General features: G+C 40.0%; 1 protein-coding gene across 2 annotated transcripts; it reads left to right on the top strand.

Annotated features, from left to right (window-relative positions):
- The first annotated feature begins 10,779 nt into the window (after window positions 1-10,779).
- On the top strand, window positions 10,780-109,744 carry Vcan (versican). Of its 2 annotated transcripts, XM_041663548.1 has the most exons (15): window positions 10,780-11,013; window positions 21,365-21,439; window positions 27,083-27,457; window positions 30,648-30,822; window positions 30,902-31,029; window positions 46,221-46,514; window positions 52,624-55,551; window positions 67,962-73,193; window positions 76,294-76,407; window positions 76,964-77,077; window positions 82,619-82,777; window positions 83,981-84,063; window positions 102,845-102,989; window positions 108,009-108,191; window positions 108,333-109,744. In XM_041663548.1, the coding sequence occupies exons 2-15, from the start codon at window positions 21,370-21,372 to the stop codon at window positions 108,458-108,460; spliced, it is 10,128 nt and encodes a 3,375-aa protein (XP_041519482.1). In that variant the 5' UTR covers window positions 10,780-11,013; window positions 21,365-21,369; the 3' UTR covers window positions 108,461-109,744. The 2 variants fall into 2 exon arrangements, with proteins under 2 accessions (XP_041519482.1, XP_041519481.1); XM_041663547.1 differs by lacking the exon at window positions 67,962-73,193.
- The last annotated feature ends 34,435 nt before the right edge of the window (window positions 109,745-144,179 follow it).

Genomic DNA, 144,179 nt, shown 5'->3' on the forward strand with positions numbered 1-144,179 from the left:
TCTAATACAATATCTAAATACAATCAGCATTTAAAAATGATAATCTGGATGAAAATAGGCGAAAGATTTTAGTAGACATTTTTCCAAGAATGCCACAGAAATGAGCAATAGATTAGAAAAGTGCTCCATCACAACTCAACAGGGATTGAAAATCAAAATGATGATATCATTCCACACTTGTCAAGATGGTCAACATAAAGACATAAGAAAGAGGACATGGGATCTGAAGACATGATTCAGCAGCTAAGAGCACTTGTTGCTGTTACTGAGGACCTTGGCTCTGTTCCCAGCATCCATTTGGTGGCTCATGACTCTCTAAGACTCCAGGTTCAGAGGCTCCAATGCCTTCTGATTTCCGCTGACACTAGGCATACACACGGTGCACACACCTACATCCAGGCCAAATGGTCATCTACACAAAATGAAATAAATAAATGATAATTTTGAAAGGAAATATGGAAAAATGGAATATTTTACACATCATTATGAAAATACAGATTTATGGATCCATCATGGAAACAGTATGGAATTTCTTCCAAAAATTAGGACTAGCATTGACATATCACCCAATACTTTTATTTTCAGGAATTTGCAATCAGAATGAAATCAGATGTTGAAGAGCCAACCATGCATCAATATTTATGACAGCATTGGTCACAAAAACCAAGGTAAAGAACCAATGTTTCAAGTGATAAATAGATGAATCAAGACATATCCACACATCTGCATATATATGTATATATATATACATTTATAAATCATGCCACTTAAAATAACACAGGTGAGCCTATAGGACTTTAGACGAACCAAAATTGTCCAGCTATAGGAATGCAAATGCAGCATGTTCCTCTATGCGTGAAGTCTACAGAAGTTGAATTCAGAGAAGCAGAGAGGTGAAGGGTTGTTATCTAGAGTCACAGGGAAGGGGAAATGGTCAAGAAGTGCAGAATCCTAACTTTCTAAGGAGTGTGCTCAAGAAGCCTTGTTAGAGCAAAGTAATGATAGCTAACAAGACGATGTGCTGAAATTTGCTGAGTAAGTAGATCTTACAGATGACTGTATTAACTGTTTGATTGTGATAATAATCTAATAACCTATATCAAAGCATAACATCTATTTTGAATATCTAAAATTTTTATTTACCAATTATTCTTCCATAAAGGAAAGAGGAAGGGGGAGGGAGAGAAAGAGAGAGACGGAGAGCTTGAAAACCAAAAGAACTGAGGACCAAGACAGCGCACACTGGTTGCAGCTCCTCATCTGGGGGTGGTGAAGGCGGGGGGAGAACCAAACAGAGCCAACTAGTGTCCCTTCTATTGTGCTTCATGTCCCTTGAGCAACAAACATGGAAGCTTTGGAGAGAAAAAGCCTTGACTGGTGCTTCATGTTGTCTTTTTAAACTATGTAAAGACATAATTTATTAGTTAAAAGTATACAGAGAGTTTTGAAATTTACCCAAGATTGAGGTCATCTAATCTCTTGGTGAGGATGGGGCATCCGAGAACTTAGTTCAGTCACTGACAGGGAATAACATCATTTCGGGGTTCTCACTGGGCAGAGTTTGTCGAATCACCTGATTTGAAGGAGCCTAATCTTATACCCATCTCCGTTCTTTCCTACTGCTCCCACAGCCTCATCTGTCTCCAGGTTAATACTATCCCATCTCAGTTTCTGCATTTGACATGCATACTTTCAATCTTGGTGAGCCATCTCTGCATATTTTAAGAAATAGTGTCTAATTATAAGAAACTTTCAGGCTTATTCCCCAAGTTCATGCATTCTTAAAAACTGTTTTTCTACTTCTTCCTTCCCTCTCAAACTATAATTATGTTTCCCAGAGTGTATCAAGGGTTTTTTTTTTGTTTTGTTTTGTTTTATTTACACTCTAGTGTGCCAGTCTCTATTTATAATGATTAGGAAATTGTTCTTTTAGTTCTGGGAATATAGTGTCCGGGATATAAAATCCTGGAAAGCCTATTGCTTAAGACTGTACACGAGAAGTGCAGAGTTAGCAGTATTATTACTGAAGACTCCCTGAGAGCAATACAACCTCCAATGTGACTTGGCTGCTACAAAGCTGGCCTCCTCGCTGCAGGGGATTTTTGGCTTCCAGAGTAAGAGCTCAAATAAAACAGAGCTGCTGATACCAAAGGCTGAGGTGATGTGACCCCAAGAGAGGGATCTAGACATGCCTAGGGAATCTTCCTTTCCTTGTTTCTTCAGAAAAGATTATGCATTGGTGTCGTCTCTAGTTTGAGCTCTCTCTCTCTCTCTCTCTCTCTCTACTTCTGTCTTTGTCTCTTGTTCTCTCTGCTTCTTCTTTTTTCCAGACCACTGTGGAACATACTATCCTCTTGGAAATAAAGATGTTTACTGATCAGGAAAAAAGATGGGGACTAATAAAAGGAGAGACTGAATGAGGGGAATAAAATGACTCTCTGCTCTTCGGTTTCCCATCGCTTGCCTGTCCCTGGGTCATTTAAATTTGGGGCTGAGCTCTGGCATTTCTTAGGTATCCCACAGTTTAGTTTTATTTAATTTGGTCAATGTTTTAAGACCTTAAAGTCCTGGAACAAGGGCTCCCATCAACAAAAGCTTGCACTGCAAAGTTTACCACACTTCTCATGGTTCTCTAACTTTACTTCTCCTCCTTCATCTTTTATATTAAACTTGTATTGAAGTCTGTATCCCTTATTAAGGCAGAAAGTATGTTTTATTACCATTATCATCCCTGTTATCTAACAAATGTTACAGGACATACGATACCCTCAATTGGTATAGCCTTTCTTCACACACACACAGCAAAAATAAAAGTGATTCCTCAGACTGTGCATGATGCCATTCTACAGGCTGAGAATCTGACTAAGTGAAAGAGAAAATGAAGAACATCAGCCTCCATTGGCATTTTCTCTTTCTGATTCAAACCAACCAAAAGAGGCTGGAGTTAGTCCTCCCCATCCACTTGTGCAATTATCATGTGCTGCCCAATTGCACGGCTCTAAAGATCCATAGACGGTCTCTACCTCTGAGCTCCCAAAGTCCAGCTCAAGAGTGAGAGGAATGAGAATATGAGCAAAGAGGTCAGGACCATGATGGGCTCACCCACTGAAACAGTCTACCTGAGCTAATGGGAGCTCACCAACTCCAGCAGACTGGGAAGGAACAAGTATAGGACCAAACTATGAATGTGGCAAACTCTGAATGTGGTTGACAGTTGCATGGCTGGGGCAGACTGAGGGGCCACTGGCAGTGGCACCAGGATTTATCCTACTGCATGTGCTGGCTTTTTGGTATCCTATTCTCCTTGGGTGGATACCTTACTCAGCATGGATATAGTAGGGAAGGCTTTGGACCTTCCACAAAGCAATGTGCCTTATCCTCTCTAAGGATTGGATGGGGGTGGGGCGGGAGGATGTGGGGGGAATGGGAGGAGGGAGGAAATGGAAACTTGGATTGGTATTTTTGAAAAATCTAATTTAAATTAAAAAAAAGAAAAAGAAAAGATCCAAAGATGGACCCCTCAGGAACTGTGAGCCTAAAGGAAACTTCCTTGGCTGTTTGTACACTGCTGCAGTGATGAGAAAAGATTCATTATGGTGAGTAGACCAGAAGGAGAAGAGGGCCGTGAGGAGACAGAACACATACCAACTGTAAAAATCTAGGAGCTGTACTTAAGAAACATGTTTACGATTGGAAACCATAGTATAAAATACCTGCTTATGGTAACTTACAGTCTTTCTTGCTTTTGTTTGTATGAATTTAATATTCACGGATCTCTTCCAGGATAGTTCTCATGTAGCAGCTGAGTTGTTTTCCAGCACTGAGACATCTGAGTGTCAAAGAAGGCTTTGATATGGGTTGGGGGTGGCGAGACATTGGCAGAGACACGAGAAGAAGTGCTTGCTAAAGATGCGCCTGGGTATGAGAATGGCATCTGGATGGAAAGCCCTGGAGTAGGGGAAAGATGGCTTTTGCTCTGAGAAGCAGCCCACAAAAGGATCTGCCTTCCTCTCTCTGTGTCCTAGGACTTACTATCACAGCCTGCTCTAAGTGAGAAAGAAACACATTGTTACTATTTCTGCAACCTTCTCAACCTAGGAAGTGAGTGTGTGTGTGTGTGTGTGTGTGTGTGTGTGTGTGTGTGTGTGAATTACAGCAAGTATATTTCACACTCAACTTATGGACCATTGTCATTTCTGTGCACCTCAGTCTGCCTTCCCATTGTAGCTCAATATCTTTTTGCCTAGAGCCCTGCCTGGTCCCTTTCCCTGTGGAAATAAAATTTCCCAGAAAACCTTCCCATATGGCAGAAGTAGTGCAGGATTAACACCCCTTGGAGAAGCTTTTAACCAAGTGCTCAAATGCTTTCGGACCTCTCTCCCTTAGGCAGTATCTCTGAGTCATCATCCCCTATGGGGTATAGGCCTTCAGCTTGTTGTAAAAACTTGCTGGAAATGTCCCATCTCTCTTCCCCTTCCCTGCCGCAGTACTTTCTTATCAATGGTGACCTCACCTCCTCATCTCCGGATTTTCTGCTGTGGGAATCCAGAATGAGATAGGCATCTTGTCAGAAGAAGTGGGAGGAAGAGGCAGCTTCAATCTCGAAAGAGTGAAGGAAACAAACTGTCCCAAAATATTTGTGGAAATGGGGGGGCGGGGTAGGAAGGGTCGTGGCACATTCTCCACTGGATCTTGTTTTGTTTCTTCTTGAAAGAAGCTTTTAAAATGGATTTTAAAATGGATTTTAAAAATCACACTGTTTTAGCCGCTTGATAATGACGAACACTTTTTAGCTAGTTGCTTTTTCTTTGTTCGTTCAGTTCCTTTTTTTTTCTTGTCTTTAATTCCTACCTGTGCCCAGCATCCCAGAGACCCTTCATGTGTTTACTTTCCCTGGCCTTCTTTTCTTGTTAGCATGATATTTAATGTTTTCCTTTCACTCTTTGTCTTCTTTCACGGCTTGCAACTGTTGTAGCCTGTTGATAAAACTGCTCGATTTATCGACTATGGGAGGCATTCAGAAGTTTAAGTGAACTCTAACGCTGTGTCGCTTACCTGTTTTCATTGTGCTGGAATAAGAAACAGGACTCACGGAAGACAGTTTCCAATAAAGGACCTAGAGTTCTTCAGCAACCACTTTTCCCTAGCCATGTGTAGTGAATGGAGTGCTATCTATCTGACTGTCTGTCTGTCTGTCTATCTGTCTATCTCTCTATCTGTCTGTCTATCCTCTATGTATCATCAATCTTCTATGTATCTATCTATCTATCATCTATCTATCTATCTATCTATCTATCCTCTATCTATCTATCTATCATCTGTCTATCATCTGTCTATCTATCTATCTATCTATCTATCTATCTATCTATCTATCTTTGACTCTGACTTAACCACATAATAGAAATAAGAAAACTATTTTCCTGTGCAAAACTACTTTAAAAGTGGTAAATGTCTTGCCGAACTGAACAAATAAAAGATCATTATGAACAGTCAGTGGCAAGTATTTGCTCAGTCTTATACAACCTCTGCTGTTTGCTTGAATTATTATAACAAATATTGGACTTCCATTTGTTTATGTGTTAGAATGTGACTGTTCATATTTCAGAACCTGAAGTCCATGGCATTCAATTACTTGTACAATTCTGCTGATTAATAGGTTTAGAATGTGATACCTGTCTTTACTCCTGCTCTGAGGTCCACACTTGTGTTCTCTGAACTTCCCTCTCTCTCTGCCGAGATGTTTCCGGCTTTACCTCCTGATTCGCTCCGCACTGACACACTTGTGGGCTCTTGTGGCACTCTCTGTTCAGTAGTGTTCACCGAAGTCCTTGTTTCTGTGTCCCTCTGTGGTCCAATTAAATAACTGGAGACAGAAAGCCACTGAAAACAAGCAGCAATCGCCAAAGTTTTGCCTCTCGGAAAACCTCTGCATTGTTCTCTGCTTGCCTCATAGAAGCTAAAGTCTCTAAGGCGTCCTCGTGCTCAGAAACCAACCCTTCATCTTTGGTTCAGTCAGAAAAACTGACCCATATTTTTCAGAGGATTGGGGAGGAAGGGAAAGAGTTCGAGAAAGTGAGTAAGGAGGGACGAAGATGGACACTAGCTGTGATTTCATTCAGTTGGACTGCCTTCGTAAGGGCTTGATCTTTCCCTCTGTTACAAGGCTAGTGTTTTTGATGCTTTGTCTGGGCAGCCTCCCTGGGTGAGTGCAGATGTGCTGGGCCTTTTGGCTGCTCTGTGGACAGATTCAGAGACTCTAATGAAGTCATCTCTGCCTGCAGCCCAGCCTCTCCCATCAGTCCATGCTGGAACTTGGCTTTCGCCTGCATAGTTCTGTTGTGATGTAGATGGCCTTCCAGTTAAGTTCTAGAGAAATCCATCCAGCCTCGCACAGAAAGTAAGAAAATAATTTTTCTTACATTTTAGTTGCTTCTAAAAGTTACCACATGAAGTGACTGCTCTCGTTATGATTTCTACGTATGTATGCTATTCAAAGTGGTCTGGGCAGGGCTGATTAAGAGCAAACGATCCATTGAAAGAAATGTTTTATGAAAATGTTTGGTTTTAGGAGTTTGAGGAGACAAAGACTGGGAATCATTTTTATTGCTGTTGTTTCTGAAAAGTTGTTTTCTTGTGGTTCTTGCTTTCTCAGTATATTTGTTTGAGGTGCTTTCTAGTCTGCAGCCTTCTTTAAGGATCCAAGCGCAGTATACTTTGTCTGGTTGTTGGTTGTGCCTAAGATCAGCAGAGGGGCACAGAAGCATGAATTCTTTGTTGCTCCCCCCGCCCCCGACTTGAATAGGACAGCCTGATCCAGAGCCCAGCAACAGATACTGTCATGTCTAGAAGCACTTCGCCCAATCAACAACAGGAAAACACGGAAATGTGATCCTAACAGACCTTGGCAAGAAGTGTGAATGAAGATAATGGAACTCCGCAGAGGCACACCTGCCAACTCCATCCTTCTGCTCTTTGAGTCTTTGGGTGTTTGCCCCCAAGCTCAGCCAAGTTCTTAAGACTAGGTCGAGGCAAGGCAGCAAGGCGTGGTGCTTCAAGCTCTTAATGTCTTTTAGATGCCAACAATATAAATTAATGTCTTGCTTTATCTGCCTGAGATCCTGGAGTTTATATACCCAACATTTCCTGTACAAGGGGGCACTCACAGAAAGTGATTCTAATGACCATTTTAATAGATTTGAGTGTAATATGTGTATACGTATATTATTAGCATTAAAACTTATAAAATAATATTTTCCATTTTAAGAGTTCTGATAATTTTGTCAGATATTGGAGACTCAGACATAACTACTCTCTGGTTTTCTTTAAAGAAAGATGCCCTTCAAGAACACTCACAAGGGGCTGGGGAGATGGTTGAAACAGCGAAGTGTTCTCGGGGCACAGGCAAGGGGACCAGAGTTCAGCTATTTGGCACCTACATAAAAGAGCAGGGGCACATGCCTTGTGTCTGTAACCCCAGTGCTTGGGAGGCAGAAACAAAAGGAATATGTCTCAAAAATTAAGAAAGATAGGGAATGACTTAGGTTTGGGCTTCACTTAAACTTGCACACAGAGAAACACAAGCACACATATTGACCACAGAGAGACAGAGAGAGACAGAGACAGAGACAAAGAGAAACAGATAGACAGACTCATGCAGAAAGAAAACACTAAGTTCACTATATTTGTAGACTATCCCAAATATACCTTGCTTTTCTTATTTTTATTTTAAAATACGTTATTTTAGATAGCCAAAACAGGGAATCTGTCCACAGAGAAAGGAAGTAGATATTAAGGTATGTATGATTTTCTTTTAGTTACCTGACAACATAGTTTTCTAAATAATAATTTTGAGAGCTAAGAAGGTGGCAAAACATGTAACATAAAGCTTTGTAGAATTGTCCATTCCTTGGTAAGTTGACATTGCCTGAGAATGTACCTTTGCCCTGTAGATCACGTGTCAGCAGATGATGTGAGGGACTATAAATTTTGACCAGATAAAGAAAAACATTTGACAAGATAAAGTAATTTTTTTTTTTTTTTTGGTTTTTCGAGACAGGGTTTCTCTGTGGTTTTTGGAGCCTGTCCTTGAACTAGCTCTTGTAGACCAGGCTGGTCTCGAACTCACAGAGATCTGCCTGCCTCTGCCTCCCAAGTTCTGGGATTAAAGGCGTGCGCCACCACCGCCCGGCTGTAAAATTTTGATAAGTATTGAATCCCCGATTTTTAGATATCTGCCGCCACTGATGTAATAAGCCAATCAAACTGAAATGATATATCCAGGTTTTGAACAGAGCAAAGCAACTCCTGGGTGACCCTTGGAAGGGGAGGACAGGAACCACCTGACAAATATGGCTACCAGGTCTTATATAGCCTGTAAGTGTGGCCTTGGGCAGCCCCAGGAAGGGGGTGATTTTTGTTAGGCTTTCCCGGGGTGGAGTTTGGAATGGGAGGAGTGAGACCATACTGTGGAATGGGGCCTCTAGCTGGAGATCCCCAACATCTTAACCTTTTTGGGTCTACGTGGACAGTGGTAGGGCTTGTACGTAAGCACTTATGATAAAACATATGCAACCAATGAAGTTTTGTGGTGTCCCATCATATGTGTTTGTAGATGACCCTTGTAGTGAATAATGATCATAAGCAGGTCTGGGCAATGAATATCAGCTATTACCAGTTGCTTGCTTCTGCTCTGTGTCTTAGAATTGTTTTTTCAACTGTAGTAAGAAGGGAGAGAAGAATAACAGTTGATAAGGTTTTAGGCTAAGGATCTGTCACAAAGTAGCCTCAGGCAAACCACTTAAAATCAAACTAGCTTCCCTCAAACTTAACAAATAGATTAATGATACACAGCTTGAAGCATTTCAGAGAAAAATCAACCCCAACGCCTGGCATATAAATTCCCATGAGAATTCATTATGTTCTACTTTTCTTCATTTTGAATGAATTCATGTTGACTCCAGAGCTGTATTCTGATAAAAAATCTCTGGTGTAACTGTGTCACTTTGGTAAGTCACTTTCTGCACGGGATTGGGCTCGAGTGTTAAATGCTGAGAGAAAGTCTGATTCCGAGCTGTGACTTTCAATTGAAACAAGACATGGGATGAAATTTCAGTTTTAGCCATGGTAGTATAACCATTGCCTAAAGGGTAAATTACTCACTGCAAGCCAAACTGATGTCAAAGTGGTCCACAGGGTAGTGAAGTCACCCATTGCAATGACTGAGAAATAAAGGGAATCATGAAGAACACACATTTGAGGACGAGATCGTACTGATAAATCTGCCACGTTTATCCGTTAAAATCCACCATCGTATTGAATCTATAAACTGTAGAAAAGGAATCCGCATTCTGAGGGGTCCATATTACACATTGAGAACCGTGAGATGCGGCCAATCTAATTAAAGAAATCCAGAATGAAGACAAACTTTGTGCGTTAATCACTACCATTTCTGAAGTCCTGTGCTTGATGCAATTTTCTAAGCAAAACATCCAGAGCCAATAATTACAAGGATATTTCCATATTGGTGTAGAAGGAGAAGTTGGTAATTGTTTCAGTACCCCTAGAGTAACCTCCATTACGTCTTGCAAACTTACTCTGTACCCACTGCGTAAAATCATACTAGACTTCAAAGTAACAGAAAATTCAAAGTCCTTCTCCCAGGGACAGAACTCCTTTGTGTTAACTGGTTGACCCCTTGCTCTTTAAGGTCCTAATGGAAGTCTTTTGTGACTCAGTGAAGGGTGCTCTTCCTTATATTGATGTTTACATCGCCGGCTAAGCCAGAATGGGGAAAAAATACAAACATAAAAGATTCCGTTTCCTGACAACATGGAAGGACTGATAAGTCCATGGAATCTGTGTTCTGGCAGAAAAATCTCCAACGGGTCCTGTAAAGACAGAGGAAAGGAAGAAAGCAGAGTACATTTAAGTAAAGATGCGGATTTATGTCAGAGAAAGGATTCTCTTTGAATGGGACAAGGGATCGCCTGGGGGATTTCCTGTCCAGCCCTTTATTGCCAGGGTCTTTGTGTACAGCTTGATGCCGCGGGCTCCCCATTGGGCAGTTCCCTAGGGAGGGCAGCAGCGAATGCTTACAGTCTCTCTGAGCTCAGGGTCTCACTTTCTCAGTATCTCTTTCAGGTTGGCAGAAGCCTCGAGCCTGACACCTCTTCAGATGGGACAGGCAAGCTCTGTGGGAGCATAAACACATTATAAGCAAGTTCTTTGCTAGTTTTATAGTCCTGTCCGCCCCTAAAAACTGACCATACTTAATTGCTCCAGGCTTGCCTGCCCTACCAGGGCTTGGGGACTCCTTTCCCCTAATTCAGAAGTGGTTGTACAGGGCGGGGAAGGGGGTTGGGAAGTGGGGGACGGTGGGAACGCGGTTGTTTGAGAGCGCACAGTGAGATGGCACAGCGTCCCTGAATGAGAAGCGCACTCCCCCCCCCCCCCCCCCCGCCACCCCTCCAGCCGATTGGTACTTCTTGTCGGGAAGAACGACTGAGAGGTGGGAGTGCCTGGCGAGAGAGGCAGGCGGTCCCTCGGAGGGCGCTGGGAGCTCCTTACCGCCCCTCCGCCTGTTTCCAAGCCTGGGCTCTTTGGAGTGGCTGAAGCTGCCGAGCGCTTCTGGAGCCTGTGAATGAACCCTCCTCCTCTCCCTCCTCCTTCTCGCTGAGTCTCCTCCTCGGTGCTGACGGTACAGTGATATAATGACGATGGGTGTCACAACTCGCATTTGAACTTGCAGGCGAGCTGCCCCGAGCCTTTCTGGGGGAAGAACTCAAGGCGCGCGGGCGCAGCAGCAGTGAGCAGTAGGTGCTGTGAACAGGCGCTGGGACCGGGATCTGCGCTGGCGAGCAGCGCATCCTCCCTCACCTCCTGTTCTGTCCCGCACTCGCCACATCCTTCCCCAGTCCACCGCGCTTCCTATGTGATCTGCAGGGGCAACGCGGAGCCCATCCTCACAGCTCAGCAGTGAATTTCTCCCCAAACTGCAGTAAGCCGTCTTTCAAGGTAATCACGTTTCTTTTGTTCCCCAATTTAAAAGAAAGGGGGTAAAACTTGTTGGGAAAAGAAAATCGCTGAGCTTAGTTGCGGGGGAAATGGTGCACTGCAATTGGAAGAGGGTTTTAATTAAAGCCAAGAGGACTAGCCGTAAGGCGAAGTTAAGACAATGTGCTCACTTTAAAATATGCAGGTAACTTTGAAGAGGCTTGTTAAAGAGGAATTCAGACTGGTGATGAAAAAGATGTAGACAAAGAAGCCCGGGGTGGGGTAGAGGAAAAGGACGGACGGAATAGGAGGACGGGGTTTGGTAGAGAAATCCTAGAAAAGTCATGCTATCTTGAGTTGGAAGAATAGGAGGGACTCCTCACACCTTGATTTTTTTTGTTGTCTTTAAACTGATTGAGGCAAAACTTTGAATGGGGAGTTCCCAAACTCGCCCAAAATACAGGTCCCTGAAAACACCTTAGGGCAGACCACCTGGTTTCCTGGCTCCTGGTGTGTGGTCAGTATCTCTGTTCCTGGAAAGCCACCCCTGGGCTGCTCCCGACTAGACAGCGGGGTACTTTAGCTACCTCGGACCTGCGCGGACATGACCCCTCCCTGCCTCCGGTCCCCGCACAAGCAATATGGAAAGCTTTCTGGCAGGGGCTGGGCAGGGTACTGGGGTTGCGTTTCTTTGATGACTTGGGGGCTGTCAAAGCTCTCTCACGTTGCCCCTGTGTTCTTTTGTCCTGCGCGTGGTGCGCCGGAGCCGGAGGGAAGGAGCTGTGGTTGGGGGTGGGGTTGTTGGAACACCGTGGAGGTCTGGGAGGCTCCTGGGCGGGAAAGCTTGCCCTGAACCAGAGAGATGTGCACTGTTTTTCTCCCTCGCCCTGAAAAGCGAAATGGGAACTTGTCTCCCTCATCTTTAGTAGTAAACCAGGACCCAGAACGCTCTCCAGACAAAGGTGGCGCAGAGACCCGAGTTAGGGACCAATTGGTCCAGTCTTCTCTCCTGGATTACAGAGGTCCTCTGTTCCCCGCTATATATATATATGTCCACCCGCTCTTCTTTCATTTCTCCACTTCAGTTGAGCAACTTTACCCGCTGGTAGAGTGGTGGCAGAGAACGCGTGCTGGGAGTCCCCGGGGACGTCCTAGCCCGGAGAGTCCCATCGCCCTGAGTAGGCGTGGGCATTGCAGAGACTTCGGTGGTGCCTGCCGACCCGGGACATCCCGGTTGTCCCGGCTTGTTCTCTATGTCAATGGGCGTGGAGCGGTCAGGGGGTTAGACTGAAGAAATAGGGGTAAAAAAATAATGTCATAGTCTAAACTATTTACTCTCGAATCCAACTAAGTACGCCTCCGCATGTCCTGCGTGTTCTTGGGATCCTGCAGAAAGGGGAAGAGAGCCGCCCTACCCCCCGCCAGACTGCAATGCTGTACCGCCTCGAGTAAAGCTCGCTATCTGTGTCCCCTCATCTTTGTGTCTCCTTCTCTGTCTCCATCTTCTCTGCCGTCTCTCTCACCCCTCTCTGCCTCCTCTCTGCTTTTGCGTCCCCTCCCCCATGGCTGACAAATGAATGGCTAGTGTGAAATCCCTTCCTTCTCTGTCCGAGGAGGCAGGCCCAGAGGGAGGAGCAAGGGGGGCGGTGCGCTCCTTAAGATCTGCTTGCAGTTGGGTCTTTCAGACTCTCAGAACCCAGATGTCTAGGAATAGGGAGTTTTGTAGTAGGTGTGAGCTCCCCCTGATGGAGGAATTTAGAACAAGCGGAGAAAAAGAAGGCCCGTAAACCGCTTTCTCATCCTTGGGTTCAAAGAGAGAAGATCCCGGTTTCCTTTCAATAGTCAGTTTTCCACTTCAGAAACTGGGACGTGAATCTTGGGGTTTGGAGGAGATGGAAAGAAGGGAATGTGGCCTTCCCAAGAGCAGGGCCTCCTTTTCTTCAGTCCCCCTGGCTTCTCGCGGCGCTCTGGGCGGCGCCTGCAGCTGGGTGGGCACACACACAAGGCAGGCAACTGAGCCAGGTTTGAGGTTTTTTGACATGCAATTTGCTCATTTTTAAGAGAAGTAATACAGATACTTGCTCTGGCAAATTTAGCTAAGGTCCTTGAACACAATGCTAGGGCCGAGTTTCAGGTTCTTGCAGAAGAATGCCCCCTAATCCAACTTAACTTCCTCCACACGGGGACATGCGTTGCACGTGGAAACTAGGGAGAGGGCGCCCAGAAGCAAGGGAAAGGAGGGGAAAAGATAGTGAAAAAACGAGGACAATGGAGGGTAGGCGGAAAAAGAAAGGAAAGAAGACGAAACAGATGAATGCAAATAGCCAGGTTTCGAAATACTGGTCTCAATTTTGTGCCCATTATGTTCAAGGCGATAGCAAGCGCATCTTTGCCTGCTTCTGGCCTGGGAAGGGACTACATAAGCAGAGGTGGTCCCGCCCCGCCTACCGGAGCTCATCTTGCTTTTTTGGGGAGGGACGCTGCTAGGTACTCCCTTCAGCGGAGGGGGTTCGCCATCCGCCACGTGGGCTGGAGCTTCAGTTAAGGGCGCGAGACGGGTGTGACTTCCTGGGCTCTGAGACAGCTGCACAGCTGCTCCGGCGATCCACTCAGCCTAGGTCTCCAGCGGCTGTGGCCAACTGGGGCGGGACTGGGCTGAATCCGGGTGGGGCCTTGGCTGGCATGCCTCCTAGAGCTCCCGAGGCTTGCTGAAGCTGGAGCGGAACCAACTTCTGCTCAGATGGTTCTAGACGCTCATATTAAAAGCCTTTAAAATACTCTTTTTCCCCCTCCTGCTTCTTGAGAGTGACATGCAAGATTCGGGGGTTTTTACTCTTAGTCAACTCCTGGCATGAAAATCAGACAAGTTTGTGATTGTTCCCTGCACTCGCTTTTAAATACATTCACATTTGCCTAAAGACCTCTTTTAGCCATGGACAAAATTAATGCTGGTGTATTAATTAATTATTAATAGTAAAATTAACTGAGTATTAATCAGGACCCTTAGTGTGGGCAGGGGGTAGGTGTGCCCCACAAGTTATCCAAATGGTTGATAAAAGACTTGGGGCGGGGTGGGGGGATGTGAGGTGGGTGTGGCGATATAGACTGGACGCTGCTACAAAGATCTTCACTTGAAATTCTCCAGCTTCTAGTTGGGAAGAGCTAGGTTTTAATGGTCCACTCTCTCACCTTAAATTGTGTTTGTAATTGGACCATTATTGGTTTTGTTTCTTTCTGAAAGCTATGACCTAAATTGTGTTAAGTACAGCTTAGCAACTGTGTTCAACTCAGGAAATACACAACGTGCTGAAACGGAATACTTTGATTTTTAATAGGAAAACAACCAAGGAAGCATCAGATAGTTTTCTGAGGCGGAGTGGGTTCCCATTGTAAGAGCAACGTAGCAAGGAGGGGATCTCAAAGAATCTAAGCACAAAGTAAGAAACGGATATTTGACAAGTTGCATCTGCCTGTCCCTACTAACACTGCAAAGGGTTCCAGTGGATTCCGAGGCAATTGAGCAATTACTTCCTCCAGCAGGAAGTCCACAGTCCTTAATCTTCTTGTGGGCTGTGGAAAGAGGGATGGGATTCAAGATCATCACTTTGAATTGATGTACAAGTTCAAAGTTTGGTTTTCCGTGATGGTTTAAAAAAAATAAGCCTTTTCATAAGTCTTAGTTCTTTCTTTAAAAAAGGAAGTCTGAAAAGAATTTTTTCGGGTTTATGGGTGGTTATGATCAGATCTCCCCTTCTTTGCTTTTGCAAGTTGGAGGGCAATCCTTCTGGTATTCCTAGCTACCTCCATCTGTGTTGGAGTAACTTTCTGTTTGGAAAAGGTTATTAAAAGCTAACTCAAAACTGAATATTGTTAATGTGGGTGATGCAGCCATTGTTCCGTCTCTCCTTACAGGGGTATGCTTAAACACTCTCAGGTTAATGATTGGTCAGTAATAGGACATCCCGGAGCCCCTGGAAGCACAAAGACCAACCGACTCTCTTTTTTTTCTGGTTAGAGTTTAAACATCTTTGTTGACTTTATTCTTGGTCAAACATCCCTTGACTACATTTCAGATGGGTTATGGCTTTGAGAAGGGCAGAATTTCTTAGTGCTTTGTGGTATAGGAATGAATGCCTATGCTAAGTGGGTTTTAAAAATTCCCCCTCGCTCCCTCCCAAAGACATCAGTGAGGAGACAGGCAAACACTCATTGTTTAGAGGTTACTTGCCCTCGTATGGAAAAATAGGCTACCTGTTGCATACGTTTGGAGTCAGAACAAGGGAAAGTAAAGACATGTTTGACCAAGTTCAATTTGGATAAGTGAAGATTTGTCAGTTTCCTCTTATAATCTAGACTTGGTAGATAGGAAAATCTGTAAATGCATCTAGGACACAAAATCAAATCTGATGTAACGTTCTTAGGATTGGATGTGACTGGGTAGTTTTTCTCCAGTGGTCTCTTTGTTAAAAGTGTTTGCTAACTAAACTCTTTTGATCGGTCTGTCATACATAGAAGGGTACAAATATAGACTGCTTGCCAGAAATTAACTATTTTCAGCACAGAGAGCCTCAGTGGAGTGTGTTAGGCAGTGTGCACTTCTCTAGCAGAGGACTGTAGTTCGGCTTTATGTCAGGCTGTTCACAATCACTTTTAATCCAGATGCAGAGAGATTTGACACCTCTGGCCCCTGAAGGCACCTGCACTAGCACACACACACACACACACACACACACACACACACACACACACAGAGTCACACAAGCATGCATTCACGTCTGTGCATACACACACACTCTAAAAATAAAATACTTTAAAGCATAAATTACCCATTTCATAGTAAGCACAGAAGTAATAAGTCATAAATTACAGTCTTTTAAACCATTAATTTATTGTTTCAACCTGACCTGAGACAGAATGGAGTGACCAATAGATTTGGCAATCAGAAAGCTTGTGTTGGATGCTATAGCTGGGAAACCAAGTTAAATGGAACTGCTGGACCTTCAGTGTCATCATTTGTTAAATGGATAAAGTTATAATGTTTAAAATACCAAATACCTATGAAAAAGCTTTGAAAAATAGAAAACTTATAAGTGAGAGATACTGATGTATGTACTCTGCCTGTTAAAACAAATCTTGAATTGTGCAAAAAACTGGGCAAAATTACAGCCTGGTAGTGTTGCAAAAAATATGTTTTTGAATCCCGTGAGAATATTTGTTCAGTTCCATTAATAGTTGTAAAAATAGTCAAAAAGGGCTGGAGAAATGGCTCAGTGGTTAAGGGCACTTGTTCTTGCAGAAGACCTTGGTTCAGTTCCCAACTGGGTGGTTCATAGCTATCTGTAAGTCAATTACAGCGTATTAGATGCCCTCTCTTGGCCTCCATGAGCATCAGGCATACCCATGGTGCACATGCGTACATGCAGGCAAAACACTCTTACACATAAAATAAAGTAAATAAATCTTTTTTTTTTAAGTCACTAAAACAGCAGCAACAACATACTGCATTACTTTTTCACCAGTCAGTCAAGGAAAAGTTTGGGAAACGTGTGTTGGCTGGGTTGCAGAGAACAAAAGTTATAAATTATTATAAGAACTTCATTAAGTTCATTTTCCTTAGAAAACAATTCAGCAAACATCTTTTAAATTTGCCAGCAAAGGGTATTGACTTTTACATGTTATGTCAATCATGGTAGGAATATCACTTAAGATAGATGCATAGGATTTTTCCTTGCAGTGTTTTATTGACAGATTGGTCTGTTGTAGGACAGGGCCAAGGCAAGTCTGAGATTTCTTCTGGACCCTAACTCCCCGTGACTTTTTCAATCCTCCTGCTTCATCCAGACTGCCCAGTGCTGAATTACAGGTATTTCCTACTACATATAGACTGAGGCAAATTTTTTGGTATTTCAAGACAGGGTTTTTCTGTGTAACTGCCCTGGCTGTCCTGGAGCTTGCCTGTTCTTGAACTCAAAGAGATCTGCTTGCCTTTGCCTCACAAGAGCTTGTATTAAAGGTGTGAGTGATCACGCCTGACTTGAAGCTTTGAACTATCCTAAGGATTCATCCCAAGGAACTTGCTGAGTAAACATTTCTACTATACCATGGAAATTGTATTTTGTTTATTGGAAATGTGTTTTTAATAGAAGAGAATAAAAGGGGACAGTGTAGAGAGAGAATTATTTAGTGACATGAAGTAAGTACATAGTCATCATTTTAAAACAATCGGTTACTGAACATCCTAGGTATTGTAGAACTAGAAGTGAAAAAAAATGTTAGAGGTTTTCTCTTAAGGTTTCTGTGTTGGTTAAAAGAGGAAGATAATTCACAAATACATAAGAAAAGCAATGTCATGTGTTAGAGTGAGAACAGATCATGGCAGAGACGGGGGAATGAAAGCAGAGTCCCTGGCAGGGAACAGAGTGCTAAGGGACATCAGTAAAAAGCTTAACTGAGTCTAGGTCCAGGAATCTAGGTATCGGCTGTGACAGGTTCCTGTGGTACAGTCAATACTGGGAAGTACAAACCAGGAGCATCTCTTGGAGAGTCTTCCTGAGATAATGCACTACTAAGCACTATAGTATAACATGTAATGCTTAGTATATCTAATTTGTAACTGAGGTATCCAAGACAACCAGTGGTCCAGAATAACTCTTTGGCAGAATGGTAGATGGAACCATTGTGTCTTTGTCCTTAGGTTACCTTCGCTCATCTAGGCTTTCCTAAGAAGGAGGAAGAATACTAACTATCTGATTAAGAGAGCCCTGGCAGTCTATTCCTGGTGTGCGGTGCCCCTCTTCTCTGCAAACATTTCTCAGGGATACAAGTTCTGTTGACCTTGTCTTTTGTTTCCCAGGCAACTAAACAGCTGCAGTCAGCTGGACCTTGAGGGTTCGATGGCTTTTTTCCTATTTTTGACTTTACTGAAGTATATGGCTAAATATAGAGACTACTAGCAGGCTTATCTCCTCAGTATTTCCATGTCCAGAGATTTGTTATCACTGACAGACCACACTTACGAGACAGACAGATTCTGGAGCAGAAGAATAGAAATGGGAGTTGGAGGCATGCTAGAAACAGAGTCAGTTTTCTCATTCGATAGGCTCAGATGCAGAAGAAACGTGGTAGACCTTATTTAAAGACATATGTGTAGGTCTCACAAAACTGAAAAAGAAAAAAGGGAAATACATGTTTACTTACGCCGATGATGGGACAATAGATATACAGATCTGAGACTCCCCAAATCAGGAATGGCTCTCAGACATAGTAACCAAAGCCATGGCTCATCATCCTTCAGTTTGAGTGTGGCAAACGTGCTGACAGGGGTAGGTATGAGTGGAGATAGAGAAGAGGCTAGCTGGAGCACCCGTGACCTCCAGCACAAAACTCAAGGTGGGCGCCGCTGTGTGCTTACTGCTGGTGATGGAACAATCAGAATACGGATCTTCTGGTTCATTTTCCACCGCGTTGGAGATCTGGGATTTAGTTTGAGAGCTCTCATATTTGTTTTGGAGCAATTTATTCAAGCACATTTTTGTAATTTAATACCAGTGCATCCCAAACGTGTTTCACCTCTATGTTTTTAATGCACTGAATTTATTCATTAAATTTAGGTTTAATAAGAGTCTCTGGGCAGGTGGGAAGACTTGCTGTAGATATGAAGACAGATTTTTCTCTTTAATTTAGAAAAAATACAGACCTGTTTAGAAGGATTAAGGCTGGTATTTAAAGAGTTAGGTTTTTTTGGCATTTGTCCTGGGCAGGAAGTAAGAATGTGGAGTCAAATTCATCATTTTCTTTTGGTTTTATAAGATTTGACTGTCTGAATATTGATGCGTCCAATATTTTATTAGGTATTATTAATATTCAGTTAGACAGTTTCATATGTGTTTCAAATCTCCATTAGTCCTACATATACACTTATTTTCATAAGGAGTGCTGGTTCTTCAAAGTGGAAATACTGATTACACATTTGGTCTACTAACCCTCTTCAAGGGGTATTGACCCTAGAACTATAGAATATTGTGGGAGTTAGTAAGTAGCTCTGTGGATATAAAACATATTTTGTTACATTTATGTGTTATTTATGGGTATTTGGGTATTTGCAAATGTTCTACAGTGAGCATGTAAAACTCAGAGAACAACTTGAAAGAGTCAGTTCTCTCTGACCAAATAGTTCCTAGGGATCAAATTCAGGTCATCAGACTTCATAGCAGGTGTCTTTACCCACTGAGCAACCGCACTGGCCAGTAAAATATATTTCAAAGTAATGATTAAAGCCAACGTAAGTGATGGCAGTTTATTATAAACATAAAGTGATCCAAAGTAAGACTTAGGGCTTCAAATCTTTTATTATTAGTGACCTGAAGCAAGAATTAGAGCATCTACAGAAAGCTTGAGTTACTGATTTTAATAATAATCACTGAGTACCGACTATGTTAGATATGAACAAGCATATTTTATTTGCAATATTTTCAGGTCTTGCAATCATTTCTATAGTGCACATTAATTTTCAAGCTTGGAAAGTAAATAGAGAAGTAAACCTTAGAGAGGCATACCTATTTCATTATAATCTGAGGATTTAAGTAGAAAATTCAGAATTTGAATTTAAGACACTTTAACAGTAGAGTTCACACATTAAGAAATATTTTATAAAGATGTCCTACAAACTAAAACAGGAAGAGACTAATTTTTCTTTAAAGAAACAAAGTATTATTTAGAAATAGGATTAAAAGAAGGCTTTCTATCTGAATTAAATTAATATTCAGGGATTGCATATATTTATATTTAATATGATTTTATGACATAAATGCTCATCTTGCCTGTGAAATTAATATCTCTTATTTCTCAAACACTGTCAGTCCATCAAGACACAGGTAAAGCCATAAACCCATAAGCTAAGCAATTCACAGTTTCATTTAGTTTGGTTGTAGTGTTTTAAGATTTATAAAACAAGATCAAACGCAGAATATTATTAAAGAAAAATAAATACCTGTCACAGAGTATTAAAATATATTTGAGCACAAACTGGACTTGGAACCTTTCATCATTTACTTATTTCAGTTCAGGTTTCCTAGGTAATACAGACTTTGTTTTTTAAGGAAGGCAAAGGGAGTTCAATTGGGTACCAACTTACATATGAGCCAGTGAAAATATCTTTGGCTGTACGGAACAAAGTGTTCTTGAATATATTCAAACAGTAATATGTCTATGAGTCTAAGACTATAACAAAAAACTTAGACAATCAACTTACGTACACAGAAAGAGGTTTATTTTGCTCTACAGATTTGGAAGATGAAGTGCATGATTGATTGGCCTTGGGTGAGGGCCCGTGGCCAGGTAGCATGTCAGGCCCCGGAGCATGTGGTGGAATAGGCTGCTCATATGATGCAAATGGGAAAGCAAACAGAGAGGAAGACAGCCACAGCCCACATCCCTTTGAGGACACCACATTGACGACCTGAGAACGCCCACTAGGTACCATCTCTGGAAGTTTCTCCAACTCCAGCAAAGCCATGTTCAGGCCCAAACCTTCCAAATATGGGTCTTTGAAAGATACTTAAATGGAGACACTAACAACCCTCAGCCCTGGTGCTTATCCTTACTGGCCGGTTTCTGTAAATCCAGACTTGGAAGGGCCCATTTTGTGACTCCGATTGCAAAACGTCTTTCCCAAAGCGTACAGTAAATTAGTAGCTAAGCCAAGGTCAGTGTTTTCTGACTTACACTGAAGGATATCTCCTTTCTTTGTTTACTCTTGAGACTCGAAGGCTGTGGAGAATGTTTTAAAACTGGTTACTTTTGTCATTAGCAGCTCTTTGGGGTACATTTATTTTGTTTGTTTGGCCAGCTGGACAGTCAGTGCTGTTTGTGCTTCAGCTATAACACAGACCTTCCGAAGGCCTTAATCTGGCTGGTGATAGCGTCTGCCGGAGCCTCCGGTGGGCTCGTTCTCACACTGGATGCTTGGGCTTGCAGCACCTCCTTTCCATCACCTTCATCATTTTCTCATTCTGTCCACACTCACGTCCCTCATTCTCATTCGATTCTGAGGGTTCCTTATCCTCCTGGAGCCAGCTCTCCACTTTATTTACAGAGACTGTTATTTCTAGCGTTCTTCCTGTGCCCTCCCAGCTGTGGCCATCACCTGTAAGTGCCCACATTAGGGCTTGGAGTTATTTTGGTAACTATTGTCTCAAGTGTGACTGAAATTATTACTTCCAATACTGTGATATCGTCTATGACAAGCCCCCTGTTTTTACAGTCTACAGAGAACTGCCTCTTTCATTGCACCCAGTTCCTTATTAACATGTGATTTTCGGCCAGCCACCACCATAAATACTTGTAATATAATTTGGTTTTCTTTCATTTCTAGGCAAGATGTTGATAAATATGAAAAGCGTCTTATGGATCTGTTCAGCCTTATTAATAACCCATGCACTACCTAAAGGTAAGTAGAATAACTTGTTCTTTATTAAGATGTGAAAAAGCAGTGGGGAATGGAATTATAAGATGGAGACACTACAGCTAAGAATCATTTAAAAAATCTATGCATTGCTTATGATCTGTATGTGAAGTATTACTGGATGTTGCATATATCAGTAAACCAAACAGACCAAAATAACAAACTCTTGTTAGTGAAACTTTTGGTAACCTATAACCCATTTGGTTTGTATGTTTGTTTTTCTGTTTTGTTTTGTTTTTTGAAACAGTCTCTCATTAGGTAGTCCAGCTAGCCTCAGACTTGTGGGTCTCCTACTCGAGCCTTACAAATGATAGGTTACTAATATGTGTTACCATGTCTGGCCTCCAAAGTTGAACCGTATAAAAATACTCTTTTAGAGCGTTGAGAATATTTAAAATTCTAATTTCTTCTGGACTGCTTTTCTTTAAAAAAAAAAGTCTTTAAACTTTCTTATACCAAAAAAAAAATTAAATCTGGGAGTCTAGAATTTTAAGTTAGGAAAATTAAAAGATGTTGCCAGCAAGTGTTTATAGCCCTCTCCCTTTGTCTTTGTCTATGAAAAGGTAAGTGGCCTGTGAGCACACATGACACTGTCTTTCCTAGCTTTCACTTTCATAGCTATTCAACGAGGACCCTAGAATTCTAACTTTAGTTTCTGGTATAGCCAAGGAGACACCAGGAAGAACTGGAAGGGCCCGTGGTGAGCTTCACTGACTTCTTCTGCTTTGTGGACTCTGCATACCCTGCTGCTACTTCTGCACACCCATGCTCCAGACTTATTCTTCAGGACTGAAGGCTTCCTCATCTTTGTTCATTTATCCACCCATCCATTTATCCATCAATCCATCCATCCATTCATCCATTCACCAATCCATCCTTCTATCGTCTGTCAATATTTTTTAATTCCTTCTTTGTATCAGGTATTATTCTAAATGTCCACAGATATATCAGTGGGTATTATAAATTTTGTTTTCTATGTAATGGAAATAAACAAACAAATAACCAATTTAGATATTTCCCGATGATGAAAATAAAGCAGAAAACATCCCAGTGAATGGCTTCGGTTGAGGGAAGTAGGGCAGGTCTCTTTGAGAAAGTAACATGCAAACTGAAATAAGAGTGAAGAGTTGCCATCCTACTAAGATCTGCCTTTCAGTTAGAAAGATAAACTCGTTCAAGTAGCAGGAAAGTCACTCTTGTTGGACAGTAGTGATCAAAAGAAAAGAGGGAGATATAAGCAGAGATCAGCTTACATAAATAGAAGCAGCGCTAGTCACGTAGACAGGATTCACTGCGAGCTGGAAGCTATTTTAAGTGCTTAACATTGATTAACCAAAACATCCATTACCCGTGTGCTATAAAGAGGAAACTGAAGCACCAAGCAGAACAATTGCTTTCCACATCCAGTAAGGGTCAGAGGGAGGGAATGAGGAAGGGAAGCATAAGGCACAGCCCTCACTATTGTCTTACACTTCTCATTTGTCTGGGGCCGTGCAGGCTTTTTAGAAGACCAGATTTTATTTTGTGTACGCTAACACTCACTAAAGGTTTTCAGTCCACAAAGGAAATGTAGCATCAAGTTCTTTAAACCTTATGCTGTTGTTCTGTTAAGATTTGAATATATATATATATATATATATATATATATATATATATATGTTCTTATTATAGGAGAACAGGGATGGTGGCAAGGAGTTAATTTTGGATGATTATTGTGGTAGGTTGGACATGAAACCACAACTTACCTCAGGTGGTGGGTATGAGGATGAGGAGTCTAGACTCCAGTATCTGTTAATACCCCCAAAACCATCTTCTTAGAAGTTTTCAAAGAGTAGATGTAGAGACCAGAGAGGAAAGAATAACAGTACCTAGTAAAGACAGGGAGTGTCAAGAGGATGGGGAAAAGTTTGGGTTGGCTAATAGTGGAAGAAGAAACAAAGACATCCCTCATTTGAAATAAAGATTCACACTGAACACAAAACAGTGCATGGTGTATTTCCTTCAAAGAATTAGAAAACATTAAAGCTAACAATATCACTCAATTATTCCATTTGAGGCCCCATCTTTATACTACACATAGTCAATGTTTATCTAAAGTGAGGGATATTTAGTTCTTTCCTATGAGAGGTAGAAGTAAAAAGTATACAAATTTAAGATGCAAATAAAGCCAGTTTCCTTGTTCACAGTGGGCTAGGCAGCAGTCACTTGCTGAGGGGAAGCTGGGATTTTGTTGTCTACTCTAGTTGGTCATAGGATTCTAAAGGTTGATTGTTCACATTAACGAACACCAGCCATGTCACACTGACTCGTTGGCTTTAGCACTCTGCTTTAACAATACCTATTACATCAGAAACCATCTTAATTACTGATCATACCTGCTTATTTTAATATCCCTCTAATAGTACAAAACAGAATGCAGAGCTGTGAGATCATGAATTGAACAAGAACATACTAAATCCCAATATTCTCAATCTGATATTTGTCTGGTGCCCCTTTCTCTGTCTGCACAGATGGAATTTACACCATTTTTGCTGTGCGGAGTCTGTGCACAGCATGGGGAGTAATGGATCATTCAGTACACAATGCATAGTTCTCCTTTACTGTACTTATGTAGACTCCAAACCAAAAATCACTGGTTTTGTTCGGATACATTTTTTACTAGATTCAGACAAGTTCCTGCAGGTACCAGATTCTTTAAACGTGCATACTTTATCTACATGATCCTACAGAGTGCTAAGATAACTCTTAACTATTTAGCTGTGATTAACTTGATTTTTGTGACCTGGTAAATTAAGACCCATGTCTTAGTACTCATAAGTTTTGACCACACATCTTTTGGTTAATCTTATTTTGAAGAATAGAGTCTATGTAAGAGTGTATTCATTTCAGAGCGAAGGTTTTAATATTTGTGTGTTTATGAATGGCCAGAACAGTCCGTAGCCCTCTAACACCATCTTTTGTCTCAATGTGTTCTTCATTACAGCAGGAGTGATTAAATTATGTCCATATTTCAGGAAGTTCTCTATTTGATAGCTTGGCTGGATCCTATGTCTTCCCCTATTCTTTTATAATTGTGAAAGCAATTGTAATTTAGAAATAGATATGGAGAAATTAGATATCATCTATCCTACACTGGTATAAAATCGCTTCTTTTTCTATTAAAAACAAACCTTAGTATTTGTGGTAATGCAACTATATTTTATTTGTGTTAGCTGATTCTTTAGGATGGAAAGTGTGAACTTGTAGAATATTCAGTAACTGTAAATTAGATTTTTAGGTACAGAATTTGCAAATCTCAGAATCCCCATGCTAATCAAAGAAATAAAACAGAAATGCTGGCATCCCTTTACTTCATTGTATATTAAAGGAATGTGAATAAGTAGGGGTCACTTTTAGCATGTCTCCCATAGACTTTATGGATGTGTAGAAGAGATGATGAGATCACTCAAAGTCTCTCTGTTCTGGCAGTGACTAAAGCAGGTGTCTCGAGAGTGAGACAAAGTGAAGACTGCTGTGGGAATGACTCTAGGGACAGGGGAGGAAATTAATAAATACCAGTGCTAAAAATTGCTTGGTTAGATATAACAAGATACATATTCTGTCTCAGGTGTATTGCCAGCCAGCTGGGGGGCTTGCCATTTCCTCCCAGGGGACATCATCACCAAGAAATCAGGCTCGTTTCAAAGGGTGAACTTTAAGTTAGAGGTTTTATTTGTTTAGCAATGTAAATGAGATTGTTACCTTACCTTGCAAAATAAAAAAAATATCAGTAGTGTTTTGAAGAATAACTTAGTGCAGCCAATAACTCACTTCATTTTTTAACTAATTTTGTTAAACATCATGTGATCGAGCTACATATGTAGATTAACAGAATGATGAGCTAGTCTTAAAAGTAACAGTCACTGCAATTTTGGAAGATGTGAGTGACTCCTATCATAAATACACCAGACATTATATTAATCATATTTTTGGGAGGAGGAAACAGAGTGTCCTTGTGCAGCCCAGACAAGCTTGGAATTTTCTATGTAGCATAAACTGGTCTCCAGTGAGTGGCGAGTCACCTATCCTGATGCCTCACACCCAGGATTGCAAGCATGAGTCACCGTGCCAACTTTAGACCCACCATCTTTAAAGTTGCATTTTTGTCTTTGGCAATAGAATTTCCTTTTTTTCTTAAAGAGAGTAATATCTTCCTGTAATTTTGAAAATGACTCAACTGGTTGAAAAGGGTTCAATGAGCTATATCATTGCTGATACCTGTCTACTTGGGGACCCATATTTCTCTGTCACTGGCACAATGTAACAACAACAACAACATAAAAGTCACAGCGTCACTTGATTTGAAGGCAACTCTTTACTTTCGGCCAGCATTTCATGTAGCTAGCATTGCTTGCAAGAACACTAAGTTTTCTTTTTCCTTTCTAACTCCTGGTTTAGCCTTGTTAGTGAAGGCTGGGAAATGGCAGGAGGGCTGGGGTGAGGGGGATGGAGTCCAGGAAGGGAGAAAGGATGTTTTCTTTTGTAGGCAGTGGTGTTAAATTGTAACCAGTGCACCCTTTGTCATTAAATGTTTAAGAGCTTAAACAGAAATAAGTATGTTAGGCCCGCTAGGTGAACAGAAGCTGGTTTTCCGGCCCAGGCATAATGAAAGGCGGTGTTTGTCTGCAAAGTGGTGGCAGCTGCAGTTGTCATTATGAGGAGGCCTTTGGCTGAAACCAGGGCCCAAGGAGGGCTCTTCAGACCTTAGACTTGCCTTCACTCCAGGCTCATGAAGTGCTCTTTCAAATTCTTCTTTCAATTTTATTTTTCTTTTCTCTAAGGTAATGTGGTAGTTACCTTAAATGAGTCTCATCTCTGACCTGTTAAAAAGTAACAAGTTCAGACGGGTCTTGAAATTTTGCCTGCCTCAATTGCTGGGCTAAAGAAGGCTCTTAAAATATGAGCCTTGCTCTGTCTCTAGTCTTCTCAAGGACTGTTTCAAATTCTTACTTTGTCTTTCAATGTTAATTTTTTAATTTTATTTTCCCAAAGTAATACATATGGCAGTTTTCTTAAATGATCTTTTTCTCTCTGATCTAGAAACATAAGGTTTCCCCTTTAACTGTTTATCTTAATTCTAGTCTAGATTTTTTTTTTTGAGAGAGAAAGGGTGAAAAGGGAGGGAGAAGGGTGAGAATTAATTTTTTTCTTTGTGGTATAAACTAAACGTTATCTTAGAGCAATGCCCTTTCCTCATTTTCCTGAGTACTATGACTGATAGGCACAAACACCCAGCATCTCAGCTTGTTCTAATCTTTCAGTCTATGGTACCAAGTCTAGCCTGCCCTGTTCTTTTCTGCCATTAATTGTTTGCTTATTCTTCCCTTTTTTTCATGTTAAATACGGAGTAACAAATGCTTTCAAACAAGCTCTATATTTCAGTGTACAAAGAGAACTCCATTAATCTCTATCACTGTTATAATGCATTATTGAAGTCCCGTGCTATTTTCTTCATATAAATCATTCTCGGTTTTCTACACACTCAGGACGGAATGACGTTCTCTGGCTGTTGCCTTTCCATTCACACGTTCAACGGACGCAGCTTCAGCCTTTCAGGAATACTGATTTGATATTTTGTCTTTCCTCTAGTGAAAATGGAAACCAGTCCACCTGTTAAAGGCTCTCTCTCCGGAAGAGTGACCCTACCTTGTCATTTTCCCACCCTGCCTACCCTACCGCCCAATTACAACACGAGTGAGTTTCTCAGAATCAAATGGTCTAAGATGGAAGTGGACAAAAACGGAAAAGACATAAAGGAGACTACTGTCCTGGTGGCTCAAGATGGGAATATCAAGATTGGTCAGGACTACAAAGGACGGGTGTCAGTGCTTACACATCCTGAGGATGTGGGCGATGCCTCCCTCACCATGGTCAAACTCCGCGCTAGTGATGCTGGTGTCTACCGCTGTGATGTCATGTACGGGATTGAAGACACTCAGGATTCCGTGTCACTGGCTGTGGATGGTAAGGCTCTCAGATTTGTAAGAAAGGTTGTAGCATGATACCCAGGAAAGCAGTGTGGGCCAGTACTCAAACATATCTCTTGTTCAGCATATGAACAAGAGGAAAACCATCAACCCAAGAATCTTTGCTTTCCACTGAAACCAAACTTAGTTAAGAATAGGTAACTTTTTGTGAAGCAACTTTATTGATTGAGGCTAGTAATGTACTGTATACTAGAAATAATGAAAACCTCAAGACACAGTATTTAGTTCTTAAACTGTTATTTTAGTGCTAATACCTACTAGTGAAAGCTATTCTACATTTTAAGTTTGATGTTGTATATATGTTGTCTTTGTTACTTTTCTATTGCCATGATAAAATACCCCAGCCAAGGCAACTTACAAAAGAAAAGGTTTAGTTTAGGACTGATAGTTACAAAAGGCTATGACCATGATGGCAATGACCATGTGGCAACAGACCATCAAGCATGGTGTTGGAATATAGCTGGGAGCTTAAGTCCTTACCTTTATGCAAGAGGCAGAGAGCTAACCTGAATTGGTGTGGGCTTTTGAAAGTCAAAGTCCTCCCCCCAAGACACACCTTCTCCAACAGGGCCACCCCTCCTAGCTCTTCTCAAACATTCCTACCAAATGGGGACCAAGTATTGAAACATATGAACCTCTAGGGCAATTCTCATTCCAAGTATCACATATGTATAAACATACATATATAGAGGAAAGACTTTTCCCTTTTTTCTGTTAATTCTCTTAGTGTGATTTTTGGGGCTACCGAAGACCAAATCCAAGGTCTTGTGCATGCTAGGCAAGTGTTCTCTCACTGAACTATAACCTCAAACCTCCTTACTTTCATTATAAATGCTTATCTGTAAGTTGGCTCAGGAGAAAGATACTCGCGTCCGAGCCTGAAAAGCTCAGTTTGATTCCTGGAATCCACGTGGTAGAAGGGCACGCGTTTACCCATGCCTGCATGCATGTACACACAAACACACTGAGTGAAAAAAGCCTTTGAATTTAATTTCAAGAAGTATCATTTAAAGGTTTCATTGAAAAACTAACCATGATTTATATCATAATGTCTTACAAAGGCAATCAATATTTGAATTTGCAGTTCGTTCAGAGCAAGAAATCAGAGTAAAAAAAAATATAACTTTAACACTAGTTGCTATCCATTAGGTTTGTAATGACTCATTTTACCTTCATCCCCCCTTTTAATGATGGTTTATATGTCATTTGAGCTTAAGTTAGAAGACAAAGCAAAGAGAAATTGCTTTAATTGGGCACACACATAATACCACAGTTCTTGGAACCAGAATGTGTTGGCAAGTTATTAAGCAAAACTCTAATACCCAGACATGATGGGACAGATTTTCTTCCAACTCTCAATTTCCCTATAAAATATTTACCTTTCAGAAATACATAAAAGGAGCTTTCTAAAAACTCTTTCTTGTTTAGCCAAAAGGAAATGACTTGAATTTCAGGGCAACAAACAAATTCACTGAGCATCCTTTATCATTAAATTCATCTGTTTCCTGATGTCTTTGTATTCACTCAATCCCTGAGATCTTATCCCTGAGTTGCTCATCATTAATTTCAGTTTGTCTAAGACTGTCTCTTCATATACATGTATATGCATAAAATATATTGCATACATTCACTCTCTAAAATTCTCAGACTTTCATAGCTTCTTATTTCTTTTTCTCATCATTAAAGACTTAGCAAAGGATTTGCCTCTTGCTGCTCACAAACAATGAACATCCTCCACCTAATCTTCTTAGCCCCATGCTGTCTTCAGGTTAGTCTAGTAATTGCAGACACTTACCTTACATATGGATTGATAGTCCCTGCCTTTGGCAAGACCCCCTGCTCTTTTCCCTCTTAGTACCAGTATTCAGCACTGGTAGAAGATTTATAATTCCCCAAATTACTTGGAACTTTCACCACTATAAACTAATTTAAACCCATTCAAGTTCTTACTTAATGCTTAAAAGTTACTTTAGGATATTTCTCACGCTTACTAGATACAGAGTGTGTATGTAGAAAGGCCACATGAAAATAGACTGGTATTTGGTGACATTTTGAGACATGAAAGATGAAAAACAGGAAAAAGAATGCTCCTTGCCAGTCAGTCCATCTCTAAGTTGCTACGTAGCTCCCTTTGTGTGGGTACTGATAACAGGCTTATCTGCAAGATGGCTATTTTATTCTTCCTCAGTTCTTTTGCTGGCTTGTCTTGAGACAGAGACACAATATAAAGAATAACATGAGAGAGACACTCTGATAGCCAGTCTGACTGTGGAAGACAGATCTGTCAACCCCAGGAAATGACTAGGAATCAAAGGAAAGCAGCAGATATCTTGGAAACCACAATTCATTTTAAACAACAAAAGGTGGTCTTGAATACTATGATATGATAAAAATTCACTTCTAAAAGCTGGTTGCTCCAATCTGTATTTTACGGTGACTTCCCTGGAATATCATTTTGATGATTCATACATATTCCCCCCAGTTAAATATGGATAGCATGTTGAATTGCGAAGAAAGGACTGACAGTTCCACCCCTTAGCTGCTCTTTCTTCAGTTCTTTGACAGTCATTTGAAACCTAGAACACAGTTTCTACCTACTTCCTTAGCAATACTTAAAATACAACAAAGCGTAACCTGAGACAAGCATGCCTTGCTTTTACCTGGGAAGGCCTCTGTTGGCATGGAAATTGTAGACTTGCCTCAGTCATAGCAGACACAAAATTAATACGAGCTAGACAGTGGATGTGGCGTATATCCAGACAGTAGACAGTGCACTATAATCTACCCAACTTTCAGATCAAATAAATATTAGATCACTGGATAAGACAGGAGATTACGGTTCAGAGAATTGAAGTAGTCTATGATGAAGAAGCAAACGATGACTGAAATAGGTATTGTCATGCGTATAGCCTGGTGCTTTTCTTTGCCTTACCACACTGTCTGTGAAATCAAATGTCACAATGCTGCATGATTTAAGGATGTAGCATGAAGAGCAGGACCCCTAGGTAGGTGGCATTTTTAAATGCCTTCATTCTACAAGAGTTTTGCATCTTAAAATAATTAACTATGATAATGTTATTAATCGGTATATTACTTCATTCTGAAATTTTGCACAATACAATGGGGATTTGAACACTGAAACCTTCTATTGTTTACTGTCTTTGCAGGAGTTGTGTTTCACTACAGGGCAGCGACCAGTAGATATACACTGAACTTTGCAAGTGCTCAACAGGCTTGTTTGGACATTGGGGCAGTCATAGCCACAGCAGAGCAGCTCTTTGCTGCCTATGAAGATGGATTTGAGCAGTGTGATGCAGGGTGGCTGTCTGATCAAACTGTTAGGTAAGAGGCCTGGGCCTAAAAGCTTTTCAGTATTAATATGCCAGGGACAGTGCCTCTCACTTCTCCTTTGCTTTCCTAGATATCCCATACGGGCTCCCAGAGAAGGCTGTTATGGAGACATGATGGGGAAGGAAGGGGTCAGGACCTACGGATTCCGCTCTCCCCACGAAACCTACGACGTATACTGTTATGTGGACCATCTGGATGGTAAGTCATTTAGCTATCTAGAGCTTCCTATGAATGTAAGAGAAAACCAGACAAGAGCATGGAGCGAGTCTCCAGGCTTGTTTGCATTCCACATGGCAGCATTTTATTTCCATGCCTGTATGATTTTGTGGTAAGATAAGCCAAAATTACAGTGGGAAGGTTAGGAGGGCGGTGTAAATGGTTATGCAGGATAGAAATATCTTGGCCAATGGCAGACTCTTCCCAGTCATGCTGCCTTTTTAGAGCATTCAGAATAGAAAACTGGTAGGTTGGCACCTATTCGTGTGAGAGGCAGGTAGAAACCCTGTAGTGACAAGCTGCTGTGACTCCAAGTGAAGATAAACACAACTCCCAAATGCGGTAAACACTATCAACCGGCAAACGAGGTGGTACCAGATTTCTTCTCCAGTCTCCTTTGTCACATGGAGTTTTCAGAGAAGTCATTCTTCTAACCAATCCACACATTCAAAGTGACATCAAAAACACCTACTGTTGTAGGTAGCCTGCTAACTGCCAGGGACCTGAAATTCAATGTAGATAAAACCTTTTCTTTTGAAGATGGCAGAGTCTGGTTAATTTTAGCTCTGTCATTTCTCTCTGCCTGAGTAAAGAGTGTTTGAGGTTACCAGTGAAAGTATCTAACGGGTTCTAAGCTGGTTTCCAAAACAAGGTAGGAGAGATGATTTTTACCACGTTAGAGGCTGTAGACCTGGGTGAATGGAGCCGATAAATGAGGCAGACTAAAGTCTCATGTGTTGGTCACCTTTATTTGGAGCATCAGACATTTAAGAGTAATCACATGAGTACAACCACAAGGACAGGCTGCGCATGGTAAGCAAGCTCCATGTGGCAAAACATGCTTTTCCATAGAGGCTCCTAAACAAGGAACCATAGCCAGTAGCAATGAATAATTTGAAGTTAGCATACTCCTATCCAGTACACATGGTAGGCACACAAAAACACGTAACAAGAACAGTTTCATGTTTTCAAAGAAACTGAAGTCTCAAGACTCTTGTTTTCTTGGAGTTTTCTCATAAGTTTTCAGAATTCTCTACGTACAACTCCATCCTTGGACTGTCTTCCAACAGGGTTGAAATGGATTTTATTTTATAGTGGCAGTTATCTTAGAAGCCCAAGTCTATAAATAAATGATGTTAAATTGACTTAGTCTTGCAATTTTGACAAGTATAAAATGAGGTTAGATGAGACAGTCTTTTCCAGCATTAAAATTCTGTGATTCTGTTTGATGTTTTTATTCGTTTGTTCATTATTTTGAGTTTGGCTGTGTTGGCCAGGCAAGCCTCATACTCCTGGACTCAAAAGGTCATGCCCTTTGACCTCTTGCATAGCTGGGGGTCAGGCGTGTGCCACTCTGCCAGGCTTTGACTCTACAATTCTGTTCACTGAATGAGTCATTATGAGATGTGAGCGCTAGGCTATAAACAGCTCCCGTTTTCCTTACACATTGATTAAATGTGCCTTGAAGGGTACATTAGCATTCTTGTTACACTGATTTTGATACCAGTAAGTAAGTTTTCTAAGTAACAGATTTCAGTGCCAACACCTCTTGGTTTTGTACATGGGCAAAGGAAGACATAGATATTAGCCAAACTACTACTGATGCTTATAAAATGTTGTAATAGGAGCGGCGGGGCTGTGTCCCTGGCACCCGGCCGCCCACACGTCTAGCTTTATACCCGAAATAATTACACAGAAACTGTATTCTTTTAAATACTGCCTGGCCCATTAGTTCCAGCCTCTTATTGGCTAGCTCTTACATATTGATCTAACCCATTTCTAATAATCTGTGTAGGCCACGAGGTGGCTTACCAGGGAAGATCTTAACCTGCAGCTGTGTCGGGTGGGAGAATCATGACGACTCCTCACTCGGCTTCTTTCTCCCAGCATTCTGTTCTGTTTACTCCACCCACCTAAAAGTTGGCCTATCAAATGGGCCTAGGCATTTTCTTTATTAATTAACCAATGAAAGCAACAGATTAGAAAGAAATCACTCCCACATCAATAAAATTAGAACCTTTCTCTTCCTCTTATTTTAACTGATTAAAATATCATTAAAATAGTTTTTAATAGCAGGTTTTTTTAATGGTTACTTGAAATACCTGGCTCCAGTAAATACATTTCCTACTGCAATCTCAATATGGTGGAAATTTGTATCATGCTTTTAGATTAGAATAAAATTTCTCAGGACTTCAATGCATGTATCTGAGATGCTGCTAAACCTGCATCAGAGCCAGAGGTAGTTTATGAAAGATATTTGTGAGATCCAATCGATTGGAAAGAACTCTATCAACTCTTACTGATATGGTGAACATTCAGTCACAAATCATAAGCCAAACTTCTTGATGTAAAGCCAGGTTTGTGTACTCGGGGATCCTTCTGTTGGTCTGTTTTCCAATGTCCCTCAAAGGAGCTGCCTGAATTCTGCTTTTAAAAGTTGTAGACATTTTGAAAGTCTGGATGGTAGGAGTCTGCCAGGGATCTCTTAGCCACACTGTACCAGTTGGGAGTTGTCTCTCACCGTCTACCTGCAAGTGTCATTTTTGGTGTTCAGTAATTAGATTCTGTCAGAGAGTAGCTCTCTGTATTTGTATGAAACTTACCATGAGGAAGGATTTGTCTATCTATCTATCTATCTATCTATCTATCTATCTATCTATCTATCCTCCCTCCCTCCCTCTCTCCCTTCCTCCCTCCCCCCTCTTTCCTTCTTTCTTTCTTTCTTTCTTTCTTTCTTTCTTTCTTTCTTTCTTTTCGTTCTTCTTCCCCAGGCTGTATAGACTGGTTTGGCCTCACACTCACAATCCTCTGCCTTAGTCTTCCCAGTGCTGAGCTCTCAGGCCTGCTTTTGTTGTTCTCAACAGAAGTGCCTTTCTACCTCTGTCCTCATTCTTATTTCCAAGGCAGGTGTGCCATATAACGTTTGCTTCTGTCCCAGTGTAACCCAGCTCGATTGTATAATGTTACTTGGGATAAATATTTCACACCTTTGATGACTACAGTCTTGTTGTGTGGAAATATAGCATGACAAAATCAACAGACTTTGAACCACATTGTTTTAGTAGATAAAAGTTGGAAGCCAGAGACCAGAATCAATACAAACAGTATGTCAAACACTTGTTAAAATCTGTGTCAACAGAGCAGCCAGGCTTTTGTTTCAGACATTTGACGATTATGGGGACACCACTGTGTTTATAACAACCCTGCTGGGGAAGCCTTTTCTCCCTTGTGCATTGCACTTGGAAAATTGAAAAACTCTTTTGACACTGCTCTTTTCTCTCACTTTGAAATTGAAGTGGAATGATGGTTAAATAAACTTTTATGGCTGGTGATATAAGTGGAAGGCCACACTCATTCCCACAAAGTTTCTCCCATTCCTGTCGAAAAGTTCTGCCTGTTAGCTGAATTGAATTGACAAAAATTTGTGTAAAGAATTGACAGTACAAAATTACTTCTGTTTTTTTTAAATTACTGTTCTAATAAAAGTTATTTGAAAGTGAGCCAGAATGCCCCAAAATTGGTGCATTCATAGATTTAATAATTTCTGCCCATATTTAGTTGTGTTCAGCGAAGCCAAGTACATGAGAGATGGTGAAGGCAGTTGAAGCTGTAGATACTGACACTAATTTTACTTTAAATTTAGTTATCATGAAATGTTACATTAGCAGAACATTAAGCATTTTTTGCTTTCGTAATTTAGAATGTCATATGTACATTGACATTTTTCTTAAAAGTTAACTAATTATATACATTATAACCAGTTTTCTGACTTTTCTAACGTGATATTTAAAGCATAATTTGGCACATGAATATAATATTCAGTTTTACTTTGAAAAAACAGCTGAGAAAGCATAAAAGGGCCTATATATCGGCTATGCCCACTACTGAGCACTTCAACATTAGCTCGTGTTATTAAAAACTGCTCTAGGGTTTGTGTTTTATTAGATATGAGTTAGGACTAGAATAATGTTATTAAAAGATCAGTGGGAACTAGGGCTTAAAATAGAAACACAGAAGTTAAGATTCATGAAATAATCATTATTATATGTAATCTTCATTTTCCTATCAACTGAATTTGGAAGATGTTGAAATGCCTTTAAAGTAGAACTGAGATGATAAAATGATTCAGAAAAATAGATAAAATTTTGAGACCCCAGAGGGCCTGGATTTGTGATGAGGTTACATAAAGCTATTATAAATTGAGCATGTATTTAATATGTAGCCTACAAGGTATTATCACTTAGCAACATTAACTTGAAAAATGCCAGTTGTTGCTATTATCTGAGAGAATGGCTGAATAGACTCTCTGGCTTAATGCGGATGCCAACATGGTAAGAAACTAAACTGTCCAGTGTTGGCTCTGGAAAATGTTGAAACTCACAGTTCATATTATGTATGATTCTATGAAATACATGCTACTTTCACATCACTGTAAGTCTGATAGTCATAACTCAAGCCATAGCCTACTGGGGACCAGCACTACTTAGGAAGGCTGAAAACCCTGTTGAAAGCAGCCTCAAGAGGAGGTTCCTTTCTTCAGCATCAGTACAACAAAAGTCGAGCTAGTCATCTGCCTTTAGTCTCAGCATATAGAGCTCTGTGCGTGTATGGCCAGTTTGGGCTACATTGTGAGTTCCAGGCCAAGCAGGAGTACAAAGTGAGATCATTAAAAAAAAAATCAAATCAATAAATAAAGTATTTTTAGAGAAATTGCAATGTTGGAGGGAAGGTGGGCAGAAAATCCATCTACTAGCCTAGGCAGTATTGGCATTTGATACCTGCTCTGAAAGGGAGTCATACCCACCACACTCTAGGGGAGGCTCCACTCCCAAGAGCAGCTGGGCAACTCAAACTGTGCTCAATGAGGTTAGATGTGGGAAGAGCTGGGAGGGGAGTAAATGTGATTTAAAAACTACATTGTATGAAAGGTTTAAAGAATTAATAAAATATTATTTAAAAAGAAACACCTTGGTGCAGTTCTACCCTGCCATTTACTACTTGTCAGGTCATGGGCAAATTTGGCATCTTGTAAGCTTTAATGGTTACTTCTTTTGTGAAATTTAGGACAATTTAGAGTATTTACTTTTGAAGCATGGTACGGAGATTGAATGAAATAGTTAGAGTTGCTTTTACTACGCTGTATGGTACCAGGTTAGTGATTAATAAACCATAGCTGCTGTATACTTGTGAAAATGTCCCACTGCAGACAGAGCTGAAAAGCCTTTGAAGCCACACCTTCCTGTATTAGGCTATATAGGTGGTGAAGTTTTCTAGGAATGAAGGTTGTTAAATGTTGAAAAGTCTTTGGAAACTATGAAGTTTCATCCCTAGAGACTTCTTAAAAATAGATTTGATGTGAGGTGTTAAGAGTTCAGCGCTCTGTCAAAGCCAGCTGGAGTCATGGCACTTTGAAGGGTGGATGGATCAGCTGGAAACAGGGCACCGTGAATACGATCATTGTGAATGTAACTTAATACTGGAACATTGTTGAATACTTAAAAGAAAACACTGCAAATAAATTGTTTAATATTATCCCCCTGAATCTGTTTGAAATAAATCTGTTCTGATGAGACATTGTCTGCCCATGTCACAGCATTTGGGAGCATTCTGACCTCTACCTCTCCGCATGTTCATGCACGCACAGACCCACGGCCATGGTCTTGCCGTTTGAGGGTTGACATCTTTCTGAAGGTGTGCTGTGATTTAAAATGTTTCTCTGCTGAAGCTGGCAGTGGGTTAGAAGGTTTGTGTGCCTCACTGTAGCTATATGGCGAGAAGCAATCCCAAAATGAGAAGAGTGGGAACAATTGAACAAATTCCGCTAACGTAAATATTCCAGCTAAAAATACCTCAAACTTAAAACAAAATCATCTTCCTTTCAAGGAAAATATTTGTTTGGGCTTCTAACGCTAATGTGTACTTGTCAGAATACAGTTGGCTTTTGAAAGTGTTCTATTTTCTCTGCAGATGAATGGGAGTGTGCCAAAGGGGTTCAGAGAGCCTCCCTTTGTGGCTGACCCCTTGAGTTCCCTTGCAAATGAATCAATCCTAGGCTTGCATCCCGACTTGACTGACTGCCTCAGAGTTCCCTCTACTCACGGTAGAGACCTCTGTCCTATCTTCTCGTGGCCTGTGTTTTCTGTGCAGCCCTGCCTTTAGGTTTTGCCTCAGCTCCAGGAGCTTGGTGCCATTCTGGGCCTCAGGCTTTTCCAGAGGCTCCTGGTGTGCTGAGAGACCTTCCCTGAGGATTTTCTCTTTTATCTGTTGTCTCTTTCCTGAGTTCTGATCCGTCTCTAACCTTTATCATCAAGGAACCTTGAATGTATAGCAGTAATCACCCCTTAAAAATATTTGCTTTCATCTCTTTCTTTTGCTAGTCTGTGAATTCTGGGAGGAGAAAACACATACAAATTCATCCTTCTATTCCTAGTAGATCATTGTCACACAGTAGGTCCTCCATAGATTGAATAAATCAGCAAAATAGATAATTTAATTTCCTATTGTCCTCTATGTAAACTGGAATTTACATGCTCTGTGGGATGAATGGGGCACCAAAGTATTTTATAAAAACAAATGAATCCACAGTGAAATATTAATTTGTAGGTTTGCATGTCTGGCCCCAAACTTTTTCCTCATTTCACATTGTCTTATATAGGCAGAGACTGTTCGTTTGTTCCCAGCTGCCCAGATCTGAAATAATTACATAGAACTATATTATTTAAAACACTGCTTGGCCAATAGCTTATGCATATCTCTAAGTAGTTCTTATATCTAAATCTTAAATTAACGCATTTCTATTAATCTGTGTATCACCACGAGGTCGTGGCCTACCCGCAAGTTTCCAGCATCTGTCTCCTCTGGCAGCCTCAAGACTTCTCGTTGACTCTGCCTGCTTTCTCCTCTGTCTCTGCTTGGAATTTCAGCCTTGCTCTATTCTGTGCTACAATTGGCCCAAAGCAGCTTCTTTAGTAACCAATGGTATTCACAGCATACAGAGGGGAATCCCATATCAGTCTTTCTCAGTGTTCTATTGCTCTGAAGAAACCCCATGATGACAAGAACTCTTCTAAAGGAAAACATTTACTTGGGGCTTGCTTACACTTTCAGAGGCTTAGTCCATTGTTATCACGGCAGGAAGCAAGGCATGCAGGCAGACATTGTGCTGGAAAGGAACTGATTGTTCTACATTTGAATCCACAGACAGCGGGGAGAGAGAGACACCTGAACCAGGCTTGAGTTTTTGGAACCCCAATTCCACCCCCAGTGTCATACTTCCTCCAACAACATCACTGCACCTGCTCTAAGGAGGCCATACCTCCTAATTCCTCACAAGTAATACCACTCCCTAATGACCACACATTTAAATACATGAGCCTAGGGGAGCCATTCCTATTCAAAACATCACATACACTGGTATTTTCCATTTGTGCATCATTTTGTCACTCGCCTTTGGTTTTGTGATTCACGAATGGGGTCTGTAACAGTTCTTCAGAAGATCTATTTTGTATCATAAGTGCAAATCCAATACATTGACTCTGCCATTCCCCTACCAAACATTGCACTTCATGTGTTTTTCCACAAGCACAGACTCTGCCTGGTCGTCACTGCCCCCACCACCTACTCAGACTTTGCCCTTTCTCTATTGTGACTCTGAGTGCATACCAGGCGCCTGACCCTCTGCAGACCTGGCACATGCTTCCCCTGCAGTGGCGCACTGACTGCCATAGAGAACACTCCTCAGATTACTGGTATTAAATAGCTTAATGCTTCCAGAATTTTTTAATTGGTTCTTCTTGTTTACACTGGTATTTCTTTTCTTCAAATGTGACATTGCCAGTTTTATTTCTGGAAAAAAATATAACTCTCAGTTGAGAAAAGATAATAAGTTTCTGTATTTTATTTCTGAGCCAACATCAAGGGATTGTTGTAGGCATGAACACACATGCCTTAGCCAAGAAAGTCGCGATAGAAATTGTAAATTTTTTTAAACTTACCTTTCTTTCTCTCTTTCTTTAAATTGTTGCTTATTACTTTGTATATTACTTGAAAATATTTTGTGAAGTCTGTGAGGTGTCATTTAGACTTTGACCATTTAAACTAGGACTCCTTTGAAGTTAAGTTTTTAATTTTAACCAAATCTAGTTCATCTATTGCTGTTGTTCTTTTGGTGTCAACATTAAAAATATTGCCACATCGCAATCATAAAAACTTTCCACTGTGTTTCCTTCAAAGAATTCCATGACTTTTTGTTTGTTGCTGTTTTTGGTTTTTGAGACAGGGTTTCTCTGTGAAATAGCCCTGGCTGTCCTGGAACTTACTTTGTAGATCAGGCTGTTCTCAAACTCACAGATATCTGCCTGCCGTTGTCTCCCAAATGCTGAGATTCAAAGGCGTGTACCACAATGTTCAGCTGAATTTCATGACTTTTTTATTTTCCTGCTTTTATTTTAATTCATTTTGAGTTTCTTTTTATATATAACATTTCAATTTAATGAGTTTTCCACCCTCTTGAAAACAAATCAAGCAAACATATATTTATTTGGGGGCTCTCAGTTCTACCATGTTGACCTACTTGCCCAAACTTATCCCATTTATTGTCTTTTCTGTTGTGATTTTTGCTATAAAACCTCTTATAGCACAGGCTGGCCACAGCATTTCTGTGTAGTCAAGGCAGGTCTTGAACTGATCTTCCTCTCTCTGCCTCCAAGTTGAGGGTGTAGATGTAACTCTTAATGCTTGGCTTATATTATGAATTGCCTTTGTTGCTATAGTTTTGTAGTTAAGTTTGAAATTGGAACATGTGAGACCTCTTCTGTTTTTCTTTTCCAGTGTTGTTGCTATTTGGAGTCTCTTGGGTTCCTAAATTAATTTTAGAATCAGCTTGCCAATTTCTACAAGGACATCAGCTAGGATTCAGTAGACATTAAGTCTCCAGAGCAAGCGGGAGGATTTTGCCATCATACCAACTGGAAGTCCACGAACATAGGATGCTTTTCTTTGGGGGTGGTGGTTAAATATTTGATTTCACGCAAGAAATCAAATTTTGTTTTCAGAGTATAAAATTTGCAAAAGTTTGTACAATTTATTCTTAGCATTATATTTTTGATTTGAATGTAAATAAATTTTTCTTAGTTTCTCTTTCTAATTATCTGCTTCAAGTGTTTAGCAATCAATTGATCTCCATGTATTTGTCAGCATAACTGTACCCCATCTACCAGTGCTAATTTACGTTTTTGTCTCAACATTAGCTTAGAACAAGTGGGAAATTCGGAAAGCTCCTATGTCCCTTTCCAATGTCTTGACTCCCAAATGAGAACGACTGGCTCCTGATGCTGATCTGGGTTCTGACCTTCAGCGAAGTCATTCTGCCAGCCCAAGAGCCTTCCTGTCACTGTGTGCAGAAGGCTGGCTGTTCTGCAGGTCGTAAGACCCAATTTTAGTGGAACTGACACACATGTCCACATAGATAGTGACTCTTTCAGGAATCAGTTAACATAGCTGATGAGATGCTACCGCAAGCAGGTATAGTTAATTGATTTGTGACTCATGGGATAATAAAAATTCATTTATTCATTTTATCTTAGTAGTGCATATAGGTGTATACATGCATTTGAGTCAAAATCTGACAGAAAGAGTAAAGGAGAAATCCTTTGAAAAAGTTTAAGTCAATACGTCGAAGTCAATGATTATGTTGACTTGCTGTTAACACCACTAGGTCTGGCATATTTGGCAAGTGGTTTTGACTCATGGCTACTTAGATGTTCATCTTCTCTGGTTACTTCCTGTTCACTTATTTCAGTCAACAATAAGCTGCTCACATGTAGGGTTTACCCAAATAACAAGGTTATGTGTACACATACATACATACATACATACATACATATATACACACATATAAATTTTATAGTGAAATTTAAAACAAAAGCAGGGATTTTGCTGGTTTACAGAACTGATAGTCACAACACCTAGTTGGGTATAACAGGACCAATTAGCATGTGTGAAAAAAAGAGGCTTAACATTTTTGATGCCACCCAGAAAATTCCCTCATTCAGAAAACCGTGGTGATGCTTCAGCTTTGACCACTGAGAGCAGCCATCAGCTTTCTTTAGTATCCCAGCTCTGGGCTTAGCTTTCGAACAGTTCTGCTGTGTCTCCTGGGAAGAAGCGTTAATGTTTGAACACCAGGGATCACTTTTCAAGCTTTTATTTGTTTCGTCATTGCTTTCGGGTTCAGTATGTGTCACCTTGTAGTCTGCCAAGAAGTGCCTTTTCTATCCAGCACTCAGAGCACGGAAAAAGCACAGGCATGCTCTATTCCAAGGAGTCCTGCGGTGGCTACTGGTCAAACTAAAGTAATTTTCCTTAATATTTCTGATGATGGTAATTCCTATGATTAAGAAAGTTCTAGTTTGTGCAATGCCAGCAGATATTAAAATCTAAACAAAATTCCTTCTAGCTCTTTCTAGACTAGTGGTTCTCAATCTTCCTAATTCTGTGACCTTGTAAAACAGTTCCTTTTGTGGTGACCCCCAACCATAAAAGTATTATCATTGCTACTTTATAACTCTAATTTTGCTACTGTCATGAATTGTAATGTAAAAATCTGACATACAGGATATCTCACATGAGACCCCTGTGAAAGAGGGTTGTGACCCACAAATTGAGAACCAGTGTTCTAGATCCTCCCTGGAGAGCTAATCAAAAGAAGAATAGGTTAAAACGCTTTAAAAAATTCACACAGCTGTTTTGAGAAAGCCACTCCCAGAACTTTGCAGTGGATTTCTTGGCAAAGTATAAAAAAAAAATCATTGTTCTAGGAGGCAGCTGTCTGCTGCATCCAAGATCACCTTGATTGCTCAGGTACACATCCGTATGAGGGGCAATAGAGTAGAGGTGTCCTATTCTAGTAAAGTATCCTCACCAAAGGCTCTGTGCCTGCCTCCTAAGCGCCAAAGACAGTGCTGGGGTACAAACATATGAATTTTCCTTTTTTCTGGAAGACATGCCTCCATTGCATAAAAGAGATGACTTCCTCCATTTGGATTAAATTGCTGACTTAGATACGTGCCCTGGTCCTCTTGTTTACTCACTGTCCTTGATAGAACCACGGGAGGCAACTGGCTATGTATTTGGATTGCTGTCTCCTGTTTTGGTTGTGTCTGGTAACCTGGTTCACTTTTTCAGTTTCTGTGAACAGGCTTCCTAGTATCTACCAGATTTTAAGATTTCTTCACTATGAATCACTTGTGAATTCTCTATTTCATTGAACTACGTGTCCTTGGAGCAAAAATTTCCAGAACATTTCAGGAGATGAACCCATTGACAAATGTCCTGTTTGAATATTCGGAGACAGAGCAGGTGTGGCTTTCCTTGTGTAGGGAGTGTGGTGGCTCTGGGATGAGCATTGACCATGATTGTAGAATACTAAAGCACAATAATACAGTTGTTTGAGGCAGGCTTTGTTATCATTAGGGCTTTGAGATGAGCGGAGGTAATGTTTTTACTAAAAATACTATGGTGTAGGAATGCTTAGGTCCTTAATTTTGAAGCAGAGTTAAAGTTAATATGTTTTCTTTCCTTTTTCTTATTACTCCAAAATAACAAGTATACCACAGAGGGTGAGTGACTACATTTTATCTTTATGATTTTTTTTTCTATCCTTGCCTTAAAATAACCTCAAACAATCTTGTTAAATATTCCATTTTCATCTAAGTGACATGATATGCTCTGTAACTTTTTTCAGTTTTTTTAAGTATTCACAATATTGGGGGCTGGAAAGATGGCTTAGTGTTAAGAGTACTTGATGTTCTTACAGAGGACCAGATTTAGCTCCTAGAACTCACATTACCTTGCTTACAGCTGGTAGCTCTAGCTTCAGGGACTCTGACATCTTCGGGATTCTGAGAGAACATACACACAGAGAGACACATATACATACATACATGTAAATGAAATAAAAATCCATATAAAATGTAAAGTAAATGAAATTTAACCTTGCAAGGTTGGAAATGTCCTACAGATAAACAAAGAGGAAATTAATTAGTCTTGGGGTTACAGAAGCTCAACTAATAAAATCATTCTCTGATATTACAGAGAAAAGGGAAGTCATATCCTGCAAATGAGTTAAATCATTGATGTAAGGTTAAATTTGATGTTAATTCTGACACAGGAAGTTTAATATGTAGTTCTTGATTGGTGAGTAAAAATGGCATTTCCCCTTCTAATCATTTTGGCAATAACTAAATCTTTATTCATTTTAATACCAGCCATGTTTGACCTTTAAAAGTAGGATCTAGTTATCCTGGGGTCATTGTTCCGTATTAGTCATTTCTCTGGTTTTGTTTGTAGAAGTAGAGCTGTCCTTAATGACTGAGATTCTTTGCTTCTGCTGGCTGGCAACTCAATCTTGATAGTCTCAGGGAAGAGTAGTGTTTTCAGAACAGACTGTCAACAATGCAGGCAACTGAGATGCCCGGAGTGATGTCAGCTGTGCCAACAAACCCATGTGTTCTGACTTTGAGGGACAGATGTGGGCATGTCCTTCCTAAATGTGCATCCAATTCCAGGCCAAGCCAGGTGTGATACTGAGAAAAGTGAGGCTGTTCAGGAGGACATCTCCCTCCAGTCTTTCCCAAGTTGCTTTGTGCCATGTCTATAAATGAAATTCAATGATTGTTGGAGGTGGCACCAGAATTAATTTTATTCAATATGTTTCTTGAGGAACATGGAGAAAGATACTATTTCTAACAAGAACAAGAGATGTCATTTATTTAACACATATTACTGAGTGTACCCTGTGTAACTGGTAGAATGCCTTTGATGCATTTAAAACTTATGGGAGTACGGGTTGCAACTGCAGGAGGAGAGGTTGTCACTGCAGGACCAAGGGTTGACACTGCAGGAGTAGAAGTTGGCACTGCAGGAGTAGGGGTTGGCACTGCAGGAGGAGGGGTTGACACTGCATGAGTAGGGGTTGACATTATAGGAGTAGGGGTTGGCACTATAGGAGTAGGGGTTGACATTATAGGAGTAGGAGTTGGCACTGTAGGAGGAGGGGTTGGCACTGCAGGAGGAGGGGTTGACACTATAGGAGTAGGGGTTGGCACTGCAGGAGGAGGGGTTGACACTGCATGAGTAGGGGTTGGCACTGCAGGAGGAGGGGTTGACACTGCAGGAGGAGGGGTTGGCACTGCAGGAGGAGGGGTTGGCACTGCAGGAGGAGGGGTTGGCACTGTAGGAGGAGGGGTTGGCACTGCAGGAGGAGGGGTTGACAATGTAGGAGGAGGGATTGACACTGTAGGAGGAGGGGTTGGCACTGTAGGAGGAGGCGTTGGCACTGCAGGAGGAGGGGTTGGCACTGCAGGAGGAGGGGTTGACACTGCATGAGTAGGGGTTGGCACTGCAGGAGTAGGGGTTGGCACTGCAGGAGGAGGGGTTGGCACTGCAGGAGGAGGGGTTGGCACTATAGGAGGAGGGGTTGACACTGTAGGAGGAGGGGTTGGCACTGTAGGAGGAGGGGTTGGCACTGCAGGAGGAGGGGTTGGCACTGTAGGAGGAGGGGTTGGCACTGCAGGAGGAGGGGTTGACAATGTAGGAGGAGGGGTTGGCACTGCAGGAGGAGGGGTTGGCACTGCAGGAGGAGGGGTTGACAATGTAGGAGTAGAGGTTGGCACTGCAGGAGTAGGGAGGCAGAAAATGCTCTTCATGTGCATTTATGGATTTAAGATTACTGTTGTTACTGTTTGTCGGTCTAGGGGCTATAATAAATAAACTTATTCTTAATCCCATAAAAACAATTTTCTTCCTCTTTATCTTGCAGCTCTTAGTGTAAATTTTGTTTTCTTTTTCTAGTATAAATTTTGGAATTATAGGAAGAAAAACTGATATGTATATTTTGACCATTTTTCCTTATGACTAATTTTTTTTTCTCATAAAACTATCACATACTTAGACTAATGGCCCCATTTGTTTTAAGCAGTTGCCTTGTCCCATCTGGCTTAAGTCTACTGTAGATTGTGAATCGGCATCCTAAGAACTCTGTGTCCTTATTGTCTTATAATGCACAGAGTTAGAGATCGCCTCTGAGTTATAGAAACAGGGCCTGGCTTCTGCAATACTGGCATGTCAAATGTTACTCTATGCATCTCAATGTTACTCCCTGTATCTCAATGTTACTCCTTCCTGTTACAGTTAAATTTATTTAGGTGTTCTTCAATGTTTCCTCTGACTTTGAGCCATTTGTGCTTATATCTTAAAAACATCATTTAAATTGAGTCAAATTATTTTGAAAAAAATTGTTGATACTGGTTGCCCAAATAAAAATACAGGTTTAACCGCTCAAATTTCCAGAATTATATTGCAATATGCAGACGAAAATGAGCAGTTGCCTTTGCTAATTGGATCCAGTGATGAGCACAGCAAGTGTTCAGGATTTGCTTGCTAATCGATCAGCAGGTATTAGAGCATATTGATCTCGCCAGAAACCCTGCTGACATTTCTGGTTATTTTGTGAAAATTAGAGTATGTGTCTTCTCTGGGTAGAACAAGTAAGAAGAAAGTGAGCAGGGAAGGATTTCCCCCATAGAGGCTGTGGTCTCTTTAGCTGTTCAGTGGCACATTCGTGCTGCTGCGCGACGGTGGCCCACAAAACTGTTACAGCAACCCTGAGTCAGGGATGCAGGGCAATCCTTTTCCAAATCAGATTTCCAGGGACTTTTCTTATCTAGAAGTCTGATCTGGATTAATCTGTTAGGGCAGTAGTAACACAAGAGAAGAGGGAGTCAGAGGACTACTGACTAATTTTAGGGTTCTTTGTACAGGATGTTGAAGAATCACTTGGAAAGATCTCATTCTTAATGATTTATCAAATGTTATTAGCAAGTGAATGCTCCACCAACCTTTTGGAAGGAAATATATGTAGATATACAGACACACATATACTCATCCACACACATACATACACAAACACTTACGTAGAATTAAATTTGTGTGATGTATTATTTTTATTATATGGTAATAATAGCTTTATTGTAGTAACTATGTTTCTACTTGCTTTATCGTATAAGAAGCTGCCTCCTTACTGCACAAAGACTCACACATCCCCTCCACATTTATCAAAATAGGAACAGAATGAGCAGTAAACCTTAAGTTTTTTCTCCCTCTTCTTGCTCCAGGCGATGTGTTCCACATCACGGCTCCCAATAAGTTCACCTTTGAGGAGGCTGAAGAAGAGTGTGAGAACCAGGATGCTAGGCTGGCAACTGTTGGGGAACTGCACGCAGCTTGGAGAAACGGCTTTGACCAATGCGATTACGGGTGGCTGTCGGATGCCAGTGTACGGCACCCTGTGACTGTGGCCAGGGCCCAGTGTGGAGGTGGTCTCCTTGGGGTGAGAACCCTGTATCGTTTTGAGAACCAGACATGCTTCCCTTCCCCTGATAGCAGATTTGATGCCTACTGCTTTAAACGTAAGTGTTTGATATCTTTCTTAAAAATAGAGATTTAAAAGCTGCAGCAAAGATATTCGTTAAGGTTCAAGTAGATGTTGGGATGGATTCTGAATCCTGTGCAGTGTGCATGGAATAGAAATAGTTTAGTGACTTAGACGCAACAGACTTGATACCAGAACAAAGGTTAAAACAAGGTAGGGAGTGTGGCAAGTAGTTTGTTCTGAAGGGATGGGAATGCCAGATTAGAGTCTTCACTGCACTCTGCTTTACCAAACATCACAGAAAATATCCTGGATTCTCATTTCCTATTAGCTGAGGCCTTTAAATGCAGTCTCGCAGTTGGTATAACAATGCTAAGCCAACAGAATCTGAGTTAAGCATTTGAATTCTGTTTATGTTGCCTTTGATATCATTCTCATCAGAAAAAGCAGACAGTTTAAATTTTAGTAACTACAGGTGAGTATTTTTGCTGAAACTGAAAATAATTATGTTCAATTCATCCCTAAAAATGAACAATACGATCAAATAATCAATATAATTCATATATCTCATTTAGCTTTGAGTAATAGAATATGTATCTCTTAGTTATTATTTTTGCTTTTAATTAATTAAAGTACAATCTAGACTCTTTGCAACATGTAGCATTAATTAGCTATGCTTAGTTAAGTTTACCTTTTAAAATTAATTTTTAAATGGCATTCATGCTATGCATAATTTGATTTTTAGATATCCTTAAATTACTTTTAAATATTAACCACATTTAATAGTATGATAATTTTAGAGTGTTTAACTAAACAATAACTAGTTAAAACTTTTATGGTAATATTTACTCTAGGGTTTGTATTATGTCAGCTAAACAAGAAATGCTTAGATATTCTAGTAACCTGATGAGAGTTCGACATTGACTAATATAGTAATTAAATGTCTATAAGACAGGAAGTGTTTGGAACTAGCTTACTAATTCTTCTTGTTGGAGCAATAGATAACTAAAACAATTAGAAAATACACTAGTTGGTTATTCATTGGTTTCGCGAGTGAAATATGCAGGCATTTTTTAGGGAGAAAAAGACAGAGCCACGAGCTCAAGCAGTGTGCAGGAAAACGTCTTGGATCCCTGAACTGATAGAAGCATGGAAAGGTTTCGTTCACAGACTTCTGTCTCCCCACTAGACTGCCTCTGCCTAAATCTCAGCTTTAGACTTGCTCCTCTGTTATAGCCATATGTTGTGTATTAGCTTAATTCAAGCTGGCTGATCCATGAAAGGCCTAGCAAATGCTAGCTTTTCTTCTCAGGCATTGAAACTAAAACCAAAGTTTTTTATAATGTTTTTTTTTTTTATAAAAAAACAACAATAATAATGAAAAGTCTTATCTTAAATATAGTCATATATGCACGTATGCATATACTGCATGCATATTCATTTGTGCCAAATTCAGTCATTAATGATATTCATATAAATCAGGTTATAAAATGACTTTCCCCTTAAGTTACTGATGTGATGAAGGAACAGGCTTGGGCTGATGATGAGAAAGAGATGGGATTGGAAAAGTTCTAAGGGGGGAATAGAGGCGTTGCTCTGACTATTGAACTTCACTAGTTTTTCCTGCACTGCATAAAATTAACAACAGGAAATAAAACCACATTTTTTCCTTGATGGTAAAATGGAAACCCAAGCTTATCTGTAGCCATAGAGAGTATTATTAAAGAATTTATCCTGGCAGATTTTAAATTCTTATCTAAATAGATTTACATGGATACATAAAAAGAAAAACCCTTAGATTTAAATAGGTTGGCCACATTAAATTTAACTTACATTAAATACAAAAGTGGTTGATATTTATTTTTCTATTCATTTACATAAATAGAATTTTGGAATAAATTCAGTAATATTTCCCCTATGTAAACTGAAGTACAGATTTTTGTTCATTTCTTCTGTCCTTAAGACTGTCTTTCCTAGTTGGTTGATCACAGAGGAGGTTAGAAAGTGGCAGTGGCAACAGCTTCTTCCAGCTTCTAGTGCATTTTGCGATACTTCTTTTTAATAGGTGTATACTTAAAGATTGAAATTATTCCCAGATGATTTGTCTGATGTCCAATTTTCCTGTGTAGTCCCGTGGTCACCAAGCATGCCCTCCTCTGCAGCCCTTGAAGTGCTGACTGTGTTGTGCAGCTGTCTTGTTAAGTTGAAGAAGAGATGCTTGCATGCTGTAAAGCATTGGTCTTGTCAAACATAGAAAGTGGGTTTTTAGGCCACGTAGTAAATAGATAGTTCAAATCTTATTTTGTTCTAATTCCTCTTCCTTATAAAAGCAGTTAATAGCACACATATAACAGCAGATAATGTGCAGATAGAAATTAGCTGGTCAAATAGATTTGAAAAACAGGCAACTAAATGCCTTTTAAAAATAACCTTTCTAACCCATTCTGTGATAAAAAAAAAAAAACTGTCTACTTTCTAATTTTCTTTGGCTTCAGGATTAAAAACATTTTATGAAAGAATTTAGTTCAGAGTTTTGAAATTTCATGTGAAATATCTCCAAATTTAAATGAATCAAAATAATTGAAGACTTTTGAAAATTTCCTAATGCATGTCATTAAGGATCTCCATGTGAGGGAAAATTCCACATTTCCTAAAAAAGTCATTCTAATATTCTTTAGCTCTCACTCTTAGTTTGTTTTTAATCAAAGTTTGAACATCAGAATTTGGACTATTCTTTTTTTAAGTTGTTGATCGAATTTAAAAAAGCAGCATTTCTATTGAATATAGTTCCTTGATTGTCTCTCTACATCTCCTCCAACTTGAACAATTCCATTGATGACAGTTATAATGTCTAAACTTCTAGTTACCATTTGATCTGGTTTTGTTTTTCTTGTTTCTCCTTCTCTCATTAGATTTGGAACTATGGTCTAGAGCAGGTTCAATTGGTTCCCCACACTTCATACGCTTTCATGTTTATAATTAGGCTATTCTAATCTATGATCACATCATTGATTTTTTTTGTACCCTAAACAACTATATGCCATTAGGTACCAAATGGAATAGTTCTTATTTTGTATTTCACAATGTTTCCTGCTGATTGACTGACTTAATTTACCATCCAATCACTTGTAGAGCTTTAAGCTGGCAGATAAATTGAATCCTACTGTATCAATATGACACATTCCTCACATGTGACCTTCTAGTCGCACTGTGGAACACCCACCGACTGCTCTTGTCCCTTGTCCCCGTATTCACATTCACACGTGGTTCCCATATAAAAGACTCGAGTCAGCGTCGGCCATTTCTCCAAACTGTAGATAGTGTAGGAGCTAAACAGGCCACTATGCTGGTGATATGGGTTTCTATTGTGTTAGGAAAGTCTGCCTCACGTGTCATGATAGAAGAAGCACGGAAAAGATAGTCCATAGGGTGTAGAACACCATAGCGTGCTGATGTGAAACATCTGTGTGGCAGACAGCTGCAAAGATTGCAAGGGAGTATTTGTGGGAAAGAAAGCATGCTGATTTTTGTTGGCTTCCTCAATAATGGAATTGAAAAAAAAATAGGAGTTTTTCAAAATCCAAGTGTCTAATGTGAATGAAACTTAGGGAGGGGATACTTGTACAACAATCTAGAATTGTATTCTTCTCTTTAGAATAATCATCAGGAAAGTAATGCAATGGTTTTTATTCTTAGGCTATTTCTTTGTAGGTGGTGTTTTAAAAGATTGTTTCCTTTTTTGGGATGGCTGAAGCAAGTGGCACACATTATCAGATACATGGAGTTTTGATGGCAGTCAGCTGTTAGGGTTGATGAGAAAAGTCACCCAACCCCAAAAGGAAGTCTGAGGTTTTCCATTTCAAGTCATAGAATTAATTAACTTAATTGTAAGCAGACTTTCTTAAATAGGACTCTAAAATTATTAAACCCTCCTTTCCCCCTGAAAACAAAGTCACATAAATCCTGGCTTTTGTAAGACAGGCACAGCGAGTCTCAATGCTCTCACCTTACTGTGCAGCGAGGCTAGAGGAGAGAGACAGAAAATTAGTCATAATTGACAATGACATGTGCTTATTTGATTTAAAAAATCTGAGTCCATTTTTAAAATGCTATAAAAATATTTCCTTAGGATTAAATGAAGAGTTGCTAGATGGAACAGGAGGACCAGATCCACAGACTTTCTCTTGGATCCAGTGCGATGCCACCTTCTCCTAAGCTAATTTCATTGGCCATGAAAAATGCTCTGAGGGGAAAAGTAAAATTACAATTCTGCTGTTATTAATAATAATATGATTGAATTTTCTCTAATATGAAAGTGCCTAAGAGTTTGTATTATGTTTCCATGGGAACATTCTCCATACATATATTTTACTATTTCCCTAAAGAATGCAGTTATAAGACAAACATCAAATCTGGCAGCTAAGTGAGGTAACCGTGATGGAATTTCAGAGGATAGAGAATTCAATTAAAAGAAAACTAGTCAGACACATTTTAGGTCTTTAAGTTGTTCTTGTCAATCAAAATTGACTAATGCTTGTGCCAGGAAATAAATGCAGAAACAGCTTACTGCTATTTTTTTTTTAAAAAAGGGGGAAGTTCATATAACACTCTTTTCAAGGTCCCAGTATTCTTTTGGGTTAATTTCTTTTTAAGTATAAAAGGATAAGCACGGATGGATTTTTAAAGAACATATGTTATAGTGTAAATGAACACCGCATTTTCACCAGAACACTGATGTTTTTGGACTTTTAAAATGGTTTGGAGAATATCAAGCGCTAATAACAAATTCCAGCCCCTCCCCCAAATTAGTACTTATAGCCTTGTTCAGATTTAGGATAAAATCGTATTAGCTTACTTATCATGGAATTCTGACAGAACAGGTGAAGGTTTTAATAGGCAGCCAATTTTGATTCTCAGTGGTTCTTTTTGGGGGAAGATCCAGTCCTTAGAGTTTCCTGAGGCAACAGTTTCTAACAGAGAGGACCAGCCTTACATCATGGCCACTTCACATCATAGAATGTATCAAGATGGCAGACGTGGGTTCCTCGCAGCAGTTCCTTGTAAATTCACTGGCAACTCATTTTTGATTTTAGAAAGTACTGATTCTTTTGGAAAACACAGTCTTTGTACACTAAGATGCTCCATTTCCTGTGTTGAGAAATACTTTTATTTATAACATTGTCATTTTTATATACAGCTTAAATTTCCTTAACTCAGTCATTCTCGATAAGCCTGGAGCCATTATAAAGTAGCCTTTTGTAATAACAAGTGTACTTTATGTAGCATGTGCTCACTCTGTGATGATCCAGGAACGCCCCCACCCCCAGGAATTTGTAGTGACAGGCTGAAGACTATCTTGTGGTTACTTTCTTTACTATATTTGTGTTTCATGCTAACATAAGACTGAAACCAAGCCCAGGATAAGTACAAACACAGTGTGCAGATCGCTCAGAAAGAGTAGGACTACAGCAAATGCCAAACCAGCCTCTGCCAGACATGCTGTATGGTTTGCTGGCAGCACGCCTCCAGAGTTGAAAGGAAGATGAAGTCAAATGTCCAACACCTGGAACCAAATGAAGAGCCGGTATTAAAAGTTTAATATCCTGTTTTTATGAAAGTCTACACATTATGGACAATGTCATGGTTTATGTGTCACGTGGTTCCATTTGATGTGGCTTTCTGTTGTTTTGCAGTCTGAAACACTCCCTGTCCCCTGAGACACTTTGCAGCTTGAAAGGAAGGCAATATTTGGAGAAAGCTAAGCAGCAGGGGACATCCGTCCCCAGATAACAAAGCCAAGTTCTCCTTCTAAGTTTTATGGTGCTACTGTAGATTGTTACAGATAACCATTTATGAAAATTCTGTGTTAGTAGCTTTTTGGCATCCACTTATCTTAAAACACACGATGTTCATTTATTTTTGTGAGAACAATTATTTGTTCAATCAAGTATACTAACACTTGCAATACAGTACAACTTACCAGTTGATGATTATTAATTAAATGATCCCTTATCTTCTTTTGCATTAATTTCAAGTTTAGATTTTAGACTCCTTTGTATCAGAGATCACTTGGTCCACTTAAAACACTGGTCATGCAATTCCATATTAGTGACTTGTCTAATTAATTCTTTGAAATTATTTTTTAGCTAAACAGAATATATCAGAGGCAACCACCATTGAAACGAATATCCTCGCAGAAACTGCATCACCCAGTTTATCCAAAGAACCACACATGGTACCTGACAGAGCTACACCAATCTTTCCATTAGTCACCGAATTACCTATCATTACCACATACTTCCCTCCTGCAGGAAATATAGTCAATTTTGAACAGAAATCTGTAGTCCAGTCTCAGGCTATTACAGACATATTAGCCACCGAGTCACCCACACCTGCTGGGAGTACCAAGAACCACTGGGATATGGATGACTATTCACCTTCTGGGCCAGAACCACTTGGGAAGCCAGATATATCTGAAATTAAGAAGGAAGGACTCCAAAGTACAACTGTCATCTCCCAGCATGCTATTGGCTCACAGGATGGAATTACAGAAGATATGCAAACACATGAATCAGTGACACAGATTGAACAAATAGAAGTGGCCCCATTAGTGACATCCACAGAAATCACAAAGCACATTTCTTCCAAGGAACTGCCAGCATCTGAAGCGACATTGGAATCCACAGAAGTGACCCTGGAACAGAAAACTGAAATGTCAACGGTTGGCACCACTCCCGAAGTGGTGACCACAAGTCAGTATGGATTGACCTCGACAGAAGGTGGGAGTGAAGACAGAACACTGACAGTTAGGTCTGGTCAGAGCACGCGGGACTTCAGCCAAATAAGCGAGGTCGTCACGGTATCAAAGACATCAGAAGACACTACCTACTCCCAGCCAGGGGACTTAGAGTCCATTTCAATGTCAACAGTTGTTTCACCTTTAACTATGCTTGACATAGATGGATCACTCATACATAAAGAGAAAGAACCGAAAACTAATGACAAAGTGACCGAAGATCCTTTTGGTCAATCACAGCCTACAACCCCTTCGCCATCAGAGCATATTACTGAAAAAGAGTTGTCTCCCTATTCTGGTGACATGGTATCAGTAGAGGGAATATCCACAGTTGTTTATCCCTCATTGCAAACAGAAGTGACAGAAAGAAGAGAAAGAACAGAATCACCAAGACCAGAGCTAAAACAGGAAGCGTACACAGTTGATGAGATACAAGAAAAGATCACCAATGATCTATTTATAGGGATAACAGAAGAAGGCTCATTTGGGATGAAGCTCTTTACGTCTCCCTCAGAACAAATTCATTTTACAGAACCTTCAGTTGAAGAATCTGTTTCCCCAGCATTGACAACTGGAAAGTTAAGCGTGAAGCCAACAGAAGCCAGAGATGTAGAAGAAATGGCAACTCTGACTAGATTAGACACAGATACGTCAAAGCCCTCCCGAGATGTTACAGCATCCCATTTGACCCACAGTACTTTAAATGTGGAAGTGGTCACAGTATCCAAATGGCCATGGGAAGAAGATGATTCAACTTCAAAGCCTTTATCCTCAACAGAGCTTGCCCGCTCTACTGCGTTGCCCCCCATCTTACTTAGCACCGCAGGAACAAAGGGAAAGGCTAAAGAAACCCCAAGTTTTCCACATGTAGGAGACCAATATACTCTTTTTCCAGATAGTACTCAAAAACCATCAGAAAAGGTTCCCGAGGAAGATTTCCCATCGGAAGAATTCACAGTTCCTTTTCAGCCAGCTCCATCAGTTGGTAGTGCTGATGAGTCAACTTTGAGAGAGTCTACAACTGAAGACGGGGTGCTTCCCACCACAAGCACAGAGGACCAAGTCATCACTGCAACTGCGGAAGGAAGTGCTTGGGGTGAAGAGGCAGATGCCTCCAAACCACTGTTTACTCTCCCCCCATTTGCACACACCTCCTATGTGGAAGGATTGGCCTTTGTTAATTACAGCAGCACCCCAGAGCCCACTACTTACGTAGACAAGTCCCACACCAGTCCTCTTTCTGTAATTCCCAAGACAGAATGGAGTGTGCTGGAGTCTTCTGTTCCCCTAGAATATGAGGTTCTAGGCAAATCCGATCAAGATATGGTTGAACAGACTCACCTAGAAGCCACCACGCCTCCTGAGGCTTTGAGAACAGCAGAAACCACACAGAGAGAAAGCCTGGAAGAACTGCAGACTGTAGGGAGCTCCTTTCCTGTTCTCAGTTCTACTGCAGTCATGACCAAGGAGACAGTGGCATTTAAAGAAGAGGGGGAGGGATCAGCATATACTGTCTCTGAAGACACATGGGCGACAGGTTTGGAGAGAGTCCCCGGTTTAGAAACTACTCCAGCTGGAACAACTGAGCATGGTAAATCTTATCCACCCGGTACAATAATACAGCCCAAAGTGGAAATGGAGACAATGGTACCCCTAGTATTAACCATTAGGCCAAAGGAAGTTTCAAGTCCTGAGCCGGAATTAAAGTATGAAGCAGAAGGTAGTAGCCTGACGGAATTTGCATCAACGCTGAGGCCTCTCAGTACTCAAGTCACACAGCTTATGCAGGAACCTACTGAGGAAGGCAAAGCGCCATCCCTAGATGATACAGATTTAGGTTCAGGATTATTTGAAAGACCCGGAGCCACTGAACTCCCAGAATTTCCAGTAGCTCCAAGCGATACCAGTGCCTTCCCTTCGATAGACATCCTTCACAGAACTCCACCCTCCGGGCCCTCTTTATTCACTGCAGAACCGCCTGCCGTGGAGGAGCCCAGTGAGAAAACGACAGGTGACATTGTACTTCCTAGAGAATCTGTAACACAACCCCCTCCCACAACTCTCACGGATATCATAGCTAAGGAAACAGAAAATGACATTGACCAAGAGGATCATGTGACCTCAAAGCCTCTGGTAACACAGCCAACAAGACCACCCACTGTGGAAAGAAAAACAACCTCCAAACCTCAGGCATTGTCTACTTCACCAGCCCCGACAGGGACAAAATCCCGCCCTGACATAAATGTTTATATTATTGAGGTCAGAGAAAACAAGACAGGTAAGTCTTTGCTTTCAAGGCAATCAGCATTTTATCTTGAAAGTTAAAATAACCACCGTAACAAATGCCGCCATTAGGCGCTGATAACTGGAGTGTCAAAAATGTGTTAGCTTCATGCAGCTGTACAAGAATTGGAAGGCTATGTTAAAGCGTTGGGAAGAATGTTAGCCACAGTTTTATTTTGCAAGTCGTAAGAAGCCCTGCTTTGTCATCTAATACAACCACTTCATCACTGTTGCATCACTTCAGACCGCGCAGAAGCGAGTGTTTTAATTTCAGTGTCTTTCCATACCTTACTACTCAAGTGTAGCACTAGACTGTGCTAACATTCCATTGGTCTGCAGCCATTAACCCCTAGCACTCACGTAAACGGCTAAATGACTTTGCACATCCATCCCTAGGGCTGACCGAAAGATTACTAAAGGTTTGTTTTGTTTTTCTCTCTTCCAGGATTTTGCAGGTTTGTCACATAAGTGGTGGAATGGGTAATTAATTGGTCTATTTTGATTCGAATTTAACATTTTCAAGATGTTAACTGTTTTCAGGATATTTCTAAAATGCAGCTTGAACTGTTGAGAACCAATACAATCTAAGTTCTAGGGACTGCTTGGAATCGTTAACAAGGGTAACTTTTAGAAGGTGGATTTGTAAACGTTATCTTTTCTTTCTAAAACTCAGGTCATGATGTATGTATTGTGATTTCACTGTCTCCTCTAGAAGCGGTTTTTTTGCACTGGTTGACACTTGCAGTTGTCATGGTCAAACACGTCTTGTTCTTACCGGGAAGTGAGAGTGCACCATCATGTTAAATTGGAGAAACCGACTTGAGACTACATAGCACAGACAGTCTGATGGACTGTTCCATGTTTGTGTCCTTTAAATTTAGAGCTCAAGTCTACTGGTTTTCTTAAATTGCTTGGTTCAAATTTGAATATAAGAATTAAATGAATAAATGTTCACTTTTCTGTGGCCTGGTTCAGAGAAGCCGTATGGGAAAAATGCTTGTTGATCAGTTTCTTTCTTCGTATTGGGATATGCCTTGCTGGGTGTCATACGGAAGAGAGATGGCATTTTCATTAGCATGATCAGGAGTACACCCGGTGAAAACGAACAGGTAACGGTAGCATCCATTGAGTCGGTATCCAGTGCTGTAGATAGAAACTTCGTGGCTTCTATTATCTCCTCGTCAGCATTTTCTTGGTGTGGAAATATTTGCATGGCTTGATTAGTAGGCTATACAGCCCTGCATTACTAAACTCCTCTCTTCCCAGCATAGCATTTTAGAGGCACGAAATGAAGTATGCTTTTTTTTGGTTGTTTTGTTGATGTTGTTTTTGTTCTCGATACTGTATTTTGTGAATCATAAGTCAATTCCCATCTTCTACCTGACTGCTACATCTCTCAAAACTAGGGTTCAAAATGGGATGGGGGAGGGGGCATAGAGAAGCTTGGTATCAACCTTTGCATTCAGAATGTGTAAAGTACATACCAGTTAGGTACATATCTTCTTAATTCATCTTTTTCTCTTCATAGGGACATACTAAGCTGTATCAAATAGTATGAAACTGTATGAAATAGTATGAAAATATATGGCTCCTACCGGCTCTTCTAAATGGAAAATTGTACATTCAGTTTAGGGTAATCAAACTACAAAATAGTCAAAAGGCTGAAACTTGAACCCGTCCCACCCCCATTTCTGAAGGATGGCAATTATCAGGTGAAAAACACACTAACTTCATAAGTGGCAGTTCATGTGGAGAGTCTGCCAGTGTGAGAGTAGCGGCTTCTGAAGACCGCACAGCTGCACATTTATAGGCACCCTCTCGTCCCCAATTGGCAGAACCCGCATAGAGGCTGGTTTATATGCACCCCCTTGTCCCCATTTGGCAGGACCCTCATAGCTGCTTTCTTTTCTCCACTGCTAAAACCTAGGGCTATACTTACAGTACATTCTGAGAAACTTGTGGAAGATCTGGCCATTTCCATCAGGCAGAGAATTACAGTATGCGCCTGTTGGGAGGGGCATGTAATACTGTAGTAGGCTCTCCTTCACCTGGTTTTATGTGTTCTAGACTTTCATTCTTAAGAATAGCAGCATGGTTTGTTATTTTCAGAAGGCAGTGAGACCCAAATACTTAGACCCAACTACTCAGTTAACAAATTTTGCTAGTTTTCCAACAATAATTTAATTTTCCCCAATATTTTGAACTTTGCTCATGAAAACCAGCACCCAGATGTTCAGTTAAATTCTAAGGCAGGTGTGTTAATGAGGGAAGCCTGGAAAGCCAGCATTTTTATGTTTCCCGACTGGAAAATCCTCAATGCATAGGTGCCATTGTATAAACCTATTCCCTAGAGTAAAATTGACCTTAACATATATTATGTATCCAAGTAAGTAAAAATGCCACCCAAGCTACCCCAAACCAAGACATTTATAATTTTTTTCTGCACTCAGAGAGTGATATAAAGCTTGACTTTTATGAAATACCATGAAACGAGACACGCTACTCAATGCCCGCTTACATCATACACTCAGAAGGATGCTAATGTCACTGTAGGTTCTACACTGCTGCTGGAGGGCAAGTGTGGTTAACAGTTTAAAAACCTGAAGGAACTTCGCAGCTTATAAAGGTTTTATGAGCTGAAAAATGCTGTGGGGTGTGGTTAAAAGTGGTGCAGGGGTCCTGAAACCTTGTCTATTTCAGGAGTAATTTGCACACCTGCACTTGAGAAAATTATTAAAAGACTTTCTTTGTGAACGTGTATGAAGGCTGCAGGATCCGACAGTATGGGGAGAGTTTCTTCAGTTACGTCTGGGTTTTTGCTGTTGTTTTCTTTTGTGGTTTGTAAAGACTACCCAGGAAAATTACCTGAAATGTTGCAAGTTAGTATTTCAGAACTGCAGATGTTAAACAAACCGAAACAAAGAAACAGAACTCAGATGTAGCAGCGTCTTTAAGTCAAGGAATGATTTGGAATGTGCAGATTTTAAGTGCCAACATCAGGTAAGGACTCAGATAACAGGCCTATAGATGCTATCACATGTCAGCCCTGCCAATCTTCTAGGCGTTCTTCTTAATTAGTTTTACTGGTTTTCTGTCTTCTTAAGTGCAAAAAATTGAATATTAGGCAGAAATTATATAAATATGCGATACGGGTGAAATTTTTAGTGTAGCGATATGCACATCAATTAGATTTTGACCAGGACAGCATTTTGGCCTCTTCATCAGGATTCATTTGCCTAGCTTCCTTGGGCAGAACTACTGCACGTTCTTGGTGGCATCATTTAGAAATAACTCCCATTGGCTCTATTTCTTCTACTACTACTAAATATAAAAATATACATCAAAGTTGTAGGTTTGCTTTTGAGAGCTTTGCTCTTGTGGGGGAAGCTCTTGTGGGGGAGATGAGCAATAAGAGGCAGGATCTCCAGTGAGCAGTCTGGACAAATACTGATAATCACTGGCTGATTTAAGGTGATTCTATAAGAGAGCCATATAATTTTTACTTTATTTTTTTGTTTTCATTCTTGGCAAAAATGTAATTATTTTTCTTTTGAAATTGTATGTATTTTTAATTGAGAATTTTTTTCATACAATTTTTAGGACTCACGTTTTATGTTTAAAAATTTTATAGCCATATGTAAAGTACTTTATGTTTTCTTTTCAAATTAGAGGATCAGATTTCATTCTTCAAACAGTAGATTAAGGGGCTTCCATGTGTCATAACATAGTGGCTGTCTTGTTAATATTTGAGTGTACAAGCTAGTGTCTGGAGTGCCATGTGCCTCAGACCCAGAAGAAAAGGGAGTTGAAGATATTACTGAAAACAAAACAGAAGCACACATTCCCAAATGAGCTGAACATTTAAAGGGAAGATAGACTTTTTTTAAAAAAAAATTCTTTTATCATATTATTTTATGTGTACAGTTGTTTTGCCTACACTTTTGTGTGTGCACCACTTGTATGCCTGAAGCTGCCCATAGGGGCCAGAAGTGGGTGTCAGACCCGTGAAACTGGAGTTACAGATGTGCGTGAAGTGCTATCTGGATGCTGGGAATAGAACCAGGGTCACCTAGAAGAGCATTTTGTGCTCTTAACTACTGGATCATGGTTCCAACCCCCAAAAGCATTTTCAGTAAGACTGATTATGACTACCTTTAGCTTATATAAAGGCATACATTTATTAATAGGCACCTTTGTTGTCTCTATTCATTATGCTAAATGAAGCCAGTTAAGCCGATGTTGCTTCAATCTTGTTGACATCTCTGTTCCACTAGATAACATGTTATTTATCATGGAAGGAAACAAATAGAGCTATAATTTGGTAATTTTCTTAACTGAAAGGGCATATTAAAATTTTAGTCCCCCATAGTAAATGTTGGTTTACAGTCTTGCCACTTTGAGCGTATCTTGGCAGCAGCTACAGCTCCTTTGTAATTTCACTGCAGTGTTGATTCCATAGGGCTTGTGAGCAGAACGCTTCAGCTTCAAGCTCTTCTACATGGATGAAAATAGAGCTGTTGGTGGCAATAGCTATCTTAATTCTTTTCTCAAGATTGTCTCTTTGACAAATTCTTTTAAATGTCCCCATGCATGGTCCTAACCTCTCCTTCTGTTTTCATAAAATATAGGGAAAGTACCTGATATTGTTTGGTTGCTGTGAGGGATATTGCAACTTTCTACCCAGAGCTTGCTTCCTTCTTCCTTAGCAACTTTGCTGCCTTTCATCTGTGCAGTGAAGGAGTCCAGAGATAGTGTTCAGAACATTTTGAACCAGGGGCTAGCTAAGGGGAGAGATGCAAATGGAAAGGACCAGAAGGAAGAGAAAAACAAAGTTCTCTGGAGTGTCATTTTAAAGAGGTAAAGCTGAAATTTGTATATTTTAAGGGAGCTTTGCCAATTTTGGTCATTTTAGAAACGCATAGAAATACTTCTCAGTGAAACTAGTTTTCCATATACAAACATGGTTGTTTAATGAAGTGACTTCATTTACAGATGAGTTCCAAGAATAGTGATGGTGATTAGCTAGTTGAGAGCTGATTGTGGTATGGATTTGTGTTTCAGTAAAACTGGTAGATACATGTTTTCAATTGTGTTGAGGTATTGTGATTTCCCCCAAAACAATTGATCTGATGGAGGGAAAATAATTAAATAGTACAACCTATGTTACTTCTGAATAACAGGGCCATGTGCAGTACTTCTCCATGAATAACAGAAAGCTTAAATAGAAGATTTTAAAATATAAAGGATCCCTGCAGAAAGAGAAAGTTTCAAACTCTGTGAAAATGAAAACATTGCGTCATTTAGATGTCCTCAACGTTTCTGTACACACATATAATTAGTAGACAGTTAGTGTGTGGTAGGCTCTTGTAGAGCCAGTGTTTCATATGTTAGAACAGCATTCCTGATGTCTCACAGAAAATAGAATTTAGTTATTGTAGCCACAAGCTGTGAGGGTGTTTGTACTGCTAAAGGGAGAAAAGGAGAAATGAAGATATTAATGTATGTTTTTTAGGAACATATAGGAACACAATATAATTCTTATATTCACTCTCAGTAGCTCACATTCCTTGGCTTTCTAGGGAGCCTGTGTTACTATTAGTAGGTAAAAATTCTCTGTTCCTCTTTTCATACCTCCCATGGACATTCATTCAATCCAGCTGTTGTGTAGCTAGGGAATTAATCCAATGTGATTTACAGTTTAGTCAGTCAGACAACTTGAATACTCAGTAAATGAGTACACAGGAAAGAGAATGCCATGTGTTAATAAACACGTTAAAGAGTAATGCAAAATAGATCAGAGGTGTCTGTGTTAGGCAGATCCTCCAGCTCCTCTCAGAGAAACCTGTGCTGTCCACCCCATCCTTGAGCACCAGTCAGATGCCTTGGGGGCCACAACCAGACCAACCTGAGGAAGCAGCCGATGATCCTCCAAGACGCTACTGCCTGACGCAGTTTGATGGGCACAGGGAAACCTCCCGATGCATGATTCACCCATACTGCCTCTGCACTTGGCTGTAGACCAGAAACCTCCAGATAAAGTGGTGACAATTCCAACGCCCCAGACAACTGTTCTGAATTGCTGATGGGAGGTGTAAGCATTGCAATTTATTTCCTTTCTTAAATGGGCTTGAGATATTGTTAATCTTTGAATCTGTAGTTTCCAATGTTTCCCAAATAGTTTTGTTGAACAATGTATTAAACAACCAGTAGTGCAAAAAGTTCCTGATTCTTCAGTGCACTGAGACACAGCAGCTCCTCTGGAGAAGCTGCCTCCAGTCTTAATGAGGCTGAACTGTACTTGAAAATTCCAAGGGAAAGGAGCTTGTCTGATTTAAACTTTCTTCCCTGAAACTGGTCAGATCTCAGCAAGTGTACTGTTTGTCACAAGGTCTCACTACACCTTGATATCTGTAAACGAGGAAGAAAACAGAATGAAACATCGATGACTTATACGTACTTTCAAAATGCTAGGAGTAATTATCACTAAAGCCAAAGCAGTAGGGATGAATGGGATGAACGGGCAGCTTATTTTTAGTCCCTTAGAACTGCGCGTCTTATTCTGCTATATCCCTGTTAAGTTTTGTCTGCAAGCACAGGAACTCCCAGTGATGCATTAATGCTATAATAATTCTTCTTCTTTGTACTGACCAAGTAAGTTTCTTCAATTCATTTACATTTAAAGAAAAAAATTGGTATTCAGTGTCTTCATAAATGCCTATAAATTTGTAAAGACAGTGAGTGATTAAAAATACTGAGACTCTGACTGTATGTTCAGACTATCTAAATTTCCATAACCCTCGAACTCTATACTATCTGAGGATTTTTTGGGGGTATGATTCATTGTTTTTGTCTCAGTTTTTGATCTGTAGTCCCATCAAAGACTGATGGTTTCTTTGGTTGGATATATAAATCTTCAAAGGAATTTCAACACAATGACCACTTTTTGATCCTTGATGATAAAGTCCTAGAATGATGTTCTTCTACCTGAACTCTCAAAAGGGTAACTAAATGGATAACGTATTATGTGTTTAAAGGAAATCATCGTGTCTTCTAGGATGACTTTATGCTGAGACACAGAACTGGGAAAAGTGAGGTGAGAGAATGAGGTTCCTGTGGTGGCTCACAACTATAATGTCAACACTTGGGAGACTGCAGGATGACTGCAGACTCTGGTATTGCTGGGTTCAGATATGCAGGTACAGAGGACGCCAACGGAGAATGGAAGGAGTGGAATGATTTAGCCAGTTATTCGGGCTGTTTAAGTCCCAGTGAAGGGGTCAGGTTGAATGAAGAGTTGGTTGGAAACAAGACTAGCATTTGACAGAGCAATGGCAAAGAAGAGTTGTTTTATACACTATAGCTTAGTGGATGGGTTTCTATAATCGAAGAGAAACTATACATGCTTACTTCTTAGAGTCCTTTGCCTTATTGTAGCCAAAGATTTACTTACGTTTAAGTTCTTTATTCTGGCTCTGGCATTAAAATATTTGGTAATATCTTTCTGTATGACTATGTCTATATCTCTACATGTGTATGTGTATTTTTCAGAGGTCTTGAGTACTAGAAAACTAAAGCAAAAAGGTAATAATGTTCCACTTTATGACTGGTCTTTATTTGCTCAAATAAAAAACTCTGAGTGTTTGGTGTGAATGTCTCTCCATGTACCATGTGCACACCTGGTACTCAGACAGGCCAAAGAGGGTGCTGGATCTCTTGGGACTCAAGTCATAGTCAGCTTTTGAGGAGCTATGTAGGTGTTAGGAATCCAACCCAGATCCTGTGGAAGAGTGACCCTTGTTCTAAACTGTTGGGTGATCTCTTCAACCCCTATTTGTTGTGTTTAATATTTTTGAAAACATTTTTTGAGAACTTGGAATGTATTTTGATTATTCTCACTCCAGCTCTTCCCAGATCCACTTCTACTAAACAACTTACCCAAATTCCTACCATCTTTTAATATTTTAACCTATCTAGTTGAGTTTGGGCTGCTCAGATCCTCTGTGTGGGTGGGGCTGTCTCTTGGACCATGCTCAGTCTCCCAGTGGCATTACTCTGGGAAGCATCTTGAAGCCTTAATTGCTTCTTTTTATGAAGCTCTTTGTTGTTGTTGTTGTTTTCTGAGACAGGGTTTCTCTGTAGCTTTGGAGCCTGTCCTGGAAGTAGCTCTTGTAGACCAGGCTGGCCTCAAACTCACAGAGATCTGCCTGCTTCTGCCTCTCGAGTGCTGGGATTAAAGGCGTGCGCCACCACCGCCCAGCTATGAAGCTCTTTTTTACGGTTTAGAAATTTCTCAAATGTCTCTGATTATTTGAATATTCTGTCTGAGAAATCTCTTGCTCTCTTGAAATGGGGCTAGAATCCTCTAGGTCATTTAGAAGGAAGAAGAACCTATATTTTGTGATATCTCTTTAAGTATACTCAGGCCAGAAGTTGTATCTAAAGTCAGTCTTCTCACTTGAAGAAACTGTGTTGTTTGAGGATTATTGGAAACTGAGAAAAGCTATGGTACCTATTTACCATCCGTGTAACATGCTGCCTCTTCCAAGGGAGGCATCAGAATCAGCCTCATTTTTTACATATATGTACGATCCGTTCAGGGTGTGTAGTTTGTGAAGAGAAAAATATGTGCACTGTACTCGGCATACCATGGCTTTCAGGGTGAGACAACATGCCTGAGTGGTGTCCCAAGCAGGCTGCATCCTAGCTAAGCCATAAGGAGCCAGGGTCACAGAACACAGTGATCTCTCCATCTTTGATTCTGTTGACCTTTCTGCTGTATTGCCAGAAGTAGTACATGCTACCCAAGTCCTGAGGAATGAAGGACCAAGAGCATCTTACAAACTTTGGGAAGCTATTTGTATCTTGATCCCCTTTGCTGGGACAATCAGCCTAAAGTATTCCAAATTTTAAAACATATTGAAGATTCTAGATATCTTAAGCAATTTGATTTAAAAATCACATATTTTTTCCTTAATGTGCTATTTAGTGTTATATTTCAATTAGTAACCAGGGGAAAGTGAATCAAAGAAAGCATTTATTTCTGTCTGGCATTTGAATCTATACATATATGATTGGAAATTTAACTTTGTGAGGAATTTCAAGATTCTTCACTTTAAGATCTGCAAGCTCCTTTCAAACCCCTACAGTTTTGGCTATTTTTTTTTTTTTTTTGGAATAAGGAAATCTGATATTTTTTCTTTATTTTAGAACAAATTCCATTTTAAAGGAAATGCAATCTTATATATTTCTGCTGAGTACATTTCAATAGCTTATGTTTAATTAAAAACTCTTAAACTTAAATTATAAAATTCCCTGACGAGAATCTGATCCCTGCCCTGTCGCCTGTGCATCACAGCAGCTATGTTTTGTGTCTGGTCACAGAATGACTGTAAGACTTGTGCTATGTCTGCCACGTTCGGCTGTGAAGTCCTTAAAAACACTTGTTGAATAGTTTAAGGTCGGTTAGCCATAAAGCCTTGTGCGAAATGTCGTTAAAAAACCCATTAGCTATGGTTCTAGTATAGTCAAGCCAAGCTGTTAAAATATGCTCATATAAACATAGAAAAGATTATACATTCAGCCTACAGAGTTCTGTGGTTTGACTCTTGAAATCTAAATAAAAGCTATATTATCCTTCGAGGAAAATTCTAAACTAAAGCCGTCTTCCATAAGGCTTCATTCTTCTAAGAACCTGGAGTGTCAGCCACTCTGTTAAGTTGTTCTTGTTAGTGTGAAACAGAGCAGATCACTGTTTTGCAACGAGACAGGACTTTGACAATAGCACAGGTGTCCCCTCCCCCCACCGTATGCCACAAAGAAACTTTTCTGGTTAGCCATAATTATAGCTGTTACAGTTCTCTAATAATATGTGTGGTGGTGGGGGTGGTGACAGTAAAGGGGAATGAAGGGGTAATTTTGGAGAATGAATAAACAAAGGAGACCAAATAGGATTTGATGAGTTGTAAGGAATTATTGATGGCAATTCAGGCCACGTGGCAGGGAAGAATTCATCTACTTATGCATACTGTAGATAGATTTTATAAAGCTCTACCCCTATTCATGAAGTGTTGAAGGCATTGGGACAAACCAGGTATATACTGACAGAATAAAATGTGAAAAAAATGCGAGTTGAAATCCCTAAGTAGGTAACATTGTTCCATCCTCAAACTGATGTTAAGGAACCCAAAAACACTATTTGTAAGGACACAAGCTGAACAAGGACCACTTGTCAACTTGGAAGACATTCCTTTCAGAAGAAGGAAACAATAACTTTTACTCTCATTCTGCATTTTTGTTTGAATTAAGTCTTATTTAGTAGGAAAATTTCTTGGAATCCATAAAACATAAAGAGTATGATTTACACTGTTAAGGATTTTAGGTGCTCTTGTCACATAAAAACCCACATGGCATGATATGCCAGCGTGCTTTTCTATGCGAATCACTCTACCATCAATAAACATACAGTAAACCTAATACATCCAGTGACTTCATCTGACAAAAAAAGCTACAGTATTTATCAAATGAGCGTATTATATATTAAGGAAACAAGACAAAATGAAGCTCATGAGAATGGAAGCCGTTTAAGACAGGCACTTTTTGAAACTCTACTTAAATTTTCACTGATGTATGCTGAAATTATAACTTAATCTGGCCTTATTTAACTATATTCAGATAGTATTGATGATAAGGAAGTATTTGTTGAATGATTAAATTATTAACATTGTATTAAAAGAGACTTATGTGCAGAGGCATCTAAATTGTGTCTTTCATATGCTTTGAACACTGTCTTTATGTTTCCCTTCTCATAGGACAAAGTGTATCTTCATTCAAACTATCTGAAGTTTGTATCATATCTTCTTTTAAAGCTTACAATGGTCACTGTAAGATTATAGTAACAACTAATATTGGAAAGACATAGTTTTAATGATGCTTTGGTAAAAGGCTAGGTATTTAATTGTTTTCCTCAACTTGGTGCTAAAGAGTAGTTGCAGTATCTGTACCAAAAATAGCTTTTGGTTGTTTTATGCTTTTATATTCACCAGACTTGTGCATTCATCTAATAATAATTAATAATGTTTAATCATTTGAATACGCATATGCTTTAGCTTGAATAAATGCAATCTGAATGTATAGGTAAGGATGGATGGAGATTGAACATTTATGCCTTCTGTATGAAAAGAAGGAGCTTAGAAGAGGAGCAATCCAGCAGGAAAGGAATCTTATTCTTCTTTAGAGATGGGTGTGCAGTGGCAGAGTTGGCTCCGTCGTAGTTGTTCCCCCTGTGGAAGTTTATCCTGCGTCCGTGTGTCAGAGAAAGCTAATCCTCTAGCAGCATTCCTCTGGGCAGGTGGAGGCCTGGTGCAGCCTGTGTATCTTCCATGGTCCGGCACCTCCGCAGGCACCGTTTTCACCGCAATGACACTGGAAATAGGGTAGCCGCAGTAGCAGGACTGTCACAGGTGACTGAATGTCATTCTGGTATGGTTGAAGCCTCAGTTTCTCTCATTTCTTAGAACCCTAGGCTGGAAGTTTTGTACTTCTGTCAGCAGGAAAGTCAGCTGGGCTTAGTATTTGGTGCCCTGTGACATTAGTCTAAAGAATGGTTTGATATGTATGCCTTGAAATATGTAATTAGAATATTTGCATGCAACGTTGAGATTGTCGTTGGTGAAAATGTCAATAGCAAGGAGTAGAATCAGTCTGGTCCCGGCGTATATTATAAAAGACAGTGTTGTACAGGAGTGAAAGGCTCCTCCTGGTCTTCTCAGAGAAAGGCCTGTACCAGTCCTTCCCATCTAGGGAGTCCTGGTTTTGATGTGCTCAGGCTCCTTTCTCATTGCTTCAGTGAATACAGGTGACCACTGCATTATAAATGGGACAGAAACAAACTTGGCTTGTCTAAAAATAGACACTTGGGGCCGGGAATGAAGAGGCCAGAAGGAATCTTTTCTCCTTTCTTACTGAATAGAGACTGATCTTTTTTTTTTTTTTTTGATCTATGCAACGAAGACCAATAGTTTTTATATATGATCTGGTGAAAAGGTCTTGATTTCAACTTTTTTTTTTATTCTTGCAGCTCACAGCAGTATCATCAATTGTGCATTTCAGGACCAAAATGTCTATGTGATTTCTCTTTTCCTTTTAAAAACTCTGTTGTCATATTAAGCTTATTGATGTGTTTTGATGATTTGTTCTTACACCCTTAAAATGGAATTTTTCTTCTTATTATAATTATACAGCAGCAAATTTGAAGAGCAAGAAGCATTTGCAGCAGGGTGATCTCCCTTGGCTTGTAAAGATTCAGAACCTTCTTTTCCGTGTGTATGAGTGTGAGCCGCCCTGTCTTCTGTCATGCCGTGCCAAATCTTCCATTTAAGTATTGTGAAAACTCTTTGTTTTTTTCAGGTCGAATGAGTGATATGGTTGTGAATGGTCACCCAGTAGATTCAGAGCCTAAAGAAGATGAGCCATGCAGTGAAGAAACAGATCCACTGCATGACCTGTTTGCTGAAATTTTACCAGAGTTGCCAGATTCCTTTGAAATAGACATATATCACACTGAGGACGAGGAAGAAGGAGAGGAGGACTGTGCAAACGCAACGGATGTCACAACTACGCCCTCAGTGCAGTACATCAACGGGAAGCAGCTTGTCACCACGGTGCCCAAGGACCCGGAAGCTGCAGAAGCTAGGCGTGGCCAGTATGAAAGTGTTGCACCTTCTCCTAATTTCTCAGACAGTTCTGCAGGTGATGCCCACCAGTTTATCATAGCGGAGACGGAACGGGCAACTGCCACGCAGTTGAACAAATCTAAAGAAGCCACCACCGAATTGTTAGAAATCACGTGGAAACCCGAGACCTACCCTGAAACATCTGAACACTTTTCAAGTGGTGAGCCTGATATTTTACCTACAATCTCACTCCATGAGGATAAAGCCACCAAATGGGCAGAGTCTATCACAGAGAGCAGTCCAAACCTTGAAAATTCTGAATCTGAGCAGCCTAAGCCTATACCTCTGTTTTCTCAAGAGTCTTCAGGAGAGGGTGCTGTTGACCAAGTATCTCAAAAAACCATCTTCTCTGGGGCTACAGAAGTAGCACCAGGCAAAGAGGCAGGACAAAGTCCTACCCTGTCTACCTCTAATACTCTTTCAAGTTCTGTGTCAGTAAGCATCTTGGAGGAAAAACCAATTACCCTAACAGGAATCCAGCAGACTGATGACTCCTCTTCTACCATGGAAAATTTGGTCAATATAACACCTAAACAAACGGTAGAGTTCTCAGGGAGTATTTTAACCCCTATTACTGAAGGGTCCGGGGAAGTAGAAGAATATAAAAATAAAGTCTTCTCCATGGTAACTGATTTACCACAGGGAAATATTACAGATACACTCATCCCTTTGGATATAAGCAAGATAATGATCACAGACAGCCATTTATATATTCCTGAAACCACCACTCCTTTGGATTCAGAGCTTCCTTCTGTAGATGGAAGGCCTACACAATTTGGAATCCAAACAGATGCTTCTGAGTGGGTTTCCAGTACACCTTTTGAAGGAAGGAAAAGAGAAGAAGACAAAGAGGAAACTACAAATGCAGCCCCCATCGTTGAAGTCCAATCGCCAGCACAGAGGTCAGAACACTTAATTTTCCCTCCAGAATTAGAAAGCCCAAATGTAGCTGCACCTAGTGATTCAGCTACCTGGGAAAGTTTCGTGCCAGAGACAACACCCATCCAGTCTGAAAAGGAAATGGCAAATTCTACTCTTGCTTTTAGAGAAACAAGTGATTTGGTCAATTTGGAGACACAGCCCTTTAAGCTTAGTAGTAGCAGCCAGTCCCAGGTGGAGGGAGTGCTGCCCACTCTCTCAGGATGGCCTTCCTCTCTTTCTATGGAACAGGGCTCAGGAGATGCTAGCGCTGATCCAGAATCTACCATTGCTTCGTTTTTATTAAATTCAAAGTCTGAAATCCAAGTCAGAGAAGAATCACCTAGTACACTGTTTCCCAATGTGGAAACTTCGTTCCCCTCTGAGCCAACAGGGTTAGCTCTGAGTCCGGTATCGGACAGAGGAGTTGCTGAAGTTATGAACCAGGCATCTAAGGAAACACCTACTTCAGAAGTTCCAGGAAATCCAAGCTTCCTGGCAGAAGTAAGGGACTTTTCTACAGCCTTTCCTTTCGGAGAAGATTTTAGCGGTGACTTTAGTGAACAGTCAACAGTGTCTTATCCAACAATGAGAGAGGAAAGAGTGGGGACGGAAGGCTCTGAGAACAAGCAAGTTAGAGATACGCAGACTCCATCATCTACACCACCTACCTCAGAGGACGTCTACCTAGTGCCTGCCTCCAAAGGACTCAACAGTACCCTGGCCAGCACCTCAGCCTTCCCCTGGGAAGAGTTTATTGCCTCAGCTGAGGGCTCAGGCGAGCAGCTGACCTCAGTCGGGAGCTCTGTCGGTCCAGTGCTTCCCCTTGTTGTGGACAGTTTTCCTAGTACAGAGTCTCAATATCTTGATGAAGGTTTTCAAGAAGTCGGTGCTGTGACAGAGGTAGAGAAAAGATCCACTGTTTTGCCGACAGCAGACACTGGAAATACTGTAGAGCTGACAGAAAGCAGGGACATAAAGGGAAATACCACAGTGTCAGCGGACTTTCCCCAAACAATGGATCCAACCAAATTATGGTCTAAACAGGGAGTCAATACTGTAAAACAAACCATTGAAAGTGAAACAACACCTGAAGCAAAAGCTCAAGAACAAAAGACTTTTGAATCTCTCCATGGATCTCTTGCACCAGAACAAATAATTTTGGAATCCCAAACACTTTCTGAAGATAAATTCCAAACATCAGAGCACTCTCTGTTGACAACAATGACATCATACGACACTAATGAGGAAATGGGGGAGGAAGACATGGCCACAGCTCATCAGTCTACTCCAGGTCCAGGGATTAAAGGCTCAGAATCATATACTACTCATCCCGAGACTACTGAGAAGCCACGTTCTTTTCTACTTACTGCTTTAGTGACTGAATCTGTACCAGCTAGAGATGTAGTCATGGATACCTCAAATCAAGAACAAAGTACACAACTCTTTGAAAAGGGTATGAGGTCAACAATTAGAGAGTCAAATACTTATCTCTCATTCTCTGGACTGGGATCAGGGGAGTCCTTGCCTCCTCTGCCTACAGCATTAGTGACTTTGACTAAAGTGGAGCAGATCATTAGTACGTTGTATCCTGACACATCTCACACGGGTATTTTAGGAACAAACGTTTTAACTGATAAAGTAGAAGACAATGAAATAATAGAAAATGGGACAGATGAAGTTGGAATACTCATTTCCAAAACAGGCAACATTTCTCAAGAAAGTAAGGAAGCACCCAGCACAACTTTGAGTGGTGATGCTGGACCAGAAGGACTTACTACTCCACCTCTTCCTTTCACCAAGCATATAGACATGGAACATTTTCCAGATCAGACCCTCATGTGGGAAGATGAAATCCAGACTCATACACCTCATACCATAACTGGACAGATTATTAGTGAGAATTCTTCAACATCAGAAACTGAAGCAGCAACGACCTCTTCCACTGCTTTTCTGGATCAAACTTACAGAATCGAAATGACCAAAGCATTTGTTGCATCAGCATCAAAACAACCTGATTTCTTTTATGTAAATTCTGGAGAAGGATCTGGAGAAGTGGATGCTCGTGATTTAATGTACACCTCTGAACCTACTCAGAGAACCAATCAAGGAGACAGCACATTTGCATCTGATGGATTCCTGGAAAAGCATCCAGAGGAGTCAAGGAATGAGGTCGGCACTACTGATGGACCAACAGCTTCAGCAATGCTATTGCATCACTCAGAGTACAATGAGAATTCCCTGTATTCAGCCAGCACGCTGCCCAGCACAGTGCCATATGAGAGTCTCACAGAAAGTATTGCAGATGGTTTACAAGACCATATCAGATTTGAAGGGTCTACCTTGAAGCCTAACAGAAGAAAACCCACTGAAAGCATTATTATAGATCTAGACAAAGAGGATGGTAAGGATTTAGGATTAACAGTTACTGAGAGTGCCATTGTTGAAATTCTGCCTGAGCTGACATCAGATAAAAATGTCATTATAGACATTGATCACATTAAACCCGTATATGAGTACATCCCAGGAATACAAACTGACCTCGATCCAGAGATGCCATTGGGCTCCCATGGCGGTAATGAAGAAATCCTTCAAGGCCAAGAGAAGCATGAGGCAGCTGTTAACCTTTCTGCTACCGAGGAGTCATTTGAGGGCTCTGGTGATGCACTTCTTGCTGGCTCCACTCAAGCGGTCTCCAGTGAGTCTGGAAGTTCTCAGGATGGGAGGCAGGCAGAAGACACAGGCTTTAACTTTGCAACTGGAATCCCAGTTTCTAGCAGAGAAACAGAAGTAGACACTTTCCTTCCCACAGTGGCCACCTTGCACGTTCCTAGTCAACTAACAACAGTCAGTCCAGAGACTGAAAAACCCAACATTGAAGCAGTTTCTCTGGATGATATATTTGAATCAAGCACATTGTCTGACGGCCAAGCGATTGCAGACCAAAGTGAAGTCGTATCAACACTGGGTCATTTGGAAAGGACACGGGAAGAATATGAGGAAAAGAAATACGAAGGTCCTTCTTTCCAGCCAGAATTCTTCTCAGGAGCAGGGGAGGCACTGACAGGTCCCCCTGCTTTTGTAAGTATTGGTAGCACTCAGCATTTAACAGAAACCCCTGAAGTGACAGAGGCACCTGATTCCACACATTACACGGAGACAGCACCTGCAGTTTTCTCCCTGGCAGAGTTGTCTCCCCAGACACCACCTTCTCCCTTCCCTGTCTTCATAGACAGTGGAGTCTCTGAATACCCAGAGGTTCCCCACACGAGGGCTCAGCCAGGTCCTAGTGCTGCCTCATCCCAAAGACCGCTAGACAACACCTTTAAGGAAGTTCGTGCTAATATTGAAGCAACCACCAAGCCATCCGGCGAAGAGGATGTCCCCAGAACTGAGCCCCTATTCTTGTCTCCTGACCCTACATTACATATTTTGGAAGATGAAAGAAAGCCTATCTTACTAGTAGAGCTGGAAACTTCTCCCACTGAACCAACTGTTGAAGAAGAAACTGAGATCTCACAAGATTACCTAAACAAAGCCAACAATCAGCTTCCAGGAGAAGTATTTGGAATGCCCCCCAGTGCCAAAACTCCAGAGAGTGGACATGTCCTGACAGCTGCAGATGACATTGAGTTGCTAGGTGCCACACAGCAGCCGCAATCTTCTGCTTCTCTGGCTTTCAGGGTTGAGACAGGTGTGGTACCTCAGCCCATCCCACAGAAGCCCGAGGAGCCCACCTTTCCTCCTTTGGAAATTAACCGTGAAACATACACATCGTTAATTGGAGAAAACTCCGTAATAACGACATCTGAAAAGCAAGGGTCAAAAACAATTCTTGATCACAGTAGTCAGGCAACAGCCAGCACTCTGGATCGAAATACTCCACATTTGGTAACACCATTTTCCATTCTGGACAATTCTAATGAAACCGCTTTCCTGGTTGGCATTAATGAAGAATCCGTGGAAGGCACAGCAGTTTACCTACCAGGTAAGATGTCAGCATTGATACATCTGTTTCCAAGGCTTGGATCAGTCTCTTGATTCTTACCTGTGCATGTATGTATATATACACATATATATGTATATAGGTTCTGTCCAATGTCAAATTCATAGAGACTTTTATATTGTTCAGGCCAAGCCACAGTAGTGAGTCATAACTTGAGGCAATGAATGTAAGTATGGACACTTCTGTACTTTACAAACATACTTTGCATTTTTTATGCGTCTCACGGACAACATACAATTGTAACATACAGTTATAGATAAAGTAAAATAATGGTCTAAAATTCAATGTGTTTTTATCCACAGCTGAAATATTGTCTTGTGTCCTACAATCATATATCATAGCAGTAAAAATGGGGGAAGAGCAGGCTTTTCTTTTAAAACCCCTTGACTTCAATGACGCTATTATGGCAGCACCATAATCGGCCAGGCCTTTAACATTTGAGAACAGTGAACTGCTTCTTCCAGATGCCTTGTGGTTGGTGTGAGCAACGACAATTTGCACTCTAGTGTGATTTCCTTGCTTGAAATAGTTTACATGACTCTCACTTAGTTCCTAGCCATAGTGTATTCAGTATGTTTACTTCTGCCTCTTGAGAAATTAATTCCTATTTATATACTGACTATAAAAACATATATTTGATACTACTTCATATAGATCATTTCATTTAATCTTCACAAAATGCCTTAGAACTCATCCTCTTACATGAACTCAATGTAAAAGGATAAGACATAGGTATTCAGAAAGGGTCAGTAATTTGCCCAAGGATGCACAGCCACACAATGGCAAAAAATGGGGTTTGACAAAGCAATCATACGCTGATGTCCATGGTCTTTTTACTGCCCTTTTATTGATGTTTAGTATGGCATAAAATTAACAACTGATATTTAATAATATATAAACCAAAACCAGAATATTTACTTAATAGAAGTAATCTTTTTGAATCTAGTCTAAAAAGTTTGCAAAGTCAGCTCTTATTGTTTGTTCTTAGAATGTTATTATTTAAATAAGAATCATAATGAAACACACAAATAACCACTATCACTACCTAGAAAGAAAGCAAGGGAGGGAGGGAGGGAGGAGACACATAATTTTGAGGGTTGTGTTTGCTGAAAACATGTCTCATTTTAAATCCTGTACTTTAGGTCATGGCTATTAGAATTATTCTTCTCGTCATATTAATATTACTGTGACAGATATTCTGCTTTGGGAATCAGAAGAACGCATTTATCAGAAGCTTGGGACTTTCATAAAGGGCTTATCATTGGAGTATTTTGTGAATAAAATTAATTCAAGGTAGTTGACACTGGGATTACTTTGGTATATAACTATATTAAATACATAATGATAATCTAGTGATCTGGCTAATATTTATTGTTTCATCAGTAAACTGAAATGAACTTAAAGACGTGGAAATAATTAGCAGATGAAAGGGAACCTCTGCATTTTCCAAACCACACTATTTACTGAGACTCAGCCCCTTCTGTACTGCAGTTCTGTAGACGGCAACTTGTGTGGGAGTGGCCAGCTCCTCTGTTTCAGGGTCAGCTTTCCCAGAGTACTTAGGGAAGAATGAGATGTTGAAAAGCAAACTTGTCTTTTAACCAGAACTTATTCAAGTTTACAGGAAAAGCTCCTTTCCCATCAGACTTGCCACATGACCTCACCGTGGTGTCTGGTGTCTATGATAGGAGTAAAAGCATGTCACAGTGCAGAGGCATGGCCACCTAAGTGTCAGCTGAATTCTGTTTAGTGTAGGCAGTGTACTTTAATATGTGGCAGACCAGGACTATGGGAAAATTTTTATCCTTGAAAATACAAGAGAAAGTACTTTAGAAAAAGCAAAAAAAAAAAAAATTAGAGAAACTGAGTAAGCATCTGAGATCACCCAATTTGAATAACGGATGTGTGTAGACTTGCCAGGCCCTTGGAGTTGTCCACGTTATGAATGGATGTGTAGACTCCTCAGAACCTGCAGTTGTCCACATTTTATTTAGTTGTAGGGAAGGTTGAGTCTGAGCTTCTTACCTGGGAACGGGTCATGTTACTGCCATAACCAGGGATTCTTCAGAAGTTACACATCCTTTCGCGTGCAGTCGTTTCAGGATTTGGGGGAGGCAAGATTTCTGAAACACGGTTGTGTCCATAGAACATATATTTTATTTCATTGTTTTGTAAAGCTTTTGAACTTCAACTGGATCCTCAGATATTTTAAAAATTAAGTATTTCTGAAACAATATTCAAATTTTTAATAAGAATACATATATCCATATTGCGTAACAAAATAACAGAATAAAATACATGCTTCAGAGGTATGAAGTATTTATTTTAGAAAATGCACCTTAAACTACTGTATTTCACTGAAAATTTATGTGTTTGCCTTTTCATCCATCTTCTAGGAGGCTTAGTTCTATTTATGTTTTATTAAGAAACTGTAATAAAATTTGGGGCTTCGTTTTAAGTGAGTGTTTTGTGTTTGGGGTTGTTTTCATACAGTAGAGTTTAATACCTATGTTGCTTTTCTTCAAGTATAGTTTAAAGGAGTGCATTGGAGCGTGTTTTTGGAAAGGCACGTTAATGTAGCAGAAGAAACTTCAGTGCACACTTTCGAAGACAGTTTCTGAGCATTAATTGGTAAAAGGCAATAGTAATTCAAACACTGGTAACAAGCCAACCTGCTAAAAGAATGCATGTTCTGTGTTCCCAGCCATTTCACATGAACTAACATCGTGTAAAAGAATACATTTCCATTCACTGTGCACATACGTGTAATCATCCTCAACTAAAATCAATGCCATTATCATGCCAACTAAATCTGCCATAGAATATATTAGTGGCCAGTTGGGGTATAATGTATTGTTTGCAAGTAATAATGATCAAATCCTAGAAATGAATAGATGGAATTTGTAACAATTAGTAATAATGCCAAGAAACACTCCAGAGTAAAGTTAATTTTATATACAGTATCTCTACACTGCTGCGGCAAAGCTTATTTTTATGGTAGAAGTAAGTGATGTTTTGTGCTAAAACACATTTTAACTTGGGAGGGGAGGCTAATTGTTTTTATTTTTCCTGAACATGATAGGACCTGATCACTGCAAAACGAACCCATGCCTCAATGGAGGCACCTGCTATCCTACGGAGACTTCCTATGTGTGCACCTGTGTTCCTGGCTTCAGTGGAGACCAGTGTGAACTGGGTAAGATGCTCTTGGCTGAAAAGCTACGGTACTTTTCTGGCAGCTATAATGGGAGAGAAGGTGTACTGTGGACTCCATCCGCAATTTCAGAGAAACCTGTGTCTAAACAAAATGTATATTAAATAAGTTAATCAGGCTTTTGATGGTTCTGTCGTTCCAATCCATACCCACCCAGGCTTCACAAGGCCATCTCTGTCTTTTTGTGAACATCTGCGCTAACTGAAGCTCCACCACCAGATGTGAGATTCTTTATTAGTTTGAGGGCTCACTGGATTCACCAATTAGCAATGGAAACACCTTACTCCTGATATTTTTGAAATTGTTTTAGAGTTTCCAGTCTCATCAAACAAACATTCATGAAAGAGAATTTCATATTTAAAAATGGAATTTTTGGGGTGTGTGTAACATTGTCCAAAATATAGTATAATGAACTTATACAAATTACTTTTTATAAAATAGGAGAATTAAATTTAGCTGCCATCATGTGTCTTATCTAGCAATCTCTCTTAATAGAACATTTTTGCCCTCTTTATTCATGCTTAAAATTTTATTTCAGATTTTGATGAATGCCATTCTAACCCTTGCCGAAATGGAGCCACGTGTGTGGATGGTTTTAACACATTTCGGTGCCTCTGCCTTCCAAGTTATGTTGGTGCCCTGTGTGAACAAGGTAAGAGCTAATACAGTATTTTATATCATCGTTTGTGATGAACGCTAATGGCATTAATTTTGGGACTTGTTCTATATGCTTTGTATTGGGAAAGTTCACGGGTTACGTTGGGTTCCCTGTATGTGACTAGCCCCAAACATATAAACTATAGAGTGGACTGGATTGCTTGTGTTGTTGATATGCTGGAGTCATAATGGGCATGCTGAAGCAAACTTAAGGATATCTGGTCATTAAAGAAATACGTATAAGTATTATTTCTGGGAACACAAGTCATTTATCATTTCATGACCAGTATGTATATCAGGACTAATGGATTGCCTTAATTTTATCCCCATAAGCATTTGAAATGCTGGGGCTTCTGCTCTTGTTCAGCCATAGCTAGAGAAGGCATTGACGCATGGTTACAGTGTGTTTTGTTAGCTGTGGCCTGCCACCTGCTTTGTGGGAGAGGATGCACAGCTGCTTCCAGGAACCTATTCCATCGAAGAAGCATCTGGGTTTCCTGAATGAAAGAAAGCCCCCAAATCTCCCAATACTTGTAATTATGGCCAAACTCACAGTGTGTTTCAGGTGGTTAGTGGTAACCCTGCTTACTTCATTGTTCAGAAATGGGCTACAGGATCACTTAGCACACTGAACTTCAGAAGGCCGCTTTCCTCTGCTTAAAGCTGTGAAGTGCTTTGGCTTTGATAAGAATGCTCAGTGCTGAGCTTCCATTCTACAAAGCAAAGTAGAAATATACTAGACATCCAGACATATTGGGCACTCTCCGTCTTTGTGACATTAATCCAGACGGTCACTACAAGAAAGCAAGAGTAAACCCATTGCCATCTGGACTGAAGTTACTGTTGTAGGGGAAGGCTAATGGCTACATTGTTAAGATTTGTTTTCTCTTTTAAAAATTGTCAGCATCAGTGTTTACAAATGAAAACAGACCAACATTCTTTTTTGGATATTTATTTATTATTTTGTGCCTGTAGGTACCACGTCACACATGTGGAGGAGGACATCTTTCTGTTGTTGTTTGTTCGTTTGGTTTAGTTTTTAGAAACAGGGCTTCTCTGTGTATTCCTGGCTGTCTTAGAACTCACTGTGTAGCCAGGCTTTTTAGGAACTCACAGAGATCCACCTGCTTCTGCCTCCCAAGTGCTAGGATTGAAGGCGTGTGCCACCACTACCTGGTCCAAGCTCATACTCTTAAAGTAAGAATAAGAAACATATTACTACACAAACACGAAAAGGGAAGACACTTAAACACTCTAGTGCATTGAAATGATTACCAACATGGAGTTTCCAGTATGGAGAACAAATAAAACAAAAGCAGACAGTAATTGACCAAATATTTGTTGAGTGCTTGTCCTGACACTGCAGCTCTAAAGATGAACCTTCAAACAGGGTCCACTTACTGATCTTGGTGAATTAGGGAAAACTGTTGCATCAAAGTGCTATGATTTTCCGAGTGCTAACAACTTTGCGTTGTGTTAGGAACTGTGGCTTAGAGAGGACAAGTGATGCACTCAAGCTGATGATCCTGAGCAGCTTTACTTTTAAGCCCAAGGTTTTCCAATATCTTCTTGCATCTGAAGCAATCCCCAAAGGCAGAGATCTTACTTGATGAGCATCTAATAGGTTAAGTGGGAACAGATTCCATGAAGGGACTTTGGGCCTCCTTACTCTCCCCTTTGCTTTGAAACGAGACAGATTGCTTCTTCATTAATGGGGCCACCCGACATTCAGGAGCCTCTGTTTCCTCTCCAGCAAGCCTAGCTTTGCTGCTTTTATTTGCTTCTGACTGTCTACCCAGCTGTTTACCAGCACAGCTGTACGCCTCCCATTCACCGCCCAGCACAGGAACATTTTTCTCTCTTCTTTTCAGGTTGCCTAAGAACAAATGTTGTCTTCATTAACAGCAGCGCTGTTGTCAAAAGGCTTTCTGTCCAAGGGGCCTGTGACTGTGTCATTGTTTCCTCAGCTGACCTTTGCCCTGCCTGAGTCACTGCTTCAGCCTCAGGAACTTTGGGCAGGGGACATATTTTGGTGAATGGTCACAAACTCTAGGAAGGGCTTCTGGAATACTAGAGAAACAGGCACAGACAGCTTGCTGTGAAGGCAATGACAGATTGCTGAGGCAAGGAGTCGAGGTGTTGACAGTGGCTTTAAAATTTGGCCGCTCTGGTTCAGAAGTGCAGAAAACGTCACCTCCACAGCCTATGGGACAGATGTTTATGGAGTAGTTTTAAGAGTGACTCTTCAGCCCCTGCCCTTATGAGCAGGAGTTACCATGTCTTTGTGTTGTAACTTTTGTGCTGTACAGACCGTGAGGCAGATGATACCCATCTATCGTGATGGGTGATGGGTTTTAAAGAGCAACTAATGTGGGGATCTCTGCCAGATCTCAGAGGTAGAATGCTTGCCCAGCATGTGCAAAGCTCTAGGTTTGATGCCAAATGTTGAAAGGGGCAAGGGGGGAGGAGGACTAAAAATACTTCAAAGTGTTGCCTTTAAAAAAGAAAACAGAAGCTGGGCGGTGGTGGTGCACGCCTTTAATCCCATCACTTGGGAGTTAGAGGCAGGTGGCTCTCTGTGAGTTCAAGGCCAGCCTGGTCTACAAGAGCTAGTTCCAGGGTAGGCTCCAAAACAACACAGAGAAACCCGGTCTCGAAAATCAAAACAAACAAACAAACAAAAAACAACAAACAAACAAATAAAAAAGCAGAAAAACAACAGCAACAAAATACCAAGATTCACATTATTTTTAGATCAAGTTGAAAAAGCACCAGAGAAATTTGTTTGTTTGTTTTCCAAGGCAAAATTTTTCTATATAACAACCCTGACTGTCCTGGAACTCTCTTTGTAGAGCAGGCTGCCTTCGAACTCACAGAGATTGGCCTGCCTCTGCTTCCCACTGCTGTGCCCAAGAGCAATTCTTAAATGTCCCATGGAAATATATGCTGGGAGGTGCTCCTTAATTTTGTAACTTTCCCATCACACAACTGTTGAATTCATGAATACTAGAAATTAAAGAGATAAAAATGGATTTTGACTTGACAGAAACAGAAGTTCCTTAATTCTAAGTGGTCTTCATCTAGATATTTACAGCTCTCAGACAGCTGTGGCTTAGCAAGTGTTTGTGGGACTTATTTATAATCACACTTACTTGTGAGGCTCAGTAGGAGGATTGCAAGTTCAAGGGCTGTTTTTCCAATTTAATGAGATGTTGTTTCAGTAAAAAAAAAAAAACATAAAGGAAAGACTAAGGTTATAACTCAATGGTAGAGCACTTGCCTAGCATGCTATGACCCTAGGCTCAATTCCTAGTTCTATCTATGATTTTTGAAAGGGAATATGTTTTACTTAGATACTGCAGGTGGTAAATTCTCCTACCTTGGTTTTAATAAAAACTTGGCTCCTTAATATCTGGGCCCATCTTTTTATAAGACTCCATGCACTATTACCTAAGGAAGGCATTTGTTTATTCTGTTGTGCTGTAAGAGACTTCCTGATGCTAACTACTATAATAATAATAATAATATAATAAAGGAAAAGGGCTTATTTAATTTCTAATTATGAAGGCTAAAAGTTCAAAACAGGGTAGCTCCATCTATCTGGTCTCTGATGGGGCCTACTTGCCATACCATGACACGATGGAGGACTAGAAAATAAACTAATCTCATGCAGAGGGTAGGGATCAAAAGAGAAACAAACTAGAGACCTAAGAGGGCAGACTTGCTCTTTCTATAGCATCCTACCTTAAGACACCCCAAAGCATCAGCGTCACCAGGTAGGGTCCCTTCGCCTACTTCCCTTCCATTCAGGTTCATGTCTGTCATAGCACCTAATGACAGCCCGATATCAGGGACTGGTCTCCAGCATATGGACCTCTGGAGGGTTAGGCACAACCAAACTGTGAATGGCTGGTGTGGTCAAGCACTTGAATTTTATGACTTTGGTTTTGTGGAAAAGAAAAATGTAGTTATTGACAGTCCATTTTAATGATAAAAGACAGAAAAAGAAAGTCGAACTGACATCACTCAGTTTATGGAAGATAAGAAAGTCTGTCCAGATTAATTTCCTGGTGCATTAATCAGAAATTTGGATCCTAATGCTGTGTGCCTTATCTTAGTATAAATGGTGAATTGCACAGTTAAGGCAAGCTGCGCAGTTACAATCTTGCAGTACGGATTTTGGCAGGAAAAGTGTTCTAAGTGGTTTCCAACTCTTCCTGTATAGGGAACCTCATTCATGGAAATCGATTTTTTTCCCTGACTTCCCCCCCATTACTGAATTCTTTCAAGCGAATTTTTCCCAAAAGGCAAACTAATATCTAACCGACCAAAATTGACTTCCTTTGGGGGTTCTGCCAGCCACTTTATCTGAAGCACATGGCTGTGTTATGCATCCTTCCTATGAGAATTAGGAGGTCCAAACAGTATCACAAGGCAACCTTCCAGCGCACATTATCCAGAACAGTAAGTCGGCCGCTGCCTGCAACAGACCTAAAGGAGTAAATCAGACCTTTGACTATTTGCAGAGATGAGCCACATTCCTTGCAAACTGTGACTGGAAAACACTGAAGTCAGGGGAGGAATTTAAATCCCTTAGGATGAAAATCTTAAAACTGCACCAAGAGGAATCAATTAGACCAGAGTCAGGGGGGTTGAGTTCCAGTGGGGCTACCATAAGCAGCATATAAAGCAAGCACTGGAAGGTGGTATTTTTTAATCTATGAATTGGTAAAATGATGGCAATGTCAATTTTATTTGGAGATCAAGAAGGTTCTCCTTTTTGTCTAAAATTCTGTTAATGCTGCAGTTTTTTAGTTTTTTTTTACATGGAACTATTTCAATGTATTTTTAAGATACATTTTACAAAGATCAAAATTATTTCAGTATAGATCATAAAAGGGCTTGGTTGTTTTACTTTTAATTAACTCAAAAGCTTGGTGAGTTTGCGTCAGAATTTCCCAGTTATTCCTCTTTGGAGGAAGGAAGTACACATTCCAAACCGTGTCCCTAAAGTTGTCTGCTCAGGGTGTTTCTTCTTTTCATAAATCTTACATGACAAGAGCCCGTGGCTTCCCAGAGAGCTCTCTGGGGAGTGAACTCTTCCAGACCTTTTGAAGTCATTGCACAAATACAGTGTTCATGACCCTGTTAGCGGGAATCTTCATCCCATCTCTAGTGAACCATCTGCTTCAAGAAGGTGTGTTGAAAAGAAATTAGTGGCAACTATGTCACAAGTAAGTCAGTTTCTCTGCAGCCTCAGAGGTTTTAGGCCTATTGCTCTGCTGGTTTTTCTCCTTTGAAAACTGGCTTTAACTAAGGAAACTGCAACTAGATAGTGTCTTTTCAGTCCAAAGATGCGCACAGCCACTCACTTCAGGGGGATCAGTTGCAGTTACTTGACAATGATGTCTTTGTCACTGTGATCAAAACTTTTGAATCATTTTCCTCAGGAACATTGCGTTTCACTCAGGGACTAAGGAGCCACATTCGTATGACGTCGATAAGTTTGCTAAACGTTGGCCTTCTTTCTTCCCAGACACGGAGACCTGTGACTACGGCTGGCACAAGTTCCAGGGGCAGTGCTACAAGTACTTCGCTCACCGCCGCACATGGGATGCTGCGGAGAGGGAGTGTCGCCTGCAGGGTGCCCACCTCACGAGCATCCTGTCTCACGAGGAACAGATGTTTGTGAATCGTATGTACCGGACATCAGTTGTTTGGAGCCTCACTCATCTCTCCGCTGTCTTAGCTTTCTTTGGAGCCCAGTTTAATGTAGTTTTCTAGGCCTTTGTTCAGTGTAATGAGGTCTCTCGCCTGTGAGCTATGTAAGATAAACTCTGTTACGGCCTCCACTTTAGGATACCTTTAGGTAGGGTACAAGAAGCCATTACTTAGTGCAGCAGCAGTGACAGGTGTAACTATAGATTGGATCATAAGCAATCGCTACTTGATCTTTACCCTCACACAGAGAGTTATTTCTTCTGGCTCAATATAGTTCTTGTCACGTTTAGTTATCATTATCATTCTGTTTTGAATATTTGAATATTGAATAAAGTTGCTTTGAGGGTTATCCTGCAAATCAGAGCTGTGACTAGCATCCTAATTGTAACTGTGCGTCCCGATTCTCCTACAGTGGTCTCCTAATCTTAGAAAGTGAGCTGTCTATCAAGATCACAGAGAGGTGAAGATTGAAAGCAGATAAAATCTAGTACTGGGGCTGTTTCCTAACATTAATCTTAAGTCATAGCAAAGAGGGGGAAGCAAGTGTGTATCCAGCACAGGGTCAACTACTTTGCTCATGAAGCATAGTTTGATGCTCAATTAGTTGTATCCTCTATCCTTTTGTTGTATCCTTCTATTCTTTTGGAATAGTTTTGTTAATTTGTAATCTGGGTAATCTGGGTAGAGTTTATTGAACTCTACTGCCTGATATTTTAGCTAGTAACTCATGTTATGGTAAATGTCTTTGAAAGTAATTTTTCAGGACTATTTGGTCTTCGTGTTTATTATTTGGAGAAAAGAGATTTTTTTTTTTTTCCAAGTGAGGGTAGACTGCAAAATCTGGTCTATTTCAGTGGGCCACTAGATCTTTCCCAATAGCATAGATTAGCAAGAAAAGTAAGTAGATGCTTTCTATTATGAGTGAAGAAAGAACATAATTTAATTATGATTGATTCCCAGGGAAATGATCGCCTCTAATATATTAATTTTTCATAGTGTTTGAAAATGTGTTTGTTAATGTAATGCTCATTGGGTGGAAGAAGAATAAAGTAAGAAAGATTTATGAACAGCTAAGTAAAAAAAAACAGAGAAGAGGATGCATAACTCACTGTGAGAATAGTTTTCTTTGAAATAGTGCTTTGGAACAGAGGTAAAACATCTGTCTTCTGTCACTTAGGTGTGGGCCATGATTACCAGTGGATAGGCCTCAATGACAAGATGTTTGAGCATGACTTCCGTTGGACTGATGGCAGCGCTCTGGTAAGATGCTGATGGAGATGAAGCCTCAGGGTCCTGTGCACTGGTTTGGGTTATACAGTGAGCAATGTGCTGGGTAGCAGCACTCCTTGAAACAATGACTAAGTGTTCTCAGCTAGCTCCTCTAGCCTTCTTGTCCCTCTCCCCGAGTAGTGGTGTCCTTGAAGAAGAGTAGAACAAACTCTGTGGAAAGGGACAGCTAGACCATAAAAACTGTGCTCGACCATGCTTTCAGGTGGTTATCATAGGAGAAGAATAAATGTAAGAGAGACAAGAGAGTCTTTGACAAGTACCTTTTTCTTCTTACACAATTGCAATGAAATTCCACTATAAAGCGTGGCTCATTTTTATGTAGGAAAAGGGTTCATTTTTTAATATAAGGAAATTTACAATGTTGTAAATCTCATTCCGTTTCTTTATTGCTGAATAGTCTTTTTTATTTATTACTTATTTCTGTTTCTTCCCATAAGAAATACAACTTGGCAATTCTGGCTATAACTCTTCTTAAACTGCACTCGTTTTTGTTTGTTTTGGTTTTTAGGAAGGGGCTCACTATGTAATCCAAACTGGCCGGCTGCTCAGTATGTAGTATAATAAGTTCTTAAATCTGAATGGACAAGAGAACCTAGTGTTTTAGGGCTCGCGCAGCTGTGATTGGCCACACTGCATGTGCTCGGTGCCACTGTGCATAATGGCCGCTTGAGAATAATTAAACACCTTCTCCCAGGCCTCAGGGCAGATGTGTTCTAGCAAAGCCCCTAGCAGCTGTAGTTTTGGGGTAGTCCCGGATGTTTCTGAAATTCCATCAGCATGGAGAGCCACTCAGCTGGACAATAAGTGTAAGTAAGTTCTAAATATGATAACAGGAAAATATTATATGTAATTTTTAAGTTTAAGGTTTAAGTTTTGTATATGAATCACTTAAGTGATTAAATTTTACTTACTACCTGCCAGTCATCTGGATTTGTGTTTGGCAAAGCTAAAGGTCATTCTGGAATCAGTGTGGAACTCCTCTCTATTTCTGGAATCTCTGCTCTGTCCAATGATTCCTGTCTGGACTATTAGGGCTCACTACACATCTGGCTCTAGATATCCACTGAGTTCACACATCTGGGCCTGGATAGCCACTGCATTCACACATCTGAGTCTAGATATCCACTGAGAGAGTTCACACATCTGGGTAGAGTCAAGATACCCATAGAATTCACCTGTTAGTTGAGTTCTCTGTCCAGCATCCCCAAACTGTAGTTACGAGGCCTGTACCTGAGTTCAGTACTATGTCCAGAGTCAATTTTTCTTCTAGCTCGTCCCCCTTTTCTGTGGATAAATAGCATAATTTACTATAATTTTTATTTGAGTAACTCCACATAAAGCTCAGCTGGCCCTCTCCCTGTCAGCACCATATCTGGGAAATTAGCACTATTTGTCATTCATGATTATAAGGAGGCTTTTGGAAAAAAAATTGTTTTCCTGCAACGGAAATATATTACAGGAAAAACTTTGGGGAGGGAAGATATTTTTTGCTTCTTGGTTTCAGGGAGTTTTAGTCATTGTGCAAATACAGTGCAGCGCAGAATAGTTGATAATGGAAGGGTATTGATGGGTCCTTATACCATGGTGGTCCTGGAAGCAGGCGACTGAATGTAGGCACCAGGCAATAAATAGCCTTCCAAGTCCCACCTGTAAACACCCACTTTGCTAGCTAGGTTCCGCTTGCAAGCCTCCTAAACTCCACCCAGAAAATAACACTGCTTACAAGCAAATAGTCAAACGATGGGCTGGTGGGGAACATTTCAGAACCAAGCCAGAACAAAATGAATTGGAGCACACATTCAGTTTTAGTGCATTCCCTGACTGAATTCTGCTGCAGTAGTACCTGCCCGAGTCTAACTGCTGCAAAGCTTTCCTTCTCATACTTCAGAGAGACATGCCATTTCCTGTGAGCTGCTCTTTTTCAAACAGAAACTGGAATGCTCAAGACTCAGTTGGTCAAGTTTACTTGGCAATGCATATGTCCTGTAGATCTGGGCCACTACCCCCACAGCCTTGTTTTTGATTTCCTGTCAAAATAAACCCTATATTACTGAGCCCTGTAAGCTAGCTCCATAAGACCAGACTGACCTCTTTCTGGCAACTATAAGGAGTATGAAAAACCTCTTAGGGAGTGTACCTTCTCTGCCACATCCATACACCTAGGGAATGTACCTTGTCTGACACATGTACACAGATGAGCTTTCGGTATCATTATTCTCCTGTTCCACACGAAAGCAAACCAACTCATTTTGTTTGTGTTTGTTGCTTTTGCGTTTATTTATTCAATGTTCTTTGACAATCTCTTCTATGTATCTAAAGCTACAGTGAGTTCTTATCAATCTTTTCTTTTCTCCCCCTCTCTCCTGCCATCTTCCCTCTTCCCCTCTAACCCCTTTGCCACATCTTTTTTGTCTGATTCTGTGACACACTGAGTTTAACTAGTGTGGCCTGTGTGCCCTTGGGTTTAGAACTATGCATTGGAACTCGATGCGCTCACCATTGGGTACACAGATGAAGACAATGACTGTGTCTTCCCCTGCAACCAGCTGTATCCAGCTGTTCATCGGGGAGGCCAAGAGCCTGGAGTCCCTCCTGGATGTACGCATGTATGACTATTGACAGGCCCAGTTTTGTGAAGGGCCAGTGTAGGTGACCATGGCTGCCTTAGGATCATATTTGCAATGGCTGTGCTATGCTCAGAAGATAAAAGCTTACGACTAGTTTCTTAAATTTTCTCTCTAGTTATCTTTCTGCCTCATCTGTGCCCATAAATTTTTCACGTAGGCATAAAATCTTATAAAGTTAATCTAATTATCATTTCTACGCTCAAGATTGACTAAATACAGTAAGACAGTGAGCATTGCACTTTTTCAAGAGAGAGAAGTATCTACTGGGATGATGTTAAGGGAAGACAGAATAATGTAACATGACAACCATAGAACATTAGCTGGAGGCTTAGTCTTTGCAAGTCCCACATATCATTAAAGTCTGAGGACCGAGCCTTTACTAAAATAAATCGTGTAAACAAGCGAGGTTAATTAAGGAAACGACCAAAGTACATCCAGAACAAACTGATACACCCTTGATTTCTTCTTAATCCAGTCTTTGTGTTAGAGAAATAAAAACATGTTAAGGAGTGTTCCCTAACTTTGAACATTTGGGACCAGAAGTGCACAGCTGCCCACCAGCCTGCCTACATTTGACTGATCTCTGGCCCAGTTTTCTTCCTTTGGATCCACCCTTTCCTCTATCCTCCTTCGTTCGGAGACAACCTAGGTGTCTTTCCTGAACTCCCCCCTAGATCTTTGTGTAGTCCCCTTCTCCTTAACAGGTTCCATATGTGTGCAGGCACTGGCTAAAGTAACTTTCCTTTGCTTCGCTGTATAGTCCAAGGGTTTCCACTTTAACATGTCCTTACAGTGGCCAAGTCTTCCTCTGGAAGAATGGTACCCGATTACTCTTGGGGAAAGTCAATTGGCCATGTGCAGTTTCAAAGACCTCTCTTCTGTATTAGGCTGCTTTCTCTCCTCTTCTGTCATCTCAGATATTTTGTTTGACAGTTATTAGAGTTATTCAGCTTGGGAGGGAGAGCAGTATCAAAAGAAAAAAAAAAAAAGAAAGACAAAGAATGCTTGCTATTTACCTGATACTATCTTTTGCTTTTCTTGCTATATTTGGTATCCAGGAAAAATCAGTATAATCCGGGGTGGATAAAAGCTTCAGTTAGATCTCAGTGTCAGTGATTTGCTTTATTTAAATAATTAAATTTCCAAGAAGCTGGCAGTATAATCATATCATATTTAACATGAGTGTTCTTTATAGCTAGACTAATTCAGTTCATATGCTTGTGCTAAGGTAGTGGTTCTGTTTGGCTAAGTCATCAGAATCGCCTGTATTCCTCAGATTCTGATTAATCTTTACATTTTATTGGCCTCTATAATAAAATGTTGATAATAGTGATAAAAAGCCAAATTCTTGTTTATGTTATAGTTGAAGAATCTTTTCATTATTTATTTGGGGTATTTGCCCAATAACTTTCATAAAGTATTGTTCTGAATACAATAGTATCCAGCCTTCTCTTGTGATCTATGCTTTCATTATTATTTTTCTTAACACATTTCAGCTTTCACGTTGTTTCTTGCAAGTAGTTTTCCACTGCAGGTGCTTATAGGTTAGGGATGAAGGCATGTGTCCACTTCTCCTTTTAGTTCTAGGTCCCCATCTGGTGAAGAACCATGTAGTCCCTGTGTGTACAGTGCACAGTCTCTGAGTTCATATGTGTCCTGATCATATTTATTTAGAAAGTTTTAGTTTTTGGGGTCGTCCATCCTCTCTGACCCCTATACCCTTTCCATCTCTTCAGTGGGGTACACTGGACCCTGAGTAGAGTGATTTGATGGAGTTTCCCTGTTTAGGGCTGTTGCTTTGTTTCTTTGTCTATCCAGTAAGTACTAAAAAGTTTATTGAATCATAGGGCTAGAAATGTCATATTTCTAATCCTAACCATCTCGGGTTGCCTTTGATAGCTGTGTTGTAGACTAAAATAGGTTAATTAACAGTGTAATTAATTTTAATTGCTGTTTTTATTAAAAGTCCACTTAAAGTATTTCTGAGTGATTCCTGAATCCCCCTCCCCATTTTAGTAATTGTGAGTTAGCGTTGTCAAGCTAGAACAGCCAGTACTTCAGAACCCCTTCTTCTCCAGCCTGTTATTAGAATTGTGACACAGAAAAACCGCATTGGTGTGGGTTTGCCCTTATATCCAGAGATCCTTTTTCTTTTTTTCATAAAATAGTCAAACAATGGATTGTAAGGAAAAGAAAGCTTTGAAATGAATAGAATTAGTACAAAAACAGACTATAACTGAGAGAGACATTCTAAAGGACAGAGAAAAGCAGTAAGAAATCACAGACAATAAACCCTTGCTCATTTTTCTGCAGCAATGCGTCACTGCTGTCCTTTCACAGACACCAGAGGCTGTCCTTCATCTCCTGTGTGTCTCGGGCAGCAAAAGAGAGTACTAACTCACTCACTCAGAGGTGTTTGCTGGACTTGTTCGTAGGTTTCTACCCACAAGAAAGGGTTGGATATGATTTGGCAGAAAATGATTGAAAATAAAGTCTCTCTCTCTCTCTCTCTCTCTCCATATATTATATATATATATATATATGTGTGTGTGTGTGTGTGTATGTATGCATGTATGTGTGTATGTATGCATGTATGTGTGTATGTATGTGTATACTTTAAAAATCATATATGTTTTTAAAACAATATTTTTGAAACTAACAGGTAGAGAGAATTTTGAGTTTTCACACAAAGACATGATAAATGTTTGAGATGATTAGTTACTCTAATGTGATTTTTTTCATGTCGCTTTAGTGTATTGAAACACCACACTGTATGCTAAAACATGTATTACTGTGTGTCAATTAAATATAAAAATATTTTTAAAATTCTGTTCTCCCACCAAGAGTCTTTAAGTTTGACGTTTTCACCTGGGAAGTCTTAGAAGGCCTTTTAAAAAAGATATTTGTGCATGTTTTATCTGTGATGTGGTTTTAGCTCCCAGCCAAATGCCACATCTTTGTGAGCAAGTCGCACTGTGTGTCAGTATTAATTTAATTATGTTGAACTTTGCAGGCTTCATTATATTAAATTCAAAGCCAAGAAAAGCATATGCCCTTTCTTCAGCCTTTAACATATTACTCATGAGTAGAAGACTGTAGATTTCTTTCTACCAAAGCCCACTACATTGCTAATGAAAATTTTTACTTCTGTTGTGGTTTAATTTGATTTGAATCAACAGATGTTTCTTCTGAACTTACATGCAGGATACTATGAGTCATGCTGTAGCTGCAGAACTTAAAACTCGTGCCCATACCTTTTGTTCTTGCTGCTCGGACGTCTAAGGATGGGTTTAAATTGCCTAAGACAATGTTTGCCACCATGGGAAAATCACCTTGTAATTGGCCAGTCTGTCAGGCAAGTGAAGAAAACTTAATGAATGAGGGGGTCCCTTTTCCAGCACCGCAGGAAACTTTAGAACCACATGCACATGTTTAAATTTAGCTGCTAATTAGTTTAAGGCTGTGCGCAACCATGGAAAAAGCGAAGGGAAAGAGGTTGAATGGGTTTGGCACTTTCTCCAGCCTTTGGTTCCTTAGCATCTCATGACTGAAGACTTGTGCAAACAAGCTCGTGCAGGAGCCTACTGGCACCGTGCTTTGCATGGATTAAGTGCATGTTGCTCCGTGGGGCTCTGCCTGGGGCCCCTGTCTCACAGTGGTCTCACAGTGGGCGGAACTCACAGCCCTCTGGAAATGCTGTTGATAATTACTGCTTTGTCAGGCAGTGAGGTCACACTTTTCCCAAGATTAGTGCCTTACTCAAGAGTGGCCAGATTGTCTCTCCCGCGCAGAACTTTGCCAGCTAGGAAAATAATGGGCACATTGCCACTTTAACAGTTATCTGGAGACCCCAAGTTAATTTTCCTTCCCTTCAGCAAGCTCAGTTTGGTAGAGTCCAACTGCAGGCTTCCAGCGCGTAGCGACACCCAAACAAACGCCTCTTTCTCTTCTGAAACAAAGCTGCTCTTTTCTTTTCCAGTTGTGGGTTCAACTAAATGATAACAGAAAAACCATAACCTCCCGCAAAACATAAATAAATCATGACCCAGACCAGCGTGCAGGGATCAAAAGAAGGTATACCTACCTTGCAGGAAAGGAACTTGCCTCCTTCAAGTAGAACAGTTAAATATGACCCCTGCAGACTACGAACAAATGCCTATTGTGCACCAGCTATCCAGGAGGGAAGGCGTTTGAAAGGGACCAAATGTTTTGATTTTTATTACAAGTGGTCCCAGAGCCTTTTCCTCAGATTACCATTTGCCCTGTGTTGGGAAAGACTGAAGCTCACTCTAGAGGTTACTTAGTGAAAAGCTAACTACTTATCAATGTATGTGCATGTGCAGGACAGTGTGTGACTCTGTGTGTGTGTGTGTGTGTGCGTGTGTGTGTGTGTGCGCGTGTGTGTGTGTGTGTGCTGACTCTAGAGGTTCCCTAGTGAAAAGCTAACTATTTATCAGTGTGTGTGCCTGTGCGTAACTCTGTGTATGTGTGTGTGTGTGTGTGCGCGCACCTGCTGACTCTAGAGGTTACCTAGTGAAAAACTACTGATCAGTATGTGTGCATGATTGTGCAAGAGTGTGTGTGTGTGTGTGTGTGTGCGTGCTATAGGTAGGTACCTATCTTAAAAAAGTGTTTTGTATATAGAATTTGCTTGTATTCTTTGGCAACAGTCTGCTTGTCCTTGGTGGCATGGGCTGTATTTGGATTTTGTTTGTAGTTCTTGGAGGTCAGTAGTAGTATAATGGACACTGGTGATAAATGAAGTTTGCCCAGAGAACTCAGCTTGTATCACAGGTATGAGATACTCAGAAAGTAAGTTTTCAGATTCACACAGCTGTTGTTTCATTTTTGTGCGTTGGTGCTAATTATTGATTGGTCCTGCTTATAAAGATGTTTGGTGGATACACTAGACGTGACTTTACTTTTGATGAAATTTTACTATTGATGTAAATCAAGTAAATCATCAGATACTATTAATAGGAACATAGAGAAACAAGTTTTTGGAGGTGCATTGGCAGAAAGTTCTTATGACAGATAATATCAGTCAATAACAGAACAGGTTGAGATTAGAAGTTACTGTTTAGCCAAGCTTTGTCTTGTTCTGAAGTCTTTCTCAAGATTGGCAGGACATGCCACAGGTAAACCCTTAAGTTTTTCTGCATTTGGAGTTAATATTTGTGATTCTAAAATGCTGACAAAAAGTTATGACCACAATAAGCGGTCTATGTCACCACCTAGTGGTCACATTGTGCTTTGTGTTTCAAAATGAACACCACTAGAGCAAGGAGGAATGCTTAGGTTTCTATAGCCTTGATGTGTATAGTATTGTAAGCCTATAGCTAAATGCAAAATGAGATAATTTTAAAGTTCAACAGGAAGCTACCAGTTAGTCATATGCTTGATAAAGTCCTGGTAGATAAGGCTAATATTAGCTCTGCTCTTTCCTGAACTTTCACTCCAAACATAGTAATAAAAATCAATAGAATAGCTTCCTTGGTTTCTTTTCTTGAGATGTAACCTGAGAGGACTTCTGTGATTTAGTATGAAACCTTTTTTCCATCTGTGAATTCATTTATTTGTGTTTGGAGCAAAAGGATAAGTGGAGAGCAATGAATGGATTTATCATGGAAAATAAATCCAAATTATAGTTGGAAGTTTAGTAAATTTCCCTTTTCAAATCATGCCTGGAAAGCTGTCACAATTGCTTCTACTAACAGGTTGTGGATAATATTTAAATGTTCTTAGCACCATGAAAATAGTTCTAAAAGATAGTCTTTAATTATTACGTTAGGAAATCCAAAGGATGGTGAATTTTCAAGTATAAAATACAGTGGCATCTAAGCTTAGGACTTATAATAAATATTTGAGTGGATGCAGATGCACATATAGTAGGGTCCTTGCAGTCACAGAGTGAGGGTTTTAAAGTGCCAGTGATAGCTGAGATACCCCACAGCACAGATTTCATCTGGCCCTGATGGGCAGTCAGCGTTTACCAAGTGTTCCATTCGCTTTCTGCACAATAGACAGCTCCAACTTCCCGTCTCGCAGGGAATCTTTCTCTCTACTGATCTGGTCATCCTGAGTTTTCTCTCTAGTACATTTCAGCAGAAATTCATCTGCTACACAAGTCTGTATGCATAAGGACATCCTCGAATTCTTCCGCACACCCTCTAGGTGCCCATAATTATTACTAGGGCTATATGGATAGACCCTTGTGCATGCATGTGTGTGTATGTGATTGTATGTGTGTATGAAACAAAATTACACCTCAAAGCTGTGGCTCACATGCAGATGAAACTTAATAAAATAATAATAATAATAATAAATAATAATACATTATTTAGTGTCTATGACAACTGTTTCCTTTTCTTTTTCACACTGTACTAACTAGGAACCAGCAGAAGAAAAGACTCCCACAGTCTCTAAGGAGAGATTCATTAAGAAAATCAGTGTTCATTGATTTTCTCTGTGGTTATTTGACCAAATTAAATAAGGTCAAGTGAAAAGAATCAGAAGGGGAACTAGCTACTGCTCAAATTCTTTTTTAATGATTTATGTATTCTTCTCTCATTTATTACATCCTCACCGCAGATACCCCCTCTGCTTCTCTGATCCCTCTCTCCCACAGATCCACTCCTTCTTCAGTTCCCTTCAGAAAAGAGCAGGTCTTCCAGGAATACCCACCCAACATGGCATACCATGTTGCAATAAGACTAGGCACATCCCCTCATCAAGGCTGGATAAGGCAACCCAGTAGGAGGAATAGGGTCCCAGAAGTAGGCAAGAGAGTCAGAGTCACCCCTACTCACACTATTAGGAATCTCACAAGAACACCAAGCTACACAACCATAACATACATGCAGAGGACCTAGCTTAGACCGAGGCAGACTGCCTGATTGTCATTGTGGTCTCTGTGAGCTCTGTGTAATGGTTGACTGTGAGTTCTATCAGTGTCTGGATGAAGAAAAGGGCTAGGCTCAGGTATCCGAGGAGTTTAGCAAAATATCCTTAAGGAATCATTTCCTTGATCTATCTTTTTCCTTCCTTTCTTTCTTTCTTTCTTTCTTTCTTTCTTTCTTTCTTGCCAGCAGTGTTTGGTTCTCTCCTAGGTCTCTGGACTGTCCAGCCTCTGCTTCCTGGCCCTATAGGCAGTGTGAAGTGTGGGTTCCCTCTCCTGGAATGGGCCTCAAATTACTGAAAAGTTTTTAGATTTTTGTCTGTTTGTTTATTTTTAAGTTTCATTTATCTTATGTATGCGTGCTCTATCTGTATGTACACCTTTATTCCAAAAGAGGGCATCAGATCCTGAAATGATGGAGGTGGGACTTGTATCTTATCTGTTGCTTTCATTGGTTAATTAATAAAGAAACTGCTTGGCACTCTGATAGGGTAGAATTTAGATAGGCGGAGTAAACAGAACAGAATGCTGGGAGAAAGAAGCTAAGTTAATGAGTCGCCATGATTCTCCCACCCAACACAGACGCAGGTTAAGATCTTCCTTGGTAAGCCACCTCATGGGCTACACAGATTATTAGAAATGGGTTAGATCAATATGTAAGAGCTAGCCAATAAGATGCTGGAACTAATGGGCCAGGCAATGTTTAAAAGAATACAGTTTCCATATAATTATTTCGGGGCATAAGCTACCCGGGTGGCAAGAAAATAGCCTGCCGCTCTTCACAACAAGATCCCGCTAGCTATAGATGGTTGTGAGCCATCATGTAGTTGCTGACAATTGAACTCAGGACCTTTGGAAGAGCAACCAGTGCTCTTAACCTCTAGCCATCTCTCCAGCCCAAAAGGTCTCAGTTTTAAGATGATGATAAAAGAGATTTAAACAAGGTGTTTTTAAAAGTCTTCTTTCAGATTTATCTTTATGTGTATTAATGTTTTTTCTATGTATATGTATGTGCACCATCTGCATGCCTAGTGCCTGCAGAGTCCAGAAGAGAATGACAGAAGATGGTTTTTGATCCCCTAGCTTACTATGTGGGTGCTGGGAACCAAACCTGGATCATCTACAAGTGCCCTTAAACACTGAGCCATCTCTCTAGTTCCTTACTAGACATTTTAGTATTCTATGAATTCCTTTACCTTGTGTCCTAAGGGTTTTGATCTTCTTAAGATAGAATTTTAGACGACTTATTGCCACATTATTAATGCTTCGAGAATTTTATACAGTGTTTAGATCATATTAACCCCCACTCTTGTCAGTTTTCTTAAATTATATCCTTTTGGTAATTTCATACATGAAGGTAGTGTATTTAGATCAGATCCATCCTCCCTCTAACTCCTCCCAGACACTACCTCCTTCTCCTCTTCCTACTCCACCTTCTCCTACTTCTTCTCTCAAGATTTCTTTCAAAAATCCTAGTATAGACAAAAACAAAAGCAAAAGAAAAGCCCAAAATGTATTTTGGTGTGGTGCATGGGGAAAAGAGTGAATTCATTTATGTTTAAGAAATTTTCTTAACCTGTCTGTGGTCCTTGCTACCCGGACGTTCACACTCCTCCTCAGATTTTAATTGGTCTTTATTTGTGTCAATTAAAGACTAATCCAAATGTCAATCACCGCAACAGCAGCTAATGCCTGAAAACCTTCTTTACATTTTTCCAATAAAAGTGGTATTAAAGCTGAACCCAAGACTACTTCCCCCACTCGTTTTAAGGACTGGAGGAAACACCTTGATTTCTAAGTCTTACATAGAGCTAGAAAAAAAATCACCTACTATGTATGAATGGGAATTTTAAATTGCTAGTCTCCATATAATAAGAGATTCTCCTGGTAGTACATCACTGAAAACTTCCCCAATTCGACTGTACTTCAGGTGAGAGAAAGTAGCTGCACCCATTCGAGGGAAATCCCTTTCAGTTGCTTTGCAATCTGTAATCTGGTTAGGGTGCTGCCAGCCTGAGGGGTCACGTGGGCTTCAGAGAACCTGCAGGATAATTTTAATAAGAAAGACTATTTGTAACAAATAACTAAGCGTTTATGATTTGGTAGCCTTAGCGGAATAACTTCAATCTGCTCTGAGTTTTCCTTAAGGTTGGTTTGAAACAGCTTTCCTGTATATGGAGACAAGTTCTGTATAATAGAACCATACTTATTAGCAGTTGGAGTTTATCCAGGTTTTTTTTCAGCCATTTTATTATTTTGGCAGGTGATACATTTGAATTCGGTTGGAGGGGTAGCTGAAAAGTGACCGAACTTAATTTAATTGCAATGCTTGTCATTTGAGAACTTGTTTTGCAGGTATGGAGAGCTAGCTATTTAATTGAAACTCCCAGAGTAATTTTGTCATATGATACAAAGCATTAAGCAATTTCATAGTGGGTCAAATAATTATCTTTTAATAAAACAGAAGAAAATTTACATCTGAGTTGGCATTCCTCTACTTCAGTCCTTTGAGTTTTAGGTCACAGTTTTTCCTTGCCATCAGAGAAGAATGAAAGAGCAAAATAATTTTAGCATTCTCTCTCAAGGGAACGTGAGTTCAAGGTTTGTGATGAGAAACCCAAGTCTCAGAGGCATAACCATGTAGATGTATGGCCAGCACTTATTCTTGTCAAACATTTTGAAGAGAATTTTCTCATCCCAGTGGTCTGAGACAGGTCAGTTCACAAGACATCATCCAAGACTACAAATCAAGTCTGAAGCTGCTCTGGAATACCTAGAAAGCTTATTTAAAAACAGAACAGCCAGGCAGTGGTGGTGCACACCTTTAATCCCAGCACTTGGGAGGCAGAGGCAGGCAGATCTCTGTGAGTTCGAGGTCAGTCTGGCCTACAAGGGTTAGTTCCAGGACAGGCTTTAAAGCGACAGAGAAACCCTGTCTTGAAAAAAACAAAACAAAACAAAAAACCAAGCAAACGCTAACACCCAAGATGCTTGTTCATAACTCATAGTGAAGGAAAGGATTTCAAGGGGTGGATTTTTCTTTATTTGTTTGAAGAATGCTTATTTTGTTGCTAGAGATAGTGAAGATGAGAGTTTACATTATTGTAATTAGATTGATTTACTCAGGAGCGACTTCTTCTTAATATTTAATGTTATTTTGAATCCAAAGTTATTTATTTATTTATTTATATTCATTTTCCATAAAAGTTAAGTAAGCCTATAAAACAATTAAGGAGGAAGCAGCAATCTGGGCTTCCTTTGCTGCGTCAATTTGGCAATAACAGGAACAAATCTGACGCATCTTAGCTAAGGTTATCAGGAGGCAGTAGTGTGACATGCCTATAGGCATTAGACATTCTTATACAAACTACATACACAATTTAGCCAGATCTCTGCCGGCCAACACCAAAAGCACACATTTGGAAACTTTGGTAGGTGCCAGATTTAATTCTCCGCAAAGACTGTAATTTAAGCACCAAGAGACAGCTCACTGGCATAGAACTCTAATTTCAGTGTGAAAATGGCACAGGTGTTGTTCAGACGGGTAGGAAATGTCGGCTGAAGAGTACAAAACTGTCGAGTGTCTTTGGGAGCGTTCAGGGGCATCTGCTGGGGTTAGCTTAACCCAGCGTAGCTAGAATATCTGTGACTACTTTAGATAAATGCGTAGGTAATTTTATAACATTTAATTTCACTGGTTAGAAACATAACTGTTCTTATTCTGTGGAATTTAGAAAATATGTAAAAATACTCTTGGTGTCATAGTACTCATTATGACATTTTACTGGATTTTGTTTTGGTACTATAGACATATGAAATGGCATCTGAAATGATGTGTGAGTCTGGCATTATCTTATCTCTAAATTTATGTTCTCATTTCTTTGAATAGTCTTCAAGAATAATTTATTTTGTGATTATATAACTTTCCATTTTTCTATCCACATCAAAATATGATTTTCCTATATAATGGTTTTCATCAAACTTTCCTATAAAGAGTATTTATCTTAAATGTTGTTCTTATCTTTGGTTATTTTTTAGAATAGGATATAATGAGCAGAATTATGAATCCAAGGGCAGGAACCTTTTGAGGTTCCTGATATACAGTGCCAAGCATCTTCAGAAAGCTTATTTCTACCATCTATATTATAGCTGCAATCTCCCCTATTTTTTGCTGTCAGCAAGGTACTTCTTTGAGGAGGATAATGAATTGGGTTATTAAGAAATGTTCACTATAGTTCATTATTTCTAAATATCACACTGCTTAAACCACATCTCATATATAGCTCTAAACACTAAATATGAAGTAGAAAAGAAAATAAGCCAATAAGCAAGTTCTCACTGAACATATATTTTACTCCATAGAAGAACATAACAAATGGATCAGTTATGAAGGATGTTCGAGAGTGGTGACTGTCAGGTAGAAACTTCTGGGGATGAGCAGCATGGGAGAGATGATGAAGGAGGGACTATACAACGTGATTCACACCCACTGAGGCCAGGCAGTACTGACCATGTACACATGGGTGAGGGGCCAATTACTAGTCCATAGTCCCCTCCACTGAACAGCCAACAGCTGTCAATACCGCCTCAGCAGAGATGGCACCTCCTGTGCCTCCCACTATCCATGCTGGAATGTTGTGGGCTTGATCTTGTCCAGCTATTTTGCAGGAAGCCATAGCTGCCATGCGTTCATGAGAGAATGTACCTCTCATGTCCAGAACTACTTCTTTGCCACAGTCTCTCTGACCTCTGAATCTAGCAAGTGTTCTGCCCTATATTGATTCATACATTTCAAAAACCCCACTTAATGACTCATCAGCATCACAAGGAACATGAATTTCCTACTTCTCCTTTGTTGCTTATGAAAGTAGTGTAGTGAGGAAGGCTGCTCGTTTGTTCCCAGCCGCTTAGCCTGGAAATAATCACACAGAAACTGTATTAATTAAATCACTGCTTGACCCATTAGCTCTAGCTTCTTCTTGGCTAACTCTTACACCTTAATTTAATCTATCAATCTGTGTATCGCCATGCGGCAGTGGCTTACCAGGTAAAGTTCTGTCTGGCTCCGGCGGGGCTACATGACTTCTCTCTGACTTCGCCCTTCTTTCTCTCAGCATTCAGCTTAGTTTTCACCACCTAGCTCTGTTATAGGCTCAAAGCAGTTCCTTTATTTATCAGTGGTAATCACAGCATACAGAGGGAAATCCCACATCAAAGTAGAATGTTAAACGGAAAAGGCTTGGTGATGGAGGGTGAGAGGTGAAAAAGGAAGTGTGGGGAAATAAGCAAAGAACAGGAAAAGGGAAATTTAAAAACCCTCCCAGAGCGAGTGTCAGTTCCTGGCTGCCAGGAAACCCACCAGTCCTAGTGCTTTAGAGAGTGTGGTCTCCTAAGCACCTTTCCAGGGCCCTGTAGGATAGCTTTATGGCAGGATTCAAGTTACTAGGACAGCATTTAAATTTCTCTCAACCCTGAAATACATTGCCCCAGAGAACTAAGAGTTATTTTTTTGTTGTTTGGTGGGGTGAGGAAACAGGTTCATTTAGCTCTGAGGCTCCACACAGTTCTATCAACCTTCAAAATTTTTTCACGTGGCAGGAAGCTCATCTCCTCTTGTTGACTAGCATGAGGAAGAGACGCAAGTAAAGCTAAGCAAGGAGATGGAAAGACAGGCAGGTCTTCTAATTCTGGGTCATTCTACTTACCAATTGCTTTCTCAGCAGCTTATCATTTTTTAAAGTTCTCAAAATTATTTTTCTTTTTTTGAGAAGAAGAATTATAGCCTTTCTCTGTCATAGTAATGAAACTTCCAGTGTTTTTAGTATAGGGTTTCTTGATACTCAAAATTATTTCATAAGTAAAGAAATATTTCTTGGAAGATTCTCTAATACTGGTTTTTGAAGATTAAAAACTAAAAAGAAACAAACATTTGATGAAAAACATTGTAAGTATCCAAAACCAAAAATATAGATATTTGAAAGTAAAACATGAGATATGCATGTTTATGGTAATAAAAACAGCTACTGGTAAGATTAAGAAAACAGAAAGACTTTGTAATATACTCTAAATTTAGAATTTTCGTTTTTATTTTTCAATTTTTTCTGACTACATTTGCTAAGTAAAATCTTTGCTCAACATCAGACTAAGGATGCATTTAAAATTGGATTTAAGGAAAGGCTAAAAGATGTATATGTCTCCAGCCATAGTTGTTTAGTTGTCCCATAAATCCGAGCCCGCATTACCAACCATGTCCACATGAATTTGTCTTGCTATTGAGACTCATGATAAGACACCATCGTAGGTAAAGCTCAGCAGGGCTTCTGGGGAGGGAGCAATACTTAAGTTGAGCCAGAAAGATAGGAAAGAACTCATAACACATTCATATCAAGAAGACCCTAATCTAGGAAATGGCCTTCTAATGATAGTATGACAGTCACGAAGATTGCTTTCCTTTTTACCTTTGCATTTCTTTAAAAATATATTCATTTTTATTATTTTAAATTAAGTATATGTGTAAGTATGTTTGTCTCTGAACGTGTGTTCAGGAATACCTCCCAGCAGCAGCTCTGCTGGAGCTGGAATTGTTGAAGACTGTGAGCTACCTGATGTGCTGCTGGGAACTAAACTTGGGTCCTCTGCTGAGCCATCTTTCCACCTCCTATTTCCATTTCTTAGTGTGTGTGTTCATGTACTCTTGTGTAGACTATGGCATGCTTGGAGAAGATAGAAAACAATGTTTAGTCAGCTCTGTCTTTCTAATGTGTATCCTGAGAATTGAGCTTGGGTCATCAGCCTTAGCAGGAAGCACCCTCATCCACTGAACCATTTCACCAGCACCCCATCTTTTCCAACAATATCTACACTTTCAGTTTTTGCATCACCCACAAATAACTTTTATCATCGACCCATTTTTCTTTATAGTGCCTTTTAAAAAGTTGTAGTAAGTTTAAAGAGAAATGTAAATGATGTTGGAATACTGGCAAAATCATGGGTCTGGTATGGCATTTGTATTGTTTGTTAAATACGTAATTAGTTCAATTTTTAAAAATACCCGTCCATGGGCTAAAACTCATATCCTTTAAGTACCACTTCAGTCAAAATCTGGGAAATGGTGGCAACCTGGTCATTTCAAAGATGGGGAATTCAAACTTTGCTATATTGTAGGGCAAGCTGGGAACACAGCCAGGACTGGAGCCCAGATACCTACTCCTCTTGAGGACTGGGTGTCGTCTCTGTCTGTTTCTGTTTTTCTTCCTCCTTACTTCCTCACCATTCTCTCTCTGTCTCTCTCTCTCTGTCTCTCTCCTCTCTCTCTGTATGTAGACATGTATGTAGATGCAAGGAAAGACTGTGTTTTTTATTGCCATGTAGGCAACATTTTTTTTAACTTTTTTTTTTATTGAGAAAAGAGAAAAAAAAACAAATTTCCTCCTCCTCCCAGCCTCCCATTTCCCTCCCCCTCCTCCCACCCTTCTCCCCCTCCCCCCACTCCTCTCCCCCTCCCTCTCCAGCCCAAAGAGCAGTCAGATTTCCCTGCCCTGTGGTAAGTCCTAGGTCCTGCCCCCTCCGTGCATTTCTAGGAAGGTGAACATCCAAACTGGCTAGGCTCCCACAAAGCCAGCACATTACGTAGGTTCAAAACCCCGTGCCATTGTCCTTGGGTTCTCATCAGCCCTCATTGTTGGCCATGCTCAGAGAGTCCAGTTTTATCCCATGCTTTTTCAGTCACAGTCCAGCTGGCCTTGGTGAGCTCCCAATAGATCAGCTCCACTGTCTCAGTGTGTGGGTGCTCCCCTCATGGTCCCGACTTCTTTGCTCATGTTCTCCCTCCTTCTGCTCCTCATCGGGACCTTGGGAGCTCAGTCCAGTGCTCCAGTGTGGGTCTCTGTCTCTGTCTCCATCCATCACCAGATGAAGGTTCTATGATGATATGCAAGATATTCGTCAGTATTGCTCTAGGATAGGGTCATTTCAGGTTCCCCATCCTCAGCTGCCCAAGGAACTAACTGGGGACCTCGGCTTGGGTATCTGGGAGCCACTCTAGGTTCAAGTCTCTTGCCAACCCTAAGAAGCACGGTTCTTAGTTAATGTAGGCAACATTTTAAGGTAAGAAAGAAACTTTTCCCTACGAGTCTGAGGCTATTGTTATCAATTGTCTCAAATTATTATACGTGGTAATGTGTATCAAGTATCTAGGAAAAGTCTTTATCCAGTATTGACGCTAAATAAAATGGTATGTAAAACCATGATAGAGGGCTAAAGGTGTGTGTGTGTGTGTGTGTGTGTGTGTGCAGAGAGAAAGAGACCAGCAATAAATATTATTACAAACATAAATACAAAGATAGCAGAAAGCATTCATATAACTATCTGAACACCTTGCACAGGGAACATATCATTTGATGCATTTTGAAAGTATATCACTCATGTTAAAATGCATAAATTTGATGAATGTTATTAGTGAAAGATTAGGACAGAAAACAAAATTTGACTGTTTTTCCAAATAAGAGTAATAAATTAAGCACAAGCACAGTGATTCTGGAATGTTGAAAAAATACCTTGAATACAGGCTTATCAGATAAACACAAACAAACTGCAAACACCTTCAGTTTGCACACTCAAAGAATGTATTATGATAAAGGCATTTGCATTAAATGAAAAACATTTTATAGTTAGAAAATAAAGTAAAACTTATTTCAATTGCATTACAAATTACAACTATACAGGGTTTTGTATGCATACAAAAATCTAGAAAAAAAGGCAGGCGGATCTCTGTGAGTTCAAGACCAGCCTGGTCTACAAGAGCTAGTTCTAGGACAAGCTCCTAAACCACAGAGAAACCCTGTCTCGAAAAACCACAAAAAAAAAAAAAAAAATCTAGAAAAAACACAACTAAGAGTGAGATTGTGAAAATTTTGTCTATTACATTTAATAATCAGATAATGATGAAATTTCTTAAATTGAGGGCAGATCACATATTTAGGAATCTGGGTTAACTAGACCAAAAATTTTCAAGGACATTTCATTGCCAAAAACTATTAGCTTATTGTTAAACAAAGTCTTTGAGATATATTTATTTCCCGTAAGTGTTTGAAAGTATTTACAAGGAAAATAGTTTCAGTTCTGTGGTTGAACAGCAATTGTTGAGTTCATCCCAACAGATAGCCACTAAAGTAGTCAGGTTACCCTCTGAATATTGAGTGTTTATCTTCTCTCTCCACGTTTACAGCAATATGAGAACTGGAGACCCAACCAGCCAGACAGCTTCTTTTCTGCAGGAGAAGACTGTGTTGTGATCATTTGGCATGAGAATGGCCAATGGAATGATGTTCCCTGCAATTACCACCTCACCTACACCTGCAAGAAGGGAACAGGTAAGGACTGCAGCTGCTGGACGCTAAATCTGCATCTCAACTGGCAGATGTCAGGGACGAAGGGTTTCACCCTTGCAGGTGAAAGTTAGACGTGTTCTTTCTTGTTGCCCAAGGATATCTTGCTGTCTTGATAGAATTAAAACGTTTGTTTTCAGTACTATCCTCACTTTAGATTACAGGTGCTTAAGATAAAAAGGTGACATTTATACAGGAAACCTGCCCAGTAGGATCTGTAAGAAAGAAATTGCTGGCCTAGAGCCTGTAGACATTTTTATTCTGGTGAAGAAAATACTGAAGACCTTGCCAGGAAAACTGTTGAATATGTCATGGAGGAGTCAATTTTGTTTTTATAAGAGAATCCGGTACACTTAGCTCATAATCAAACTTTTCATGGGTTGAGGATGTAGAACTGAGAAACTTAACCCAGAGTGGGCTGCAAGCTCAGATTCACTACACTCTTCAACCAAAATGTTCACAGTTTTTACTAACTGCTTGGTCTTTAGGGGCATTTGAGTTTTTAAGCATTCCTTTAAAGGTTTATTTTCTACTTATAACCCATGCAATAAAACTATTAGCCCTGTGCCTGTAACTGAGTACTTTCAACCCTCAATAAACATTAAAAGGTATTTGTAAGGGAAGTTTCAGGATGAGAATTCCTTAGTTAATGCTAAGCCGGGAAAACCAATTACTGAGAAAGCTGAACTTTAACTCTATTTTGTGTTTGTCATTGATGAATATGTTTGAATATTTGTAGCATATAGTTGCCTTCCTGAAGCAAATGGAAGAGTTTCAACACTGATTGCAATAGTGATCTTAAAGTGCAAACATCTGCTTCTTAAAAGACCCAGCTAAAGGACAAGTGAGAACTACTGATGCAAAATGTAAAACTCATTTGATTTCTTATATTTAAAAGTACAGAACACACACACATAAACACGCACATGCTTGAACACACACACACATACACACACACGGAATAAACATGCTAGGCAAGACTTTAACACCTATAACAAACTGTATTAGGAGAAAGAGCCCATTAAGATACACACAGTTCTAGTCTCAGGGGAAACTCAGAGTTGCTCTCCTTGACTACTCTGCCGTTTTCTCATCCAAGGTAGAACTTACCCACAATGCATTATGTCTGTAAGAATCTTTCCTGCCTGTGCATTTCCTCAGCACGTCTGCATGGAACTGGTAAAAATAGCAAATCGAGTATTTGCTGTTTTCCTTTTTCCTGGATAACGAGTCTTTAATAAACTGTTTGTCTTTATCCAAATGTCATGTTTGTCTTCTGCGACCTCGAAATGGTCCCAGAGTCATGTTTTTCATTTGTGGTCTCAACATGCTGTCTTCGAAGCTACTTTGTCCTCTCGCCGTTTCACAAAAGCAACGCTGTTGATGTCTTGAGCAGGGTATTTTCTTTATGATGACAGACTGTGGAGTGCATCAAGAATACTTAGCATCCTCCTGGTCCATGTGAACTGCATGCCAGTATTACCCATGCCTCCATACTTTCTCCTCACTGTGCCAACCCATAAGACCTTATTCTTGTACATAAGTTCATATTCTTTGGGGTGGTTACAATTTAGAGAGAAAGGAAAGTTTGCTGCAGGTTGAGAATTTCTAGATCCAAAAAAGATTCATATGCATAATACAAATACATTTAAAATTCCTCAATGGAGAATGAGTTTTGAAAGATGCTAATTTTACTTCACTAAAGAATAGAATCTTTTTTCACAGTTCCAGAAGAGTTTTGTAATGTCAATGTTTACAAGTTTTGTAAAAAGGTAATCTTTTAGATATTTCATATACCTTTAAACCTACCTACCCAAGTAGTTCTTCTAATTATTAGCTGCAGGTAAGAAAAAATACCTAATATATAGAAAAGTGATGTTTTTAAAAGAGCATCTTTCCATCATGCTGGCCATTCATCTTTGGACCATCTTGTTATTTCCTCATCAAAATTCCTGCCAGAGATAATGACTTGGTTCTCTTGCTTTTCCCTGTAATATTCCAGAACAACAGATTGTTCCCAATTTTTTGAAAATTTATATAAGGAGGATTATATTTATATAGTCTATTTCTTGCTTTTTTACTATTCTGTCTTGTTGATATTTGTGCACATGGATGTATGTAGTTACATATTCTCTGCTTCTGCTGTGTAAGTGGTTCATTATATACAATTGTATTTTATTTATTACTTCTCTTTCCAGTGAACATCTGCATTGTAGTCAGTGTTTTTACTGTTATAAGTAATGTTTCTGTGAATATTCCTAAACTTGCTTTTGGTAGACTTTCATGAGTTTCTGTAGGACACATTTCCAGGACTGAAGATGCTGACTCATGAGATCTATGCACCATCAGATTTACTAGCAAACGTCAAATTGCAATTGGATTTGCAAATCCCAAACTTGTAGCAATTCACAGTCCCACCAGCCATATGTGAGAGGCGCTGTCTCTTCACCTCTTCTCCAACATTTGATATTTTTGGATTTGGGAAATTTGGGGCCAGTTTGGTGGGTATGAAAAGTTATCATTTGTGATTTACTTTACCTTTTCTTGGTAATTTGCTGAATAAATTTTCATATATTCATTAATTATTTGTAGATCTCCTTTAGTTAATTTTTTTATTCAGGCATTTTCCTTATTTTAAAAAATTGATTTTCTTTTTCTATTTTGATTTGTAGGGCCTCTGATTACATTCTTATTTCTAATCTCTTGATATTTACATAGTTTGTAAATATCTTCTCCTAGTTTGTAGTTGTTCTTTTCTCTCATAATATGGTTTTTTGATGAAGATAACTCATAATTTTTAATGTCTTTGTTATTTCAACTTTCCTGTGCTTTAGAAAGTCTTTATGAACTTGAAAATCATAAAGATAAGTGGTATTGTTTGCTGAATGTTTTATAACTTTGCATCTGTGTCTGCGTGTTGAAGCTACCTAGATCTGACTTTCCATTTGTTCCGGGAGGTACAGAATCAAATATATTTCACCATATGAATACCAGATCCCTTGTGTTTTAAGACTGCTTTCCTTCCTACTCTGCCATGTTGTGTCTGCCACATATCAAGCTTATATGCTTGAATATAATTCCAGCATACTTTCTTAACCTTGCCACTACCATATTCAATTGGATTATTTTAGCTTTTTATTAATTTTGACATATAAATAACTTTGAAGAAATCATGTAACTTTTCCTAAAAATAAAAAAAAAATCAGGTTCTAATTTGTTAACAGATTACAGAATCACATACAATCAATTGTCTAGCTGACTGTTTTAATCTTCTCTATCACTGTAACCTCATTCTACCTGATCTGTGCCATTATCTGGGACCAATTATAGCTTTTAATATTGTAATAAATACACTGTGCAGGTGCAAGTTGGATAAAGCAAAAGTAAATTGGGAGAACTAAATATTAAAATTAAACCGGAATTTGTCATTGAAAAACAATGTGCTCATTAATTGCCTTTTAGTATGTAAACAAATGAAATAATTATAAACTTTTAATATATTAAGATTTGAAGTATATTTTCTCATAATTTCTCATAATCATTTTCCCACCAAGGTGTCATGTTATTTCATAAGGCATCACAATGTATTTTATTAGCACATGGCTAAAGTGTGGTCAGAAATGTTATTTAAGAAGAATTATACATGTTATACTTCTATTAGGAATAGATATCACAATATAATAGTTTTAACAGTTTAAAAAATAGTTAAAATAGAAGCTGGAGAGATGACTTAGCAGTTAAGAGCACAGGTTGTTCTTCCAAAGGACCATGGTTCAATTCACAACACCCACATGGCAGCTCAGAACTGTTCTAACTCCAGTTCCAGGGTATCCAACACCCTCACACAGACAAAGATACCGGCAAAGCACTGGTGCACATAAAATACATGAATAAATAAATCTTTAAAGAGTAGTTAAGTTATTGGACTCATGAAAACTGAATGAATACAAATTCAATTGAGGTGGTTTTCTCATCTTGGAGTTTCATATAGTGAGATGTCTAACATCTACTTCTATCATCTCTTCTTATTGTTTAGTCTGTTAATAGCTAAAATTTCCATTGTGAATTAAAATACAATAATGTATTTTAGGCTTTCCTCTCACTTCCTTTTATAAGAGTTGACTATGTATGTTAAGCTAATTAAGAAACTGAGGCCTGAGGGGCTGGGGATGCAGCTCAAAGAGAGCGCTTGCTTAATGTGCAAGAAGCTTAAGTTCAGTCCACAACAACATAGACCATGCGCAGTAACATTTGTTTGTAGTATCAACGTGTGGGGAGAAGAAACAGAATGATCAGGGGTTCAATGTTATCCTTAATGACAGTAAATTCAGGGTCAGCCTGGTCTACATAACATTCCATCTCAAACAACAAAGAACAGACAGACAGACAGACAGGCAAACCCAAGGCAAGAACACTGTTCACTATTTGCTAGTTTAGTATAGAAGAGGTGGGACCAGATAACATTTTTTTTTGTACTTAGAAGTATATTTCTATATTTCAAATTATTGGTGTTAAAGATTATACTTCTTCTTTCAGGGAAGGATAGTTAGCTGTTGCAAATGTATCATCACCTCAACTCAAGATTATTGGTAAAATCTAGGATAATAAGAGAGTATCAGTAGGCTCCCTACTGCTGTCAGACATGTGCTTTTTGATTGGGAGGTATTTTAGAAAAGTGACTTTGTAGATGGATAGATAAATGTATGGTCACTTAATGATACTGCATTTTAATGGAAATATAACTAAAAAATGACCTGATCTAAGATAAAAATCTACATTCAGAGCCTCAAGCTAAATATTTAAAGTTGCTTCAAATTTTAAATTCTGTATTAATGCCTTTGCACAAAGGTATATGACTGAGGTTTGGAAGTGTTGCAGTGAGGAAATACAGAAGCGCAATTGATTGTGATGCTTACACTAATATAGATAGATAGATAGATAGATAGATAGATAGATAGATAGATTTATTTCTTGGAAGTAACACAATTTGCTTTCTTTTCTTAGTTGCTTGCGGCCAGCCCCCTGTTGTAGAAAATGCCAAGACCTTTGGAAAAATGAAACCACGTTATGAAATCAACTCCTTGGTTAGATACCACTGCAAAGATGGTTTCATTCAGCGTCATCTTCCAACTATCCGGTGTCTAGGAAACGGGAGATGGGCTATGCCTAAAATAACCTGCATGAACCGTAAGTGGTACTTTAGAAAGAATGGACAACCGTGCTTTAGCAGATTCTAGATGCCCACATTTTACAGCTGTGGTACTGGTAGTTTAGGGTATGGAGCAAGTAATACTGTTGTGTTTTCTTTATTTGTTTTCTTCCATGTAGCATCTGCATACCAAAGGACTTATTCAAAGAAATACTTTAAAAATTCCTCATCAGCAAAGGACAATTCCATAAATGCATCAAAACATGAGCATCGCTGGAGCCGGAGGTGGCAGGAATCGAGGCGCTGATCCTTAAAATGGTGAACATGTGCTTCCTCACTTCAGCCAAAGTCCCGACTTTCCGTGCCTTTCCTAGCACCTCAAGAAGTATTAGCAGTTGGTTTGGATTTGGGGACTGTCGTCTGGTCATTTGGGGTTGCTGTGCTCTTAAAGTATTTTCAATGAAACATGGAATTAAAAGAAAAAAAGCGAATAAAATGAGAGCAAATGAGGGAAGAAAGTAGCCACCCCAGCCTAATTTCTTTAGTTTTCTCTCTTCCGCTAGTGAAGACCACTTCCTGTACGCCAGCCTACTGTACTATTTAAAAAAGAAACGCGATATCAACCCCGATGGCCATGTAAATAAGATGATTTAATGTTGATTTTAATCCTGTATATAAAATAAAACATCACACTGAATTCAGGCATATTTAATGATGATTACGGAGCTTTCTAGGTCTTTCATCATTGGTTTGGCTGCTTTGCTACAGTTTATTTAGGCTGGGAATGGTTTTGTCTGCCCGTTGACTGTCAGCAAGTTTGAGGATGGCTTTCCTGGACCACCAGCAAACAGATTCTTGCGGGTCTCCGACACCTACGTCAGCTACGGGAGCCACGCTTGCCCGAGCTGATACCCAGCGGATAGGAGACTGGCGAAACTCAGAGTTCTGGCGTGTGACCCTGTTTTGCCACGTTCCTTTTTCTTCATTTACAAGAAGGGCTCGAATGGAGGACTTTTCTATGACCTGGAACATTTTTAGGGGTCAAAGTGCTAATTATTAACTCAACCAGGTTTTCTTTATAATGGCTTTCTTAACACTAACGCTGATGAAGGTATTAGGAATGGATGTAGAGACCAAGGGTTTATACCTTGTTGTGGAGGGTGGGGGTGGGTTCTTAAATCAACAACAGTCGTGCAAAAAAAAAAAAAAAAAAAAAAAAAAAAAACCCTCCATTTTGTACATATAACCATTTTAATCCTTTATAAAATTTTGAATGTTTATGTATGAATGCTGCAGCTGTGAAGCACACGTAAATAAATGAAGTAAGCCATACGGATTTAATTTATTGGATGTTATTTTCCCCAAGACCTGAAAGCAGTATAGTATGCTAGTAATGTTTCAGTGTTAGCTTTTATACTTTCTCCACAGTTCGGAACCTTTCTCATATAGGTGCCGTGTTCCTGATTCAATAATGTGACGAATAGATTGCTTCAAGTGTTTATTCCGGAGAATGGAAAGGCGTTTAGCTTCCCGGAAGTGGTGTTTGCCCATTCCAAGCCAGAGTGGGAGTGTAGAAATAGTGTGGGCATTTCTTCCAGTGAAGTGGAGCGTTATGTGTTGGAGATTTTGCTTCTCTCTTCCCACCCCATGTCCCCCTTGCATTTGAATAGTGGTCACTGAAGATGACACTGAATCATGACCCAGTTATTTTAAGGTCCAAAGATAAAAGCCCGAGCAGAAAGAAGGCATTTGAGCCTTTTTCATTTTTTTTTCCACAAAGTTCATTTAGAAACTTTAAGAATAATTACAAATAAAATATGAACAGAAACAAAACTTTAAAATTACATAATGTATACAAGCATTGAACCATCATAGAGTATGCCATAAATATGGACAAATTTTATGTTTTACACATGAGATCAAAGTAAATTTTTAAAAATGAAAAGAATAGAAAAAGAGCAGACTTGGGTGGTCCTATGCCGATGGTTTCTCATGAAGCCGTCTTTGGCTTAGAAGGAATAACTGTGCTCACGACCATCCATGGTGTCCTAGGCAAAATCCCGGGTCTCTGCAGTAAGCGTAGCACATCCTATGTGTCCCAGAGCACAAAAAAATCACTGTGTTGACTTATTAGAACTCTTTCCTTTTTCATTACAATGCACATAATCCTTCCCTGTATTTATAACATGTATAGTGTAAAATGTGAATGACTTCTTTGTGAATGGAAACCTTTGTAACTTTTTATATCTGCTTTTGTTTCACCAAAGAAACCTAAAAATCCTTCTTTTACTATTTTGTGACTTGTCTGTTTATTTCCAACTTTAGAGCCTATTACACACCAAACTTTTCATTTGAAAATGAAATGAATTCATTTTATGTTTGGTAGAGAGAGGGCTTGACACACCCGCAGCCACTAAGCTAGAGACCATAGCAGTGTCCTTCCTTGTGTCCCCACTATGCATGGGTCTCTGATATGGAAGAGACTGATTAGAAAGTGACAGCTCAAGTTAGAGACTACTTTCTTGTGAACCAGACAGGTGTCCACAAGGATCGTCTCACAATAGGCCGATGATAACCACCATTGCATTTGGAAGGAGAACTGAGCATCGAGAGATGAAGTTCTTTGTCCAAACTTCATAGTGTGGAGTGACAGCAGATAATCTACAGAACCTGTGTAATACACTCAAGAGAAACTTAAAATGTTATGTTCATGACTATTTTATATCTCGAACCTTAATTTAGAGACTAAATGACCATATCCAATTACCAGATGATGTTTTCATACATTCATCTATCCGTAATGAGTCCTTCAAATTTTAATCCTTCGCTCCTCGTTAAGCACTTCCTGTATTCCAGGCATGGTCGTAGGCTCTGAAAACTCAACGGAGAATAAGTTTGACATCTGAGCCCATATAAAAGTTTTTATATTGGATACAGTCAATGGGCCCATTTACTCAGTACCTTTTTTGGTAATATGGAAAATAATTATACTCACATTTAAAGACAATATCATACAACAAAAGTTGGTCAAATTATTTTAAGATCTCTCTCCTAGGATAACAAAACTACACCTGAAATTAGACTTGCATAGTACAGAAGAGATTTTGAAACCAGGCCTGATGCCAGTCCTACGATTTAGGAGGCCTAGAGAGGAGGATTGACATGAATCGGAGGCCAGCCTTCTTGTAGAATGGATCCTGTCTGAAAATAACATGAACGAAACAAACGAAAGGGAAACAAAATCTGCTTTCCTTTCTGAGTGTGTTACATTAGTGTATAGTCTGCTGTTCCTTTAACACAACTTCTTTTGTTTACAATGGCTTATTTACTCAGTGGACGAGGTACTAATAACTAAATTGGTGATATCCTAACATTTGGGACCTGGTGATAAAACCAAGGTCATCAAGCTCGGTGGATGCTCACCCTCTGTGCGATCTCACTGGATCAAACTCAAGAAGTTTGGAAGTAAATACACCAAAAGAAAATGGATTGCAGAAGCTTCAGAGCTGGTTTAACGCATGTGCTGTGCAGAGCCACTTTCCAAGAGAAAAGTCTATGAAAGAGAATGTTCCAGAGAAAGACAAGCAGTGTTACCATGTACTGAAAGACTCAGTAATGGCTAGTTTTAGTGTGTTTCTCTTTAATTCTGTCTAGTATTAGAAAGGCCGAGAAACTGTTTTTGAAGCAATGGCTCCACACTGTGGAGTTAGCCTTGAAAGTTAGGTACCATTCTTTCCTCTATGTTGGGACTCATATTTGCTAAACAAACCAGGATGATTCATTCAATTTATTCTTCTCTAAAACAAGCTTAAACAGAAAGTTTGTAGAGGACCCTGAATGAGTCATTTGAAACTGTGTAAACTTTTCCCATTATTACTCATTCTGGTATGTTTGCATCCCAACTGGACAAGAAAGAGCAACTGCCAAAACAGAACAAGAATGGGTCTGTTGAGGTGTTTACCCAGCTAGCAAAGTCTGGGTTTTAATCCAAATTTAATTCAGAGCTTGTGTGAGTCCATCAAATGGTCTCTGACAAAGATCAAAAGTGCACTGCTGAGGGCCGTTAAATGATTTTTGATAGTGTACTTTCTAAAATAAAGTTTAAAGGTAGGTGTTCCACAGATTTCACGTCTCAAGACTTTTATCACAATAAAATTTAAAAAAGATTAAAAATGGATATTGTTTTGTCATATTTTAAATATCGCAGGTCTGAAAAACATTTTACATCTTTCCGCACATAAAATGTGTGTGTCCGTGCGAGCGTGTGTGTGTGTGTGTGTGTGTGTGTGGTGTTGATGCATGTATGTATGTTTATCCACACATGGTTGTGTAGGCTAGAGGTCAATATCCGGTGTCTTCCTCAATTGCTCTCCACTGTGTTTAATACAGGGTCTTGCATTGATTGTGGAGCAATCAGCTGGGTAGGCTGTGTGGCCAATGAGCTCCAGGGATCCTCGTGTCTTTGTGTGCCTCACCATGGCCAGCAGTGGCGTTAAGGATGTGCAGCACCATGTCTGACTCTCATGTGGTGCTGAGAGCTCAGGGCAGTTGTCATGCTTGCACACAGGCTCTTAGCTTCCACAGCTTCCCTAAACCCCAACACGACCCTTTAAAACTATTTTGTGGAATCAGATATAGCACTTTAATACATATGTACTATCACCCTTCAACACTTTTACATTTATTTCTTTGTTCATTTGATGTGATGATTGTTTTGCCTGTGTGTGTTTACCTCTAAGTGCCTGTGACTGTGGAGGTCACAAGAGGGGTAAACTCCTCTGGAACTGGCTTACCTCTCGTTGTGAACCACCACGTCGGTGATGGTCACCAAATCCATGTCATCAGCAGGAGGAGCAAGTGCTCTTATTCCCCAAGCCAGCTCTCCAACTCCACTACCATCATTTTTTAAACGTGAAGAAAAATTGTGTTTTAAGCAGTCAGAAATTTTATATTTTTCTTTCCTCAACTGTGGACTCTTCATCTTAACTTCCACTATGAATTTTATCCAATATTAGACATACGTATATTTCAAAGTTTTCCATTGATTAGACTATCAAGCATATATACATTAAGAGTTGTCATTGACATTTGACATTATTTTTTCTTATAATGAAGTTATAAAAGTTAATGATTTAATGAAATGAATCATTGTAAGTTATTGATCTATATTTGATCAGATAATGTAAAGCCATTATAAAATTTGAAAGTTAATTTTGTAAGTTATAAAATTCTAACAGGAAAAACTGAATGAGATGATTTAAGCTGTTTTTACAGAATCATTTTTTATAAGTAAATAATCTTTAAAAGTAGACCATGTCATGTTTAGCACTCAGTCCTCCTATTCAGTTTAATAAAGTTACTAGTATTCTTAAATACTAGGAAAATGTGTTGAAATAAATAAATACATGGGGACTCTTGTTTTATTAGATGGTGCTACCCAATTCATGAAGTCCCTTTTGCCACCGTTAACTCTCAAGGCTTACTTTGAACTGCCTCTCTGTTGATGGTACAGTGGGGTTCTGTTCTTTTTTGTCATGAGCCATGACTTGAAAAAGATTTGTCATACTGACATAGAGTCACTCATTTTGGAAATAGGTTATAACTCAGTGATAAACAGCCTACCATGCGCATGGTCATGGGTTTATTTTTGAATCCAAACCTTGGGAAATTGCTTGGCTCTGTATGCCTATTAATCCCTTGTAGCATGATGGGGTACTTCTTGGGTAGGCAGGCCACTACCCAAGACCACTGAACTGTGCAGTCTTTATAGGACTCTCAGGTTGTCTATACACTGGTATATACACTAAATATACACTATATATAAACTGGTAGCATATGTTTACCTACTACAAAGTGATTGTACTTTTCAGTCTTTGAATAAGCCTGTGACTTCCCAAGAAAAACAAGAAAGATATTCACTGTAGAGACAATCGGAAAAAGCAGTATGAGGAAAGTGATTGTTTCTCACAACCCTTTAAAAGCAGAAAGTAGGGTGAATTTGAAAACTGAAAAGGAAGCAGAGAAGATGTAATTCCCCAGCACTCCCTAGCTGGAAGAAGGAAGTTCACATGTCCAAGTGAGTGACATGAGACTTTTAGCTGAGAGGTCGTTTCCACATGATTTTCTCTCAAAATTTCCTTAGTTCCCAGATCTCTCATGATCGTTAGTCAGATGGAACATCTAGTCAATAACCAGAAGCACTTCCTGTGGTCTAGGAACTATGGGAAAACAGGACTGTTACAAATGGACTGTTGGAGTTTCTGTCCTTACAGATGGAGTTACATTCAGGCTTATGGAGAAGATTAGGACGCCGAAGTGGAAAGGGAAAAGACTTCTCAGATGTTGTGAAAGCCTTTATTCCTGGCCATCTCCGTGTTCTCTTTTCATCTTTGCTCGATATTGTTTATAACCACATCTTCAATACTCTTTGTACTATGGCTTCTGGTTCCAGATGGTTGAAATTTCACAGATATACTAACTTCAGAATAAATTATTATCCAACCCTGTCCTTTGCCAACTCTCTGATAATTTTTCTTGCTGTATAGCTGAAAATTATCTACTGGGTATCTAATAGAGGGTTGTTAGCTCATGGTTCCAAAGGCTGAGATGTCCATGATTCTAGACTTGGGGTCTTCCTAGAATCTGGTGGAGAGCATCAGTTACATCATGAGATAGAACAACTTACTAGCTAGAATCTTTCTCTCTGTGTAAATCCACTAATCATAACAGGAGTAGCTTACTAACCTCAGTAGCTCTAAAGGCCTTCCAGTAGCTCCACCTCTTAACATTGACACAACAGCAATTGTTTCTCAGCTAGGGTTTCAGAGGAGGCAAACTTCAAGCTATGGCTCCACCTATCAGTTTGCAAGACTTGTAGGCTGAGTTCTTTCCCATCTATCCTAATACTATTATACAATCAATCACTAAACTATATTAATTTTTAGCAGTTTCTGTTGCATTATTCATTTTAAAAGGCCGTGTGTGTGTGTGTGTGTGTGTGGTTTGTGTGGTATATGCACAAGTTGCAGGTAGCATATAGAGGCCAGAGGGGACATCGGGTACCCTGCTCTATAACTCTTTGCCATATGCCTTTGAGATAGTTCTCCCACTGAACCAAGAGTTTACCATTTTGTATAGAGCAGCTGACCAACATACCACAGTGACCCTCTTGTCCTTACTCTACCAAAGATCAGAGATCTCTGGTTCTTGTCTTCAGGAAGAGTATGGCATAAGTTAGCTCCTACCCATCAGTAGATGGGTAAATTGCCTAGCTTTGGGCGTCTCTACTCTCGTCCCCTCACATGTCTCCCCTAGCAGTTTATTGTGTCCTTTTAGGAAGTTAAGACTTTAGGTTTTCCTTTTCCTTTGGCTGGTTCATATCTATAAATAGTGAAATTTGGTCATTTTAATACTCCCCAGTTATTATTCCCTCTCATCCTTCTACCCCTCCTTTAATTTGGCAAGCCCCCCTTTTAGCCATGTGGTTTAAAGCTGTAAGCCATCTTTTTCGGCCTCAGCCATGGATAATTACCTGACTGGCTAGTCCTAATTCAGTGTCCTCAGGCTTAGAGTTAATAAACAAAGCATGGTACTCCTCAGGTGGAGTCCACAGCCAAGCTCAGGTTTCAACATTTGTTTTGTCATTGGGAGCAAAGAAAAGAATAGGAAAATTACATTATGTGGATAACAATTTTTTCTGAGACTAATTTCCGATATTTTTGAAATTTTATGGCTGTTCATAATGTTAGGAGAACAAGGGGTGAAGTCACCAATTTAAATCGTTGGAGGCTTTTGTCTTTCCAAAACAATAGTGTCCTTTATGTTTGGGGAAACCATTTGGAATCTGAGGGGCCTCTAAACTTGCTGTGCTTTAGAACAAGTCCACAGGTAGAAGGAACTAGAAAAAGGAGACTCCTGGCTCTTCTGCATTGTGTGTTTCTTGGGGGTGGACTTAGAGAGACCGTAACTCTATTTGCTGCTGTTGTCTCTCTTCTCTTGTTTGTGAAGTAAGGTGTCCTTTGTAACCCAGGCTCGTAACAAATGCGACTTCCTATCTCAGTCTCTCAAGTGCTGGGATTGCATGTGTGACCGTCACACTAAGTTAGAAATTCCAGCCTCACACATCATGTCTCTCCTTTGGTTCAAACTTTTACATTAGAAAACTTTCTCTCTATGGGGCATTGAAACCAGAGAATGGAAAGTTAAGGTCAGGTCTTTCCAGGCTGAAGAGTGAAGACAGTTGAGTACCATCACGAAGGTGTGCTGAAATTATGAGAAACAGCTAGGAAATCCCTGAGAAGGGCTCGAGGATTCTGGATCTAGTCTAATAGATTGTACAGTTTTAAGTTGTTCTGTATTTAGTTGTGTTTAAACTCATCATGTTTCCGTAGTTCCCAAGATTGTTTCATTAAATCTTAACTACATTATATTTTTCAGCATTAAATGATGGACCATACCCTCACATTGGTGTGTGGAGAGCTGGAAAGAATGCTGCAGTCTAATAAAGGCATTTGATCAAGCCCACCACTAGTTTCTTACCTTTCAGACAATTCCCTATCTTCTTCCCCATCATTTCCCTCAAAAATCCCCCCCCTTTTTTTTGGTTTTAAATCCCATGGAGTATACGTGATGCTGTCTGTATGTGCAGGAATATAGGACCATCCTTTGGAGCATGGGTACTATCGCAGAGGCCACACCCATAAGGAAACACACCTCCTCCCACAGCCATTAATTGTCATGCCTGCTTTTGAAAGGTGTGATTCAGCCCAGCCTAAGCTACCAGTCCCCAAAACCCCAGCGAGCACTCTCTCCTCAAAACCGTGAGGTTGTTCTATTTGTCTCATTGTAATCACATATAGAAATTATGAGCATATATGGACTTCTCAATAAAAATAAGACAAAAAATGATTCTTAAAAAGTAGGAAAAGGGATTTTGCATTGCTCTACAGAGCATTTGCATAAGGAGACAGCTTATGGAGAAAAGCAAGAAACAAGGAATGCTGATGGGTTTCAGTAGTACAGTGTGTACTCGGTACCTGCAAAGCCATAAATTCTATCACGAGCATCCCACATAGATAAATAATCAAGGAACACTGAAAGCTTCTTACCAACAGAGCAAATCTCAGAGGGGCTTGGAAGTATCTGAGTATAGAAGAGCTAAATAAAATTAGGATTGTGTTTTGTTAAATGAGGGTTTGAAAACAAACAAACAAACAAACCAGACATTCTTTTCTACACAGGAGTAGGTTCTGGAACAGAGACCAGATCAAAGAACAAGAGAAATAATGGACAATGAATAGACCAGTGTGTGGGCACTGGAAAGACTGCATCTCCCCTAAAAACACCGTGGGCAAATAATGTTTAGGGAATGCTTACCTAAGTCATAATTCCTCTGCTTAACACCACGAAACACTGTTCGATGTATATTGAGTTATGTCATTGCTCTTTTTTGTTGCTATTTTGAATTTATTGCTCAGGTAATACCTATTCATTGCTAAACTTACAGAAAAATTACAGTAAAGTCCAAATTGGAATGCCAACATTGAAGAGAAGATTTGCATTTGATGACTATTTTGAACTCATGTAGCTCTGGTCTGGGCTGAATAACTACGTGTAGAAGGAGCTATTTACTGAGTGCCAGGCCTTCTCCTAAGTGTGCTGCAGTCTGTTTTTTGTTACAAGAACATGTCGTCTGTGAGCACAGGACCTCTTCTGTTCTGCATGTCACCAGGTTCCTAACACCTGCAATGGTGCATGGCATGTAGCAGACACTCAATAAATACTTCTTAAATACATTACTAAATCACTTCTCTTAATGCTAATGCCAGAGGGATTGTCACGTCTCCTTACCTGTAAGGAAACAGAATAAAGAAAGTCTTATGACTCTCCAAAGTTGTGAAGCATCCAACAAACTGGGATATACTGCTGGAAAGTGGCCACAGTGCTCATGAATATTTTCAGTTATAACTCCTTCAGTAATGGGAGAACATGCAGGCATGGACATTAATAAGGTGGTGTTTAAATATAATACTGAAAGTACAAAAATTTGTTCACCTCTTTGTGACAAATAGGAGAAAATAGTATGCATTGTTGTTTGAACAGTTCTACTTGCTGTCAGCATGTAGACAATGAAATGAAAGACAATCTTACTTTTTTCTTGTCATCTTGTCCTGGAATATGCCACCATGCTTGGCCGTCACCTAAATATGAAGCTGAATGCTTTAGCAAACAAGACTTAGAGTATTGGGGTTTCTGAAATACCTTTTTGAAAGAAATGTTTAGAAAAATACATTTTCATCAATATCTATCTAAACTGTAAAAAATATGACTTTAATTTCATGCTGAATACCAGAACATCATGTCTTTCACAGCTTTCCAGTTCAGCAAAGTAAATATTTGGCCAGAGAACAGATTGCTTGTTTTCCAGCAAGATATGGTCAAAAATCCATGCATCCACTAAAATATGATCTAGGATTTAAAAAATAAATGAATGGAATTTTAAAGTTCACATTATAATATCCGAAGTAAAAGCTGGTATATTTATCTTGTATATTCTAGCACTATCCAAAATAATATATGGATATGTGAAGTTTTGAAATAAGTACATATTGCATAAAACAATCTAACATTTCCTTTCAGGGAAAATCCAGGAAAGATTTCTGGACTATGCTAAGCTATCTTTATAATACTTAGGCAGATATTTATGTTTAGGTTTATGAAACAATAGCATAAACACAGTGCTTCACGCACTCAGATTTTTATCTACTCTACAGACATCTTTTGAGTGAAGACCACTGTGGTGACACACACCTTTACTCTCAGCACTTGGGAGGCAGAGGTAGGCAGATTTCTGTGAGTTCAAGGACAGCTGGTCTATAGAGTGAGTTCCAGGACAGCCAAAGATACACCGGAAACCCCATCCTAAAAAAAATAAAAATAAAAGAAATAGGGTTTAAAATAAAGCCGCATGGAGGTGGGGGGTTCCTTGGACTTCCCACAGGACAGGGAAACCTGATTGCTTTTCGGGCTGAGGGGGGGGGGACTTAATTAGGGGAGGGGGAGGGAAATGGGAGGCGGTGGCTGGGAAGAGACAGAAATCTTTAATAAATAAATAAATTAAAAAAAATAAAATAAAATAAAGCCGCATAATAATGGAAAATACACAGAGAATCTGGATACTGTAAGTTATTGTGCTGTCTTTGAATTGTTTTATGGCTCAGAAAGGAACAAGAGCTACTAAAAGACATTTGATTATAAATATTGCTGTATTAATCCAACATATATATTTTGAAAATGCCTTGACTTTAAAATTTATGTCAAAAGATATGCTACTTTGGAGAAGAGGTTTTGCTTTTGTTTCTTTAGGAAATGTGGATTCATTCTGGGTTAAGAAAAATCAAGTTTGATCAAGGAAGACCCCCTTGAGAAATCTTTGATAGGAACAGATGGTCCAGTTGTCTAAGTTCTACATCCAGAACAGTTTGTTGGCTGAGATGATCAAGCCTCACAGAATACTCCAGTCAGGATTTGATCATAATTCTCAGTTTTCTTTATTTCCCCATACGATTATCAGTACCCCCAGTCAGCAGGAAGTAGCCTACAAAACTGTGCCCACAATCCCCCAAAATGGATTAGGGATGTTTGTCTTTGTTTAGAATGTTGGTATGTTGGTTGCAAGTTTTTATGGATAATGGTCAGGAAAAAAAAGATAAACAAAGGAGATTCGATTTAGAATTCTTGTTTTGAAAAAAGGTGGGGGGGGGTGCTGTGGGACAATACTCTTTTACCCTGTAAAGTTTTGTAAGTTGTACTGGTTTAATAAAATGCTTATTGGCCAGTAACCAGGCAGGAAGTATAGGTGAGGTGAGCAGAACAGGAGAATTCTAGGAAGAGGAAAGGCTGAGTCTGCAGTTGATGGAGAAGAAGCCAGACACAAAGGAAGCAAGATAAGAACACCTCACTGATAAAAGGTGCAAGAATTATGGGCTAATTTAAGATGTAAGAAAGAGTTAATTTGAAGCCTGAGCTAATAGGCCAACCAATTTATATTGTAGACCTCTGTATGTTTCTTTGGGAGTGAACGACTGCAGGACTAGGTGGGACAGAAACCTCTCTTAACAGACCACAATTCAGGAATTGCTTTATTTTGTTTCTTGGATTAATTTCAGATTTTATTAGATTACATGACAACAAAACAGCCTAGAGTTTAGTAATGTTCCTGAAATGTCGACATTTTCAGCCACTCAGAAATGGCATGACCAGACCCATCATAATCTATGCTGACACACTAAACAAATGTACTCACTGTCTCAAGATTAAAGACATTTCAAGACAAGGAAGCTTCCTTGGAAACTAGAAATTGGTTGTGAGTACAAGTTAGAAATAAGTGGACAAAAAGGAAGACCTGCATTCAAACAAGACATCCAATAAGGACTTCCAACAATATTTTTTAAAGTCTTGTCATCTGCTATCTTTGAAGTAGATGTACACCATGCAGACGTGGTACAAACACCACTTTCTGTGGACGTCTGTTTTCCCACATCCCAGCTTCTTGCTTAGACACTGAGGCTGAGCTCAGGGTCTAAGCACACTGGAAAGATTCTCCCCATACATCATGAGCATCAGTTGCTAGTGTGGAGGAAAAGACACCATTGCCAGCCCACAGGTAAGAGGCAGCAGAGGTGTTGTTGAGAGGAAAAGATCTGACTGAAATCAGAAAAACATAGGACCAGTCCCTCTCATGATCATCTAATAGATTCCCAAGATACAGCCTGGGAGAAACATTTTCCTCACAGAAGGCAGCAGCGGTTTGGCATTGTCTAATAGAGTAGGAAGAGGTGCGTTTTAGAAATCATTTTCTGAGAATTAATTTCAGTGTGAGTTGAAACTAAAGGAACATTTATCCATTTTCTTTATTTGGCACTCGATGTTGAGTGAGGAGGCAGAGGTCTAACCCATGCATCAGTTCATCTGGGAGGCAACAAAACCATTGGAACGAACCAAGGCTTACTCGGTGCTGTGCTCCCAGGCAAACAGGACAAAACATGACCTAGGGTTAAACAGAAAAGGTCAAAGAAAACGAACAGACTTTGGCTCTTTGATGACTATTGGAAACTGAGCAGAGCATTATGGGACTGTCTGCCCAAGAAGAACTAGGGGCCTCTTTAGGAGTTAGGGGTGCTGTGAAGTCCTCAGTATAGATGTAAGCAACAATCAGATTCATTACTGTGATCGCAATGAGACTGTGCCAGAGAAGAGAGTGGTAGATAAGGCCAAAGGTGTCTCACAAACTTTTGCCAGATACCAATTCTTTTACTAAAAGCCTCTTACAAACACTGTAAAAAAAATTCAAAATAGCACTCGTATGCTGACAAGAGAAGTGAGAGCCACCTGCTCAGCTTACCAAACGTGTATTTTTAATAGAGTTCCTCTAAGTGCTTCCAATTTGCAGACAAGTTTGCCCCAGAGTAGTGCATCCCAGCTGTGCCCCCCAGTCACCCTGGGATCCTGTTAAAATGCAGATTCTGATGCAGAAGGTCAGGGATGGTCTGAGGTTCTTCAGATTTAACGAGCTCCCAAGTGGTGCTGATGTTGCTGGTAGGTAAAACGCACTTTAAACATCTTGGAGTTCTGATCTTCACTCTCATTTCCCACGGGTACTTATTAACTTTTCTAGTGCCAAGTTCCCACAGCATCTGAACCTGTAGAATCTGATCACATGCAATCCTGATATCCTCGCGGCTAATCCAGCGAGAAGCAATTATGTCAGGCAGTGGTCTAAACCATCGCCACACTTGGCCAATCTACGGCATATTCTCATGCTAGACACTGCCATTCCTCCCGATCCCATCATTGCCTCTCAGAGTCTAAACTGTAGCCCTAAGAGTGATGCTCGCACAGAGCAGGTTAGAGAGCCATTTCAACAAGGCCTTGGAGGTCACAGAGGTCTTCAGATTCTATTCTAAATATAATACGAGGCTTGGCTTTTGAAAGCGATTTTTGTCTGGATCAAAGGTATTTCAAAGTAGGTTACCGATGGAATCCTCTTACCTGGGATTCATGCCTTCCACCTGGACTTTGTTCTTTCTTTAGTGCACATGAGGGAGCCTCAGAAAGGTTAAACAGGAATTCCATTAATTCTTGTAGAGAAATATACTAAAATATACACATTGGATGATTCTGAAATTTACTCATGCTAAACTGGTGGCAATAGATTTTATTCCGAGTTTTTACTAACTTGAACCTGTTCCATTGTGGCTTCTAAGGCAGAAGCTAATTACTGGGCGCCTGAAATTTAAAGTGGCAGGTAATTGGGTTCTCTGTGAATATCTGTGTAATGCATAATATAATATAATATAATATTAAACAGCAATTATTTAAAATACAAATGAAGCTGATTAGAGTCAGTTCCAGGAGTTGGTAGTTCATATTAAAAATTGAAACTCAATAATTCACCAGAGAGAGAGAGAGAGAGAGAGAGAGAGAGAGAGAGAGAGAGAGAGAGAAGCATTTCAGTCTAGCTGTAAGAATGATTGTTTCCTCATTTGGTATTAACATGCTAATATCTCTAATTTCATTTGGTCTATGTACATTAGCCTCGTGTACTCATGATGATATTCTGAGTGGAAGTGCTAAATGCAAGAAAGGAAGAGAATTATTTTTCTCACATGTGTATTAATATTTAACCTTCCTCAAAGAATCACTACTGTGAGGTCCAGTGCTGCAATCTGCAGTTGAAATAGTGATTACTGAAAGGATATGAAATTGGACTGTTGAGACAGGTAGGGTCTTAGTATTTTATAAGATTTGATTGCATTTTTGAAAGTGAAAAAAAAGTCCCATTGAAACAATGGATGGTCATCCATAGTTCATACCTAAACAGCATACTGTACTAAATACATACTCTAGGACTCAGAATACTACAAAATAATGCAGGACAGGTTGCATATTATGGTATAAATGTGTAAATATTTATATATGTTTTTATAAAAAAAAATTGCCTCCCGGACTTTGAATCTTGTCCACTGGACTTTGATTTTGACTTGCCCATCTGAAGCTGTGGATCCTGCTGCTAAAGAGATGAAAGGTGAGGCTGTCTGGAGGTGTGTCTGGAGGTGTGTGTGGTGTGTCTGGAGGTGTGTCTGTCTGGAGGTGTGTCTGGAGGTGTGTCTGTCTGGAGGTGTGTCTGGAGGTGTGTGTAGTGTGTCTGGAGGTGTGTCTGTCTGGAAGTGTGTGTCTGGAGGTGCCTGTGTCTGGAGGTGTGTGTCTGGAGGTGTGTCTGGAGGTGCCTGTGTCTGGAGGTAAGTGCGCCTGAAGGTGTGTCTGGTGTGTCGGCCTGGAGGTGTATGCCTGGAGGTGCATGTGTCTAAAGGTATGTGTGTCTGGAGGTGTGTCTAGTGTGTCTGGAGGAAGTGTGTTTGTGTAGTAGGTGCTGGTGAAACATCCTCTATGATTTGAAGTACTGCCCACTGAGTTTTATACTGTGCACTTCTCAGTTCTAAAGCACCTTACACAACCACCTGCAATGTGGGAAGTGAAATCAATTTCTAACTTAATGGGATCCTGATGGGGATAGCAGGTCCTCAACTCCAGTACTTAGTGTTTTCAAGAGCAGCCATATTTCATATCAAATTTTCTTATAATAAAAATAAATTTATATAGGTATAAAACTAATTTTTTAAAAAATATCTTTTTGTTTTTTTTACATACCAATCCCAGTTACCCCTCCTTTCTCTCCTTCTGTTTCCCCCACTATCCCTCCCCCACCTTCCCTCCGCCCCATCCCATCCTCTACTCAGAGAGGGTAAGACCTCCCTGGGAAGTCAATTAAGACTATCCCAACACTTTGAGGCAGGACTAAGTCCCCCTCCCACCCGGCACTGTGTTTAGGCTGAGTGAGGTATCTCTCCACAGATAATGGTCTCCACAAAGTTAGTTCATACTTTAGGGTTAGATCCTGGTCCCACTGCCAGTGACCCCACATACTTCCCAAGCCACACCATTGTCACCTGCATTCAGGGGAGCTAGTTTGGTCCTATGCAGGTTCCCCAGTTGTCAGTCTGGAGTCAGTGAGCTCCCACTAACTCGGGTCAGCTGATTTTTGTGGGTTTCCCCATCATAGTCTTGACCCCTTTGTTCATATTATCATTCTTCCTTCTCTTTGATTGTACTCTGGGAGCTCAACCCAGTGGTTAGTTGTGAATCTCTGCATCTTTTTTTTTTTTTTGATTTTTCGAGACAGGGTTTCTCTGTAGTTTTTGGTTCCTGTCCTGGAACTAGCTCTTGTAGACCAGGCTGGCCTCGAACTCACAGAGATCCGCCTGCCTCTGCCTCCCGAGTGCTGGGATTAAAGGCATGCGCCACCATCGCCCGGCTCTGCATCTTCTTCCATCTGCTTCTGGATGAGGGTTCTAGCTTCTCTGGGATTGTGAACTGTAGACTGGGTATCCTTTGCTTTATGTCTGATATCCACTTGAGTGAGTATATACTATATTTGTCTAAATATTTATTTCTTTATTGTAAGAGTGTATTGCCTAGACTTATGTCTCTGTATCACATGTGTGCCTGGTTACCAAGGAGAGAAGAAAGCATCAGATCCCCAGGGACTTGAGTTACAGTCAGTTAAGATTCCAACTCAAGTTATAATACCTAGATTCCATCTTATACCTGTTAGAATGGCTAAGATCAAAAACACAAATGACAACACATGCTGGCACAGATGTGGAACAAAGGGAATACTCCTCCACGCTGGTACAAGGGCAAAACTTGTACAGCCACTTTGGAAAATCAATATAGTGGTTTCTCAGAAAATTGGGTATAGATTTACCTTAAGACCCAGCTATACTCCTGGGCATGCACCAAAAGGATGCTTCGCTTCACCATACCATAAAGACACTTGCTCAACTGTGTTTGTAGCAGCTTTATTGGTAGTAGCCAGAAACTGTAAACAACCTAGATGTCTCAACTGAAAATGGCTTAAAAGAATGTAGTACATTTACACAATGGAGAATTACTCAGTTGTTAAAGAGAATGACATTATGAAATTTTCTGGTAAATGGTTGGAACTAGAAAAAAATCATTCTGAGTGAGATAACCCAGACCCAGAAAGACAAATACAGTATATCCTCACTCATAAGTGGATATTAGCTGTTAGTAAAGGATAACCATGCTATGATCCACAGACCCAGAGAAGCTAAGTGACAAAGAGGGTTCATGGGGGGGGGCACATGAATTTTACTGTGAAGAGAAAATAGAATAGGCATCTTCAATGGCTTAGTGAAGGGGTCTGAATGAGAGGTAGGAATGGGAACAGGAGGAATCAGGTGGGAGGAAGATGGAGAGAAAGTTCTGGGATAGAAAACTGTAATATAGGAGCATCTCTGTGTGCATTGGAAACTCTCAGGAATATATGAGCATGACCCTAGATAAGACTTCCAGCAAAGGGGCATGTTGACCCTGAACTAACCATCTCCTGTAACCAGGTAAGATTTCCAGTGGAGAGAGTTGGACACCAATTCAGCCACAAAACCTTTGACCTACTATTTGTTCTATCTACAAGATGAGTTGGGGTATAAGTGGCACAGAAACTTTGGGAGTGACCAACCAATAACTTGTTCAGCTTGAGACCCATACTCTGAGATGCCACTCACTTGAGAACCAGGACCCAGAAGCAGGATAGACCAGAGAACAAGGTTAGAACTGAGCACAATTTTCAAAGAAATAAAAGTCAATGAAATTATTTCTAATGATTCTGCTCTACACACAGATTCGTGCCAAATCCAACTGCCATCAGGGAGGCTTCATCTAGCACCTGATGGGAAAAGTTGTAGAGACCTGCAGCTGAACATTAGCCAGAGCTCAGGGAATCCTGTGGTAGAGGAGGAGGAAGGATTATAGGAGACAGAAGGGTCAAGGACACCACAAGAAAATCCACAGAACCAACTAACCTGGGCTCATAGAGGCTCATAGAGACTGATCAGTCAAGGATGGAGGCTTCAATGAACTGACCTAGGCATTCTGCATATTTGTGACATTTGTGTAGCTCGGTCTTCTTTTGGCACTCTTAACAGTGGGAACAGAAGTGGTCTCTGACTCTGTTTCCTGCTTTTGGGACCTTTTCCTCCTACCTGATTACCTCATCCAACCTTAATAGCAGAGGCAGTGCCTAGTCTCACTGCAACTTGATACATAATGGCTGGCTGATATCCATGGGAGTCCTGCCTTTTTCTGAAGAAAAACAGAGGAAAGAGGAGGAAAGGGGAGGGGAGGAGGGGCCGGGAGGAGAGGAGGAAAGGGAAACATTGGTGGGGATGTAAAAACAGAGGAACAAAAAAAAATAAATTATATATATATATATATATATATATATATATATATATATATATATATAAAAGATTTCTTTAATGTGTATGAGTGTCTTGCCTAGATGTATGTACACCATATGTGTGTCTGGGTACCAAGGAAAGCAGAAGAGAGCACCAGATCTCCTGGTACTAGAGTTACAAACAGTTGTGAACTGCCATACAGGTGCTGGGAATTGAACCTAGGTCTTCTGGAAGAGCTACCAGTGAACTTAACTACTGATCCATTTTTCCAGCCCATATTGTATTATGGACAGAACATAGTCATTTCCTTGAACCCAAGTTCTTTTCATTAATGGGAAAAATGTTCTTTCTCAGCCCAATTTTCAAAAGGCAATATATGAAGAGGAGACTTTCCGAAGGCTGTTCAACCAAAGAGGACGCGCTAGCTCTGCCACAGCGGGACTGCATTTGGCCCTGCTGATTGTTCATGTAAAATCCTGTGCAAACTTTCTTCATTTGGTTTCTACAAATCACAGTTTTCTGGACTTTGTTCTGTTGTTGACTTTTTCTTTGGATCAATGACCAGCTCCCAGTGACAGATAAGGAGGCTTATTTTAATGAATGCTTGGCCTTAGCTTAGGCTTGTCCCTCCGCTCCTTTAACTTAATTTAACCTGTTTTCATTCATATATGTTTTGCCTCAGGACTTTTTTTTTTTATTTTCGAGACAGGGTTTCTCTGTAGATTTTGGTTCCTGTCCTGGAACTAGCTCTTGTAGACCAGGCTGGCCTTGAACTCACAGAGATCCGCCTGCCTCTGCCTCCCGAGTGCTGGGATTAAAGGCGTGCGCCACCACCGCCTGGCTGCCTCAGGACTTTTTAACCTTTCATTCTGTGTGTGCTACTTCTCTGATTCCTCTATGTCTGTCTGGCAGCTGCCTGCATCTCCCTGCCATCTCTTTTTCCTTTTTCATTGAGCCTAAATTCCTTCTCCTACTTACTCTCCCTGTCTGAAAGCCCAAATTTTACCTCCTCCCTCACCATTAGCTGTTCAGCTTTTTATTAGACTAATCAAGTGCCTTAGGCAGGCAAGGTAAAATAGCAACACATCTTTATATAATTAAACAAATGCAACACATCTTTAGATAGTTAAACAAATGCAACACATTAAACAAATATTTCACAACATTCTTCTACTCATTGGATGCATTCTTCACTGTCTCCCGCACATCTTTGCTGCTTATGTTTGCTACTTGCTGATGTTATTCAGTTAACTTCAAGAGGACACAAATACCACCTGCCCATGACTCAGCCTTTGCCTCTCCATTGAACTCCAAATATATTCTGCTGCCCACTCTCCACAAATGTTAATGTCAGAATTAATACATCCAAACCCAATCCTGTTTCCTCTTTCCTTTATCTATTGTCATCTCTGTCTCAGCACCTATACAGTGACCAACCTGGCCTAAGCCACCATTTTCTCTACTTGGCTGTAATGCTAACTTTCTGTGTAAACCTTTATATGGTTCCATTGTCATTCCACCTTGGTTTATTCTTGTCAGAAATACTGGAATAAGCACATTAAAACCGCAGTCAGCTGATCTTCCTCCACTAGGAAAGCATATGAACGCATGAGAAAGTAACAGAAAATAGAATATTCGATAAACTAAAGGAGACCACTGTGATAAAGGTGAAGACTGAGAGATACTGCGGGTTCTGTAGTACCATACAATGGCAAAGAGCCTGAGTTCTTGAGCCCAAATCTGTGGATCAAAATGGACTTCATCTCTTAATGCACTGTGATATATAACAAGTTGCTGAACTCGTCTTTTCCTTAGTTTCTCATTTCTAAAATGGAGATGATCAGTGTCTACCTGTTTTGCAGTTGCACTATCAAATGAGCCATTCATTGCTTATCAAGTATTTATAACAGTATCTGCCAGGCAATGTTTTAGTCCATTTGTATTACCATAAGAAAAGTAACACAGAACGAGTGCCTTATGAATAATAGAAATTTGTATCTATGTTGTGTGACATTTCCTTTCCAGGGGACAAACAAACAAGTACCTATTTCTTACAGAAAAGAGTCGACTTTACCTCCAGCTGAAGACATGCTATCTTTTCCTCCATCAAGAGGAAATTCTGTTTGTCATTTGGTCAGTAGACAATAGGACCAATCCTAATGAAGGTGAGTTCACCTTAGGGAATACTAAAGAAATGGAAGGATAATTATTTCTTTAATAAGATAATGTATTTTTCCATCTCAGAATTTCCTCTCCTTAGTTCAGTTGCTTATAGAATCTCAGACATGCAACTTCATAAGGCTGCCTACTTTCCTGAATGGTTAGAGAAACCTAACTCCGCTGTAAGAGTCCCACCTGTTCTCCAGGATCTCCTCCCTGCCTGTGACTGCTTGTCCACCCTGCAGCTCACTTCCACGATGCTCTAACTCCAGCAGCACAGCTTTTCCATCACTTTCCTGTCTCTAACTCCCTCCTCTGGGCAGTTTCTGGGATTGACAGCTTGTCTGCTTTGCGGCTCTTCCTTTAAACTGTAATAAATGTACCTTTTAGTGTCTTTCAGAGGCTGCCTTTAAATTCTTTTACAAATAAGACTAAGAACCTCTTTAGAGACCCAGTTCCCTCAGTTACCTGTGCTGATTCTGCTGGGATCCACCAGGATCTCTAAGGACATATTTATGTTTACACTGACAACAGAAGTATTCATAGAAGTCGAGCTTGAAAAAGTATGGAGTTCATTGGTGTTATTTACAGGAGCATGAGTAACGTTACTTACAGGGTGTGGTTGACCCAAAAGTAGCGGAGAAAAACTCATCCCTTCATGGATGATTGTCAGGAGCATTTGCCATGAGCTATTGTGGGCCATGACACAATTACAGCTTATAGCAATTGATAATTCAGATGCCAATCCTCCAGAGGAAGTATTCAAGGGTAACCTGCTAGCAGGGTTTGTGGAACCACCGACTCTGAAAACTCGCTTTCATCTGTAATGTCACTTGGGCAATAATAGCTATGATATCGCCCCATTACCATGCATTTTTATGTTATGTGTATGCAATATCATGATTGCATCTCAAACTTATGGTCACATACATCTATGAGTGGTCAGGAAGGTGACTTTTCATTTGGCTGTATAATTTTGATATATAGAATATATATTAGGACATGCTTCATAACTAGATTTATTGTCCCCTGAGGACTGCAGACACTTAGAAGCTTGCCTTGCTCCTTTTGTTAAGACCACTGTGCACAATTAACTAATTCTACTTCAGAGCAAGTGATGTAGAAGGGTCTTTATTTATCTGTTGTTTCATTGGTTGATTAATAAAGAAAACTGCTTGGCCTGATAGGTCAGAACATAGGTAGGCAGGGAAGACAGAATAGAATGCTGGGAAGAAGGGAAGTTAGGCAATCACCATGCCTCTCCTCTCTGGGTCAGATGCCATGGAGCCAGCTGCCAGGTCAGACATGCTGAATCTTTCCCAGTAAGCCATCACCTCATGGTGCTACACAGATTATTAGAAATAGGTTAAGCAAGATATGAGAGTTAGCCAAGAAGAGGCTAGATACAATGGGCCAGGCAGTGTTTAAAAGAATACAATTTGTGGCAGGAATGCAGCCTTCTGCTCCCACTACAAGCAAGTTCAAACTAGATTAAGTTTTTTTTTGTAAATAGATCACAAGTTTAAACTTTGCAGCTACACATGAGGTCGGAGTTGCAGATGTCCAACCAAGGTAACCACACAAAGCACCCTAAGAAAGGCACTCCAATTCTTCACTTACCAATCTGCTAACAATAGACCTATGTTTTGAAGTTTGTTTCTCTCATCCCATACATGCTAAAGATCTGGATTCAGTTCTTTATACTTGTAGAACAAACACTTCACTCGCTGAGCCATGTCCCCATACAAGGTAAGTTATTTATAAATGAATGTTGATAATATAATTGACCCATTCAAGGCCTTCCATATTAAACATACTGCATTTGTAATAAAATACGAAGCCTTTTCCATAGCCTCTGGTGTCCAACATTATTTAGTCTTTGTTGGATACTTTCAACACAATGGATGACAAGTTCCCTTAGCTCATTGTGCTTTTCTACCACACCTCAATCCCACTATTTATAAATGTAATGTTTCTGTGTTTGCAGTTTGGAAAGCTCCTGCCCTAATGTTTTTCTTTGATTATCAGGATTCTGCTCAAATGTCTTTTGCATATGACTTCAATGAGAGACTCATCTAAATTGGTATCTCCTTTGTCATCCATCATTCAAGTAATCTACATGCTATTTTATATTTACATTTTGCTCTTAATCAATGGAAACTGTATTAAAGCTTCAGTGCTTCTTCTTCTTCTTTTTCTTCTTCTTCTTCTTCTTCTTCTTCTTCTTCTTTTTTTTTTTTGCTGATTTTCTTCACTGGACCCAAGTATTTTTTAATTCTGACATCCAGTATTCAAGCATTTCTTGAATAAAAGGGTGCTTCTGAAAAATTAAGGAAAACCATTGCATGTGTGTACTGGGCAGCTGTGAGATTTTCCTCTTCACTGTTTCCTTCTTTATTTCTTTTCTCTCAGCCTCTGTCCAATGCTACCGTTTGTTCACTGTCTGAAAACTGTTAGGTTTGCTCTGTTGTAAACTGAGTCACTTAAATCAAAATAGACATCACCCCTATCACTTTACCCTGTGTAAACAATATAGCTTCATGTATACTATTTTCATAAGTGAAAGTGTCGTGTGTGTGTGTGTGTGTGTGTGTGTGTGTGTGTGTGTGTGGAGTATGGACTTCTGACTAATGTGGCATTTCTCATAAAGGCAACTCATGTTAATTATTGTTTCCCAAGTCAGTATGCCACTGTTTCAGGAAACAGGGACTGATATAGAAAATACACGCATGCCCATTGAGAAGTGTTGACATGGTATATCCTTTGTTTTCTTTTCCTAAGGGTTACTTTTGTTATTTTAAGTCCCCTGTTTTTAACAAATGTTATAATCAGCCATATTCCACAATAGATGCTTCTGGGAGCCCCAAAGTCTGATATGACCTCATGTGGCATAGTGTTTGACCAGTTAATTATAACTTATTTTTATACTAGGTATATCATGTTAAATCTGAACGCTAGAAACTGAGAAGTATAAATCATATCTGCAGGAATGTGTTATATCTGATAGTCAGCATGATGTCCATAGATAATACCTCAATCTCTTCCCCTGAAAACACATTTCAATACTAAAATTGAACTGATGTGAAACCCTATTAAATAGATCTATATTTGGAAATTGGAATATGACCCAAGACAATAAGAAACATTTTCTATAGAAAATCATCTTTCCGTGGCATTGATTTCTGGGCAGAGCATTTTAGCTTGAATATCTCACTATTTCCTTTCTGTAAGCAAGAAGTGGATGATTGAATACGAATTCACATATTAACGCTATGCTTTCTATTTTCATTTTGAACAAAACAATTTTCTTCATCAGTTAAAATGCTGAAAATAGATGATTTTATTGTAGGAAAGAAAATTCGTTGTTATTCATTCCTTTGTGTAATGGAAGGAAAACAAAACAAACCTTGAAAAAAGACTTTTCTGTTGGTAATTGCGTTGGTATGTGCTGCCAATTCTGTATCCAGGCCTAATAGGAAGCCAGGAAGCTGTATATGGATTCTTTTGATGTAGTTTTTCTATTTACAGCAATACAGAATGAATGATATAATGATATCCTAGGAGAGGCAGTGAATTTAACTTAGGATAAAAACAGTTCTAACATGTAGACCATACCAACTAATGATTTCGTTTCACTCAAACTTGAGTTTCAGATATCGACAGAACATTAAAAGGTATTGTTCATTGCTTTTAGGTTAACCCTATAATCTATCCAATGCTTACTTCTGGGGCACTAACTTGATTCAAAAGTTATTGCTGAGGTATTTGGTTAAAAGGCTCGTTGGCTTGTGAAAATCTTGTTTTCTGAAACACTCTGGAAGATTGTCTGCATAGGAAAGGAAGAGGGGCTACAGAAAGAGAGGGATAAAAGTTATTCTCAGTCAAGCTTCTGTGGACAAATGCCAAAATGAGAGGTTTAAGTTTTTCCAAAACATTTCTGGAGCCCTATGACAAATGTGGACGTGTGCACAGCCAGTCAAGAAACAATGCGCTATGATCAGGAATTGAAAGTCACTCTTCAAACATCTTAGAATAGCAATATGTGAAAATAAAAGTCCCTTAACCCCTGCCCCCTGCAGTTTAGATTTAATTCTTGTCATGTTGGCTGATTCACTGTAGTGGAGCCTCAAGTAAACCTCTGGCTCCTCCATATTGCATGGTGCTGTAGTCTATGGCCAGCTCTTTAGCTATCAGTAGTTCTGGTTCTTATAGAGAGAGGCATCCTACACTACTCAACAGCTTTGGATGTGGTCCAAGGATTGGTAGGGAATACGTGTGTATAATAATATTCTTTATCATTCTCCTTGTTCTTTTTTTCAAGCTTCTATCTGCTGTTTATTTTTCTTTTACTTTGATTTACAATCTATATTTAGCTAAATCATCTCATTTAATACTGGAAGTTGGGCTAGATCACTCTCTGGAAAATACAGAACAGGAAGCATAGCAGCAGGAGGAGGCTGCCTGGTCCTATTTCATGCTTGCATAAACAGGAAGTGGAACGTGAACTTGAAATGGGGTCAGACTATAAAACCTCTAGGTGCTCTCCTTGTAACCCACTCCATCTAGCAATACTTCACTTTCTAAAGGTCTGGAGCTTTCTGAAGCAACATCACTAAGTCTTTAAGTATAACTCATTAAGACATTTCCCTTTCAAACCAAAACTTCGAGTGACATTGGGTATGCCATTTGCACCAGGCATGCTGTGAAGTCATTGTTCCATTTTATGTCCATCAGTCTTCACAACTCTCCCAGACAGGACTCTAAAAGGCGTCTTTTATCAGAGGCCTAGAAAAGTAAACATTTCCTGAAGTCAGGTATTGAGTAAATGTGACACCCAGGCAGTGAGTCTCTAGAGCATACCCATTCTAACCTCCTCTAAGATTCTCTCCGTTTTTCCCTAGCGTCTGATTGTGTTTGATTTACAGAATGTGATGCTTAATATTACAAGCCAGATGTCTTAATCATAACATGCCTAAGTGTCTGAGGCTTCAAAAGAGTGATAGAGATGAGAAATTTTATGAAGAACAGAAAGATTGCAACTTTAAAACATGAAATTTCACCGACAATGCCTGGCAGGTTTGAACATTTATTGGGGCTCAGTCTCTAGTTCTACAATAGTACCTTGAGCAGTAAGAGGAAAGTTGTTTCTTTTATAGCAAAGAAAAATGTGGAACTCATTCTCATATGCCCTTTTAATTAAAGCACTAGTCCATTTATGAAGGGAGATTCCCCACGACCTACAACACCTATCAGTCCACATCTCTCAATACTTTGGCATTGGAGACTGTTTCCAAGACACAAGATGTGGAAGGGAGACACATCTTGAAACCACGAATGTAACCATCACCACGTGATGATGTTTGATGATGGTAAGACTCGGTCTGTCTTACATTTGGAGTGGAACTTAAGCCATCAATACCTGGGATTTTTATAGACCTACATATTGCAGGCTAGCAGCTATAGAACTTTTTGAATTCCACAACTTCATAAACCAATTCCTCTTCTGTCCTGGCTCTGTGATTTTTCATAGTCCTAAACAGCAGAGCATTTTGATATAAAAAGCAAGCCCAGGTTTCACTCAACCCTCTACCTCTGAAAACCAATTTTACTTTTCACAGTAGGGTAGAGTTCTTATGACTCCAATCAGCAGCTCTTCATTTCGAGATGAACTGTGGGAGCTTGGATTGGCTTTGGCTCACCTCTGGCACACTTTTATTTTTAGAACTCATTTGCAATACTAACAGAGAAGTCAAGCAGGGCCTAAATCTTGCATTAACTTTTTAGTATTTTCTCCTCTGAATCGTGTCTGAGTTTCCCTTGGCAATCATTAAGTCTTTCTCTCCTGTCCCACCTAGCCCCATCTCTACTTAATCCAGTCACCCTGAGGATTTAACACTTTATGACTGTGTTAGTCAGACTTCTCTAGAGGAATAGAACCCATTGGATGAATTATTTATCCAAATTCATATTTTAAAAATATGTATTTTTAAAGTACATATACTTAAAATACCAATAACTGTTGACTCACACCTAAGACTGAGAACCTAGAAGCTGCTCAATCTTTGAGGATGCATTTATAAGCAGTCAGAGTAGTTTCCTAGTGGCTGGCTTCTGCTGGAGAAGTTGACATCCCAGTACCTGTTTGGTCCAGAATTATGCCCAGCTGACAAGCAATAGCAAGCAACCATCAGGACACCCAATTTGTACGTCTTTTTTATGACAGCCTTAGAAAACTGATGAAAGTTAATAGTAAAAATGGCAGTTTCTTCTAATTCAACATAATATTTGTTTTGTGATTCGGTTCTTTTATGGAGGTAGACATTATATCCAACCAATCTAGACTCATGTGCAATCCATTCCTCCTCCAGGACTTGTCCAAGCTTTAGATTGCTCTCATTTCATTAATTGCATAATATGGGAACATCACATGACCAAGCCTGATTTGATGGATCCAACAGTTTCCTAGCTCCCACAGGGTACATGATCCTCACATAGGCAACTTACAATTTTCTATAGATAGCTGCAGAGTCAAAGAACCCAGCAAGTGCCCCTTTCCCATGATATCCTGGACTAGGAGCAAAGGTATAAACTCTGCAATGACTTATCCCGATTGCTCATTTGATAAGATTAGAAGGACCATGACAACAAGCGTTTAGGCTTGTCTGTGCCTGCCTATGTAAGTTAGGTTACAGAAGTAGCAAATGCCACCCTAAGTGTGGGTGCTACCAATCCAATCCATGAGACTCAGTTATGAAGGGAAAGTGAGCGGAGCATGCCTATCCATTACTCTGCTTCTCGACTGTGGGATACAGCTGTCGCCTGCCCCCATGATGTATGGTATCATCTAGAGCTGTAAGTCAAAATCAATCTTTCTGTCTTTAAGTTGCTTTTGTAAAATATTTTTCACAGCAATGAGTAATTAATAAGTCTCTTTTCAAGACTGTGTGCTCTCTCTCTCTACCTCTGAAGTCATGGAAAAATAATTAGACCTTGTTTCCCAAACCCTATCTCAAAGTCTGTCATATACTTCATATCCAAGCTTCGAATCCTCTAATTACTTAAACACAGAGGTACAGAACCCACAATATTTAGTAGTTATCGCCATCATTTTCAGTTATTGTTTCTTTCTTGCACCTCTCCTCTGATGCAAAGATCTCAGTACATGTGCTGCGGACTGAGATGGCAAGGAAAATGCTGATCAAAATGAAGTCCATTAGTTGACTAATACAAGTAGCACACGGAGACTGGCGATATGGAAGAAAAGATATTCCAATGCCGAAGAGACTTAAAGTCAGGTGCCAACCATGTGATTTTTCTACCTGTAAGATGATACAAATTTTGTTTAGTTTCCAGAGACTTTGTATTTTTACTTCCTAAAGTAGATAGAGCAGGAGGCTTTCCTGGAGTTGTTTTGAGTACTAAGTATAATGGGATAATTGATGCAAAGTTGGAGCACTTAAACCCAAAAGGGACTACAATGGGCTGATGCCCCACAAATGCTTGAAGACTGGCTTGGTTTCCACACTGTGTCCTAAGAGTCAGCCTCCAGAAAGAGCAGGTATTGGCCTGAAGCTTCTTTCTGAGCATCATTTCCCACTGCTGTGCAAGATGCCACCTCAAGGATGTGCCTTTATTTCCCTCCTTTTGTAAGGATAGGCCAGTGTTGAATGTCGGGTTGTCATGTCTTCCTTTTGAAAATTATTTTTGAGCCTTGGTACACTTTGGTAGACATTCCAATATTTTTATTTTAATCTGCCCAGTTCCTGGGTTGCCACCAGTCTCTCCAGGAGAATAAGGTGTGTTCTAGTAAATTTTTAGAAATAAAGACTGAGCAAAGGTACTTTGACCTTGCTTGAGTAAGGGCTGGCCGTGCAAATTCTGGGCCACTAGATGTCACAAATGGGGACGTGTTCTGTTCTGATCTTTAAGGATTGGCTTGGAAGAAAAGGTGGTATATTGTAATCCAGCCTTTGTTGGCTGCAGTAACCAATGATGTCATATCAGTGACAGGCTGCAAGCATTTGCAGCGCATTCTTACAGCAAGGACTTGGGAAGGCTGAACAGTCCTCTCTCCCCTATTTATAATTAAGTCTCTAAGATAAAAATTATTTGTAAATACCTCATTTTGAATGTTAATAAAGAAATACAAAGGGATGATAAACGAGTATAATTGATAAAAAAAATAACCTGTGAGATCTCTACTAGATATTACATGTATTATTTTTACCAGTCAATTACATACTGATTCCATGACAATGACAACCTATGACAATATTTTCAAGAATTGCTTACAAATATACAGTCATAACAAATATCATTAAAAAAACCAATGACAAACACACAATTTTAGCTGTTGTCTTCCTAGAAGGATTAATGGAGCCCAAGAATGCTAATCAGCTTCATTACAATAAAGCCAGAACGATAAAGACATGGGGTGACTGGAGTTATTTACCATGAAGAACTATTTCTTCTTTAATGTTTAAATGTTCTTTATCTTATAAATGAATAATAAAATCATGTAGAGATCTTTAATCTAATTTTGGAAGTTTAGCTTTATCTTGGTGTTTTGACATACTTTTAGAGAAAGAAAGAAAATCTTAGGTTTTTCTTTAAGATGCCACAGTTTCTGAACTCTAGCTCTGGTATCTCTGAATGTTGCCATTCAGAGCTCAAAGATGCCTCATGGCAGGGTTTTACCACTGCTCAACCACTCCCACTGCAGAAGCCAAGGAGAAAGCAGAGAGGAAACCCAGAGAAAACAAATAAAGAGCCCCCAAATAAGCCAAAGCTGAAAAGAAACAAAAACAAACAAACAAACAAACAACAGAATGCAAAGAGCCTCAAAGCTCTCCCTAGAAATACTCTTTTCTAGAATAACAGTTTTCCCTAGAAAATTGTTGATGTATATTAGATTCAGTCTTTGGGACTGTCTTATGCAATTTACTTACATTTTGTATGTTCACTGGCTGAATAGCCATGAAAATAAAAATAGAAATAAGGACACTTTAACTAAAAACATTGACCCTTAATAAACAAATCTGAGATTTTCTCCCCTTATTTTAGTTCCTTTGGCTCAAAAACATTTTTTTAAAAAAGCTGTATGTAAATCTATTACAAAAGTATATTTGAGTAGTCCATAAAATTCTAAAACAAAATGTGTGTGTGTGTGTGTGTGTGCGCGCGCGCGCTCGCGTGTGCGCACGTGTATCCTCAAGCACAGAGTTTACTGTTCTTCCTAGACATAAATGCTGAAGAAGCTAAAAATTTGAGCAAGTGTGAGGAAATTATTTTCCTCTTTAGGATGGTCCTAGGTAAAATATAGGAGAGGCTGAGGTCTTCAGGGCTGGCAGAGTCAACATTCATGGTACACCCCAAAGTAAACTATAATTCATGATAATCACAAGTGTGGTGCCTACAAATAAGAAACCTAGGTGATCTTCAACTGAAGAATGGATAAGGAAAATGTGCTACATTTACACAATGGAGTACTGCACAGCAGAAAACAATAATGACACCTTGATATTTGCAGGCAGATGAATGGATCAGGGAAACATGATATTGAATGAGGTAACCTAGACCTAGAAAGACAAACACAATATGTACTTACTCATAAGTGGATATTAGATGTAAAGCAAAGGATAACAAGTCTATAATTCACAATCCCAGAGAAGCTAGATAACGAGGAGAACCCGAAGAGACACATTCATGGATCCCCCTTGGAAGGGGAAATAGACCGAACTCCTGAGAAACTTGGAAGTCAGGAGGGAGAGCAGAATGGGAGAGGGAAGGAAGAAGGGAAAGGAGGAGGAGAATGTGAGGAATGAGATAGTTGAGGTGGGGGAAGGACAGAGGGAGAGCAAGTAAAGGTATTTCTTGATTAAGGGAACCATTATGGTGCTAGCAAAAAACCTGGCACTAGGGAACTTCTCAGGAATCCACAAGGATGACCCCAACTAAGACCCTAAGCAATAGTGGAGAGGGTTCCCAAACTGACCTTCCTCTGTAGTCAGATTGATGACTACCTTAATTGTCATCATAGATCCTTCATCTAGCAACTGATGGAAGCATATGCAGAGATCCACAGCTAGCACTGGGAGAAGCTCCCAGAGTCCAGTCAAAGTGAGTGAGGAGTGATGTTATTAGCAAAGGGGTCAATACCATGATGGGGATACCCACAGAAACAGCTGACCTGAGCTAGTGGGAGCTCACTGACTCTGGACTGCCAGCAGGGGAACCTGTATAAGCCCAAATGTTGGTGACAGTTGTGTGACTGTGGCAGGCAGTGGGGGCACTGGCAATGGGACCAGGATTTATGCCTAGTGCATGACTTGACTTTTCAGAGCCCATTTTCATTGGAGGGATGGCATCCTTAGCATGGATATGGGCGGGGGGAGACCTTGGTCTTGCTTCAAAGCTATGTGGCAGATTTTGTTGACTCCCCATGGGAATCTTTCTGCCCTCTGAGAAGTGGATTGGGGGTGAAGTGGGGGGAAGGTAGGGAGAGTGAAAGGAGAGAAGGGAGAGGGAACTGGGATTGGTATGCAAATAAAAAGATATTGTTTTTAAAAAAATAAATTCTAAAAAAGAAAGAAAGAATAGCAGCAGTGGGCAGTAGCACTGTGCTTGACTAGAGAACCCTAACAGACTTGCTAGTGAAGGGCTGCAAGGTCATGGTGCATGGACGCTTCGGGTATCAAGGGTAGTCTTATATGTATAGACATGTGTCCAAAGCAAGAGACTGCTTCCTCAAGATGAAGAGATGTGTATTTGGTATGCAAATGCTCCAAGGGGCTCTTTTCTTCTCCTGTTCTTTTGGTTTTCTTTGTGTTTCTAAGACACCTTGGCATACACTCTTACAATTGCCCTGAATGAAGCACTAATACCAGAGAGTTACTCCAGAAGGAGCCCAGGGAACAGAGGAATAAACAGAATAGAAGGCAAAGGTCATTCTGATGAGGTCACAAATGCCACTGAGAACTATGTTATTGGAAGTGAAGAGAAAGGTTATTCTTATAAAGTAAAAGAGAACTTGACTGAACAACACTCATGACCAAGTGCTTTGTGGATATTTGAACTTCTGAGTAATAAATAGGATGCTGGACAGAATAAATAGCTAAGTTAAGTGTTGGAATGAAATATGACCTCTCTCCTTTGTTTATTTTGGAATATGAAAAAAGAGAAACACATTGAAGGCACAGTTATAAACAATTACAAGATAAACAGAACCTAAAGGTTTGAGTTTTCTTCTGGGCCTTGTTATGAAGATAGAAAAACATGTTGAGGAAAGGATACTGAGGGTGTGACCAAGTGACCCTTTGATAAGGGTATTTTCTGTTCATAACACGTCATGACCCCGAAAGCATTTCAGAGATTAACAATCCCAATAAGCAACGTAAAATAACAATGTTCAAATATGTCATGGATACCTAAGGATCTTTGATGCCATATGCAGCTTAAGGTTGCTGCTCCTCCCTTCTGACTAACATTCCTCAGTCACCTCGGATACAGATCCAGGAAGCACAGATGTGTCTCAGGCCTTTAAGAGATGGCGCAGAAGGGAAAATGTGGCTCTTTCTGTAGGGTCCTTCCTCTATAAGTATACAGCGTGCATGGGCTCTGGGGTCTGGTTTCCACATCCAGACTTCAAAGATGCCTGGATAAATCTCAGGGCAGTGAGTGACAGTGATTTCAGCATGCTATGATGTCAGGAAAAACTGGTTATGAGAACAAGTTGTTTTACCACCAAACAATGTATCCCAAAGCTCATTTGGGAATTACTACTTTGTGATATGTTAACTGCAGATGACTATTCTTTACTACATGCACTTTCTCAATAGTCTTGGTATTTTTTTCCTAAGTACCTTCCTCAGAAAAAGTCAGTCTACTTTTCATGTTGTCTGCACAATGCAGTTGGCATCACATATGCTCCAAAGGTGAACAATGACAAAGAAGCAGAGAAGAGCAGTCAGTCTGGGACCAGGATCTAGCTCTGCTCTCCCCTCAGCTCCTTGGTCCTTGCTATCTCTGAAGAATCCAGGCACAGATGCAGAGCACAGCACAGATGGGCGGTGCTTACACCATAGTGAAGGGGATAGGCTCGAGGTGAGAGTGGCCAAGAACAAAAGGAGTACTGTGCACATATTCAATAGGTGGGCTTTTTACTCTTTCTTAAATTTTGAAACAGGCAATATTCCTGGGGACTATTTTCCTGCCCATATATGTATCAATCCCATTTGGTTTGACTCTTGATGGAGGGGACAATAATAATGCCATTATTCTTGACTATCCTCCAGTCAGATGCCAATCTTTTGAGATTCTTCACAGTTTAGAATGTCATATTTCTTTGGTGCCGAGATACACTCATTTGCTCTTCTTTTTACCACGTTCGCAGTCCTGTAGTTTCAGTTCCTGATTTTAGAAGCCTGCTCCCATGAGTTCAATTTTAAGGACCTACCTGGTGGTGGAAGAAGAAGGGACTTGCAAAAGTTGTCCTTTGACCTACTCTTTCCATATAAATAAAATGCATTTTTGTTTTACAAATAATAACCATAGTTCTTCACTTCTCAGTAGTCCTCATTGTCACTGGGTTTTGATCCTACTGCACATACTGGCTTTTTGGGAGCCTAGGCTTTTTGGATGCTCACTTTACTAGACCTGGAAGAAGGTGGGAGCTCCTTGGACTTCCCACAGGGCAGGGAACCCTGACTGCTCTTCGGGCTGATGAGGGAGAGGGAGTTAATTGGAGGAGGGGGAGGGAAATGGGAGGCGATGGCGGGGAGGAGGCAGAAATTTTTAATAAGTAAATACAAATAATAACCATAAAGGTGACTAAAGGTAAACATTAAAATATAATCATGTATTTTAAAATGCAAGCAATGTCTCTAAAATAATCCTTCCCTGCAGGAGTGCCATGCTGCTGGCATCCAGAGCCATATCCACTCTCTCTCCAGAAGTGCCACCCCACTGGCATCCACAGCCATACCCGCTCTCTCTTGGTGTGCTGTGACTCAGAAGGCACCTTATGCAGACAACAAATCATCTTGGCTATCCTGCTCACCTCCACACCCTGAGTTCTTCCTGTCTAGTTTAGGGATGACTTTCTTTTCCCTAGCTTTTCATTGCAGTATGATTTCCTTAGTAGAAATCTAGTAGAGTATGTAGGGTAAACATTAGAACATACTAGTTGTTTCTCACTGTATTTAGAGTAATAGTAGAATGTATTAGTGTCTATTGAAGGCACTTAAACCTTGAAGGAATTACCGCAGAGGACAGTGACTGCTTTCTATGATTTATAGAGTTGTTTTTCTGAGAACGTCTTCCATCCATTGCAAGACTTTAGTCACAAGATTATCCAGGTGCATTTGGAACATCTTGAATTAGTGAGTACTGCAAACAGTACGCAACAGGGACTAAAGGATGTGTGTGTGTGTGTGTGTGTGTGTGTGTGTGTGGCAGGGGTGAAGTACACAACAAGGACTAAAGGCTGTGTGTGTGTGTGTCAGGGGTGATAATTTTTCTCAGGGATCATATAGAATAGAACAAAGGTGCTTTGGCATGAGCAACTTGCTGCATCCCAAACATATTAGTGTATAAATCAATAAATATTCTGCTGTGAATTGACCTCAAACCTCTATTCAGCCAGAGAGCTTACAGTGACATTCTGGAGTGGCTCTCCTTTGGATGACCCACGCAGCACAGCACATCCACAGATTTCTGTCACATTTCTTGGCTCAGAGTAGACACCAATATTATTTTGCTGAAGAAACAAAGGGAAAAGTTCAGTTCTTCACTCCCAGGTAAGTATATCAGATTTGGATAGGAAAGATACAATCTTCCAGTCCTAAAACTTAACCAGCATCATCCAGATATCATTTTATGGTCCTTCAAACTCCATTATCTTTCACTTTTTCTATATAGTTACTGAATCAAATCTCTGTTTATCTTAATGATGCGGTTAGTGAAAAATCACTCTAGACTTTTACTAGAATATGATACTGTAAGTATGCCTCTTTGACATAAAAATAGTTTTTGATCTGGTTGTCGAGAGTAATGGGGCAAACAAGAGAAGACCTGGATAATTGCCATTCTATAATAAAAATTTATGTCTATGAACTAGACATTCATTTATAAATGGTCTCTCTTTCTCTACAAGGAAAGGAAGAAAAGTTACTAGAATTTGAGAGTGTAACTTAGAGATTCATATCATTAGTAAAAGAATTGAAATAGAAATTCAAAGGAAGCATGGGGACAATTTAATTCAAGTGAAAACAACAACAGCAATAAAGTAGACACGTGCGAAAATCACAGCAACTCTGACAAAAGGGACAAAAAGGAGGAGAGAAGAAAGTATGCTGTCTGAGTTAGGCCTTTGCGGAGGTCAACTGGATGGTGGACAGGCAGCCACAGTGAAGGGAGGGAGCTACAGAGAAAGTACAAGGGCAAAGTGTTAGAGGAAGCATGCTCAGAAGGGAGACAGAGAAGAAAAGGGAAAGTTACCTTTTGTGTGTAATTTTGAAAAGCAGGCTGCCATATGCTATGGCTTTATAAGAAGCAAGGGGCACAAATTCTCGGTAGGAAAAGAGCACCATTAAAGAGAAATAATTTTTATTTCATTGGCATGGCTTACCTTCCTGAGGGGTGGTCCCTTGCCAGGTAACTGCCTGGCGAAACTGGCTTAACTCTTTTATGTTTTAGATAGGTTGGAATGTTAGGCCTCTACCCAGCCTAGGTAAATAGCTTTCCTTTATGGAACTCTATGCAACCTTGAATGAGCCTTATGGGAAATGAATACATTTTTGAATCTATAGAGAAGGCTCCATACCAAATCTCACCAGAGGAGCCAGGAATAGAAGGGGCAGGACTTGAGATCAGGCAGTGCAGTTTGTCAGCCCATGCCCGGGAGGGGACTTTCCATGCAATGGGTCTACTATCTTGTTTTCATAGCGCTCAATACAGTCGGCCGCTGTGACCAAAGTCATGAAAAGGTGAGAGGTCCATACAAAAGGTGTGGAAAGGCTACAGATGAAGAGGAGGTGAGATGGAGGGTCTTGGGGTGAGTGCTGTGAGGGACACCTGAGCAGCTGGAGACTGGGAAGAAACGGTTTCAAGAATAAGGAATTTCAAAGAATCTCAGTTACTTTGACGATGATTTTGGTTGCTAAACCATGATTTATTTTATGATTACCTTTTTCTGTGATAATGTTAAAAAAAATATATCACTTTACAGCCTAGACTTGATATCTCAGCTCAATAGGTAAACAGTTAAGCTCTAAGAATTCTTCCCAGGTTAGTGAAGATATCTGCAAGAACAAAAGTAAATTTAACAGAGAAAGACTCATTAAAAGAGCTGCTCAAAGTGTATTTGAGAAGCTACCATGGGAGAAGGGCTTTCATAGGGCCCCTGTTCTCACCTGAGAAGGTGAATGTTGGTGATATTTTAACTGCAGGTGGCTAGGTAGCTTACTACACTGCATCAGAGACCTGAGATGCATATCAAGACATTATTCTCATCATTTCACAGATTTCTTTTAGCAAATACACACA

This window comes from Microtus oregoni, unplaced genomic scaffold (assembly GCF_018167655.1).
Source record: "Microtus oregoni isolate MIOR12 unplaced genomic scaffold, Mior012 000014F_ref0000157, whole genome shotgun sequence".
NCBI lineage: Eukaryota > Metazoa > Chordata > Mammalia > Rodentia > Cricetidae > Microtus > Microtus oregoni.

Excerpts from the sequence above, each read along its gene's own strand:
- Vcan (XM_041663548.1), top strand. The coding sequence starts at position 21,370 with ATGTTGATAAATATGAAAAGCGTCTTATGGATCTGTTCAGCCTTATTA. Across the intron at positions 46,515-52,623 it reads TGATGCCTACTGCTTTAAAC|CTAAACAGAATATATCAGAG; the intron begins GTAAGTGTTTGA and ends ATTATTTTTTAG. Across the intron at positions 82,778-83,980 it reads GGAACAGATGTTTGTGAATC|GTGTGGGCCATGATTACCAG; the intron begins GTATGTACCGGA and ends TCTGTCACTTAG.